The 144179-nt window shown below is 41.1% G+C and overlaps 8 protein-coding genes across 9 annotated transcripts; 3 read left to right on the top strand and 5 right to left on the bottom strand.

Moving 5' to 3' along the window:
• Nucleotides 1–9500: 9500 nt before the first annotated feature.
• Nucleotides 9501–10312, bottom strand: LOC141006092 (heat shock protein 30-like). Its single transcript, XM_073478207.1, has one exon. It carries the CDS (start codon nt 10260–10262, stop codon nt 9603–9605), a length of 660 nt encoding a protein of 219 aa, XP_073334308.1. The 5' UTR covers nt 10263–10312; the 3' UTR covers nt 9501–9602.
• Nucleotides 10313–11951: 1639 nt separating this feature from the next.
• LOC141006068 (heat shock protein 30-like) lies at nt 11952–12707 on the bottom strand. The gene has a single exon (XM_073478173.1). It carries the CDS (start codon nt 12648–12650, stop codon nt 11994–11996), a length of 657 nt encoding a protein of 218 aa, XP_073334274.1. The 5' UTR covers nt 12651–12707; the 3' UTR covers nt 11952–11993.
• Nucleotides 12708–15681: 2974 nt separating this feature from the next.
• Nucleotides 15682–17348, bottom strand: LOC141006009 (heat shock protein 30-like). The gene has a single exon (XM_073478087.1). It carries the CDS (start codon nt 16405–16407, stop codon nt 15751–15753), a length of 657 nt encoding a protein of 218 aa, XP_073334188.1. The 5' UTR covers nt 16408–17348; the 3' UTR covers nt 15682–15750.
• A 1036-nt stretch (nt 17349–18384) lies between these two features.
• Nucleotides 18385–26933, top strand: stbd1 (starch binding domain 1). The gene is made up of 3 exons (XM_073477406.1): nt 18385–18762; nt 20475–20866; nt 22362–26933. Exons 1-3 carry the CDS (start codon nt 18507–18509, stop codon nt 25572–25574), a joined length of 3861 nt encoding a protein of 1286 aa, XP_073333507.1. The 5' UTR covers nt 18385–18506; the 3' UTR covers nt 25575–26933.
• A 5190-nt stretch (nt 26934–32123) lies between these two features.
• On the bottom strand, nt 32124–46194 carry atp8b5b (ATPase phospholipid transporting 8B5b). The gene is made up of 28 exons (XM_073477517.1): nt 45925–46194; nt 44865–44948; nt 44471–44529; nt 44221–44334; nt 42793–42891; nt 42584–42645; nt 42391–42463; nt 42110–42180; nt 41950–42032; nt 41251–41409; nt 40252–40340; nt 39894–40087; nt 39585–39793; nt 39461–39504; nt 39189–39354; nt 38904–39092; nt 38673–38788; nt 38403–38567; nt 38199–38310; nt 37968–38073; nt 37084–37234; nt 36679–36862; nt 36368–36591; nt 36159–36242; nt 35776–36021; nt 35545–35683; nt 35094–35224; nt 32124–33970 (listed from the first exon to the last, which is right to left on the bottom strand). Exons 2-28 carry the CDS (start codon nt 44917–44919, stop codon nt 33713–33715), a joined length of 3582 nt encoding a protein of 1193 aa, XP_073333618.1. The 5' UTR covers nt 44920–44948; nt 45925–46194; the 3' UTR covers nt 32124–33712.
• Nucleotides 46195–48115: 1921 nt separating this feature from the next.
• LOC141005731 (protein unc-13 homolog B-like) lies at nt 48116–118101 on the bottom strand. Its single transcript, XM_073477721.1, has 40 exons — nt 117903–118101; nt 108459–108488; nt 100914–101013; nt 97823–97940; nt 97596–97719; nt 94146–94219; nt 93795–93852; nt 91392–91605; nt 77654–77947; nt 77439–77529; nt 69298–69347; nt 69011–69089; nt 68724–68729; nt 68044–68118; nt 67622–67841; nt 67285–67512; nt 67002–67143; nt 66634–66803; nt 64797–64912; nt 63887–64050; nt 63264–63414; nt 62973–63041; nt 62547–62636; nt 62184–62321; nt 61924–62054; nt 61676–61761; nt 59902–60028; nt 59710–59806; nt 59337–59480; nt 58661–58738; nt 58197–58274; nt 53090–53178; nt 52826–52972; nt 52460–52583; nt 52217–52270; nt 52042–52119; nt 51513–51660; nt 50973–51065; nt 50712–50871; nt 48116–50543 (listed from the first exon to the last, which is right to left on the bottom strand). The coding sequence occupies exons 1-40, from the start codon at nt 117922–117924 to the stop codon at nt 50258–50260; spliced, it is 4743 nt and encodes a 1580-aa protein (XP_073333822.1). The 5' UTR covers nt 117925–118101; the 3' UTR covers nt 48116–50257.
• A 1340-nt stretch (nt 118102–119441) lies between these two features.
• stoml2 (stomatin (EPB72)-like 2) lies at nt 119442–123550 on the top strand. Its single transcript, XM_073477818.1, has 10 exons — nt 119442–119587; nt 121068–121220; nt 121329–121428; nt 121524–121582; nt 121678–121779; nt 121875–122009; nt 122317–122461; nt 122579–122658; nt 122746–122874; nt 122974–123550. Exons 1-10 carry the CDS (start codon nt 119546–119548, stop codon nt 123064–123066), a joined length of 1038 nt encoding a protein of 345 aa, XP_073333919.1. The 5' UTR covers nt 119442–119545; the 3' UTR covers nt 123067–123550.
• Nucleotides 123551–125883: 2333 nt separating this feature from the next.
• On the top strand, nt 125884–138049 carry pigo (phosphatidylinositol glycan anchor biosynthesis, class O). Of its 2 annotated transcripts, none has more exons than XM_073477371.1 (11): nt 125884–125964; nt 126360–126838; nt 128396–128539; nt 128634–128757; nt 129091–129250; nt 131791–131973; nt 132119–133715; nt 133819–134022; nt 135369–135553; nt 135720–135790; nt 136515–138049. In XM_073477371.1, the coding sequence occupies exons 2-11, from the start codon at nt 126361–126363 to the stop codon at nt 136642–136644; spliced, it is 3276 nt and encodes a 1091-aa protein (XP_073333472.1). In that variant the 5' UTR covers nt 125884–125964; nt 126360; the 3' UTR covers nt 136645–138049. The 2 variants fall into 2 exon arrangements, with proteins under 2 accessions (XP_073333472.1, XP_073333470.1); XM_073477369.1 differs by having other exon boundaries at nt 125896–126081.
• The last annotated feature ends 6130 nt before the right edge of the window (nt 138050–144179 follow it).

The raw sequence follows: 144179 nt of genomic DNA, 5'->3' as shown, positions 1-144179 counted from the left end.
GTCCAAGTATTATCTGTCAGGAGATCTCTGTTCTGAAAATGTTCACAATCATTCTCCACAGATTACAGGAGGCTGAATATTATGGCTAATGGTTTCTGCCCTGTAAAAGTGATTCCCTTTTCCTATCCATCTGAGATGTACGCTAAAGAAACACACATGGTCACCATTTTATGTTAGCAGACTAATGCTAATGGTTAAGTCATGTGAGCTGTAACGGCAGGCACCTCTCTTCCTGTCTCAATGACGTCACAAGGAAAACAGCAATGAGTGAGAGTATTGAAAGATGAGAACATTTTTGTCCATTAACGCAAGCCATCAACGTGTTGGTTTGTAGGTAGCTCCCAAGCTAAACAGTTATGGTTGTAAGTAGACTGCATTATTTCACGATGGGGCCTGATCCCCAGAGACTCTTATTTCCCAACTGATGTGCAGGTTGCAATAAATATTTATTAATTCAAAACATGAAGTCTCTCCTGATTATCTATCTAAGTCAGAGTTTTAATCCAATTGCTGATAAAATAAATTCATTTAAAAATGATTTGCAATCTGTACAGTAACTTGTGACTAAAGTTATTAAATTAATTTAATCTAGTCTGTGAAAAGTACAATATTTGGCCTCAATATGTAGTGAAGTGGAAGTATGAAGTAGCAGAAAATGTAAAAACTCAAGTAATGTAGAGTAAAAAGAGGAATAAAAAGTTGTGTTTTTATGATATAGCCAAGATTTGTATTACAGACACACCCAGTAACTTTTATTTTGTCCCATCATATCAGCTTACCAATCAGAAAACGCATTAGGACGATGTTTAAACAACTTTTGCGCGGATACACCTGTGTTTCCTTAGTTCGAGCTCTTCTATAATGGCTGACCTCGATTCTGATTTCAAGGTCAGGAGCTTGAAGACGGAGGAAACATAATTAGATGAACAACCCAAACCCTACCACCGTCTTCCTTCCTCTCCACTTTTCTCTCCCATTTCCTGCTGCCACCTGCCCTCTCACAGAGAAAGCTCTCCTTCTGTTTGAATCACCAGTACGGCACTGTAACCAGATATTACCTGAGTACCGCTGTGATACACTAACCACCCATCACACACTGCAGTGATTGCAGGACTGGCTAAGCTCTGCTTTGATTTTACACATCAACTTTACATGCACATCACAGAGATCTGGGATTTTTCATCCGCGAGGGATTGGATCTGAATGTTTGGACAGCATCTCCTATAGCACATCTGTGTGCAGGTGTGTGTTTTTGTGATTTGTGCGCTGCATGTGTTCCAGGCCGCAATCTGTATTTATCATTATCGTCGTATCAGTTACTTTCTGTCTCTATCCGCTGACTCCTCGCCTTCCTCGCCATCTTTTTCTCCTCATTCTCTTCCCCTGATCTAATGTTTAAATCCTGACATAGACTGAACGATAAAAGGATTAATTAGTAGGATATCTGGTTACTTTTTAATCTAATTGGATTTCTGTGGGAGGGAAAGAGCAGCTTGATGAATAACAAGGCAAATTAAAGTTTCATTTAGTGCGGTTCTATTCGCAGCTCTGGCAGTCGTTTCCATCAGTGATGATATCATTGTGTTCACAGTTATACTCACTGTGCTCTCAGGTTTCCCATATCTCAGTGTTTACTTTGGTGAGTCCAGTGTTACCGTAAGCGATTGTAGTGGTGGCCAAAACAATTAAAAAAGGATCCAGCTCGTGATAAACCACAATTTTCCTTTTAAATCACCAGCCATACATGTAAAAAAAAAAAAATGACTTCACCCTTTCTGCTGGTGGGAATGGCAGCACTGGAGGAGCTAATTAAACTGATTTAGTTTGCTGCTGCCACTCTGCAGTATCATGTGTGGGACAGAGACGTAGAGAGAGGAGTGAGTTGTGTATGAGGTAGGCTACAGAGTGGAAAACCAGGGTTTTGGAAACATGATTTCCTGTGGAAACAGTGATGTCATGATAGTCTGTCTTTCTCATGCACACACGCACACACACACACGAGCATTGTGTGTGTAAATCAGGTTTTCTCTTGCACTCTGTTAATGTCATTAACATAGCTGTCTGTGTCCACCGTGCTGCAAACTGCATCGTTTTTTTGGACTTTACTACAGTGGCTGAGGAACAGAGTTTGTCGGCGCAATCGTAGCAGAAAGATCTCACTTGAAATTTATCAAAGAAGAAGAAGGAAAAAAATCATTATTCTTAGACTAGTGACACTACACTACTTGTGAGCTTCTGCAGCTTGTAGGCCAATATCATGTTAGGAGGCAGCAACTTCAGGGCCGCAGTTCTGGGACCCTTTCCACGATTTGACCCAAGTACTTTCTGTCCAAGTACTTATAGTTTTAAAGGTTAACTTTTAAAGGTTAAGGTTAACCTGATAAGAAGTAATTTGTTTAATAAGATGATTTAAACTTAATTATAATGGTAAAACAATGAGTATTAGACAAGCCTTTAGACTGAAGTCAGTAGGCTACCGCTAATTTAATGTAGCTGACAGATTAATCAAACCCATACATGCTTTTCTTATTATTATTATCTTTAGAAGTTAATTTATTGTACTGGATTAAATAAATTATCATAGTCATTTTGTCTACAATTAATATATCACACACTCACAACAAGTAGTCAGGCTACCTGTCTGACTGCCCACACTCACATTTTGGCATTGGATGAGCTCCTGCCCTCTTTACACGAGCCACACAGTGCCAATGCAGCAATGAATGCAAATCCAGATCGCAGGCTGTAGAGGCCAAGCATCCACAGACAATGTAAATATTGTGAATGCTATTAAAGGAGAAACTGGATTGGAGCCACAGTCCGGATGCTTGGTGCATGTTCTCAGCCAGGAAGGCAGTCTCACTCAACCAGGTATCCTGCCTCCTGGGGAGGGCTGGAAAAGTGGTGACATATTTCCATAAAAGCTCCACAGCTGCTCTATTTAGTAAAGAGCAGCTAGTGGAGAGCAGATACACACATTCACGTTAGTTCATGGTTGGGACGGCTACTTTAGGTGTGCATATTAAAGGATGGGCATACTTTCTTATTGATAATACATCCTATAAAATGCTGAAACTAGCACTGCGTTAGTCGATTCTTTCTGTTTTCCTTCCCTGTCTGTGGCACTCAGCCCACATTTGTCACTTCTGAAGTTTGTTTTTTTTACGGGCTTTGTCATTAGAAAAAAATGAAGAATTCGACCATCCTTTTCCTTTAAGTTGTATTTAGAAATATTTCAGTTCATCAGTTAACGCTAATTAGCCCAAAATGAATGCCATGGTGCTGAGAGATTGAAGATATACTTTACATGAAACACCATCTCATAATTTATTTCATAATGCACAAGTTTAAATCTCTATTGTTTGGCATCCAGCGTGACCAATAAGGAGCTGGTGGCAATCCTCTAAGAATCCACAGCCATGGAGCGGCTCTGCCACGCTGCACAGCAGTGATTAGAACTAAATGCTAACATCAGTATGCTAACAAGCTCACACTAACAGTGCTCACCATCTTAGCATCGTGTGTTAGCGTGCTTATATTTGGTAAGTAACACTTAGCAAAAAGTACAGCTGAGGGTAATCTCATTACTTTTGTAATGCAGGTAACTTAAAACAAAAAAAGCAAACCTATCAATCTATTGCCAGGTTTTGTTTAAGGACTCACTATGAAGTAAATGTTGATTGCCCAATGTAATGGCGATAGAATAATTATGTCATCTATGTTTAGTTCAGTTCCCTATAAACTTCACTTTCACTATGCTATTTGTTTGAAGTCAGGCTGGCAGCCCGGCACCATTTCTATCTGCTTTCCCGTCTCCGTTATGGAATAAAAGAATCAAATAAACTCATGTTATGTCCTGTGTTGTAGATACTTGTTACTCTGAGGAAAATAAAGTTTTGACCCAATTTTATGGCAATTCAGCTGAGATATTTCAGTGCGGACCAAAGTGGTTGGCTGACCGACTGACCCACATTGCCATCTCTGGAGCCAAGGCACTATCGTGGCTAAAAACTTCTAAAAACTCACTTGTGCGTTCACTTATGAATGCTTCCGCCGCCCAGTTCTTCATTTCTCTTACTCCAAAGAAACCACAGTTGCTACTGCTGGGAATATTTTCATTTTTTCTGCGTGTGAAAAGATTTTTCTTGGAAAGACATTGGCTCGTGAGAACAGCTAATGCAGATCTTTTTATGACCTTGTTAGAGCTTTCAGACACAAAGTTGATCCCTCTGCTACAAGGGTAAAGGAAACGTTTGGCTAGAAGCGGCCCCTGGGCGGCTGTTTGTGGCCGCAAGTTATTGATATCCCGTGGCAAGCTGTGATCTGATCGATTTTCAAATCCAAACTGATTTATGTGTTTGAATTTCATTTGAACTTCGATGTCATAACTTGGCATTTTACTGCTTGTGTTGTGGAGTTGTCCTTTGCTCACCTGCCAACTTTTTACCACTGAAGCCCCATTGGAAATAACTGTTTCTTACTATTTTTAAATCCCTAGTCTTTTATTTATGCCTCGTTATTCAGATCAGATCTTAAAAAAAAGACTAGTTTCATTTTGATGATAGTGTCTCCGTCCCTCCCCCTGTAGTACTTACCCAAATCAGCTTTAGTTTTCCATTTTGTCTTACTGGCACAAATTCAGCTTACAGTTCATGACCTCTTCGTCTGTTTCTTTTTTGCTCCTGCTCACTTTTTTTGTCTATTTCGTCCCTCAAATCATTTCTTTCCTTTGATTTAATTTATCTGTCTTTCTCTCAACGTTACTGGTCTAACTCTGTCTCTTAATTTAAGACACATATTTCTCTTTACACTCTCTTTTTCTGTTTTTCTACACAGTTCTCATGTTCCTCCTCCACTGTTTTCATTTTTATTCTCTGGTCCGTCTCTCTCCTCACACCTTGACCTCAGCTATGCATCTCAGCTTGTACTTTCTTGATGTCTCACGCTCATACGGAGAAAGTACCCAGCATCTCCCGGCTGAGAACTGGATCGTATTGCCACATTCCAGACGCACACAGGTTCAACCCTTCAAAACGTGTGCGAAACCGTATTGGATTGTTTGAGTTTGGCACATTACGCGTCACGGTGGCTCCAAAAAATCCCAGAAATGAGTGTAACACTGGTCCACTCTCGCTTTCAACAACACACACTGACTGCTTTGTGAGAGCGTGTGCGTATGTGCGCGTCCGATTCCTCAAAGTATCTGTGAGCATGTGTTTTTATGTGTGTTTATGGCTGGCATGCTGACCCCTGTGTGTGCGCGCATGTGTTCAGAGGGTACAGACTGCGATTGTTCTCTCTGGGTGTTAGCTTTCGGAGCAGGAAGTGCACGTTCGGGTCAGGGGGGGATCTAGGCACGCTCAGTCTGCCCACATCTGTTCAAATACCAGGGACCCTCAAAGTCACACAGGAAATATGTGTGAGTACGTGCATGTGTGTGTGCGCGTGCGACAGAAGCCGCTCTTTGTGAGCGGGACTTATGAAAATATTTGACCTTTTCGCTGCATATAACACGTTCCCACAATAAGTAACAGAGGGAAGTTTGTCGTGTACCTGCTGTAATGTTACTCTGAAAGGGCACAGACTCTGAATAAACACATCAGTGTGTAACTATGAAGTTTTTCTTATCATGTCTGCAGCAGAGCTCCAAATAATACAGTGAAGCTTTATATTTCTAATGCACGATGGTGTTACCAACAGAAGAGGCCTCATACAGGGATATTACATTTATCACCTGATCTCATTTATATTCAAATGTTATTCAGATTACTTATTATATTTACCTATTGGCCAGACAAAAGAATGTCCAAATGCCTTTGAAATGGCATTATGAAAATCAATCACGTGACTGTTTTCTTCTTCTTCTTCTTCTTCTTCTTCTTCTTCGGTAAAGGTTTTGTAGGAGTTTGTGGTGATGGCTAAAAGAAAACAACATAACATAACATTGCTGTTAGTTGTAAAGAGATATACAGCAGTATTTTGACATTCTTAATAATGTGAATTATATGTTTTATGAGTGGTATTTAATCGTATTACATTAAATATTTATTTAATACACAAGATTTTTCACATTAAACTATGTAAAATAACAGCTAATTACGGCATTTTTCTGTTATTTTGATGATTGTTTGTATTATAATGGTGTATAACCATATTTAAAAGGTAATTTTGTTGATTGTTTTTTTTTAAAATCTGTGTTAATAACCTTAATTTAACATCAAAAGGCCGAAAAATACAGAGACAGTTATTTTCTGTGATTTACAGTAATGTTTTTGTAGTAGTAGTATTTTTGGTGCCGCATTGGGTAAAGATTATGATTGAAGTAAATAAAATATGTTCAAGTGTGTGGTTAAGGATAGACAACAAAAACAATTGGTTAATGCCAGTCCAAGACTTAACACTAATCCTGTGTTGGCACTCAACGTTGACATCAGACATGAATCAAGACATGAATCTTGAGATGCATATTGTCCAATATGGAAGTAATTCCTGAGGATACTTGGCGGAAATAAAATATAAGTAAGTAGAATAAAATTAAGTCCTTAGCATACCATTCAAGCTCCAAACACACTGGGTACTACATTTCCCATAATGCAACACCAAATTGTCTTTTATCGGACCCTCTCAGGTCCAGTAAACATCACTGACTATATAAAATGTGGACAGAGATTCCATGTCTGACAACTGAAGCCAATGTGAAGTGCCTTAAACCTGCATTCTTTCTAATGGCCAGCAGGGGGGGGCGACTCAACTAGTTTCAAAAATAAGTCTGATGATATGTAAGCTTATGAGAAATTGACCCTACTTCTCCCTCGATTTATTAGCTCAGTAAATAGTTTCCTAATGATTTTATGACCTCAGTCACTAGTCTGAAGTCTTCTTCAATACAGTATAATGTTAATTTAATAAATTATGGTCAAATTTAGACTATGGTCACTCCAAATATGGTCACTTCTGACTCCAAAAGACAAAACAAAAAAACAATATGGCGACGGCTGTAATGCCAATCTAAAGGCATCAAAATGGTAGTCCACAATTGGTGACATGGGTTTACACCAACATCTTTCAAACTCTACACCTCCAGTCTGTAAAACAGGCTGTCTGTTCTAAATTCCTCGTCTCTAAGTCAAGGTAACCCAGATGACATCATCATGAAGTCATCAGGGTTATTGAAAGCCCCTTCACAGACCACACATCTCACAACTGCTTTCACAAGCTGAGTTCTCTCCCCATTACACATAAACTGAGTTACACGTGTGAAAATCAGGAAATAAAAAACGAAATACAAAACAATAAACACTGCTAATCTCAGAAAACTTGTATTTCCACAACATTTTTATTGTTCACATGGCACTGTCCATAATCAACCAAAGTGACTGTTTTATTGGGTGTGATGCTGGTCGTCAAATGGGAACGGTCTGGCGTCAGAGGTTGTGTGTTTGTGCTTTCCTGCTCGCTTCCAGGAGGTTTAGCTACAATCCGACCTTTGTGCGTGCATCAGGAAAACACAACTTTACCGAGATTTAGGAAAAATCACATAATCCCTCAGCAAAACATCGAGCGTTTGACGAGCTGAAACTTTAAAGGGCGCAAAGCTGACATGGAAAAGTGTGTATTGGCTAAGCGAATAAAATCAGATTTGGTCGGGCACCATATTGTATTTAAACTACATCCCTTTCAACATAAACAGATGCAGACAGCCACACGCACATATACACACACGAGACTGAGTCATGGGCTTTTGTAATGGCAATAAAAGGCGTCTGCTTCAAACACACCCTGTTGATTAAGAGTCCGTTAAAGTGTCTGGGGCGATGGGGAAATGAGTGGAAGGGTTAGGAGGGGAAAATGTGGAAGGAGTGGATGTGAGGAAGAGAGGGAGAGAGCGGAGAGGGAGATTTTAAGCAAAGAAGGGATGGGATGGGAGGAAAATGGGCCCGGAGGAAAGAAGACATGAAAGAGTCAGTAAATGTTCCCATGTGTTGCCGTCGCTCAGCATCTCGCAGGAAAAGGAGGAGATGAAAGGATGGTGAGTAAAGGTGATGTCACAGTAACGCCTAAACTAACTGTCACAGAGGGGAGGATGGCGAGGAGATAGAGGTGGCACGAGGGAGGTGAAGACCAAAGAGGAGGACAGGCGATGAAAGCAAGAATGCAAAAAGTAAACCAGGAGACATGGAGGAATGAGGAGAAGAAGGAGAAGGGCACCCTCTGATATTTAAAGATCCAGTCTGATCTGTCAGCACCTTTTTCCTGAAAAACAATGAGCGTCTCCACAAATAGAAAATACAACAAAAGCCAAGCGAGTCCCTAAAGTAGTCTCCCTCCTCCTCCGCCCCTGTGCTGCCACGTTTACGGGACAATTCGTCTATTCTTGGGAAAGAAAAGCCCTGACAGCCAGACGGGAGCCAGGGAGAGACCAAGCACCCGTGGTAATAGCTGACATTAACATGTAAACAAGTCAGGGAAAGAATGAAAAATGGGTGGGAGAGGTCGTTAATGCTGTTTCAGTGGACAATGTTAGAACTGTGGTTAATGTTGTTTTTAATGGATGGAGTGACTGGTGTCCCAGGAGAGTTGAATTGTGCTTTAATATTCGATTCAATCAAATATTCACTGTTGCTTTTCATTTCATTTGTAATTTCAATGTTTATTCATTTTTAAACACACACAACGTTAGCTACAAGTATATGACTAACCAATTGTATATGAATACGGACAAATAAATAGATAAGGTAAAATATATTCCTTACTAAATTAGTATATAAATAATCGTGTGGCATTTAATTAATTTGATTTGTTTACCAAATATAAAAATGTGCGTAAAGGGGGCCCTGAAAAATAGTCTGCCCAGAGTAATCTGTCCATTAAATACGGCCCTGCTAACAGCACATGCAGTGTTTCTACTGTGATCACTGCAATCTACAAACAATCTGGGATGTTTCCTGTCATCAAAACAGAGTTAACTACTTTTGTGCAGCCTTTAAAAATCATGAAGTACCTGCTAGAAGAGTTGATCAATAATAAGCAACCTGATCATGTGTATTAGGAACTTTTCATGTGTTTCGTGTGTGTATACAGACAGTGACAGGGTCTAGTTCCCATGACAGTGAACATCAGAGCTGTTTACTGGCCTAATTATGACATCTAGTGGATGTTGATTGGATATTACACCCTGTTCACTCCTTTTATTCTTTCCAGACTTACAGCAAGCAGATAGAAAATCTGCTGTGTACTGTGGTGACAAAATAGACTCAGCAATATAGAGAGGGAAAATTCCCTTTTGGTAAAAATATAACTTTACTTGTTGTACTGTGAATTAGAATCAATTTATCTCACTTTTTCCATACTTATCTCAAGATTGTGATCTTGAGATATCGTGTTCTTGATGCAGATCAATTAATGATGAGGTACTGAGGCATAATTATGAGATCAAGGCTTCACTTTTTTCATTCTAGACTGAATTCAATAGATGATTAACACCAAAAGAAGTGAGAGGCTAACTTTTAAAATATTTATTGATTATAGTCTATTCCTAGCATACAAAAGCACCTATCATCATCATTTAACGCTTGTCTGAATCACATATTTAAAGCTCATTGTTAACAACATGTAGATGAGTCCATGTGTTGAGCTTTGTCCTGTGTGCTGTTGTCTGTCTCTGTGCTGCTGCTGCTGTCTTCTCTCTGTGAACACACACTCTGCTGTGTTTTCTCCTCCAAGCTCCTCTTGATAGTCAGCTCTCTCTCAGCCTCCTCCACACGTGGAGCTTCGGCCGCCTGGATGTGGAGCTTCCCGTCTGGAGCCAGGTAGCAGGTGACGTCTTCAGGGTTCAGCCCTTCAGGCAGGTCAAACTCGCGTCTGAACTCGTGGCGGCTGTAAGAGTAGGAGCCTTCCTCGTCCTCCTGCTTCTTCTCTGTCTTCCCGCTGACTCTCAGCTTCCTGCCCACCTGCCTGACAGACAGCTCCTCTGGGGAAAAGCCTTGAGTGTCCAGGCTCAGGCCAAAGCGCTCTCCCTCTTTCTCCAGCTGGTAGGAGAGCGGTTGTACGGCCACACTGGTTTGGAAAGGCTCCGTCTCCTCCAGGATGTTGTGTTGAAGTTTGTCCATCAGCTCCAGGCGGCTGCGGAGCTCCTGTAGGTTTCTCTGCAGTAGATCCTGCTGGTAGAGCAGAGGTCTGACCTCTGGCCACAGACTGCGTACAGGCCAGTACAAGTCCATGAATGGACTGAGGGCAGACTGGAGTCCACGAGAGCACAGCATCTTCACTGAGTGTTTACTGTTGAGTGGTGTTGTTGTGAGATGAAACACTGTTAAAGTGTCTGTTCTCCTCTGTGTTGCTTTGTGTCTCAGCAGTGGGACTGTCCCAGCTTTTATATTCTAACTGGAGGAGCTCCAGAGTGTTCAGGAACTTTCCTGTCTTTACCACAGCTCTCCACTGGGTGGGGCTGTTACTCTGGAGGGCTGATGTCACTGGATAACTCCTGATTGTTCAGGAAGTTTCCTGTTTGAAATAATCTCATGCCAACAGTCATCATTATAAATTAACTCTGTATATGTTGAGTTTGAATCAACCAGTTAAGAAAAAACTGACACTGACTCGAGGCGTTGTGTTTTCAGGTTGACTGTCTGAGTCCAAATGGATATTTGTGGCAAATCTAAAAAATTTCCTCAAGAACGAGACAAAGATGAACTGATTAGATTTTGATGGTGAAAGGTCAAAGGTCACTGTGACCTCATTAAACACATGCTTGGACATAACTCAAGAACTCACTCACTGATTAATGATTTTCTTTTAAATGTCTTTTTGATTAATAATTATGAATTCTACACAAATGTCCAACAGGATGAAATGACCAAGTGATGACATTTTAGATCCAAAAGGTTAAAGGTCAACTTCACTGTGACATCATAATGTCCTGTACATTGTTCAACACTATAACTCAGGAACAGAAGGGAGACTGTGACCATATTTCACATTTGTTCAGATACTGAATTAATAACTAATCTTGGGTGTCCATCTTGAAACTGAGGTGATGGTTGATATCTTGTCTGCATGTGTGTGAAGCATCTACGTTTTAGAATTTGTATCTTCTCTGCAGCAACATCCACATCTGCTGTCGTGACTGTAACTTCAAGTTCTATCAGAATCAGATTTATTTGTCAAACACGTGAACACATGGAAGGAATTTGACTCTTTTCTTGTTTCTTTCAATGAACTTACAAACTAGCAGACACACAGCAGTTGTCCACCATGAGCTCATTGTGTCTGCTGATGTTGATCTTCAGGTGATTGTCACTGCAGCATGTAAAATAGTCTCTGAATGAAGACAGAATGTTTCTCACTGGACTCACACATGTCAATCTAGTGATAACTTCCATTTTGCCCAAAAATAAACTTAAAATATATTTACTGAAGACCTTGAAGGAATTTAATAAAATATGTTATGAGGCTGGACAGACGTGAATGTGAACTGCAATGTGACTGGTGCACAGAGGAATACAACCACGAGGGGTTATTATAGTTTTAATATAGACTGATGAAGACTTTCGCTTTTTACTTTACAGTGTCTGCAGTCATTTCTCTGGTAGAGGATTATTTCCATAATATAATCATGTTGTTGTTAGAATCAGCCCATTGTTTTGTAATTTTATGTTTAATCTTAAATTCCAGAGATTGAAAAAACTACACACTTCAAAAATGGTCTATAATGCCAAAGATGGAAGATAAGAGGAGGTCATATCAGTGAATTGTCTTTTTAATAGAGACGTGTTTTTCTTCTTTACATTTACAATAATACATGATGAAGTATATTGTAATTAGTTTCCAAACCAAAATATGAGCTATGTGCAAAAGAAAAGAATAGAAAACAGAAAAACATGATTTCAATTTAAATATATTTATTTATCATCCTCAGTTATACAAATACAGAAGCACAGATATGATCATCATTTAACACTTGAATAAAACACATTTTTATTTAAGGCTCATTGTTAACAACATGTAGATGAGTCCATGTGTTGAGCTTTGTCCTGTGTGCTGTTGTCTGTCTCTGTGCTGCTGCTGTCTTCTCTCTGTGAACACACACTCTGCTGTGTTTTCTCCTCCAAGCTCCTCTTGATAGTCAGCTCTCTCTCAGCCTCCTCCACACGTGGAGCTTCGGCCGCCTGGATGTGGAGCTTCCCGTCTGGAGCCAGGTAGCAGGTGACGTCTTCAGGGTTCAGCCCTTCAGGCAGGTCAAACTCCCGTCTGAACTCGTGGCGTCTGTAAGAGTAGGAGCCTTCCTCGTCCTCCTGCTTCTTCTCTGTCTTCCCGCTGACTCTCAGCTTCCTGCCCACCTGCCTGACAGACAGCTCCTCTGGGGAAAAGCCTTGAGTGTCCAGGCTCAGGCCAAAGCGCTCTCCCTCTTTCTCCAGCTGGTAGGAGAGCGGTTGTACGGCCACACTGGTTTGGAAAGGCTCCGTCTCCTCCAGGATGTTGTGTTGAAGTTTGTCCATCAGCTCCAGGCGGCTGCGGAGCTCCTGTAGGTTTCTCTGCAGTAGATCCTGCTGGTAGAGCAGAGGTCTGACCTCTGGCCACAGGCTGCGTACAGGCCAGTACAAGTCCATGAATGGACTGAGGGCAGACTGGAGTCCACGAGAGCACAGCATCTTCACTGAGTGTTTAGTGTTGAGTGGTGTTGTTGTGAGATGAAACACTGTTAAAGTGTCTGTTCTCCTCTGTGTTGCTTTGTGTCTCAGCAGTGGGACTGTCCCAGCTTTTATATTCTAACTGGAGGAGCTCCAGAGTGTTCAGGAACTTTCCTGTCTTTACCACAGCTCTCCACTGGGTGGGGCTGTTACTCTGGAGGGCTGACATCACTGGATAACTCCTGATTTATCAGGAAGTTTCCTGTTTGAAATAATCTCATGCCAACAGTCATCATTATAAATTAACTCTGTATATGTTGAGTTCAAATCTACGGAAGCCCTATTTTCTCCGTTTTCCTGTGATAACGAGTTAAGATCTCAAGAGAACAAATGAAATTGATTTATTATCTCGAAATAACAACTGCCGTTTTCCCGAGATAACGGGATCATTTTCTCAAGATCTTGAGATGACGGAACTTTGTTTTCCCGAGATAACGATATAATTAATTCGAGATCTTGAGCTGTTGTAACATTCATTTATCCCTTCATTAAAAACTAATTTAGTATAGAAAGCATAAACGCACAAACAAACAGAGAAATAGACTTACCTACAGTAGTGTTCAAGAAACCCATCAGTCAGCATGCCATGCCACTTGTGTGTGATGGAAATCTCAGGCCTATCATATCAGTCATTATCTCGAGATCTCGAATTAATTATGTCGTTATCTCGGGAAAACAAAGTTTCATTATCTCGAGATCTCAAATTAATTATGTCGTTATCTCGGGAAAACAAAGTTTCATTATCTCGAGATCTCGAATTAATTATGTCGTTATCTCGGGAAAACAAAGTTTCATTATCTCGAGATCTCGAATTAATTATGTCGTTATCTCGGGAAAACAAAGTTTCATTATCTCGAGATCTCGAATTAATTATGTCGTTATCTCGGGAAAACAAAGTTTCATTATCTCGAGATCTCGAGAAAATTATATCGTTATCTCGGGAAAACAAAGTTTCATTATCTCGAGATCTCGAGAAAATGATCCCGTTATCTCGGGAAAACGGCAGTTGTTATTTCGAGATAATAACTCGAGATCTCGAGAAAACAAATGAAATTAACTCGTTATCACGGGAAAACGGAGGAAATAAAATGTATGAATGCATGGCCCTTTAGGGCTTCCGTACAAATCAACCATTTAAGAAAACAGACTTTTTATGTCTGCACACCAGCGACAGCCGTGACTCGAGGCGTTGTGTTTTCAGGTTGACTGTCTGTCTCATTCTCGAGGGAATTTTTTCAGATTTGCCACAAATATCTGTTTGGACTCAAAGAAGAACTGATTAGATTTTGATGGTGAAAGGTCAAAGGTCACTGTGACATCATTTAACATGTTTGGACATAACTCAAAAACTCACTCGCTAATTATGATTGATTCATTTTCTTTTAAATGTCTTTTTGATTAATAATTATGAATTCTACACAAATGTCCAACAGGATGAAATGACCTCTGTATATGTTGAGTTCAAATCTACGGAAGCCCTAAAGGGCCATGCATTCATACATTTGATGTCCTCCGTTTTCCTGTGATAACGAGTTAATTTCATTTGTTCTCTTGAAATCTTGAGTTATTATCTCGAAATAACAACTGCCGTTTTCCCGAGATGACTGGATAATTTTCTCAAGATCTTGAGATAACGGAACTTTGTTTTCCCGAGATAACGATATAATTAATTCGAGATCTTGAGCTGTTGTAACATTCATTCATCCCTTCATTAAGAACTAATTTAGTATAGAAAGCATAAACGCACAAACAAACAGAGAAATAGACTTACCTACAGTAGTGTTCAAGAAACCCATCAGTCAGCATGCCATGCCACTTGTGTGTGATGGAAATCTCAGGCCTATCATATCACAGTCATTATCTCAAGATCTTGAATTAATTATATCGTTATCTCGGGAAAACAAAGTTTCATTATCTCGAGATCTCGAATTAATTATATCGTTATCTCGGGAAAACAAAGTTTCATTATCTCAAGATCTCAAATTATTTATATCGTTATCTCAGGAAAACAAAGTTTCATTATCTCGAGATCTCGAGAAAATTATCCCGTTATCTCGGGAAAACAAAGTTTCATTATCTTGAGATCTCGAATTAATTATGTCGTTATCTCGGGAAAACAAAGTTTCATTATCTCGAGATCTCGAGTTAATTATGTCGTTATCTCGGGAAAACAAAGTTTCATTATCTCGAGATCTCGAATTAATTATGTCGTTATCTCGGGAAAACAAAGTTTCATTATCTCGAGATCTCGAGAAAATTATCCCGTTATCTCGGGAAAACGGCAGTTGTTATTTCGAGATAATAACTCGAGATCTCGAGAAAACAAATGAAATTAACTCGTTATCACGGGAAAACGGAGGAAATACAATGTATGAATGCATGGCCCTTTAGGGCTTCCGTACAAATCTCACTGGACTCACACATGTCAATCTAGTGGTAACTTCCATTTTGTGCAAGAAAATAAACCTAAAATGTTTCATTAAATTCCTTCAAAGTCTCATTAAATATATTTTATGAGGCTGAACAGACATGGATGTGAACTGCAACGTGACTGGTGCACAGAGGAATACAACCACGAGGAGTTATTATAGTTTTAATATAGACTGATGAAGACTTTCGCTTTTTACTTTACAGTGTCTGCAGTCATTTCTCTGGTAGAGGTTTATTTCCGTAATATAATCACGTTGTTATTAGAATCAGCACTATGTTGTGTAATTTTATGTTTAATCTTAAATTCCAGAGATTGAAAAAACTACCCACTTTAAAAATGGTCTAAAATGCCAAAGATGGAAGATAAGAGGAGGTCATATCAGTGAATTGTCTTTTTAATAGAGACGTGTTTTTCTTCTTTACTTTTACAATAATACATGATGAAGTATATTGTAATTAGTTTCCAAACCAGAATATGAGCTATGTGCAAAAGAAAAGAATAGAAAACAGAAAAACATGATTTCAATTTAAATATATTTATTCATCATCTTCAGCTTGTAAACATACAAAAGCACAGATATGATCATCATTTAACACTTGAATAAAACACATTTTTATTTAAAGCTTATTGTTAACAACATGTAGATGAGTCCATGTGTTGAGCTTTGTCCTGTGTGCTGTTGTCTGTCTCTGTGCTGCTGCTGTCTTCTCTCTGTGAACACACACTCTGCTGTGTTTTCTCCTCCAAGCTCCTCTTGATAGTCAGCTCTCTCTCAGCCTCCTCCACACGTGGAGCTTCGGCTGCCTGGATGTGGAGCTTCCCGTCTGGAGCCAGGTAGCAGGTGACGTCTTCAGGGTTCAGCCCTTCAGGCAGGTCAAACTCCCGTCTGAACTCGTGGCGTCTGTAAGAGTAGGAGCCTTCCTCGTCCTCCTGCTTCTTCTCTGTCTTCCCGCTGACTCTCAGCTTCCTGCCCACCTGCCTGACAGACAGCTCCTCTGGGGAAAAGCCTTGAGTGTCCAGGCTCAGGCCAAAGCGCTCTCCCTCTTTCTCCAGCTGGTAGGAGAGCGGTTGTACGGCCACACTGGTTTGGAAAGGCTCCTTCTCCTCCAGGATGTTGTGTTGAAGTTTGTCCATCAGCTCCAGGCGGCTGCGGAGCTCCTGTAGGTTTCTCTGCAGTAGATCCTGCTGGTAGAGCAGAGGTCTGACCTCTGGCCACAGACTGCGTACAGGCCAGTACAAGTCCATGAATGGACTGAGGGCAGACTGGAGTCCACGAGAGCACAGCATCTTCACTGAGTGTTTAGTGTTGAGTGGTCTTGTTGTGAGATGAAACACTGTTAAAGTGTCTGTCCTCCTCTGTGTTGCTTTGTGTCTCAGCAGTGGGACTGTCCCAGCTTTTATACTCTAACTGGAGGAGCTCCAGAGTGTTCAGGAACTTTCCTGTCATTACCACAGCTCTCCACTGGGTGGGGCTGTTACTCTGGAGGGCTGACGTCACTGGATAACTCCTGATTTATCAGGAAGTTTTCTGATCACATTGTGTGCTAAATTTAACTAGCAGGCAGACAAGGACACATAATAGACGGATTTAACTTTGAAATTGATTGTTGTAAATAAAAAAAATGATGTTATTGTCAAATCAACATAAAATCTAATGTGTGTCTTTATAGCTGATCATCTCTTTAACACAGTAAGAAAGTATTAGTGGTGTGTGTTTCCACTTGATCCTCAATAACATTTCAAATCTATCGAGAGTACATTAATATTATTCTTGAATTTCCAGTCAAGTTTGAATAATTTTATAATTTGCAAGAAGACTCACAGGTCTTGTATCACAGTTTTGATTTACCAAAAGTTTAACATTGATGTTTCTTATGTTTTGTGATTTATAACAGATGGAAAATACAAATAAATTATGCAGCCTTAATTATTTGATCACATTACAATTTCTATTCAATTATCGCAACTCAAACAAGGGTAAACCCAAGGTGATGGAAACCAATTCAAACAATATACTACAATATACACATTTTTGTTGAATTTTTGTTTTGTTGATAAACACACTTTTTGGGTTACTTTGACCGCTGATTTGCCCAAGAAGGATTATTTTAATTTCCTTGAAACTGTAGTATGTGAAAGTATTGATATTCATTGTATCTCTCTCTATATAAAAATCAATTATGTTATATCAGTCCTTCATCATTTAGGATTGTTTTAAGTTAGCTGATTTTTCACACTTTGCACAGGCTGTGATATTATATTGTGGTTTTATGTCATCCATAGATGTGCAAGTTACAGCTTGAAATGGCTTGGTTTGTTGCATTGGGGATGTCATCCAGTTCTGTGTGTCTGGACAAAATATGTACATGTAATATATATAAAAAACACGAGTAACTCTTACTAAGAATTTGGTATTTTTCTTCACCAAACTTAGGAAGTAGCTACATTTTCTCAGAGGATATCTTCACTAGTTTTACACATTAAAGTGTGTTTACAGGTGTTAGGGAGTACTACTGCATATGTGAAAAAAGTAGCATAAAGCCTTTTGTGGCTCCACAGGAAGCTTCATATAATCTGATTAATTGCCTCCAGTGATGTTGATCAGTGGCTAAATTGCATTGTGGGTAATATAGACACCAAGTTTCGAGTCTACATTGGTCTAACACTGCACTCCTATAACATTGTTGGACAAATGATCGAAATTGATGCGGCAGAACCAGAAATATCACATTTTTTTCCTCTCTTTTCAAAACCTGGTGCCTACATTACCCACAAAGCAATTTAGCCACTCAGTGACATCACTGGAGGTAATTTATCAGATTAAATTCAGCTTCCTCTGGAGCCACAACACGTTTTAAACTACTTTTTATTTTACATATCCAGTAGCACTCCTCAAGACCTATAAACACACCATAAAATAGCATAAAAATGGTGAAGTTGCCCTTTAATAAGGACACCAACCACACTGAGCTCACATAACAGGGTGGAGGTGATCATCCTTTCCTCTGATGGGACTAATCCTATCAACCCGGGGTGTCTTCAGGGACAATAACTGCTGCTTAATCCTATCAGGGATGTACCACCTGATTCCTGAAGATGAATTTGACGTCTGTGTGCAAAAACAAGCTCCTTTCCCTTTTTATGAATGAACGCTGAGCCCCCGTGATCCAGCCAGCCAATGAGCTCCCGCACCTGCAGCTCTTCGCAGCTCTGCAGCAACAAGAGGTCACTACACTTGAAAGCGTGGAGGGAAGAGGAGAGACGGACAGACAGACGGACAGACAGACAGACAGCCTGCAGCAGCACCGGTCGGATCTCTCAGGCCTCCACATTAGAGAAACAGACATCATAAGAGGGGCTCGTTGTTTCCAGCACGGAGCGCCGCGATGTCGCTGAAAAACAGCAACACCGTGGCCGTGGAGAGACGCGTGGACCTGGCCTCGCTCTTCTGCATGATCGGGCGCCACGGACCCGCCGTGGCTCTGGCCGTCATCGCGATGGTGTCGGTGCTGGCGGGCTTCATCATCTACCGGACCGTGAGGGGGAAGCGGAGGAAGGCCACAGCCGACGGCGGCGACAGGAGCCCCGCAGCGGAGGGACAGCCGAGCCCGGAGGAATGTGACAGCCCCGAGGAGGCAACAGGTAAGAAAAAGAGCCGCAGAGAGCGCGATCAGGCGGGAGGTCACTGCGGGTTACAGGTGTGGGGATCACGGGGATATTAATGAGGGTATAGTGATGATGGGGGATGTCATAGAAATATAGTCCTGTAGGAAAATACATTAGGCCTACAAGGACACCATCAATTTTAAAGTAGTCTATAACAGGGTTTATAATCTCAGTATCAATATCCAGATTGTGTTACAGTGGTGGTCTACTATAGGAGATATTATTAAGCTGCTATAACATACTAAACAGAACATAAAGCCATTATTAACTCAGGGACATTAGTAATAGATGATCTCATACACTGGTCCAGAATAATTATAGGATAGATCAAGTTATCATAGTAGTAGAAGTAAATGTCTCCAGTATTTTGTGTCCTTCACTACAGTTCAGAGGGAAATGATGTACTCCTAGTATGTAGTAGTATGGGTTGGATTTTGCTGGGCCAGTTGTTGAACAGTGACAGACAGGAACCCCACTATTAAAATGAAGTCATTATTTTCCTTTATTTACTTTATCATTCAAGTAACTTGGTGTTTACTTTGTTCTTTTAACTCCTAATGTGGCCTATGCGCCAAACATAGATCAGTTTTCTAAAGGTGAAATGTCAAACATATTCCATATATTAGTTAGGATTTACTGATTATTTATTACCGGCTATCAATGAAAGAAATTGCTCACAATTTTGCATTCTTACATCCACCTTTTATAGTTTAATTAATATTATATCAAAGGGGCACTGTGTAGTTTTGGAGAAGAAATTCAAACTCTACAAACTTTACAATATTAATGAGGTTATAATACAAACTCAAATATTTATTGTTTTCATAACTAAATAAACAAGCTGTTCTCGGAGGAAAATAAAGTCCCAGAACACTGTTTGAAGCTCGAAAGGTGGCAGGGTCCGCCACATATAAACAAAGCAAAACAGTATGAAGTGGTGTTGTTCTCTAAAGTCAGGTTGTTTATTCAGTTATGAAAACAAAGAGAGCTTGTTTATTTAGTTTGTTTAGGATGAAAAAAATCAGTAAATGAAGATCTCTCTCTTCTGATTCCCCAAACTACATAGTGCACCTTTAATATCATACAATTATATATATATATATATATATATATATATATATAGATATAGTCTGTAATTTTGTTGGTTCTGGAGTTTTTCTTGAACAGATTGTGAGGCCCCCTCAGGCATTGTGATTTGTGATTTTTGGCTCCCTGAATAAGGTAAACCTGACTTGAAAGGGAAATAGCTGCACAAGAATGCATCCGTGATAAAAAGTCAGTAATATAATCCGTAAAATAATAACACTCACAGTTGGCATTTTTCTGAATTATGAGTCCTTTACCTTTAATACTTGATACTGATAAATAGTGGATTCAGCCACAGACACACAGAATTAGACAGAATTAACTAATGAGGTAAATAAGAAGGATTCTTGGCAGGTCAAATTAATTTACAGTTTTCATTAAATTTCTGGAGGTTAGTTAACATTGACCACTCTAATCTTTAAAGGTGGAGCTCTCATTTAATTCCATTTTTCACGTGATGAAGTCAGGCATAAATATTTAATGAGTACGACTTGGAAATCATCAAAAATAAACTCAATATAATATAAATTATAGCAGCATTTAGTATGTGTGTGTTCTTACTGTCTAACATATGGGCTTTCCTCCCTCATTTTGTGTTACAGACGACTCATCAGATGTGAAGGAGGACGTTGAGCTGATTCAGGGTGATCTCAAAATCAGACACCGTCGGGCTGCTGCTGCTGCTGAGAAACAACCTCCACCTTATTCTCCTCCTAAGACTGACATCCAAGCAACAGAAACCAGGAACACCACCTCAGATGACACAGAGGAAAGGGAGGTTGTGTGGGACTCTTACAGAGCTGCAGGGACGTATGCAGAAGTGGCCAATCAGAGTCTGCATTTGGCTGAAATGGTGGTGGAGGATGCTGTTGATTGCCAACAGGGTGCAACAGATGACGCTGTTGAGGATGTAATAGAAGAGGTCATTGATACTGATAGCTGCCTGAAGGAGCCTGTGCCGATTACTGATGAGAACCAAGAGGAGGAAGAGAAGGTGAGCAGCTACTTGTATTTTTGTAAGCCTACTTGTATTATTGTAAGCCTATATATGTAAGCTATAGTGACCATTTCAGAGGTATGGACAAACATGCTAGAGTGTGACTGGGTATGAAGCTAAACCACACCACAATATATTAACTTAGAGGTAACTTTGCGTAATTAGAGCTCTGCAGCTCTTTGCGTCTTTTTAGCCTCTTTAAGCTCATTGTATTGGTTTTATAGCTCATGTGCTACGTAGTTCAGTCTCACCACTCTCAACACGCCTGTTTCTATCAGAAGCAAGCAGCTGTTTTCAGTGAAAAAGCTCCACTTTACACTGCCAACCCTATACCAAATGGTAGACAAAGTCAGCGGGTAGGTAAAGAAAGTGGAACATAGAACAGTTAGTTAGTTAATTGGATATTTTTCTCAGAAGTTTAAATATAGTTTGGCTGGGTAATATTGGACTTTCATTTATCAGGTGGCCAGAAACACAGCAAAGTGATGGTTCCAGGGCGGCATTCCGAAGGGCCGCCATTCCGAACGTTCACTTTCATGTTTCGGAATGCCGGCCCTTAATTATGTTTGAAAAAAGGGCGCCATTCCTAACCTGAAAAAAGGTGTACCTTCATAAATTTTCGGAATGGCGGACCGTCGGAATGGCGGTCCCTCGGAATGGGGGTCGCCCCCTCAAACGGATAGCTAACATGTTAGCTGTAATGACAAAGGCAATAATACCACAGTGTGTGTATTTCAGCTTGTTGTGAAGTTCTTCTGCCCCAAAAGTTTGAGATTTTTGGAATATGCTTATTCTCTTTCATGCATAGTTAGATCAGAAAATCGTAGTAAACGTGTCTGTCTGCTGCTGCTAAACATTAAGCTACAGTCAGGAGACAGTTAGCTGTCCAAAGGTAACCAAATACCAGCACCTCTGAAGCTCACAATAGATTCTGTTGGTTTAACCCATTCAAAAACTGAAGTGAAAAAATGAGAATTACAGCATTAAGAAATAGTCCAGCACATAACGTCATGTAAAACCACATGTTGTTTTTTTCAAATGAAAAATAACATGTTAACTATTGAGCACCTTATAGAGATGTCTGTTCAGATTTTGTTTCCTTTGGATAGAGCCAGGCTACCCGTTTCCCCTATTTTCCAGTCTTCATGCTATGCTAAGCTAAGCTAACCAGTGGCCTGCCTGGAGCTCCATATTTATTAGAAAGATATGAGAGTGCTGCCATCTTCTAATCTGAAGTATATTTCCCAATTTGTCTGAACCATTTCTTTAAGGATTTGGAGCACCAACCATGTGGGAATATTTCTCTTTCACCTACATATCTATTTTGCTTAGACCTCATTCTCTCTGTTGTTTCAAACTAGCACAAAGTGAGAGTTCAGGGCAGATTTTCTGGTATACGCTTTTGTACTTTCTATCACGTCTTATATGTATTTTTATCTACAGTCTGGCACAGTTAGACCTGAAGATACTAACTTTGTATTCATGTGTCCAGGTGTTAAAAGAAGAATACCAGGAAGATGAAGATATGACCACAGACCGGGATGTTTCTGGCTTGAAAACCAGCCAAGAGAAGGAAAACTTTGAGAGTGCTTTGAACAATCCAGTTTGCCTCGAACAAACCCTTCATATGGGTGAAAAGGCTGAAGATGACACACAACAAGATAATAAAACCAGACTGGAGACAAACAGCTTGGAATCCAACTCAGAAGAGCCTGTAATTCATATCGAAGATGTACCTGTCCCTTGTGTCTGTTATGGCAAAGATGAGTTTGAGGAAGAGAGTCCAGATAGCATTGATTACAGCAGCTATTCTGGTAATAATTCTCTCTCTCCAGAGGAGGAAAATGAAGATGAAAGGGCAGAAGAGGAGTGTGTAGACTTTGAGGTAGTTGCTCAACAACCTGAACTTTGGTCCTCAACATCTGAACAAGAAACAAACCTGCCATCTATAGAGCAGGAGAAGTGTGATCATGTGATGGACAAGGTGGTGTCGCCCATTCAGGATTGTAATTTGGATAAAGGTAATGCTCAAGCTGGTGAAGAGATTGATGAAGTTGTAGATGTAGAACTTTCAAGTGTCAAAATGGACACCTGTTTGTCACAGTTCGAAAAGGAAGAAGTGGAGATTGAACAAAGGGAGGAAAACGGTCTTAATCAAGAGCACAATGTTCTTTATGATGGTGCTGATCAAATGGAAGAGGAAATGTTGACTAGTGAAGAAGGTGACAGTACAAGTGTGGCACCTTTGAAGGTCTGTGATCATGAAGATGGTCTGTCAGGTGTCGCCATTGATCCAAAAGCTCAAATCTCAGGGGAAGCAGATTTCCCTGACATGTCATCAGGTCATCAACCACAGAGAGAAGATCAAATAGATCCATCTCTGGATGATAACAGTGGCTATTCCGGCAATAATTCTCTCTCTCCAGAGGAGGAGAAGAAAAATGAAGGTGACATGGCAGAAGAAGAATGTGCAGACTCCCAGGTAGCCGCTCAACAAGCTGAGATCTCATCTTCAACAGTTGAACAAGAAACAAACCTGCCATCAACTCAGCAGGACCAGTCTGATCATGTGCCACCCATTGGGGATAATGATCCAGTTGGAGATGATGGTGTAACTGGTGAAGTGATTGAAGAAGTTGTAGATGAAGACGACTTGAACAAAATTACTGCTGTCCAAATTGACACCCACTCGCCACAGCTCAGCAAGAAAGAAGTGGAGAATGAACCAAAGGAGGAAAATGATCTTAATCAAACGGACGGTGATTTTTGCAGTGGTGCTGATCAAGTGGAAGAGAAAATGATGATTATTGTCAACAATGTTGTCTGTACTGAAGAAGTCGATGGTTCAAGTGTAGCCCTGCCCTGTTTGAGCGTGTGCACAAAGGTTGACAATCTTAACGATGGTCTGTCAAGTATCACCACTGATGCAAAAGCTCAAAACCCAGGAGTAGCAGATTTCCCTGACTTGTCATTTGGTTCTCAACCACAGAAAGAAGATAAAATAGCTCCATGTCTTGATGAAGATACTGATGCTACCATTCTTGGCCAGCAAATTCCATCACATGAAACTGAAAATCTGCCTGAAATTAGCAAAAATGGCCAAACTGAGGTGTTGGCTGAAGAGTGCAACGACCAAGTGCTTGACCCTCAAAATGTCCAAATGATAGATAATGAAGTTTTTGACAAGGCGAGTGTTGCTGCTGATTCTGACACAGTTGAAAACGTAACTGCTTCTGTAATAGTTGAAGAAATACCTTGTGCTTACCTGCCATCAAGTTGCCAAGATCAACAAAGCGCCTGCAAGGAAATTGATGAAACATTTGACGAGACAAGCATTAATTCTGCTGCTGACGCAGTCCCTTGCAACAATACAAATCTTAACACATTTTTAATGTCTGAAGAAATATCTCATCTTAACATGTCTTCCTCCCAAGACCAACAGTGTGACGACATGAAAAACAATGAAGACTTTTCTGTAGTTACCACCGATGCTGCTCCTGTCACAATGAAGGACAGTAGCCTGCCCTTGTGTCAGAGTTACTTGACATCTTTTGAGCAAAGTGAGCAGAAGGATAGTGCGATATCATCTCCTGGTTTTGGTGAAGAGAGTGGCATATCAAGCATGGCTGTCAGCCCCGATTTGCAATATGCTGGTAATGAGTTTGACATGACCATTGGTAATATTGTTGTTCCGGTGATGGATTGTGAGCTACAGTCTGAAGGGCAGACAGAGGCTCAAAACAGCCACTTTGCTGATGATGCAGCTGTATCTGTCACACATCAAGATACAGCAGGGATGGTGTTCGGGCCTTACCCATCACGTCACTCCCAGGAACCCTGTAGTGAGCGCACAGATTGGACTAAGTATGAATCATTTGCAGCCAATGAGGACATGTTTGGCCATGAGATTGAGGAGATTTACCACAGAGAGATGGATCAGTTTGCAGCACAGATTGCAGCTAGTGTTACTAGCTACACCGATGAACTGAAAATACAGACAGAGTTGAAGCCTGTAATTGAGGTTGTTGAAATTAAAGAGAAGAAGGCAGGAGTAACCGTAGAAAAGAAAGAGGATACAAAGGCAGAGAAGGAGAAAGAAGAGGACTATGAAAAGTCTGAAATCAGTATCATGGAGGCGACTATGGACAATAACGAATGGATCACGGAGAGTAACTACCAGGTTCTTCCCTGGATGAATCTCTCTGCCTCATCTTTTGCCCAAGACCAAACAAAAACCAGCCAGCTTCCCACTGAAGAGTGCCAATACAGCTCTGCTGTAACAGACACCACTTCTACAGATACAACAGATATCTCATCGTCCACAGAAGTCAAACAAACCAGTACTCTCTCCCTTATTGAAGAAAACATGGAAACCAACAAAAAGGTTGTGGCTGTCCAGCCCATGCCCCAGAATGTCAACGTCACCTTCCGTGTCCATTATTCTACTGAGTCACCATACCAGACGGTGGCTGTCACAGGGAACCAGCAGGAGCTGGGAAACTGGAAGGAATTCATCCCACTAGAGAGGGCCAAGGATGGGAACTGGACCGCGGTGGTCAGCCTGCCTGTGGAGAGCCATGTGGAGTGGAAGTTTGTGCTGCTGGACAAGGGTGAGGTGTGTCGCTGGGAGGAATGTGGCAACCGCCTCCTTGATACGGGCTTTGAAGACGACCTGCTCGTGCACAAATGGTGGGGACTCTTGTAAGAGGTGAGGAGAGGGGGGCATGTACAGTTTGGTACTGGATACTGGACCAGATAAAGTTCATTTGTACAGCCCGTCACAAGACCCACATGATGATACAGTACATTAAAATGACATGTATGACCATTTGTACTTTATTACAATATTATAAATACATCCTAGTAAGATTTGGTACATCTGGAGGTTGAAACACATCTGGAGGTCCAGGATAAAACTGGGTTGATGTCAAGGGTGTTTATAACCATTGTTTCAGCAGCAATTAAATAACTAAATAACTTTCACTTCTGAATCAATTTGTTTAACGTCAGACAATTAGCAACAATTTTAATCAGTCATCAAGAGTTCAGGTCATTTTTCAAGCAAAAAGGCTAAAAACTCAGTGGTTCCAGCTCTTAAACACACAAGACTTTTTATTTGCTTTATTCTGTTTTGTATAATTGTAAATTAAGTGGCTGCCTTTTGAGTTTTGAGTGTTTGTCAGACAAAACAAGCAATTTAAATACATCACCTTTTTACTCCTGAAAGGCATTGGAATACATTTAAAGAGTCTCCTGAAACAACAGTTTTACTACTTTAACCATATTTAGCCCTGATGCCTAGACAGATTGTCACCTACCAATTTTTAACACCATGATTACTGGGATGAAACAGTCATCTCATGGGACTTTTCTGAGGATATAGCCCTCTAACAGCCAGTGATTAAGTGGATCATTCAAGCAAAGATTGAACATCAGTATCTATGATTATGCAAACTGCACCTGTTTAAAAAGTGGTTAATTTAATGCAATTGTTAAATTTGTATAAATGGAGACTTTATTATATACACTGTCCATATGCTGCTTGAATACTCCCCAACAATCTATGAGAATTAATGCACATAGTTCACTTTTACTACAGCAATAATCAAAGCAATAATTGTTCTGTATACTGTATGTAATATCAGGTATTCTGATGTGTTTACCACTAAACTGTGACATAGTGTTAACTTTGATGCTGCTTTTATCTGGTGGGACTGTGTGCATGCATGATTGTCCCATTGTGGTTCGATGAATGTGCCTTTTAAACATAATTTTTCTATTAATGTGTTATCATGCATCAAGAGATTTTGGCTTTTCCCTGTAAAACAGCTTTGCTGGCCATCAATTTCCTTGTTTCACTACCACTTTTATTGAATTTCTCACAGTACAGGCCTGTTAATTATTTTCTCAAAACTGATGTTGTCAGGTTTTGTCAAGTTAACTCAGTATAGACTATATTATCCCAATCTCAGATCATGTGTTATTATGCAATACTGTGATGATTACGCTATGGTTGAATGTCATTAAGGTGGAGTTGGTTACCAAATAAACACATTTTCTGTCATATCTGTGAATATTTGTTTCATATGTTAATTCGCTGATAGATGTTGTGCAGGTAGTTGAAGAGCTTTGTGCTAATATGAATTATTCCCATTTTGAGAGGAAAATAGGTATCTCATAATAGTTAAATATTTAAATGTTTGAACATTAATATAGCAGCAAACAAATATTTACTCTGTAAGTCTATACTGGAGTAATGGTGCACTATATACAAATGTAATATATGTACACAATTCCCATTATGAAATATATTTACATATATGTACAAACTATATATGAAACCTATTAGAAATTGAAACAATTAGTATACAGCCATTACAAATATGAATGTTTATGTATGTAAGTTACATATTCTGGCATATATGTCATATACATAAATATTTATACAGATATAACATTTGTATGAATGTGATATATAAACTATACGTATTTGCATGAAATATTATTTATGCATACATGACAAACATATTATAGCAGATTTCAGTTTCTTCAAGAAAGAAATGAGGCAGAGAGAGATGATCTCTCTGAAAGTCCTATAAGGTCCCTGAAAGACGTTATATAGGAGGTGTGAATGACTTAACTCATGGTGCAGAATTGTCTTTTACCACAACAGTAACCGTAATCTATTAGAACAATTTGTGAAAAATATCAACACCAATTACTGCATGACAGGAAACATTTGTGGTGATGTAGAACACATTTAAACACAGTTTACTTATGACTCTGGCCTCAAACACATTGTCTCAAAGCATGCTGACCAACTCCATCCACCTACCACCAACATGCTGAAATATAAATTACTTTAATATTTGTAAAAAATACAAAATTGACTATTTTGACAGGATGTGTTTGTCACCTTTAAAGCACTATTACTTTGTCTCTTAGAACAAAGATTATCAGGTTGTCTGCAGGTCCTTAGAACGTCTTAAATACCTTAAAATCAACTCTATAAATACAAAGCCTGAAAAGTCATTTAATTTGGATTTGTGTAGCTTTTAGCTTAATTAATTTATCCTATCCCATATTCACTCCTTATCTTCATAGTTATGTTTGAATAAGAACCATTAGATCCATTTGTGAGGAAAGACATTTTCAGATCTCCCTTCCAAATGATCACTTTTAAAAATTAATATTTACAATTCAATATGCAAGATCCACTTGAAAAACCAACATATACTGATGCTGTGCTAAACATCTGTGAATAACTGCTGTTGCAACAAACAAACGGCCCAGCACAGACAGATTCAGTCGTGAAGGGTCTTGTGAGGTCTCTTTGAACCGAGGCCTAGATTTTCTTTATTTAATGTCTGTGTTTCAAACTTAAAGCCAAGACCGTGACCTTGTTCTGAGTCCAGCTGGCTCAGAGGTGGCTCACGCAGGCTGAGCGTCATTAGCAGGCGTACTTTTCATGCCAGCTTGTCAGTTGCACTCAGCTCCGTGCTGAAGGTGGTTCGGCTGTATCTGAAAAGAGGGTGCTCTTCATCATCCAGAACAGGGATGGTGAGGAGCACAAATGCAGTGTTTTGCCAGTCCTGTAAATGATTAATCGGCACTGCGGGGAGCGAGAAAGGTTTTTCTGAGGTTATTTCAGGAGAAGAAACCGATTTGTAGGTAGTGCTTAAAGAGGAAGGGGAGAGGCATTATGGGAAGAAATGAAGAGCGATGTTTAGGGTCCATTGGCGGGCCAGCATGTACAAGAATTCAGTCATGAACGGTAATTAATTAAAAATCCTTCACAAAAGGCAAACAAAACATTCCTTCAGAATAAAAGAAGCGCATATGACAGCTTATAAAAAATGTATTAAATTGTGAACAAAGAATGTAAGACCCATTTTCCCAGCGTCATGTAACATGCCTCCCATGTTGACCTGTCCTCTACATGTAAATGTGACATGTGAAATGTGATCCCTGCTGTGGTTCCACATTTGGAAGTCACTCTTTCTGATGTGACCGATACTTACAGGAGCCTCCCCTCGGCTATCGAACCCTGAACCTCTACGGCACTAACAGCACGCACCTTTTAGCAAACAAGGCCTCTGGGACACATTTGACACACTTTGAATGAGGGTCAACAGAACGCTGCCCATCTATAAGTCGCGTGATCTCTGGTGCAACACAGGAGTTCAGAGGACTTTTGCCTGTTTGTCCCAGTGTTGCCAAATATAACACACGATGTTATACAGAGGCTCTGTTTGCACTGAAAGCCTCAGATGACTTCAGGAACATGATTTATTCCTGTGTCTAACAAACTAATAAATAACTTATTCATTTTCATCTGTTACCCTGAAAAACTGAACCAGAAACAGCAGTTTTGGAGAAAACTCTTCAGTAGAAAGCCAGCTGAGCTTATCGATGATGTTAACATGATCTCCTGGGTCATGCGTGTTGGTTTTGTGGAGTGTGAATGCGGCGCACTGCCTCACTAGTGCTAACGTGGCAGCTGGGGGTGTGTGCACTTTCTAAGGTTGAAGGTAATCCTTAATTTAGACACAAGACTTACAACTGACACCACTTACAGTCTACTTATAGAAAACCCTCTCTCTGTCTTTGTATGACTCTCTCTCTCTATCTCATAGGCGTCCACATGGACTATTCTTCAAACATCCGAGCAGTTAAGCCGCTGCTGGACCAGCGTTTGAGCTCTGTTAAGGCAAAAGTCTTAACACTGAGTCATCGGTCTAATCCTGAAACGGCCCTCTGTCAGGCTCCTCACAGAGAGAGTGAGGTTGTGAACAAAGCCTTCAAATCAACACCCTAATCTGTGTCTGAGATAAACCTTAATAGTTAAAATGTTTAGCACACACTATGACATCAAGGTGTTTTAGCTGAAGCAGCTATTATTGATATTTCTATCATATCTAGTGACAATGTGCTGACGTGAAAGAGGTCAATCCTAGTGATGAGTATTATCACCTGTATTGGCAGCTCCCCACGGCTTCACAGAGCTTTAAAGTGAGTTGCAGCTCACTGTTTATCTGTCACACAACCAAAAATGTTAGTTCAGTCATTTTCTGCTCAGCCCCATGTCGATGGAAGGCCGTAGTCCACGAAATATATCTGGGGCTTGTCTCCATGTCTCCATACAGCTTGTCCAAGATCCAAAATTGATTTAAAAAGACATTTACAACCTAAACATGCGGCCGAGGTTGTGCAACCACTTCAGACAGGGTGCACGCTAAAGATTTTAGCTTAGCGGCTGCAGTGAAGATTCATAAATGGTGTAAATAACGTTTCAAAATCAGTTTGGGATCTTGGATGTTCTAGAGACATGGATTACGTCTCATGAACGTTTTTTTTAGTCCCAATCTACTTCATTAATTCAGGAGAATGCTGCTGTGAAGCACCGGAAAACTAAATGAAAATAAAAAAAAGGGTTCATCTCCAGCGAAAAAGCCAATAATCGAAGAAAAATTGAGCTGAAAATCTGGAAATTAGATTTCAAGGTATCTTTTTCTTTACCAAGGGAACACTTTGACCTAATGAAAAGAGACTAAACCATTACAAGCCGTCCTCTGAGGACCATGAATGTCCAGACTTAATTATATGGCAATTTGTCAGGAGGTTATCAAGATTGTGTTGCATGCACTGTCTGCTTGTAGCAAAGGAAAACATGGATTTGATGAACACACAACCAGAAATAATTCAGTGTCTGAGTGACAGTGACATGTCCTGTACATGACGTGTGTTTCCTGTGTGTGTTCTTGAGCTTGCTCTCCACAGAGCAGCAGACTGTCGGCTGTTGCCTGGTCGACTGAAACACACAGTGATCCTCGATCCAAGTTGGAGCGCCGAGTGTGAAATTCTCTTTAAGGCGACTCTGCTGTCTCCTCTTACAGAAGCCGGCCATTCAGACCAGGCTGCAGCTTTCCACTTGAACTTTGACCCAGGGAGACTGTATGATACTATCACAGAGTGTGAATGTATCTCTGTCTGTCAGTGTCCATTTGTACTTTATAGTGTCTCCACAACATTTTCCTGCATGTCTCACTGCGCTTAGACTCCCATTCAATTTCTTCTCCCTTCGCTCTGTTCCCCAACTGCTTTTTTTATTCCTGGCACAATAAATATCACTTTCTAAATACCATCTCAGGTTGTGTTCAAAGTACATCTTTGTAGTGTGGTTGTGCCACACAGGCAGGCTATTTATAAAGCGTACCAGTCCTCATTCCTGCTCTGTACTGTGGGATCTTTCAGTGACCTTCACTGGAGACTGTGGGGCCTGCTGACTGTGCTGCATTGCTATAAGGGGAGGAGCACGGCGAGGGTTAAACTGGAGGAGAAGGATTTTTACATTGCTACGCTGAATATGTTTGGTATTCAGGTGCATAATGCCAAGTATACTTCCTTAAATCACAGTTTAATATCATTTCTGTGGAATGTTTCAGGAAGTATGTTTGTGAATATAAAATACTGCTTGTTTTGTCGGTCTAATAAATGCCAATATACACCAATCTGCTTCTTTCCCTTGAGGACCAGAAAGCAAACTTTCTGGACCCGTGCCACGCTGGGACAGCCCTCCACCGGTAATGATGTCATTGCTGTTTCTATCCCACAGAGGACACTGCAGATGTGGGCTGAATGCAGCATGTGTGTGTGTGTGTGCAGATGTAACAGTGTGTATGTATGGAGAGTGTGAGTGAAAAGAGAGTGGAGAGGAAGAGAGTGCATACATAATGCAAATAAATCTGGAACAGGTTTGGTTCAAGGCTTCCGAAAAGAGGTCAGGTTATAAAATATTTACAGTAATCACATTTTTGTCTTTCGTACAGTTTCTATCATCTCTGTACTGAGATACAGTGTATATGTCTTCAATATCTACATAGTTTTAAAGGGGCAATGTGTAAGAATTTAACCTAAAAACTAAAACTATTAACAGAATATAAAGAAATGAAAGTTTTTGACTGTATGTCAAAGACATCCAGGTGCTGTATTGTGTTGTAGAGATATCTATTGAAGTTAGCATGCCAACCAGCTAGCCCTGAGCCACTTTGCAACATAAAAAGTGATACGATGGTAAACAGCACCAGCACTCCCCCTGGTGGTATGAGCTCCCAGTCCAGGCAGAGTCATCTAATAGGAGCATTAGCTGCACCACTAGCTAGCAGTTAGTCTAAGAGAGTATTACCTCGACACATGTCCAATTTTGTTTTTTACATGTTACACTGAGAATTTATTTTAAAAGATGGCCACACAGTCAAGTTAATTGTTTTATTCACAGATAATCTCTCTTGTAGAAACTTGAACAATCGTGGGGATCAAGATCAGTATCAGTAGACAAAATCTCAGCATCTCAACATAAAGTAGAAGACACAATGTCAATATATATGGAAGGACTGAGGAAAAGGCATTTTATGAGGAATATGTGCAGTCTGCTGGTCTTTGCACCGGCCCTCCTATGACACTAACACCATTACTGTACCTTTTATTTAGCTGAAAACACAACACTGACCCCTGGCTGCACTTTGAAAACACTGTGACTAAGATGTACCGATTGAACAAGTTATGTTGTTGACACACAATAGGACAATAATAACAAAAATCTTCATGTAAATAATCATGTAAACAACAGAGTGAAAATAGGTTCATCGTAAATTTCAACTGCGGCTGAAATCACTCTCAGTCTCTTCTCATGACGACACCCTGAGTACTGACGGTTCACTTGAGGGGAAAAAAAAGATTAAAAAGTACAAAATGCAACTTCCTGTTGCAGGCACTGTGGTATAACAGTTTCTCTAGATCAGCTTGGCAACCTTTACATCCTTTTAGCTCACCTTCTCAAAACAATCTGCAGATCACAACAATAAAAATGACACAAAGTTAATCTCGTCGCAGTTTCTGGTTTTGCATGTTTTAGGCCATTAAGTACATACTGCATGTAGTTTTTCTGCCATTTAAATTTTGGAATAACAAGACAATTTTTCACTGCATGCAAGTGTTATGACAATAAAGTTGATTGAAATGATTGAAAAGCATTAAATGTATGAGCTGTGTTGTTAGAAAATCAAATTCAGAGGTAAAACTTCTGTGCATGTTGTGAATTTAATCTCTTTTTTGCAAAGAGAAATTGCATTTTTGCACCTGACGCTCAAACTGCAGAGACTGAAGTGTGCGTGAATGCGGTCCCTGATGAAAACTGTTGACAGTAACAAACTTAAGGCAATTAAATGTCTCCTATGATTGATCACCTAGCTAAATGAGCTATCCAGGAGTTAATTGTAGGTAAAATAAAATTTAAATGGTCAACAGGAATGTAGACAGCAGAATAGGAGAGTTGTACTTCATAAAGCTGGCATATTGAGGGATGTCCGTCTGCGGTGTGGCCTGATTGAGCCACGCGAGTCCACAACCCTACTTAAGACAGCCTCCCCCATTGCCTTGTAAGATAACCTGATGAAGGTCTAAGTACCGAATCGTTGTTAATAAACTTAATTGCAAGTGAAGTGGACAGTGTGCGGGAGTCTTTTTCCTGATTTTGTCGGCCCTCGGTCTTCTCCTACGCGCCTGTTGACCCTAAGGTGTGCAAAAGCTGCACTCTGTACTTCATAAAGCTAAAACATGCAAAGGCACCAGTGCAGCCCTTTAAGGTTGTTCAATATTTTCACAGTGACATTTACGCATGAGGAAAAACCTTAAGTTAAAGTCAGACTTAAGTGCGGAGAATTTACCTGGAAACAACCCAGGTAGTGAACTTTCCCCTGTGCATCCTCTCATGAGTGTGAGCTCGGCTCCAAAATAAAAAACATTGCGCTCTCACACACTTAAATGTCCCTGAACATCTCCTGTCTAAGGGCTCTGTGAGCCCTCTGGCTCCTCCTTGATGGTGCGGTAGTGCTGTGGCTGGTTCTGAGCCAGAGGAGAGTCTGTTTGGAGAAACAGGGCCGGTCGACTCTTCAGGGGTCGCAGGAACTTCCGCGATGTCACCAGATCACCGTAGCCCTGGGAGTGTGAGAAGGCGTAGCCAGACCGACGGGTGCTGATACGCCTGGGAAGCTTGCGAGGTGTAGGAGCTGGCAGCGCCTCCTTCCGCATCTTATATCTCACCTACAGGAGGGAGGGACCAGTCATCAATATGGTCTTAACATGGCTGCATACGTTCATGCTGGACAGTGAAGTGCTATTAATACACATGGGTGCACATGGGCTCCTCCGGGTGCAGATATTTTTACAATGATAGACTAACATTTCCCACTGCACACAGTCTCCTAGCTTATACACTATTTCATATAACATTTATAGCTTCTTACCACCTAATTTTAATATGTAAGCAATCAGGTTCTTAAGTAGCTAGTTACTGAATGTTTAAGTAGTCTAATGCTAACTACCATGCTGCTAGCTGGGTTTGACCAGAGATCAGAGAAGAAGGAGACAAGGAAACAAATATCACATTTCTGTAATCTAAATTACACTAAGCATGTGGCGGTACTGGCAGAATAATGCTTACAGGCCAGCCCGACCTACATACAAATATAAACAAAACCAATAAACAAATGCCTCTTCTGGGTATAATAAACAAATGTGCTCCTACAAGCCCCAGGGAAATATAATGTCAAAATGAAGGTGTATGGGGCTTGGGTTTCAAGGGGTTCCTGAATAAACCCAGTTTCCTCAGTAGAATGATGTGGGCAGCAAAGAAAACACAATAGGGCCTAAACAGACCAGAGTTTCTGACTGGCAATCTAAGGGGAATGAGGTTCTTAGTGGGTCGGGAACAGATTCAGACTGAGGGTGAGAGCCCCCTGTGTGCCATTCCCCACCTCTTTTAAGCCTTCACAAAAAGGGTGTCATCACACCATGACTGGCTGGGAGGGAAATGCCCCAAGCTGCTTCCACTCCTCAATCAGGAGTCAGTCTTCCCACCCTGTACACAGGTGATCTGAATCCCCTGCAATTAGGCTTGAGAGATTTTGGAAAATCAGCCCAAAACAAAGAGAGACAGCAAGTCTCAAACAATGGGACCGCTACAAGCAAATGTTGATCAATCTACGATAGTCGTCCTTTTTTGCTGCTGTAATTATTATACATATATCCCTCTAATGTACTTAACATATCAGAAGGCCAAATTGTAACATCAAAGAAAATGTGGCAGAGTTTGAATGAAGTTACACCAGAAGTATAACTTTTAAAACGGGGAGTACACAGCAAACAATGTTTCATGTGTTCTCACCTTGTCATTGATGGTCGGCCGAAGCAGAATGAGAATGAAGCGGAAAGCCACCACAGGCAGAATACAGAGGAGGGAAGTCAGGAAGATGGTCAGCCAAACGTTCGGCTGGTTCAGAGAGTTTCTTGCCGTACCTGCAGTTCCAAAAGCACCAGACAAGCAGTCAGAGTCACAAAGTAAAATGTGTTTGGGTTATACATGACTGCACACATTTAAAAGGGTAAAGAGTCGATGCACAAACCACAAAAAACTGATAGAAATCTGTAGATGGAGACTTGAGGCGCAGCAGGATTATTGGAAACCTCATTCTCACCTACTTTTCATTGTTGTTGGACTGTGATACTGTAAACCATATGAACCTGTACATGTTGGGCTACACTTTCCAAAGTATAAAATCTGAAGACGTGGGCACCGACCACCTCTCAGCCTCCATAAAAGACCTGAATCAACTCACCAATGAAAGGGAAAGCGGAGGTGAAGATGAAAAACATGCCGTTGCTGTACATGGTGAAGGTGACGGCAAAGTAAGCGGCCAGGCTGCCCCATATGAAAAACTGGTTCACTGCTGTCCAGTAATGGGTGTCCAGACACAGCTGAAACATATAATGTTGAGTGCACACATTCAAATCAATATTTAATCCTGTAATTTGTCTGTTAGGTTTAGTCACAGGACTGTGTTCCTCACCTGTATGCTCACTACAAACAGCAGGCAGGTCTGCGCCAGTAAAGCGAACGACTGATAGTCGGCGATGTCTTTGCCGTCGTCTCGGACCGTGTCGTATATGGCGGCCCACGGGATGAAGAAGAGGATGAGGGAGCTGTAGCAGCTGTGCATCATGCAGCGCACAAAGGCTTTCTTGCTGAAGTACATGTTCAGCTGGCCCGGAGTGTAGAGCTGAGGATACTGGAAACTCCAGCGGTCGTTCACATCCTACAGAAACAGATGGTTAGAGAAGGACGAGGATACAGACACCAGGGTGTAAACTTCTGATCATTTATATGATATTAAACAAAGAAGAAGCTGAATTTGAGTTGAAACTAATGAGTAATTTTCCCCTCAGTACATACCTGGTCAAAGATACTCATGCCAAGGACAGGGAGAGCTGTATAAACCAGGTTATACACAGTGATGAACCACTCGTCATACACAGTCTATGAACAAGAACAACAAAGACAACATGTAGTAAAGCAGTAATAACACTGTATGTATTCATTGTAATGCAGATTTTATCTTACCCATTGAGTTATGTAACATAATACCAACACACGTCCCTCACCTGAGCAGAGAAGCCGCAGAAGAAGGCGTACCAGAAATGCACAAAGGTGAAGGTGAAGTTCTTGTAGAAGAAGTATCGTAGGAACTTGCACATGCGCAGGTAGGACCAGCGCCCGTGCACCAGCAGGAGGCGCTGAAGGTAACGGAACTGGGCGAAGGAGTAGTCGCTGGAGAGGACGGCCTGCATGCCCTCCTGACCGCTGATGCCGACGCCGATATGAGCAGCTGTTGGACAGACAGGAGAGAGACTGGTTCTAACACAACTCTCTGGCGCTCGAGGTTTGTGTTAGAGTCCGAGCTAAATGAGATTACCCTTGATCATGCTGACATCGTTGGCCCCATCCCCGATTGCCAGAGTGACAGCCTGCTTGTACTTCTTGACCAGCTGAACCACCTGGGCCTTCTGCAGAGGGGTAACCCTGCAGCAGATCACTGTCTGACACATGCACGCCGTCCTCAGCAGCTCCAGCTGCAGGTTCTTCTCCAGCGCAAAGGCCTGAGGACGGAAAGGAAGAAGGGATTACTGGATTGTACTGAGGTCAGGCAGCCCCTGAAAGATTTCAACCAGACACTAAGATGAATGCCCTCTTCACACTGTCAGGCAAGCAGTCAATTCTAGTTTTACATTTAGTTAAACTTAGCTGCTTATATTGAGTCTATTCCTTGTTGCTTTAGCAGCTGCTAGAAGTGGAGGTGTGTCAGAAGAAGCCCTCTCACCAGACTGTGTCCATTGATGATGAGGCCGTAGTCTCCATGCACTGTCTCATCCTGCACAGTCTCAGTCTTCTGAAGCCAGAACAGGCCGGCACGTTCCTTAACCACCGACGGCTCGTCCGCAGAATCTGGACACATTTTCCTTCTTGCGTTCCTAAAAAACAGGAGGATCGTTGACAATAAAAACATTATGAGGGCAGGGCTTAAGTCGTATCATGCCAGTGGCAGTTAATTTAGCTTAATGATCAACTTCAGTCAGGCACTCCTCTTTCTCATGGCCGTTTGACAGTAAACACGTCGCCTCCTTCAGTGGATTTCGAAAAAGTCGCTGTATTTGTGCAAATCTCCTTTTGTCTCCTCGTCATTTTACTACCAGTGAACATGAGTGTGCTTTCTGTTTTCTACCTGGCAGACTTCAAATGACATTTGACTATGACTATAAAACTATGGACAACTTCCTCTCCCCTGCAATAAACAAACAATGCCCTGTTTATTCCTGTCATCTACAGGGATCTCCAACTGTTACATGAAGATTTAGCGTTGGCATTTAATGATGTCATGCATCTGGCCACCATGTGCTCTGTACTGTTTCACAGGGTTTTTGTTTTAACATGTCTTAGTTGAAAACATAGAAAGTCAGCTCGAGTCGAGGCTTTCAGCCAGCTAGCAGAACTGTAGCGTTAGCTTCCAGAAGCTACGCCTGATAATGTTTGCCAGCAGCAGTTCTCAGATCAGCTGATTACATCCACAGTGGTAGAAGTGAGCAGCCTGTGTGAAGTCAAGGACACATTGTTCACACAATCACAGCCAATTTCGAGTGGTCTGCCTGCCTGTGTTTAAAAACAAACAGACTTTCTATATTCTCTTCTAGTCATTGTTCGACTCACTCGAGCTCCTCTTTGACTCCTTCAGCCGTGTTTGCTGCCACAATGAAAATCTCCTTCATGTCCTCTCTCAGCATGTTGCAGGAGTAGCCGATATTCTCCGCCGTCTCTGTTCAAAAACATCAATATTTACAATGAATGTGATGCAATTCATCTGTCAAACATGACAATCATTCACTCTCTGGCTCTGACTATTTCACATGATATTACTGTATAACTTAACACATCACTCACCCTGTTTATCTCCAGTCAACACCCAGATTTTGATGTCAGCTTTAGCCAGCTGCTCGATGGTCTGTGGCACGCCATCCTGCAGCTTGTCCTCCACAGCTGTCGCTCCCAAAAGCTAAAAACACCAACAGAGTACAGAGTGGTGAGTTGAACAGGTTTCATTCTGTGATGAATAAAAACAGTCAGTTTTTCAGCGGGCAGGCTAACCATCAGGTCTTTCTCTATCTCTTCATAAAGCTCGTCGAGTCTCTCCTCTCGTCCATCCATGGCGGTGCTGGCGTCGTGGTGGCGCCTTTTCCACTCGTCCATGTAACTCTCATCCAAGTCCTTGTAGGCCAGAACCAGCGTGCGGAGGCCTTCGCCTGCGTACTCCTATTTTGGTGATGAACAGTTCGAAAGAAAAGTCTTGAGGAATTCTGCATGTGCGTGAGTTTTATGTCAGCATACGCATCACAAAAATCCAACCACATCACTCACGTTGAGGTGTTTGGTGGTAACTTCCATTAGTTTGTTACAGGACGGGTGGAGTCTCTCATAGATGATGGTGTCTGCCCCTTTGCAGAACAGAGTCAGCTTGCCTTCGGGGCTGCGCACTGGAAATCATGGTGGAAGTTGCTTAACATAAACTCGGAAAAGAGGTCCTTGAATGCACCAACAGGGACTGTTTTGAAACATTTATACACACATTGTGCCACTGTTCTCTCTCACCTATGACTGACATTCTCTTGCGCACATTATTGAAGTCAAGAACGGCCAGAAGTTCGTAGACGACTTGTCGACCCATCTCCATGACCGTGATGGACTCTGGCGTGCGCTGGCGGAACACGAACCCGAAGTTTCTTGCCGCGGTCACCAGAGCGCCCTCGTCAGGTGACTGAGCCTGATAGTGGAGCTCCCCTGCCAGGAGGTAAAGATTGCAAGAAAGGAGAGGAAGGAACAAAGTTAGTACTTTCACTATAAGATGTTTTCTAATCTCCGTTAGTGGACGCTCACCCTCTTTCTTTTCCTCGGGCATGACAGTGTGGCACAAAGCCAGCAGGCGGAAGAAGGCCTGAGCCTCCAGGTTTCCCTCTTTCACCGTCTCCACCAGACTGTGGTCGTGAAAGTCGAACTTTGGATCAGCCAGACGGTTCCAGGAGAAGTCCACTTTCTCCGTCTTCTGCAGAGAAACAGAAGCAGTGGAGAGAAGCAAGAAAAAGTTAGAGGATTACTTGACAAATACTTCACAAGAATATACAATCATGTGTATGTGATCTCACTCTCACCTCTGTTATTTCCACCCTTTGTCCCGCAAAGTCAAACAGCTCGCCTGAACAACAGAGAAACACACTCCAGAGTCAGTAATCCAGCCCACACTGCTGTGTGATTTAACGCTTTAGTTGAGCTCACCGTAAGCTTTCCCGTTGATGGAGCACTTGTTGAAAGTCATGATGTTCTGCGTCAGGGTGCCGGTCTTGTCGCTGAAGATGTATTTGATCTGGCCCAGCTCCTCGTTGAGCGTGGTGGTCCTCGCCTGTGCAGGAGTGTCACTCTTTGGATAATACATCTTCCTGTCCCAGTCTATGAAGAAGCTGTTGCCCAGACGGATGATCTCCACACTGACGTTGACACACACAGGGACAAATGTGAGGCAAAGAGGGAACAACTTGAACTTTTTGTTGCTTTCTGATTTCATTCTCTTTCTGTGCTACAACGTACCTGACATAGAGAGAAATGGGCACCACAGTGTTGAGGACGATGACGTAAGACCAGAAGGTGAGGAAGGACGAGAGACCGGCGTCAACCCCCTGTTCACGAGGCAGGAAGGCTGTGAACACCGAGCCCTCCTTGAACTCCCAGATTGCATTGCCGATGGCCAGAACGGTGCACATTGATGCCAGGAAACCAAAGATCTGATGGAAAAAAGACTTTTCAGTCTGCTGTCAGTGATCAGCACCTCTTTACAGCCCCTGGTGTGCGTTACCCCCCTATGATGTGAGGTGAATGTTTAACATTTTCAGCTTAAGTGTACGTGTGAGCTTATGTGTGTTTGTGTGTGCAAGGACGTTAAACTCACACACAACACCAGGACATTCATCAGGTGATCGATGCTCGTCCTTTTGAACGTCGTCTTCCCACTGTTCTGCATCAGCTTGGTGTCGGGACCTGGACAGGTTCAATCTCTTGTTCATATACACTGACAATAAGGCAATAAGGCATCAAATGCTAACACTGAAAGCAGGTTAGTCACGTTAAACTGGTAACGTTAGCTTATCGATTAAGGATAACGTTAGACCGTCAACATTAGCTCAACAGTTAAGGCTAACATTAGACTGGTAACGTCAGCTTAACAATTAAGACTCATGTTAGACTGGTAACGTTAGCTTAACAATAATGCTAACTAGGCTACTAGCTAACTACAACATTCAACCGACAAACATGAGCTAGTAACATTAGATAAAGTTATTATTATTAGCCTTACCATCATCATTATCCTTCTATATTTAATTAATTATTATTCACAGCTGTATTTTACTGTTATGTTATGTATTACTTTGTTGTCGTCTGTCTTGTTCATAATAAAAAATATGAATTTTCCCAATGCAGCACCTGCGGGGCCCCTGCATACTTGGGCGGTGCACCCCAAGCATAGCTGTGTTTCCTACATTTTGGGCTGCATCATCATATTGAGCGAGTAACTGCTACCTGCAGGCAGGTACGTGCTACCTGCGGGTACCTTCTATCTGTGGTACCTGCTACCTGCGGTACCTGCTACCTGCTTCTACCTGTGGGTACCTGCTACCTGCTAGTACCTGCTACCTGCTTCTACCTGCGGGTACCTGCTACCTGCTAATACCTGCTACCTGCGGGTACCTGCTACCTGTGGGTACCTGCTACCTGCTTCTGCCTCTGGGTACCTGCTACCTGTGGGTACCTGCTACCTGCTTCTACCTCTGGGTACCTGCTACCTGTGGGTACCTGCTACCTGCTTCTGCCTCTGGGTACCTGCTACCTGTGGGTACCTGCTACCTGCTGGTACCTGCTACTAGCTAGCAGCTGGTGAGAGATGAGTTACCTCCGAAGATGACCAGGCCGAAGCACCACTCGGTGTTCCTCAGAGTACATCCTCTCAGCAGGACCTTGTCGTTGTCCAAGGCGTACGTCTGTTCGCTCAGAGACAGGATCCCCTTGAACTTGTCCAGACGGTTGTTGGGAGGCTCACATCGCACTTCACCTGAGAGAGCCAGAGGTTAGTGTCAGAGACACATCCAAGATAGTTCACAGGTTTCGTATGGATGATCTGGCTGATAAAGGCAGTTATAGGCTAAGACCTTCGTCGTGTTCAAGTGTGGAAATTTTACAGCCAACGTTAGCTCATGTAGCCTACTTAGAGGTGAGAGTTAGTTAGTTAGGCTAGTCTGAAACAGCATATTTGCAGTATCACAGCTATTGTTAGCTATTTGTAATGTCGTCTGAATTCTCTGCCTCCAGCTTCTTAATGTGAATATTTTACCATGTATTTCCTCCTGTATGACAGTAAACTGAATATCTGTGGTTGTTGGACACGACAAGACATTTGAGAACATCATCTCGGGCTTTGCTAAACACTTATTGATTTTTTTATAGACCAAACAACTAATCGATTAATCAAGAAAAAAAATCTTTACTACCCACTGAAGAAGTGTATTATTTCCGTAAAATGAAACTTAATAGGCGGATTGCAATTCTCTAAATATAGCCGTCTGTTTAACATTTCTTCTCTTCAGCTTCTCACCATTGAAAGCAGCCAGTGCATCTATGTTGTCTCCCAGCTCTCCAGTTACAGTCAGGGCCTGTTTCACCTTCAGATTGGTTTCACTGCGGGGAGACCAAGAGGACATGAGAAGGATGTGACAGAAGAGTGAGACATCAGTTGTCAGGTGTTCAACACTCACCCATCTAACTCAGCTGTTTCTACGTAGACCAGATTGAGAGGCTCACTGCTGGACAGCAGCAGGAGGTCCGCCTACAAAATAAAGCATTACAGTACAGACGAGTGAAGGATAGAAGATAGTACGATTAGATAAACTTGTGTGGACTTTGTCTTGGACTCGTTATCTCTGAAAGCATCGAAGCATAAAGATCAGTAATGTGTTATAAAATGCCATAAATCTCCCACAGGTGATGTTACAGAAATAAATCTTTCTAATCTTTATTGTGGCGTAGTGATACTCACCGTGACAAACTCGTTATTCTCCAGTTTAATTATATCTCCAACCTGAACGCTCATCCATTTTTCCTTCTTCAGTCTGCCATATAAACATAAAACGTACCATGACATCACAACACTGCACACAGAGCCATACAAAACATGACTTCTTTAAGGTCAAAACTGCTTGTTTGTGAAATCTGTATCTGAAGTGACTCACTGTCCATCGACGAGGACGTCCACCATGCGGTTATTCACCTGCTTGTCGCTTTTGTGTCTGTTCTACTCAGAAGATGCAGGATAAAGAGAAAACATCGTTTGTTGTAGAGACGTCGTTTTGATTAAAATTACACAGTCGCTTATGATTTTGTCCTAATGTCGACTGGGATTCAGCTGAAGTCCCAAGTGATCATTATGATTGCAGCTTACTATGTCATCGTTGGCGTCCTTCACCGCTGTGATAGACAGCACCAGAAACAGAGGGACAGCCGTGGTGAACCAGGAGAGAGAGGACACTTGTGGGATTACCTGTGAACAGAACACACACACACACACACACACACACACACACACACACACACACACACACACACACACACACACACACACACACACACACACATTTCAAATGATTTAGTACCTTTCATCTGTAGGACTGAAAGATGCTCTGAGGTCAAACTCCTTCACTGAATACTTTGTGGATAACATCTGCAAAAACATCATGACTGAACAATGTTAATGCTTTACGCCTCGTTTCCACACAGTTTTGTTTCATGTAATGAATTACATAACTATCGGGGTCAAAAAGGCCAATAGGATTTTCAACTTTTCCGATAAAATCCTTTAGGACTGCTACATACGAGAAAAATGTTTGGTTCTTTTAGGATCTCCTCCTGGAAATCTGTTTTTATTCCACTAGTTCAAATAAAACCCCTCAGGATTCCTTTCAGTTTCTTTAAAAAATCCTTTAAGACTTTGTCTGAAAACAAATGTTCGGTTCTTGTGGGATTTTCAGTCATCTTGTTTTTAATTTCCATCGGATCTTACATATTTTTTAAACTTTGACTTTGATACATTTTAGTTACGGGACTCTTATTTCTTATTCTAAATCTATGCTGGGTTCTTGTAAAATCATATTAAGTCAGTGCAGTACTAGTAGTTTGTTAAAAATGCTCTATAACACATTACACATGGTTCAGTCTCATAGTGAGGGTGTGTCATCTAATGGTTTTCTGTCAATCAATCACAAATCATCACCTTAGAGGGATATTCAATGTAGCGTCCTATGATTTAATGCAAGCTCTGGTTAAAATAATGATAATGATAATAACAATAACAACTACTGTTATTATTATTGTTATTGTTATTATTATCACATCACACACACGTCCAACAGCAGCGTTGCTGTGTGTATACACACCTTGTTTTCAATGCCAGGCAATACATTTCTTTATGAATGACTAGTAAAGCCACTGCTAATATGAGAAAGGAGCACAGAGGTTTATCGAGAAAAAAAACAGGATTTGACTGATGCACGGCGACAAATATCTGTGAAATATTTTATTAAAAGATGAATGAAACAACGTTATGTGAGCACTGAACATGTGGCATAGCATCCTACAAATGTTATTTAAGTAAGCCGCCAGACTTTTCACTTTATGCTTATGCTTTACGTTTTTATGCTGACTTACAGTTTGTCTGAAGTGTAAAGCACTAAAGTTGCTAGAGTTTCACAGACACATCAGAGTGGACTCACTCATATATGTACACAGAACTATGTGGAAATGACCCCACACATACAGTCCTTGTTGACATGCGTCACAGCACTTGAGCAGGTAAACAGAGGAAAGTGTCTACCTGAAGGATCATGAGGAAGAGGAAGTAGGCGTTGGCGAGCCTCCGGAACTGCTCGAAGAGGTTGAGCGGCAGGAAGGTGAAGATGTTGTATTTGGAGGTCTTGATGGCATTGTTCTGACGCAGAGGGGAGACGAGTGTAACATGTAATCTCATACAATACAGCATGACTTACACGTGTGAGAATACAGTTTCTGAAAGGACAGCAGGCATCTGTTGAATTCCCACAGAGGGTTTTTCTTTCTATACTTACAGCGTAGTGGTACGACAGGTTAAACGGCCTGTCATTAGCTCGCAAGTGTCTCTCCTCCTCTGTAAAGAAGATGGAGAGCAAGAGAGGGATGAAGATGTTGCAGCAGCACTGGGAGAAAATTGTCTCTTCAGTCGTCAAGTACATGAAGCATTAGTGCTATTCATAGAGCTGCAACAATGATGCTGTTAACCAAGGTCAAACATTTGCCTGTTCCAGCAGGTTAAATGGGTCATAACGAAAGTAAATGAAGAGTCTTTGGATTTTGGGCCGTTGGTTGGACAAAAGCAGCGATTTATGGATAATAAAAACGATCGTTAGTTGCATCTCTAGCTGTTAAAAACACATAAAACATAGTTACTTAATGTTGAATGCACAACTCAGCGTCAGTACTCACCTCCCTTTTGCTCTTTTCCGCACAACTGGCCAAAGTATGACGACACAGACCCCATCTTTAGCTCAGTTTCTCCATATTTCACACCTGGAGGAAGAGCATGTGTGTGTTTATCACAGAGTGACGGATAGTTAGTGAAGCAAAGAGACATTCGTGTAGTTAAACTAGACCCAGATCACACCTGGAAGGGGAAACTGTGTGGCAAAAGCAAAGGGGGAACCAGTTTATTTATGGAAGGTCATGTAAGAAACAGTTGTAGTTCAGTGTAAAGATCTGTATACTGAATACAAACAGGGAACATCTGCTAAAATACAGTCATGAAGAGTTCAGAGAAGGATTAAAACATAATGAAATGAAACATGACATCGTAGAGAAGGAAAACACGTCAGACATGCACGAGTCTCTCTTTCAGGTAATATCAGGCAACATCCTCGACACTTTATCTGTGCTGCAGAGCTGTAAAAACATCGAGCCACTCCTTTCTCAACCCTTTGTACCAGAGAGAGATCTACAGCAGATAATCCATAACCACAATGATTAAGATAATGATACGACCAAGGACGTTTGACTTGTTCAGAGTGCCATTCAACATTAAATTATGAATAGACGACAGAAAATAAAGTCTTTGCTTCATATTTTTGACATCTTCCGCTTTTTCTGCATCTTGGGACGGCAGATAATTTCCACAATGGAACAAAAGGAAAATTAAATGTTCACTTGGCCGGAAGTCAGTACCCTGTATATACATCCAATTCCTTGTATTTTCAAAATGAGCCAAAAAGAAAACATTAAATCATCTTTTCTCACCCTTGCACTGTGCTTCTTAGCAAATATCCTGATTTGTATTGATGTACACTTTAGAAAACCAAAGCCAGCTCCAAACAAAAGAGGGTCCCTGTTATCTTTCTCCTCACAGTCACAAAACTATGAAATCGAAACAAGTTACTATGAATCTGAAGTGACCAGGCTTGGACTTTGAGGCCCTTTGTGATCTTTTTTTCATAAGAGTATAAATCCACCATTTTCCCAATGTCTGAAGGCAAATGAACTATCAGCCACGTACCTCAAAACAAAAATGTGATCTCTTGTGTCCTTTAAGTCCTGCTCACACATAGACGCAGGAACATGAGGCCCAATGAACGAAAGAGAGGGAAAAAGCTTCAATCCTCCCTTTGCTTCCGCCTCAGACAGAGTAAATCCAGGCCCTCGTCTGGGCCCCGTGTGGACGTCCGGGCACCAGCCTCGTCCCAGACAGAGAAGGGGGTTCAACTGGGGCCTCCAGCCGGATGAAAGACGCGCTGAATAGACGTGGTGTTATGGCGAGAGTGGCGCCCACAGTAGAGGTTTCAGGTTCATGCAGGAAGAGCTGGGATCTCCCTGTGCCCAACAGCTCAGGGCTTGAGCAAACAGTGCAGCGATCTTTGGACCTGGATGGTGAGACGAGGCAGGAGTGGAGGGGCAGTAAAACAACAGTACAGGTGAATGGCTCCAGCCAATCAGGGCCAACATCATGGTTGTGATCTGGGTAGCCAGGTTTGTAACACACCTTGTGATGGGTGCGCATGCTCAGAGAATCAGGACTTATCTCTGTTTTCCACATCAACTTCCTTAATCTAAGTCACATTTAGCTTTGTTTAAAGGTGCAGGAAAAGCATTTATGTTTATTTATGTTCCGTCAGTTCAGAATAGTGTGACTTCATGGCCGATGTGCACGTCCAGGTGCTTTCAGAAATGGAATTTAATACCTGGGCTCCAACACAAAGGAACACTGTATCGTCCAGGGGACCTCAACATGAACCGCTTGCTAAATTAGTTATTGTGTGAGCGTGCAAGGTGTGTGTGCCTGCAAGCACACAGACATGAACATCCACCTGCATGTATGCACAGAGTCAAACAGCTGTAGAATAGACCTGATGGTTGTGTTTGGAAGATGAAGAGAAGCTCTGACCCCAACAGGAAACACTGAAGCATGTGATGTGGATCAGTTACCAGATTATTAAAGTGATGATATCAAATTCCTCTGATTGTTAAACAAGAAGATTCATAATGGCATTTCTGATTGAATTAATCATTTCTTAAAATATTGCAATATTTTTTTGGGCTATGGTTACAGACTATCTCTCTGCCACCGCACGCTCGTATTTTGAGTGTAATTCATTTTTTTTTAAAAGGACAAAACACAACAAAGGTAAAGATTAATTTAATTTTTTAATATTTATACATTTTTTACATTTTTATTTTCTATAGATATTGTGCTTAATATCATTATCGTGAATTCTTTAGGCCGTGATAATCATGAAACAAAAATCTGATATGGTGATAGCCCAGGCTAGGACTGGGACTAGGACTATAGTACTATAACATCATTCTAAAACAATGAGATTTGTGATATTATAATGTATATAATGTGGATATAATATAAAGTGGAGAGACAGTCTGGTAAGATTGGAAAGTTACATCACTTTACTGTGATGCAGCCTTTAAAACCAGAAAAATATAACGATATCCAAAATCTAGACGATTTAGTCTCATATCACGATACTGATATAATATCGATGCGTGCCCAGCCGTATATCTCTATTGTAGAATCAGTATAAGAATAATCACTTTTTAGTCACTTGTACACAAAAACTTTCACACCAGCAAACATATGACATGAAGTGAAAAAGGATACTTGAGCAAGTAAAAGCTGTGGTGGTGTCAGCTAACTTCCTGTCCGCTGTGCAGTTAACAATCCCCTCCCTGCTCTGTCACCACACTTGCTCAACTTTTTTTCCCCGAGGCAGCTCTCTTTGCTTTTCTTTTTCTTCAAATGTTTCTCATCACTTGGCCTGTTTAGTGGTAAACTAAGTTGTCACAAGTAGCAATGGAATTGGTAGTTTTCCCTGAATTCTCTGTCCTGATTGTATGAAGTGGGAAGAGACACCAGAAAATTCATTTTTTCACTGACTGCATGAGGAGCGACTGAGTTACTGACCACACACTCAAAAACAGTGATTACTAGGGGAATACAGAGCTATAACACGTACAGCAGCTTTAAAATATTTGTTACTGTCCCAGCTGGTGAAGGTGAGACCATAAATCTCGACTTGGTTTAATTAATAAGATGATTCCGCTACAGTATAATCTTCAAGTCTCTCTAATCACTAATTTAACAGTGCACTACTAGCTGTAATTAACTGTTGTCATAGGTAGCATGATCTGCCACCAATGATACTGTAGTGTTAAAAACAAAACAAGTAGACACATTTATAGATACTTCTCAAATACTTTATACAAAATTAATTAAATGGAATGTTTACATGGTGACAACATTTCAGAGTCGTGACAATACAAAGAAAACACCACAAAAATGCAGTTACTTTGATATACTGTACTTGTTAACTATTGCAGTGACGTAGTGATAGTGCAAGGGTTAACAAACTTAGAAAACATAGAAATAAAAAAAAAAAAAGTGAACATTTGCAACTTGGCACAAGGAACATGTACAGTATCTTACAGAATGGCTATGAAACGTTTGCCCTCATAAACCAACAACATTGATTATTCACAAAGGAGAAAGAACTGTAACAAAGAGGATTCGTGGTTTCTACAGAGTGCGATCGGTTTCAAAATGTGCACACATTGAGGTTCTCATATTATAGCGATACCCTTCCTTCATTAAAAGTAACATTTGAATATTCTTCCATCAGTTATGAACACATTCACTGGCACACAGCTCACTGTATATGACTCCTGTCCATAAAACTGAAACATATCTTATAACACAGTGATTGACATCAGTCCACACTATTAAAAAGGATCAACATTTACAAAAAAACACCAGAAGGAACAGAAAACAAAAGAAAACCCAGCCTAGATAATGTTACATCTGCAATATCAAAGATAAAAAGTACAAAATGATAAGGAACATCACTTGGAAAACTTATTTGACATCATCACGGGCAGAAGAAAGTGGCTAATCCTCACTGCTTAGAGCCAAAAGGAAATACAAGGATAAAAAAAAGATTAAAAAGAAACACAGATTTTGTTTGTTTTTTCACCAAAGTAAGGCCGCTCATAGGAAGAGAAGAAAACAGAGCAGGAAGATATATATGTAAACCATAAGTTATTCTACACTCCTCAGCAGCTGAGGAGCTCGTGTTCAAATGTTCAGATATCCTTTCTGGAAGAAAAAACTTGTTACCTGAAAGTTCGACATGTAGTATTTCTTTACCATAAATGAACAATTCTAAAAAAGACAGTTATCACTATCAAGGACGGAAGTTGGAGTTTCCTAACAAACACTCAGTTGTCACTTCATTCTGAGGATGTGTTTCACTTTGTAAAGAAACTTCAGTTGGACTGCAGCAGCAGCCGCTGTGCAAATCCTCAAAACACACTCTTGTGGCAAACACGTCTGTTCCCAGCAGTAAACAACATTTTAAATCACAGGCTTTGAAAAGCACAGACAAAAAATAAATATGTATAAAAAATAAATACGATGGCTGCACCATCATGGGTACACAACATGAGCCAAGAGAAATTATAAATAAATATGGCCGGAGTCCGTGTTCACATGACTGGTCTGATTTTTTGATTTGACATTTTATTATTCACTGATCATATCGCTGCTGTCTTTCCTGGGGACACAGGACTGGAAACGTAACATGGCAAGGCACACATTTAACTGAACAATCCGTTAAATTATGGGGTCAATTAAGGGTTATTAGTTTAAGTACCTTCTCTTGACACATTAACTGTACAAGATTAACTTCATCAGCTTCACTTCCACTCCATTTAATAACAGACCATAAAAACTAGGACTGTCTCCCAGCTACCACACAATCATTCATCAAACAAAAGACTCCTCTCTGAGACACCACACAGTATTTTCACATTTACTCGAACCATCACAGTGGAGCTACAGAACAGGGCATTCAAAAGGTGTCACACATTCACAGTTTTCAGAGTGTAAGGCATCAAACACACGGCCTTGGTTTGGGGTGGGGTTATTGCACAACAACACTGGGGAGGAGTGGGAACTGGTTTCTGGCATCCTCTGTTCCCTTGAGGCTGTGGCGTGCGCACTGATGAGGAGAAGGGTTAAAATCAAAGGTGAAATGAGGTGAAACAGCTGGTGAGTGTGAAGGTAGAGTGAGCCGGTGTCTGTGTGGTTGTGTGCTGTACAGTGGCTCGTGTTTGAAGAACACGGAGAGTGAGTGTTAATGTGACAGTGTGTCGGTGAGCTTGGCAAGGCGCCACCAAACAGTCAACAGCAGCTAAGACACATCAAAGGTCTGAATAAGAGTCTAAATGGCCATCTACAGAAAATAACTCCCTGCTTTTTGACAAGACATAAGATCCTTCTCTCATTGTCATATCCTTCTGTCCTTTCCAGCTCTCTCCAGCTCTCCTCATCTTCCCTCCTCCGCAGAACGAGTCTCCGATTTCAGCTTCACAAACTCCTTGGCCACGTCGTCGTTGGAGCGCTGGGAGAGGATCCTCATGGCAGTGAGGCCGGTGTCGTCCATATAAATACGTTGGCCCAGCGGACACCAGCACGCGCAGTTGCCCTTCGCTGTGATTTCTCTTAACTGTATCACAGCCAAGCCGACAACTCTGTCGGCACGGCCGAAACAGTAGTCTTTGACGCAGACCTGCAGCTCGTAGCACTCGAAGCCATCCTGGTTACCCAGAACGCTGCGGGAGGAGAGCACAGAGGTTTGAGCATCGAGTCAGTCAACAACTCAGCTTTGGTCGCTCTGGGCTACTGTAGAAACATGGCAGTGCAACATAGCGATTTAAGTGGTGTTTTTTTCTTTTTTCATAAACTATTACAAAAGCAGGCACAGCTGTAGCAGTACTTACAAATGGAAGGTCTCGTTGAACTTGGGAGACCAGCTGTTGTTCTTGGATTTGGTCTGGAATTTGCGTTTCTTGTCGCTGAGGTGAGGCCCGATCATGGTGATCTCCACGAAAGGTCGGAACATACCGGACGTCTGCCATTTCAAGTCACTGGCTCCCACAACTGAATATGCAAAAACACAGACACAATGAGAAGCTGGTGTCATCAGATAAGAACACTTAGCTAAAAATGTCAGACATTATGTTATGAAAACTCAAACAGACCTCTGGCGGTGACTTTCCGCTCTCCACTCTTAGGATGAGTGTGCAGCTCGATCTGGACGGACACCTCACCTATTGGCTTGTCCACGCCGGAACCTAGTGTACACCCAGATACATCAGTGAGATTACATTTACAAATGTAGAAATGTAGAAATTAGAGGTTGGTTTAGGGTCAGACCTGTCCACCTCAGTGGCACAGAGTGACAAAACCAAAATGTACACGGGGAAGGAGGGGAGGGCTGTCAGATCAATGAAACCTACCCCTGCTGGGCTGTATTTTGTCATTGGGAGTTAACCTAATACCCTTTCCATTGTGCACTGGCACAGAGGCAGCACAGGAGATAAAGAGAAGACAGCAATAACATGTCAGCATTAAAACACTTTAAACACACAAAACACAGGTGCAAATCAAAAAGAGGGACTAGTCTGTGAAAAGCCTCATTTATTAGACACTCACATAGTGCCCTCTCCTGGTCTAACATGGGAACTGCTTCCTCACTATTACCCTTTTCGATGTATTATTAAGCCGTTTGTATGAACTACCTTGAGCCTGCTGCGTGGTCACAAACGTCTTTATGAGTGTGTCTGTTGTCTGAGTGTAGAGGGACAGAGCGTGGCGGAGGGAGGACAGCTCAGGACTCTTCTCCAGGAAGGCCTTCTTCAGCCCGTTGCCTCCTGCATGGAAGTATTGCTGCAAAGGAAACAGATGGACAGTCAGCACTTAAATATCTGGAGGAACAACTGGAGGTTTGAATGTATTTTGGTCAAAATAATAGTTATTTTAAACCAAGTGGAAAAATGTATGTGATTTGAAACTACAAACAAGAACTCAATATTAGGTTTCACCACAGCAGAATCAATTTAGCATTTTTCCACTTCCTGATCCTGCTTTGCAAACGGCTTATTTCATCCACACACTTTCCCCTGGGCCCGTTAAATCAGATAACTTATGGCCACATGCAGCTTGCGTGACCTTTCAGGCCTCTTGATTAATGGATGAAGAGTTGACGAGGCTAATCTGACCCGTCTACCCTGCATCCTAATGAAACGGAAACCTGCAGTATAAACTGACCTTGATAGTGTCCAGTGCCACGTCCATGACAGCACACTGCCTGGGAGACAGGCTTTTAGCCTCCCCTGCCATGTGATCCTGCATCCAAATGATGAGCAAAGAGGTGAGTTCATTCCACAATAACAGATAACAGAAGAGTTTGGTAAGACACGGTGTAAGACATATGAAGCCATACCTTCAGTTTGGACAGCTGACCCAGTTCTTTTGCAGCTGACAGAATCTGTGCACCCTGAAAAAAAAGATAATTCGTTGCTCCTCTTTTGTCAAATCATTACTACACTTAAAGGATAAGTTCACCCAAAAATTAAAATAGGAGAATGCTGCAGTACTGTTCCAAAAATGTTGTGTGGACTACGAAACTTTATCCGACTGCTGAGGCCAGCACAAGACTGATGATACTGAATGTTGAAGAGCTTACAAAGGTATCGTTGCCCTGCGGCAGGACGATGGTCTTCTCCAGGCTGCTCATTACGATCCTCCACAGCTCCTTGAGCACACGCTTCAAAACAGTCTTCTCACAAACGGTGGCGAACAGCGTGAGCCTGCAAAACACACACAAATACATTGACACACAAGTGGATGAGACACATGAGAGTGCTGCGGTGTGTTAATCCTAAATTGGCGCTAGTATTGTTGAACAACACAACCTACAAGAAACAGGACATAAATGAATAACTAGATAGACAGTTGGGATTACACATGTCAAAGTGACTGAAAACATGATAATAGGATCAAAAAGTTCATAATGTGGGGAGGATAACACCGATTTAGTTAATCCACTCACTTCCCATCCAGGAAATCCATGAGTGGCCGCAGCATGTTGTCAGAGTCGGCGTCCACCTGGTTTTTGTTGTTGGCGTTGAGCGGTCCTTTGATCTGGTACAGCAGAGATGCCATCTGCCGCATGCATTCGTTGATACGAATCTGGAAACTGGAGAGAAAGAAAATGATCGATCAGCACAGATGCATGCGTGGTTCTGATTTAACTGTGAATGTACATGTGTGTGAGTGTGGCTGTGTGTCTGTTTATGGATAAAAATTTAGCTACCTGTTCCCAAATGTGCTACTGAGCTCATCCAGCACGTTGTTCAGCTTCACCTGCAGGTCGTTCAGTAGGTCACTGGCCTCGGTGTCCATCTGCAGAGAGGCAGGCACACAGAAGCCAGAGAGTTCAAATTTGACTGAGGGCCATTTACTGCTAGCAGATTAGCAAATTTATAGATTTTGAGGATTCTATGGACAAATCCTGTTTTCATGATTGAAATGCATTCATTTAATTCAAAACATTATGGATTTATAAAATCATATGAGCATCTTTAATTATAGAGGTTTAAATGTTTTTTTGTCCCTTAAACATTTCTTTAACAGATGCTGCCTTTCGAAACAGAAATAATAACCAAATAATACAGTACTAAATAATTAATAAGTAAACAAAAAAAAAAGTCAAAGTGAAGTTTTCGCAGGCAAAAAATGTAAGAAATTGCAAACATCTTATGTACGTGTTATGTCTTTTGATTTTCAGCTGGTGAACCAGGTTTTTCATTTTGCCTGCAGTCAATGGTCTGTATTTGTTTGATTTTCCTCTGCACAACGTCTGATCATAGAAAAATAATGTAGCATATTGTCTCTTTTCGAGAGTGAGAAGTGAAACACGTTAGCTGTGCCTGAATGGTTACAAAACCGTCAACAGTAAAATCGGTTAATTGCTTATTGCGTAAAAAAATGGTCAAAACACAAAACTGCAAAATGCAGAGAATATAATGAAAGAGAGAGTCAGTATGTGCAGGCAAACCTCAGAACACAAAGAACTTGAGAGCATGTTTGATTTCATATTTGTAGCTTTTGGCCGAAACACCAAAAGTTACCTTTGAACTTCTGAAAGCTGCACTTCAATGCTAAAGCTAGAAGCTTCAAATTAAAACCAAGAATTTAAGATCTATAAAAAGAACTTCAGGCCGTGTGTTACATCAAGTTACAAGTACAGAAGTACAGCCAGCCTGTCATGCTTACAAATACCAAAGGATACCAAAGGGATGACAGAGGCAGATTCAGTTCTGTGATGTACTTTGATGTTTGTTTTCTACACACACCATGATTGTAGTTTGTAAACAAAGAAAAAAGAGGAGAAAACATTTTAACACAAACAGCCGAGCAAACCCACCTTTTTACCAGCAGTCTCCAACTTTCAAAGGGAACACGTTGAAGAAAAACAAGTTTAATACCGCAGGAGATGTCTTAAAAGTGGTAAGTCTCACAAGCACAGGGTGAAGGAACAAGTAGGCGAGGGAAAGATCCATGAATTACCTCCAGTATACCTAACCCCGGTATACCGTGGCATCATCTAAATAAGCACAGCCTGCAGGGGAGCTAAGTCATATGGATGAGGCGGTGGTGTGGCTCATTAAGTCAATGATCCAATGGCCCTTTGATACATGGCTTGTCAGGGTCGCACGGCACCATTACTGAGGAGTGACTGAGGTGTTTCTGCTACGCAGCACAAAGGGAAGGCTTCAGGGGAGAAAAGGCGGCTAGAAATGGATGGTGTCGTGTTTGTAATGCGCTATATGTGGTATGTTTTGCCTGAGAGTGTTTTTGTTTTAATATTCATGAGTCTCTACACCTACACTCACCTTCTTCTCTTCAAATGCACTTTCGGTCTACGACAGCACAGACAGGAAGAGGGCAACACAGAACAACCTCAATTAACTCGAGTCGTTTCCCATTTTGAATTTGATGTTCATTTTATATTAAGTGGGAAACTACAGAGGACTGATGGTCCAACAGATAAACCCTGGTATGACGTAACCTACCTTTTCTACTGGTTCATTCGTCTTTACACGGTGGGAATGTTTTGAGATTAAAAAAAAAGAGAAATAAAAATGGAAAACTGTCAAAAAAGAGTGTCTACAATATCGACAGTGTCAGGTTTTTTCTTTTGGACACTTGAAATTTAAATTTTTTGCACATTGGAAAGAATATATATTGTATTTGTCACACTGGCACCCACCTTCTCCTTGTCAGTCTATTGTGGACAAAAAAAGAGTTAGAAAGGAAACACAAATTAAAAAAAAAAATACAAGAAAATGTTCAGGAATAACCTTTGTTTTGGGGAAAATGAGTAACCAGTTTTGAGGAAAGGCCAGGGGAAAGGCCACTGAAAGAAGGTGAAAACTCGAGGTGGAAGTCACCACAGATGACAATAAAAAACGGCACAGAAATTCCACCATGATAACCACAGGGCATGTCGTGTTTTAGTAGGACTGACACTAAAACACACTTTGTCACTGTGATGTTGCTGGGAGTAGGAAGATCGATGGACAAGAATGATAGGTTAAAACCACTTCAAACTGCAACAAACCTCAACCTCAATTTTCTCCCCTTCTTCCCCTACTTCCTCCTCCTCTTCCTCCTCCTCACTCTCATCAAACTAGGAGGGGCAGTGAAAAGACAACACAAACTGTTAAAGTTGTTGCTGCCGAATGTAACAACCATTCTCAACAAAGCTTGTGATTTCAAGCTAGTTGCAGCACCTGTATTTCCAGAAAAATGCATAACAAGTAATTTTCAGAAGTAGTGAGGTGAACATGTGAGTATATGCAGTCATGTATCAAACATGTCTGCATATACAGTGAACTTGCCTGCCATGCTAGCTTTCTATTGTTGCTCTAGAAAGGAGAGAAAGAACATGATTGTGACTTCACTCTACCAAAAAAATAAATTCTTGTTAGTTATCCATTTTATTCTGTAAAAATAGTTATGCCATGGAAAATAAGTATCTACTCTGGACTCAAAGAAGCTGCCGCTGCACGTTCTGCTACAGAGAAACCCAACTAGACAGCAACAGCAAGAGAGCTACATCAAGTGTAAGCCAGCTGTTGGGATTGCCAGGGCTAGCTTCAGCTAAGTTTACAGACTGACAGACTTTCCTTAGCCGTAGAAGAAAATATCCAATTCTACGGATTACTGACACTAAGGTTATTGAGTTTGTTTTTCCATATTGATACGTGAGGTAGTAGAAGGACGGTAAAAAAAACAACCCTTGCTAAGGGTAATTAGCTTAGCATAATTCAGTAGCAGCCATCTTTGACTCTTACAAATTTCATGTGATTTGGTGTCATTAAGCTACCTTTAAATCATATTAAAAACGCATTGAATGATGAGCTAATAATTATATTTATTTAATTATACATATATAACTCCTACTTATACTAAAAAAGACCTGGCAAACAGAGATATATTTAATTCTGATAAGCTATGGATAGTAAATAATCAAGATAAATTAGTTAAAATGGATAAGAAAGATGAAAGATCGCATTTTTCAATTTGCTTCTGATGAATAATGTCTTACAGCAGAGTGCAGTATCGAACAAACACAATCATACAGACAATTTAAAGAAGTAGAAATTGTTTCCGGTCAGAGAGAAACTGAAAGAGGAAAACAAAAACCTGACTTGTTGCACCAACATAGCACCATTAGACGATACTGTAATCTGATCCTCAACCGCAAGATCATTATCTCATTCTCACGATTTCCCTCTTTTTTAACAAGCGACTCACTTCTAGAAACAAATTCTGCTGATCTCTCACAGGGGCTCATGCGTGACATGTTTTCACCTCCGCCACATCATGACATGATGATGACAAAAGACTTGCAGTTTAATACGACTTCTCTGAACCACAAACTTCAAAGATCAAGCTTCAAATCAACCAGCTTCAAGAGCACTAACACTCAAATAAAATGAAGCCCAAGCAATCATTGTTAAACGTACAACAAGCTATCGAAGGAAAATTCCACCTTGAGTCTTTCCATAACCTTTCTGTTGGTATAGATAAATTATCTAGCAGCCTGGCTGGCAGCCAAAAAAGGTGGGTCAAGGTACACAGGGTACATCAGCTGTACATTCCCTGTTCCTACCATTGTTCAAGTATTCTTCTTTTTCAGGCAAGAAGTGTGGCTAAAAATCAAGTGAAATATCTCAACACTGCTTGATGAATTGATACAAAATGTTGCACATTTTGGTTCTCAGATGATGCTTCCTAATAACTTTTATGATCCCCCTGGCTTTTCCTGCCATGATATTTGGTCCACTACTTCAGTTTATGACCAAATACTGGCTGAAGACATTCCCCCGTCAACCTACTTGTGCTTAGAGCTAATAAACAAAAGTTACTAGGCATGAACAGCTAAGCTATTGTAAATAAGAGGGGTTGGCTATGTAGGACTGTGAATCTACTAGTCTCTAAACTTCGGTTCACCTACTTCTATTGAATCTAATCTGCTACCATCTACAGTACCCACCACAGCCTTAGTCTCCTCATCGTCAGTTACGGCCTTCTGCGGAAGGAGCGGAAATAATCAATACAGTGGTGTACTACACACCATGGAACTGATGAAACAACTGCACTTCATATGGACACATGGCTGTTTTAGCCCTGCCCAGATTATGATGGAAACCTACCTCCTCTTCCTCTCCTGCCTCCTCCTCTTCCTCTTCCACCACTTCTTCATTTTGCTTTAATTGTAAAGTGAACACACTGGTTGAAACTTTAGCTACAATCCTACAACTGAGCGAGCACTATCCAGCAATACACTACAGTACAGCTACATTAAAAGCATGGTAGGAGTCAAGGCAGAAGGAGGTCACAGCTGACAGGAAACTATTGATTGTCCTTACTCCAACTACACTAAGAACACTAATACAGAGGACATGATTTAATTAAGTGTCTGCCTCAATATACTCGAGGCTATTAGGCAGCACAGGGTCTAATCTCTGTCAGTGTTGATCTACAGCACAGCATCAGATACCAGGACAGCATATAGACCTTTCTAACAACCTGAATGTAACATAAAATAACAGTCACAGCCTAAACAACTTCCACTATGGCCAATCTGCTTCACATGGTCTCAACTACCACTACTGTACCATACATACCAGTGCTTCCTCTGTAGCAATCTGATACACGAGAGGCACAAATACAACGGTTATACAAGTACCCAGCCCTGAAATATTGACTTTTCATGTTTAAGTAAGACATGTTTAATTAGTAGCTGTTAAGACACTAACAGCATCATACTGGATACTGTCATCCATTGAGTATGACGCCATTGCACATTCGTTTTGTCTTCTCATCCACACCTTTGACTTTGGACTAACCTGTTTGGCACCCATCGACTCAAACATCTTCTCCAGCTGGATTCTCAACTGCTGCACGTTATTCATCAGGACACATGGCTGCAAGGTGACAGAGAGATTACACACGTGAGAGAAACTCTTCAGTATCTTAAAGTGACTGCAATGACTGCTGTGTAAAATATATTTTAAACACAGAATCTAAGAGATTGAAGGTTAATGTGATGACGTTCCCCCAAATTTGATTGGATTTATAATATATTATGTAGGATGTGACTTTAAAGGTCCCATATTATGCTCATTTTCAGGTTCATATTTTTATTTTGGGTGTCTACGAGAAAATTATTCCACACTTTAATGTTAAATAGAAAAAAATGATCTGATCTGATTCCAGGCTATGCAGATATTTCTTTATGGATGGAGCATTTTTAACTTTCACAGTATTGATATAGCACTAGTCACAAAATGATAAGGTGTTTACAACTTACAATCTTCTCCTTGTCGATATAAGAAGGAAAACTCTTGGTCAGAATGGCACTGTACTGAAGGAGAACTTTGGCAATAGTCTGTAAAGATGAAGAAGAAACACATTACAATTGTGTAATGAACAGAATCTTATTCAAAACAATTAAACAGTTTAATATCCAATTTCACAATGTTGACAGAGGGGGTTATATTACACTTTTGGGGAATATGTCTGAAATATCATCTCCCCCAACTCAAGTATTAGAAACATTACCAAAGGTCCCTTAATGTGTTCTCTGACCTGCAGGAAGCAATTCCCACAAAACAAAACTGTGCTGTCCCTCCGTCCCACAGCAGGGAAGTTTATGTCCAATTCAACATTTCTTTTTAATGAGGAAATATCAAATTCACTTTACAAAAACATGAATGGGCCTCCAGACAATGCTGTAGCTGTTTTGTAATTTCCCTCATATGTGAAAGTGTCTCTAAGAAAAGAAAAAAGTCAGAGTTTGATGCTGCTTTTGGAAGTAAAAGGCAAACATGATCATTAACAGTTAATCCGTTATAAATTGTGGACATTTTAGACCTAAATCCACATTTTACTTTCAATTACAACCAAACGTCAGATCAATGTGATGTACTTGAGAGAAGGCTTTAGGTTTAGGTTTATTTCCATTACCCAGTGATGAGTGGGCTCACCTTGGAGAAGCGGCGGCTGTACTGAGCCAAGACGTTAGGGTCGGGACATTCCAGTTTCCTGATGATCTCGAAGCTCTGGTTGAGCTGTGTAAAGATGTCCACCACAGAGCAGGAGAACAGCGCATGCTCCGACGTCTGCTGGAACTGAGACGGTGTAGGGTGGGCAAGGGGAAACAGACGAAAAAATACATAAACAATAATTAGTTTTTATCAATATACACTAGAATTTATAGTGCTGAAACATATCTAAATGCTGTAAAACAACCTTCTGAAGCCCATGTGCTTCAGTCGGTTCAATTTACCCATTTTTATGAAAACATAACCTCCTTGGCAGAGGCAACAACAAATCAAAGTTTAACTTTAATGTTCTTACTCCATCTTTTTTGTCTCTCTCCAGGGCTCCATGCATAAACTCCATAGATACGTCCTCGTTTTCATCCAACCACTGCAGCACAAATTGTACAAACCATCTACAAGGGAAAAATAAGATGACAAGAGTTATTTTTATTATTTATTTTGCTTATAGAAAACTTGGCCTATGGGTGAATAAGTCCAAAGCACTTACGATGGGTAGTCGGGAACAACATCCTTTACGTTTGGCAGCTCCTTCACATATTCATTGTAGAGCCACTTGACCTTAAAGTGCAGGTTCATGTAGTCGGTGCTCTTACACAGTCTGTGCTTCTCGTGCTCTGCAGATACAAAGACATGAAGAAGTGCTTGTGAGCATTGTGATCACTGACTTTATAAAATATGGTCAGAGCTTTGCAGTCTGAAATGTGTATCCAGTGTAGAAGTGCCTTAAACCTGCATTCTTTCTAATGGCAAGCAGGGGGCGACTCAACTGGTTTCAAATAAAAGTTTGATTGTATGTAAGCTTATGAGAAAATAGCCCCACTTTTACTACTTCTCACTTGATTAATACCTCAGTAAATGATTTCCTAATGAGTTTATGGTCTCGGTCACTAGTTTTAAGACTTCTTCAATGCAGCATGATAGGTTTTATTGTAAATTATGGACCTATATACAATAAAACAGACTAACTAGTGATTGACAAGTTGATCCAAGTCATACTCACTCATAGATACCATCTTGACCCATGTGTTACTCTCTGAGAAATCAATGGAACTATTTTCTGGCAATGTTAAAGAAAGTAAGAAAAAAATCCTGGATCTGTTCCTTTATCTGGATCCACACCAAAAGTTAATGGGGTCTATTCTGAGCTGAGACCTATTCTCCATCTGGGAATTTATTCAATAGCTTTTGTGTAATCCTGCTCACAACCCACCAAACAACTACACAGACATGGGTGAAACATAACCTCCCTGGCGGAGGCAACAAAGACAAAGAAACATTCCATCCCATTTCATGTATCGCCCAGAAATGTACGTGACTTGACACCGATACCACCACAGCAGCTCACTTATTACCAGTCTTTACTCATACTTTCTGGTTTTCATTGCAATGACAGCAACAAGATCTTCTATTTAAGCCATATGAGCTGAAGAAAGTAATTGGAAGAATTTTGCACAAGCATTAATAATAAATAGCTCAGACCAGGCACTTGAGTATCTTTTTAGTGCTTTACTTAAAGCTACTACTACTCTCAAACTGGGAGAAGTCTTTGGTAAAGCCTCTTGAGCAAAATCTCTCAGGACTCATTCCATATGAAGATTTTCCATCAATTTTTATATTAATGCATGATTGAAAATGAAAGAGTGACCTCTTCTGTACTGTAGTGAGTGAAACAGTGATGGTCTCTGTAGGGGTTTCATCTTGAGGACAGGGGCTGGGATAAAAAGCTGACTGCCTCTGGGGACTGGTGCTGCTGTACAGTACAGTACAGTACAGATGAGAAAAATCACAGAGAAGCTCCTGGGAGACATAAGCTGCTTTCAAACCCTGCACAGTTATTATATCGCTCTTTCACTTCTTCCATGCCTCTGTATCAATGCCATCCCAGAACTTCTCTTCCCTTTTTGCCATTTCCAGTTTTAGAATAATACAATAAGGAGTGTATGGTATGGCTCTACAGGATACTGCAGAAACTTCAGTTCAGTGACCTGGGAGTGGGGAGCAAAAGATACGTTACAATGTAGTATTCGTACTACCTTCGAGGTCTAGTGTGTAGGATTTGGTGGCATCTTGCAGTGAGGTTGTAGATTGCAACCACCTGAATACCCCTCTCTCCCTCCACCCTCCCCTTTCAAACGAGTAGGAGAATGTACGGTGGCGGCAAAGCTAGCGAAAAATGCAATAGACCATCTCTAGAGTGAGTTCACTGATACAACACAGCAAGGAACCATGGTGATAGATATCTGACAATAAGTGTGACTTACCCTCCATACCATACTTCATATCTTGAGCAAACATTGTCCACATGACCTCTGCTGACACCTTCCCGACACTCAGTTCTTGAGGAAATCTGAAAGAAAATTGACAATTTGACGAAGACCAAACATACAAAAATATCATATGCCTCAGTGTCACGATTAAAACATCATTATTAAGTGTTCTGAACATTTGGAACCAAGTATCAAAGAAAGACATCTCTTCCTAAACTGCCTACAGGAAAACTGTTACTCACTGGTTGAGAACAGGTGTGTACGAGTTCCTGTCTTCTTCAATGATGGAGACGATGAGCATGATGAGTTTGGGCCAGAAGTCCAAGTTCTTGATGCTCGGACCCTGCTCCTCCAGCGGGAGCTCCTCCTTGTTCTGGAACAGAACACAAGAACATCAGAGACTTGATTCACACAATCAGTATGATGGCAGACACTGTAATGGCCGGGAGTCAGGCTCTAGGCAGTTAATATGGCCCAGTAGGAGGATTAGTATGTGACTCACCGTGTCCACAGGTTGGTACTGTCTGCTGTACAACTCGTGGCAGTTATTGAAGATGTAGTCATATGTAGAGTTGAGGCAGGCCTTGACACAGTCCCTCACCACCTGGCTGGCTCTGGGCGGCGACTGTAGCTCCTGGACCTGAACACCAGATGGAGATAATGATACTGACTGTGAGTGACTGCAAACAATAATTTACAACAACAACATACAATACTGTACATCAAGTTTATCAGATGGTGACTTCATGGCCAAGCTACAGCAACAAAGCCCATTTAAAAATCAACTGATAACCATTTGCGGAGATCTCATATAGAGCAAGTGCAGTTAAAAGAAAGATTCAATACATGAAACACTGTTAGCTACCTTCATCCTGAAGAAGGTGATGCTGGTTAGAAGATCCACAGTGGATTTCAAATCCTGCAGGCGATCCTTGCTGCTGGCAGGAAAGTGATTCTGCAAACGAAAAAGTTTATATAAGCTTCATTTACGAAATTCAATAAAAATAATGACCATTATGCTTATGCAAACTATGCTCTCTTCCCCTGTTTAAGACTGTAAATTGGATTTAATTTTAAATACAGTTTGTACTTGCAGACAGACATTAAAGGGGCACTATGCAGTTCTGGAGAAGAAATTCAAAATCAGAATTCTCTTATTTACAATATTAATTAGGTAATAATACAAACTCAACTAAAGCTTATTTCATTATTCAAGGCAATTATATAACTTTTCATTACAATATCCCTTATTAATTGCAGTGATATTTGCTTAGTACAATCAAAATCTTACCCTGTAGGTTGAGAGGTCAATGCGCAAGGAGTTGTGTAGCTGGTCTAAAAGCTTGACAAAGCGTTCTTTCTGTATGGTGAATAAAAGTAAAAAGAAATGATGAGAGATTCTTAACATATACAGTATTAAGGGGAAGGAAAAGATAGATATGTACACAAGGAGGAAGACAGAGGCTAACAGAGAAAAGGAAAAAGAGACAAAAATACAGAGACAAGACATATTTGGTGTGTGTGTGTGTGTGTGTGTGTGTGTGTGTGTGTGTGTGTGTGTCTGTTCTACAGTAAAACAAACCCCAAAATTGGAGGCAGCAAAGCGGTCGGAGGCGGACACATTGGTGGAAGCTGTTGTGTGGGCGTAGAAGGCATTGATATTGGCCAGCAGGGTGCTCATCACTGCAGGGACCCCAGGACACATGTACTTAGACGACAGACAGGCAAAGTGGCTGGAAGGAGAAGCACAAGCAGAGCTTTATAAATAAAATTACTCACAATTACATAGACCTTTCATTCATACTGTAGCTGTGCCTGTATTTGCTCAGCCTGTGTCCTCTCAGGGGTCTTGTTTTCACCTAATGATCCCTATTAGGAACAGTCATTTCACCTGCCCATCAGCTAGCTGGCACGTTTAGGCTGAAGGATGGCCCACTGGAGTGTGCTCTCTGTGAACGATGGGCCCAGCTAACAGGCATCTGTACGGAGCATGACATTTCATGGAGACAAATCCATCCTCAGCCCATTTATAATTGATTTTTCTTTCATTTGGAGGCCAACAGGGAATGACAATGGCATTGAGAGGCACTTCAGTATGAGAGCAAAATGCAGAATGGGAGGGCGAGGAACTAGTAAGGGGGATGAACATGCACATGGGCAGGTAGTGAGTGACTTCCTCTGTCCACTGTGATATCTCAGACTCACGTCATGGCCTGGTAGATTGACTCAATCCCATAGCGCATGGCAAACTCGTCTACTATTTCCTGCGCCACATCGTCAAAGTAGACTTTCCATGCATCGTCCCCACGAGCCTCTGGGATTTTCACCACACCTTGGCCCAGCACATCAGTTGAGTGGTGGAACAGGTTCTGTAGTGGAAAGAGGCATTGTGTTAATGTCATTTCCTTGGCTTTATTAGACCTGAACCAATTCTGAGGAGTATGTGGGAGTGAACATGCTGTATGTTATAAGCACAGACTATTTATTACAGAAAATATTCAAAATTGATTTGGATTGGTTTTTCAAGGAAGAGGTGGGATTATGTAATTTATACAAGAGTATTTTTGTGATTTTAATCCTATTAAAATCAACTGCATCCACAGGCATCCTGCAGCAAAAGATTATGGCATTTTTTTGTTAAATGTCCTTTAAAAATTAGTCCTTTTACACACTAATAACCCTGTGAGATTCAAAGTGAAAAAAGTACTGTTGGCAATTTCAAAAATCAAGTTTCCAGTGTTTATGACAAGAACATATTTCGGAATAACAGTGGAAAAAATCTGGGACTCAAGGAGAACAAATCTTGTGTTTTATTGTGGGCAAAAAACCGAACACATTTCAATACTAAGCCTTCATCAGTGTGATAATACAGAGCATACATGACACTAAATAGGTGAGGAGCCAACAATCAGTGATGATGGAATCCATCTGTGAGCACCCGCCCCAAAGACAGCCTCTTAGTGTGAAAGGGGTGTGACTGCAATATAAAGCCGTTTGGCTGTTTAACTCACAGATTTGTCCAAGTTTTGTTCGCCTTTTAATTACCTGACACAGGCCTGAAATCTTTAGGCTTATGTAATATTCCTTATGTTTATGTTCTTCATCAATCAATTACCTCATGCAAACAGGTGTACTGCACATGATACGGAGCCACTTTCTCCTCTCCTTTGATTTCCACGTTGATCTGGAGGCGGATGGCACCTGACACAGCTGACTTGTCCGTCCTCTTCTCTGTAAATCAAACCCAAATACACACAATCTTGATTCATAACTCCACTTGGACACAGAAAACCAGGTCTGTTAACACAACAGTAATAACAGACTATTAACGTGGCAGTTCTATTGTAGGGGGTTCTGTTTCTACAGTTTGATGGCAGTGCGGAGCCGGCAACGCTAATAGAAGTCCTCCAGCTGATAGTGAGGGAGACAATGGCAGTGGGCTGTGTGAATCAGCGCCTGATCACCGAAGACACTTGAGCCGGAGCTTCTCTGGAGGTGGAGTGCTCGGCGGCTCACCCCTGCTATTTGCCCTGACAGGCACATCATTAGGGGTAATTTGTACATGTCGGCGGAGCGGTCGATTTCCGACTCGAGTGCTGCTACTTGATAATCACACATCAGGAGGAGAAATGGGGGGAGGGTAAGAAGGGGAGGCAAGCACCAGAAGATAGAGATGGAGAAGAGTAAATGTTTGAAATGGATGGGGAAGATTACATGACCGATCATTAATTTAGCTTGGAATTCTAATTTCTAATGACTCCGAGCCAAGGATATTAAATTGAGTGCTTCATGTCTCAATGAAGAAACAACAGCAGATTTATAGACACATTCATATGCAGTGTCATGCTGTCCAGTGGAAGATTAATAGTTGCCAAGGTGAAGTCCATTTCAGCACTTTAATCAAGTAGAAACAAGAAATGCTTTAGATAGAGATCAGGGCAGTGTGACACAGTCCCTGAGGTGGGTAAATCAGTCAATTAACCTCTGGAGAGTGTTGATGGACCAACAGTGTGTTGATGTATAGATAAAAGCTGTTTGACAACACAGGAGATGCCAAGTAATAATTGAGAAATATAATTCCAAACAGAAAAACGGTTTATCCGCATGAAAAGAATAACAATCGGGAAGAGATTTTATCCAGAGGTGTCCGATCTACCTTTATCTGTGCTGTATAACCAGTGCTCATACAAAATAGCATAAGGGACTAACAAAGCAGCCCCATGTGTGCTTGTAAAACTGTATTCAGGTCTCATCCTAATGAAAATATCTTCACCCCCAGTGGGCATTATCATGAAACAGGTTATTTTTCCTGAAATGAGAACAACTATCAGAAGGCACAAAGGGACTTCATCAAATAAGCTGGCCAGGGAGAGCCAGCATTATCATGCAGGCCAATATGAGCCTTGGGGCCACTTACTGCTTCAAGCAAAGAAGATGTGGTTAATGAGATTCAAACAAACCACTGACTGGACTTACTGAATATAGAACTCTTTGCACCAAACACAAACACACGGATGTGGGAAGACTGTACGCCTCATCAGAACGAGATCAATCCTTCATTAAGAGAAAGTAATGTAGAATGAAATCCAGGTTTGTGTAGATGATTCCCTTGAGGCTGAGGAGGAAACCCTCAGCAAAACAGACATGGTGAGGAAATGAGGAACAACCTGCAGTATCTCATGACCCAAGGGCCCCAGGGAAAAATATCTTTATAGTGTAATCTTCTCTTGAGGATCTAAGAGGTTGTTTCTTACCAGTACACCACTGAGAGAAAATAATGTAGCTGTTACTCTCATTGCCTGCAAGTTGTAGCAGCTACTGGAGTGTATTCTATATTCCCTATCATCTAAAAATACACCAATAAGCAAGAGGCACAATAAGCATATTTCACTCCTCTTCCTAGTATACATATTATATGCTTCTTATGTCCATAAACGCAACAGTATACTAACCGAGGTTGTACCAGACATCCATTTCTCCACTCAGTGTTCGAACTTCAATTATACTCTGGCCTAGGAAATCATCAGATTCCCTCTTGAGACGCTGCTTCACCCTCGACTTGATGTCATCATCCTCGTCCCACACACGCACTTTGATCCGGTCTGAGGAATTGTGGCACTCACTAGCAAGAAAAGACAGATAAAAGGTAACAGAGATAGTGAAGTGTTTATGAAGTAGAAGCATGAAGCGAAAACTTCAGACTTTGACTAATAAATCCTACTTTGCTCGTTGCTAAATAGGCTTGCTATAGACACTCACAATATAAGGAAGAATCTTGCACATGAAAAGTTTAACATTTATAGTCATTTTGGTGACTTACAAGTGGTACTTCTCCTCCCAGACAGGATTGAGGTTGCCATAAATGGTCTTGGTTCTCTTCTTGGTCTTGCCCACCTGAACGGTGACATATGGATCACTGGATCCTGTCTTGTCCTTTGCCTGAAGTCCTTGGGCACAAACAACTATCGCAATGATGGAGAACAAAGATGTAAAGAACAACCATTAGCATTAACAAGAATCACATGTTGTAGTTCTAAGACTGATGCTGAAGAGATCATTTTAAAGTTGGTTGAATTAATACATTTTTTTTCAGTTTTGATCACCTGTGATGGTGATCTTGGCCGACCACTTTGAGGTACCGTCCAGTACGCTCTGCTTGATGGTTTTCATCTGCTGTGCATGTATGGCTTTGCTGATGACATACACTTCCCTGATAAGTTCAAAGATTTCTGGTTTGTTCCTTTCCCTGATCTTCATCCTGTCCTTCATGGCCATGATGATATTCTGAGTACGGTCTTCAGCTCCATGCTTAGAGCTCTTCTCCGCAGCACCTAAATATTTGACAGAAATACTGTGTTGTATGGTAGCAGTGCATGGGTCGAATAAACCAATTGTTTGGACAACCATTTGGAAAACTGCTCAAAATCCACCAGTACTCACGCTGTAGACAGTCAGCATTCAGCAGCTCTTGGCATTTCTCATGGCACTTTACCCCACATTCGGAGCAACGCATGCCTTGGCGGGCTATTCCCCACAGCAGTCCCTCACACTCATAGCAGTATGTGGGCGTCGTGGCGGTCCACACCTCGAAGTTATGTGGTGTAGTGCAGGATATGGGGTAAATCAGAGCCTGCAGGGTCTTCTTGTACACATGGTTTTTCTACAAAAAGGACATTTTTTTGTTTAAAATGTATAATTCCTGATTCAGTTACAGTTAGGGAGAAAGAAAGTGAAATGTGCCCTTGCTTGTTGAGATAGTAGTACACAGTAAGAGCAGCCGACTTTATGATTATAATTGTTTTTTATTATTCCATTTTGAAGGCAAAAAAAGTTTAAGTTATATTAAGTTAAGTTATACTCACCAGCTCCTCATCCTTGATTGAGGACCGTGCAGCCATGGCAGATGCGATCCCTGCCTTCCTGGCTTGGACGAGAGACTGAACAACAGGTGACAAAGGACATTTTGGCTAAGTTAGAATTTTTCAAATGAGCAACAACCCACAACCAAGCACGCTTTAAATTATAACGAGGAAAGTTGAGGGTCAGTATGGTTAAAAAGGTGGCCCGGGGTGGCTGTAAGGGTGGCAAGTACGGTTAATTCTTACCAGACCAGAAAACCCATGTGAGTGTTATTAGTTATAAGCAACTAGTGAAGAGGAGATTACTAAAAAGGATGAAGTTGAACCAGCATCACCACTACAAAATAACAGCAAAACCATCAGCCAAAATTGTTTGTGCGAGTGTTAGTAGTGTATTCAACCCTTGTGCCAATATACGGGTGAATAAAAATACAAACTAAAAGGTGGGGCAAGGATGAGTTTATAATATATTTTAGTAATAATATCAAGTAGGATAAAAAGCTACCCAATACCAAGAAGATTCATGCAAATATTTTTGTTTGTTTTAAAAAAAAAAGCAATCAAAGAGATCAACATGCCTTAGACCTAAATGTTTTGTGGTAACTAGTGTTTTTATTTGTCCTACTTGATATTTTTTTCACTTAAGTAGAAAGGGGAGTGGCAACTGGGTTCTATTAACTTACCATAGCCTGACCAAGGAGAGTGAATGCATTCAAGAGAGTTGTGAGGAATAGTTTCGGGTTTAAGAGAGGAGGGAGAGAGAAATTAGCAGGCTGATTTAATATTTTTCTCCATTTGTTGATAACAATCTCATCCCAAATTTAGCTCAAAGGTAAAATAATATAACTGTGACTTCTGTGTTGGTCTCACAAATAGAAAGACATATACTCACAAAGAAAGAACAAAACAAACAGGATGACATATGAAATGCGGTAACTTTGTGGCATAGGAATGACAGGTTAGTACTGACCACGTCGCTGACCAAGGGGATAGGCTTCTTTTTACGCAGGTCTGGCATGCTGTCAATTCCATACAGCCCAGATCCACCACTGTGCACCAACAAAAATAGTATAAAAGTAAATAAAAAGTCATCAAGTACAACAACAAAGCAGTGCACAGCAGGACATTTTCACTATAACCGAATTAGAGCTTCTTAAAAATGCTCATTTATTGCTAGTTTTTTAGTTATAAATTTCCAAAAATACTTAAAATTGCTCCATGCAAACCAAATGTAGATGTTAACTATATATGACTTACCCTGGTTTGACCCAGGCCTGTCTAGCATTGGGCTCTTCTTCATCTCGAACCTGCAAGATTTCAAATGTGAGAAGTTAAGCTAATGATTAACAGACGCTGACACACTTCAGTACATCATGAGAAGAGGGAGGTAATGGAGTGTTTGGTTTTGGTTGAGTTTCACCTCTCTGATGTTAAAGAAAATGCAAAATCAAATAATAATCAGTGAAGATGCCTGTGTATGAAGTGTGAAATGCAATGACGTACCGACATCACGCAGATACGAAACCACAGAGCAAGTTCTATTTCACTGGTCAAGATGTCAGTAAAATCTGTTTAAACACCTTTTTTGCCGGAGGCTGTTTTAAGAAAACACCCCAGATAACTCAGAGAAGGTAGATAAAAGCAAGAGGATTTCACAAAAGCACCAAGATTGTGACTGGGGCTCAACACATTTACACAAGTTCTTTCACTTCTTCTTCAAAGGTAGAGTCTTTCATCAGTGTCTACGTATCTATCTCTGAGATGACAGAGGTTTAAAGTGGAGATCCCTCTAGGGTTCATTCTCAAAATAGGAGTTTCTGACAGCGTCTGAAAACAATCTGTGGAAAACATGAAGCTGCTGAACATAACTGGGGAATTTTATTCTAAAGCTACAACATCACTGAAACCAATGATAAACCATTCGTTACACATAATAACTGAAGTGATGGGACAATTGCCTTCTGCAGAATTGCTAAATTATGTTTTTGATAAATATTACATACTACCCAAATGATAGCCTGTGCTTTTTGCATATAGTGTATTATGCACAAGCACTCTCTTTGACAAAGACAAGTAATGGAGAAAAAAATGAACACAATCCCACAGCAATCAAAAACAACAGAAAAAAATAACCGCATCTTAAATATGGAGCTGATTTTATATGAGTAACCTGATTATCTTCTCTCCAACACTCTGCAAAGAAAAAAAAAAAATCAGAAGAATTAGAAATTGTACCTGAATAATGTTATATACATTCAATTTCAATGCTATATACATAGTGTAATCAGATCATTACACATTTTAAGGGGTATTTTTTGCTGTAATTCTTGGGCTTGCCAGTGATGAAAGTAAAAAAAAATATCCTTAAATATACCTGGGAAAAACTCGTCTTGAGATTGGGATCCCTGAGACCCTTGAGAGCCATGAGAGCCATAGGAGCCATAGGAGCCATGGGATCCCTGGGACCCTTGAGCAGATTTGGACAGTCTATGACGGGTTTGCCTCTTTTCCCTCAGAATGCGCTGGAAATTAGCTATACGGTCTTTGTGACTGGCATCAGTAGGCTTTCCTTCATTTGCCTCATCAAGAAGGTGGTTTTCCCTAATTGGACTTAACCGTACCTCGTCTGCACTGAGCACTGGCACCAAAGGACTTATGCTCTGCCTTTCTGGACAGTGATCCGGTGTTAAGTCAAGGTTGGACAGTTCCCCATCAGTAGGACATTCTCCCTTGCCCTGTGAAATCTCCACAGAGTGATACTCAGTTGGGGTGCAGGGAGAGTGGCTTGCTTCACGGGGAGATGCTTGTAGGGAGCATGGCAGGGTCTCATGTGTCTCTCTACAATCAACATAGACCGAGGCCTCGCTGTCCTCCTTTGGAGTGCCAAATTGAGTGTGATTTTCTGTCAAACTAACTTCTCCCTCTGTATAATCTGTACCGCTCTGCTCCCGTACACTGGCCTGTCTGGCAGGGGATGGGGATGCCTCTGAGCCACTATCATCTTTCACACTTTCAGGGCCGGATCCTTCCAACTTTTTCAGAGCTCCTTTTAAAGCTGACCTGAAAGTGAGTACAGCCTTGCTGAAAGTTGTGATCTCAAAACCTACATTGGGGCTCTGGGTACTATCCGGATCTTTTTCAGAAGACTGCAGTGACAAAGATTCTTCTGCTTCATCCCTTGAGACACTGGGATCTGTCCACTCCCTGTCCAAACTATCAGCAGATCCCAGATCAAGAGTATCACCTGACGACGGACAGTCATCGCACAGTGAATGTGTCTCCCGGTACCCATCATCACAATCTGTCAACAGCACAGTGGAGCAACTCAGACTCCTGGAGGGCCCACTACCTAGTGCATTTACACAAGCATCCATGGTGTGGTAACCAGAACTACGTGAATATGGGCAGTTTGCAGAACAGTCACACTCCAAGTTTTCTTCTTCTGTTTGTAGTCTGGGGGGCCTCCAGTCCACCATACTGGAGGAACTCGAAGGAGAGTTGTAATGTTGTCCAAAGAGCAAAGAAAGATGCTCCGAGCTGTTGTGTGAAGAATGACCTGGTGTGGTACTTAGTGTTTCATCTGTAGCAGATCTGTCCCAAACACCTAGACTATTCTCTAGCCCTTCTGCACTGTTTGCACAAGAGCAGATATCCTCTTCACTCCAACCTCCTTCTCCACTAACACTGTGCTGCATATCAACAGGAGTCCACCCATCATATTCTGTGTCACCAGAGAGAAAGCCTGCTTCTGGATAGTTGGAACTATGACACGATGACAAAGAGCTGGTGCTTTGGTAGCCATTGCCACAATGAAGCTCCAGGTAGCAGGGATCAGGCTTTGTAGGGTCTAGCATGTTCATGTTTGAACTCTGCTCTGAGCTCTCTTGGTCGGGCTGCTGGTCTGCCTGGAGAGTGACTCTATCAACATGCCATTGTTTTGGTGATCTATGAGATGGTATACATGCTGAATGAAGAGATGTTATGGCGTTCTGCCTACCTAGGCTTCCTCTTCTGATGCGGGGTGTTTGAGAAACAGGACTAGGATGAGGTGCAGCTGAAGCCCCAGAGTAGAGCTCACCTATTTCACTGAGCACTGCATCAACACAACAAGATACTTCATCCACCGAGCCTCGCACAGATGTTAGATAATGCCTCAGGTCAGATATTTCCTCCTGAATCTTGTTGATGCCTTTCAGCTCTTTTAGGATATGTTCTACTATGTTACTAGAGCCCTTTTCTGCCTCCTCATCCTCCAACTCCTCCTTCTCTTCTTCATTCCCGATGCTTTCAATGAGCCTGGGTATAGTGTCCTTCACAACCCCAATGCCATCCTGGCAATCAGAACTATTGTTTTCCCCGGATTGGGTGAGATCAGCTTTGGTGTCCACTGATGACAGGTCATGAAGGGAGTCATCCTCTTGCCCCTGCAGGCACTTTTGCAGCTTTCTGCGCAGGCTTTGCCCCGCTTTGGGGCTCTGTGATTTCTTCCTCTGCAGGTCTGCTCTCTTAGGTGAGAGTGGAAGTAGCTCAGGTTTGTACGATTCATCCTGTCCACTGAGGTGTCCTCTGGGGAACATCCCTGAGAAGTGGCAGTCTTGATCAGCTGTTCCCACACATTGACAAACCACTGCTTCAGTGACTCCTCCTTAAGGTGGGGTAAGCATAAGCCGACATTTTAAGCTTCAAGTGACTGAGTGCCTGCACCATGACTGACAAAAGAAAATATTAAGTTATTTTGTAAATAAAGCAGTGAAAACTCTGAGCTCTAATCTGCATTTGTTGTTAATAAAATTCAGTATATTAATCTAATGTAGTTGGTAGTTCTGCTATGACTTCATTCTGCTTTATCTGTGCCATAAAATAGCAACCAAATTTCAGTTATTACATTTCGAAGTCAAATTAACTCATGGAAGTGGAATTAAAAGGCAGAGAATCAAAAGTTGTATCATTAATCGTATTTCTTTTGAATTTACTGGAATTATATTTTTATGATCTACAAACCAGACAGTCAGGAGAGAAAAATAAGAAGTGATTCTAACTTCTGCCACTGTGATTAAAAGGTAGGTATGTTTAAACAGTCGACAAGTTATGGCTATGTACTATGCCTTTTTGCTTTTGGTTTTTGTAGATGAGTCAGAGTCAGATTAATACATTTAAGTGCATATTCATTCTTACACTGATGTTTGAGGTTACTCTGAGCGAGAATTCAGTCCAGTACAGAAATAGTTGCTTTAACTGACCTCCTCTTAGTCAGAGTGTCAACTTGCAGAATGAACACCATGCAGCTGCTTAGATCTCTGTAATTATGATGGTTTAGAAAGGCAGCTCGGTAATTAGATGACAGGTCAATTCTTTCCTATAAGGCCATGTCATTCTTCTACACCCATACCAGCTGCACTGCTTGATGGCCTTGACTCATTGCCTACATTGTACACACTAAAGGGATTATTAAATACCACAAAAATGCAACATAAATCTATCTGATGGCAATACATAATCTAGGAAAGCATGTAGTTTAAATGTAGATCAAAATTATTTTCACCATGTAAAACATAGTCTTGTTCACAAAATTAGAAAGGGCACATATTGAGTACAAGGATACATCAAATGCTCCTTCCATTTATATTTGGTATATATTTAACACAGCTCAGTGACGTCATCTTTGTCCACTGAGCATCATCATGGAGTTAATCACGTCAGAAGTTTAGAAAGTCATTTAATTATGATGCTAACAAGAACACGTGTCCCTAAAGATCAGACAGAGACAGGCAAAAATACTGCTGCTTTCTAGCTGGCTGAGTTGACTATTCACTGCCACCTTTTAAGAACATTAAATACATAAAGTGAACTGTATGTTAACTTTTTTTTGCTTTATTTCTGTGACAACAATGGGACTATAGCATTAGAAAAAAGTCCTTTTAATATCCTTGGGCTTTAATTACAACCTTAAACAAAACACAGTTCTTTAACTGACTCACGAACGGATTATTATATGCTAATTTCGAGGCATTTTTCTTACCTGTTATAAAATGATTAAGCTCACAGTAATTATTTTGCTAACTACATTATCGCACCCCTGAACTGGAGGTTCCCAATAAGCACTTGAGCACTGAAGGTGTGTGTTAGCCTGATAAGGGGTTTTGTAGGCAGAAAAGTATAATCAAGCCTATCACAACGGAATGTTTCCAATCACCACTGGAGCCGATATTCTTACGATTAGCATTTTAACTAAATTGAGTCAGGCTATCCGAAATTAACTGGGAGCATTATGCTTCACATTACCATATCAACTGTAAATGTTTCGTCATTTCGGATGAGTTAATTAAATAAGCTAAAATAAATATGAACATCTGGCTTGAATACTTATGTTGTACAACACATTTGGTATTACGAAATAAAAAAAAAACATACAGCCACACCTGTTAGTGTGTAAGTTTCACAGGCTGCCATGATCCAGTATCTATGCACTCTAATAGTCAACTAATTATTAGTTAACTGTCCAGGATAAAGAAAGGTTAGGGAGCTGATTGGGGTCAGGCCAATTTTTCCAGGCCAGTCATAGTAATAGCCTACAGCAATCTCTTTTCTCTCCTTATTACATGGTCTGTTGCCAGGTTAAAAAAAGAAATCATCTTTCTTTCAAAGTTTTAAGTTGACTTCTTTAAAAAAATACATTTGCTATGGAAATTTAGACCAACTTAGAACTGAAACATGCTGAAATTCATTACTTTCTGTTGAGGTACTAAGAAACAAGATCTAATACCTTTTCTATGTACATTACCCAAGCATAAGTTAGGTATAACACATATTACCATGTATTATTTAATCAAAGTCTATACAAACTTAAGACTAAGTGTATAAAAGGATAGAGGTGTATTAAAAAGTAAGCCTTACCTTGTAAGGAAAAAATTATAATCAAGAACAACCTGTAGATATCATCCTACAAGATCCATCAAAATCTGCATGGAGAGTGGCTCAGCAGTTAAGTAATGGTAATTTCCCGGTCCTTTTTTCAAAAATGTATCCCCAGGTGTATTATTGAATGCCTCAATCAAACCAGATCTTGAAGTGACAGACGCATAAGTGTTAAATCCCTCATTTCTACCACAGGAACGACGAGTGCGACAGTGGTAGATCACGCTCACACAGCGGTTCACCCTCAGTTAAGTAGCCATCCCTACTTCCCTCCCACCCTCTTGCATGCTTTCTCTGCTCTCTCTCCTGCTGTCCTCTGGCAATGTATTCCAAGCACACAAAGCTGATCTGAGGCTGTGAGACCGCCAGCTCGCAGTCTCATTCACATTTTTTCTGTTTCCACATCTGCCAGTTGCTGATATCTTTACTTTTTCTATTTCTATTCATTTAAAAAGGGAAAAAACATCCTGATAAATATATCAGTACCACTGGTTTCCCTGCACTAAGTGATTTCCTTGCCTTGTTAATTAAAACTTAAATAGACAAAGGGATTTCCATTTCAAAGAATGCAGCTCAGTCATGTCAAATATGGGTATTTAAACTGATATTGGAATTGGAGCTGGCAGCCAGTTCCACTTCCTGCTCTAGATTTGTCCATGTGCACTGAGGTATCTCGTCTCATTCCTTTCTTTGAAAGCAAGCAAGCACGTGAGGATTTTTTAGTGACAAGTCTTGCACTCATATTATGCCAGTCACTTCTACCAGTAGACAGATTAACAACTAATTCTAATTCATTAGTCTTTTCAGCATTTAGACTTGTGTCCTAAGTGTTTCCCTTCGTCCAGCAATAAATGCCACTTACAGTAGACAGCTTACACCTTGCTTTCCATTTATATTCACGTCTTCAATCAGCCATCATTTGCAGTACATGTTCGTCTCAACCACTCAATGCAAACCAATCATTATAATGGAGCCAAGCCAGGTTCTATATAAGCTACTCCTTAACTGCTGTGCCATAAAAGCTTTATCAAGGGGATAAACTCCTGTTAGTGCTGAGAGATTCCAATGTTTTCATCATGACAACCTTTTAAAGATTTCCAATCGGCCTTATATATTATATTATAAGATTATATTCAACATCTGTTGATATGTGTTCGATACAAAGAACTCCAGAACTAGTATGGGAGATTGGCTTAATATGAGGCTACATGGCATCTAATTCTGACAACAAAAGCCAAATATGGCATGGATCAAAACGGTGTCATATGATTTCAAAACAACATGGATGTATTGAATTACCTCTATTACCTATATCTGTATTTTTCAGAAAAAAAAAAATTGTGGTCAATACCTTTGTCTGAGGATTTACAGTGTACACAAATATGAAATGACCAGCTATGGCTCCGGAGGTAGAGGAGGCCGTCCACTTATCGGAAGGTCGCTGATTTGATCCCCGGATCCCCCAGCTGCACGTCAGAGTGCCCTTGGGCAAGAGACTGAACCCGAAATTGCTCCGATGAGAGGGTCGCCACCTTGCATGGCAGCCTCAGCCATCAGTGTATGAATATGTGTGTGAATGGGTGAATGTGACAAGTGTTTCAAAGTGCTTTGAAAAGTATTACATAAATGCAAGTCCATTTGCCAATAACCATTAAGGGGTAAACAGCTCTGATAATGAAATTACTTTTTCCATTTCAAAAGGGTAGGAAGGTCAGGTGGTGGGTGATACAAATGACAAAGAGGGAAACTAATACTCCCCTTAGTGAACCATCTATCAATGCAAATTATAGGTCCCTGAAACAATGAATCATTTGATAGACAAAGTGATGGGATTCAACGGGCGCATATCATATTTTAGCCTCACAATCACAGTGTCATGAGCAGAGATAAAATTAACCTATGAAGACTGAGACTAAGAGAGGCAGGGGAAGCAGAGAATCTGAAATGAATTACTGATGCAATATTACTTAAAACTGGGCAGGATCATCTTTCCTCTGTTTAAGCTGCATGTTTGCTGGACCACTGTAGCACAGAGGAGCAAGCTTATGACAATTTGACTGCACTTACAATAGCACGTTGGCAGGAAATATACAGGTGGGTTTAACTAAATCAAATCAAAAACTCATGCTTGACTTGGAAATGAATCCATAGTAATTCCACTGTTTGTCAAATCAAAAACTGTCTGTGCACCCCACAGTTTCCAAGAATTAATGTGTGCAACCACGAGGGTGGAGAGGAGCAAACAGGGTTTGTTGCAAAAAATATACATTAATAAAATAAAAGCATTGCAATTATAATATACCTATTTGAGTGCATCATCTTAAACAAGCAAAGAGGTTAAACTCAACCATTTTCAAAGAGTGTTTGTATATTTTGTGTATTTATAAGTGTAATCATTGTTAATGTGTGGTAGAGTATGAAAGAAGAGGATAAGAATGTCAGACTTCAGAGGTGATGAAGAAGTGAAGTGAAACACCACCTACCTCCCGGAGCTGAACCCTGACTTTATTGATGGCCTTCAACCAACGAACTCTGGATGGAGAAAAGGGTAATGGTGGCCCATCATCATGGAACCTGGATTACATGGATTTAAGAGAAGAACAGCAGAAAGAGATGGAGCAGTTTTTTTTAGTCCCATGCATCTATATTATATAGCAAATGAAAAAACTGAGTGGAATTCTTAGCTAAAAAATCCAACCTCTGGAGTTTAGAGGATCCCCTCTCTGCTGGAGCGTCATTTTTCAGGCCCCGTCCTACTTCAGGGGACAGCCTATTTATCTCCTGTTCACCAACAGTTGAGTGTCCATTGATGGAAAGATGACCATTGGTGCGATGCTGCCCATTGGAAGAGGGGTGAAAGCCAGTGCTGTGGTAGGAGTGGAAGGACTCCTCCAGTTCTGACCCTCCAGTGCTTTCCTGGCCAGTCTCACTCAGCTGGGAGCTGGTCTGGCTCAGGTTTCCTGATGACCCAAAGCGACTACTTTCCACTGGACTACAATGGTGAGAGAGGAGTGAGAAAAATATTCAATGTCAGACTACTTCTTTTTGAGATCAGAACTGCATGTAACACTATTTCTCAATACTTTTGTGGTTTATATGTCTCCTCTTTCCAAGGCTAGATAAGTGGGGATTGTTACATAGAACTAATCTGAATAATTTCATTTTAGAAATCTCTTCAATGTTTATACAGCAAAAACAAATCAACCAAATTAATAGTTTTTGGTCTGTAATAAACCCCCACCCATCTACTAAGAATTGTGTGCAAAAGCTATCTAACTATTTAGTTTAGGACTACGTTTATGGATAACCTCTCTAAAATGATCAATTGGTATAGCTACAGATACCACATCATTCCCTAAAAATACCCAACCTTGCAGGGAGGCTGTTGCATGTTGAAAAATAATGAACAAAAATTGAAAATTGTGTCAATGTGTTGTACATGTGCATTGTTCACTGCATATGCTATTCCTACATAACAGTTCCATTTTTAAATAGAAATGGCACACATAAGAGTATGCTCTTTTTAGCGTAGCGCAGTATAAAATCTCCTGTAACTGCTAGTCCTTACTAAAAAGGATATATTTCTGCACACAATTACATCTGCATATTCTATTGTCAATGTCTCCAAAGAAAATGGAGACGCAGGATTGAAATACAGATGGATGACAATAAATATGCAGAGTTGATATGTGTGTTTTACCTTTTATAAAGTGGCATTTTATAACAAATTTCAATTTTAGGGGCGGTATGCAGATTAGCTACGTTTATAACATTTGAATTTCTGGGTGAAAAGGTGAGTATTTATAAAACTTGATTTGCATAAATAGATAAACATGAAGAATCTAAAATAATTTCCACTGTATAAAATAATACACAACAAAAATGATACAATGACAGAATTCCAATGCGCAAACAAGATTTACAGTATGTCTTAAATTCGTAAATTTACGATATTTACTAGACTGTCGCAGACAGCCATGCTTATATTTGATCACATAAATAAGACCTATTTATAGACGAGTTTATCCTATTTATAGACCTATTCATCTCTCTTTGATAATCTAATGAATTAGGTATATTTACTTGTGAAATGCCCATGATTTTTAGAAATATGTAAATCTTGTTTTGGAATTCTGTTTTGAAATGACATCAAAATTATGTAGATGCAACAACGAAAAATACCTACACACCTACATATCAAAGAATACACACACACACACAAACAAACACACAGACACACCGTACATATGCTCAAACTAATTTACTAAATTAAACTAGTGAGGATGGATGGACTGCAGAGCTGGACAGGGAATACATTTTTGTCAATGTCAATGCATCATAAATGGTGAGGGGGAATGCCATTTATTATGCTTCTACTAGCCTTTTTGCATTCAATAGATCCTTCTTGGACTGGTTGTCCAGCTCCACTCCAGAGGTAGGACCTGAAGAGGGGTCTGTTTCTACAAGCCTTTCCTTCTCCTTTGGGGTCAGGGATGCTGAAGGATCTACTTCAGGAGTGGAGATGCAAATCTGGGGGTTTGTAATAGCATCTGTGGAACCTACCGATTCACTTTTTTGGGCATCAGATGTTGCAACCTTTTGTACAGTGTGTTTTTGATCACCTGTTGGGTTGTTAATTTTGGGTTGAGATGTTACAACTGGGACAGGTTGTGGCTTGGGTGGCTCTGCCTGCCAAGGAAAACTTATTTTTGACCCAAATAATGAAGTGGTTGGTGGCTCTTGATGTCCAGCAACAGGTTTTTCCTCTTGAAACAGCCCTCCAGAAAGGGTTTTTAATCCTGAAAACAGTCCACTGCCTCCTTCAGTTTGGGGCATTGACAGAGTGCCTGATGGCATTGCTGGTGAAAATAGGGAGCCGAAAGATTTTCCTGCATCACTCGGTGTCGATATGAAGCCAAAAAGAGACTTTGCTTGAGGAGTCTCTGCATTGTTGGGCAACTGATTAACTGGTGGAACTATATTAGCATGTGCTTCTTGGATATTAGGTGGGACTGATTTGTCACTTTCTTTACTCTCAGGGTCTCCTTTAATGATCATGGGCTTCTCATGTATTATCTCTCCCTCAATAGCTGACTTTTCTTTTTGAGTGTTATCTTCCTGATGGGTGGGGTCAACTGTAGTATTTATTGAAGCACTAGTGACAGCAGAGGTTTCTGGACAAGCTGCCTCAGATGCCACAGCACTACCACTTGTTCCACTGCTCGATTGTTCTTGATTGTTTTCTGGTACGGTTGAGTCCACTATGTTTTTTGTGCTTGCCTGAGTGCCAGATGGAGATACTTTAGGTGGCACACTTTCATTTTCAGACTGTGGGTGTGGAGTACTGCCAGGTGCTGGCTTGGGCTCAGCTGGCATTGGTTCAGGTGGCTTAGACGGTTGTCCCATACCCCCAAATAAAGATCCACCTATTCCACCAAGTATTGATGCTCCAGTCTGTGGTCCTGCAGTCTGAGCAGTGACTCCTCCAAACATTCCTCCAAGTAAAGAACTACCAGGTTGTGCTGCTGCCGCAGATCCTCCAAACATGCCACCTAGTAATGATCCACCAGTCTGGGGGCCTGCAGACTTTGCAGTAGATCCTCCTCCAAACATCCCGCCTAGTATTGACCCTCCAGTTGTGGGGGCAGTGGGTTGAGGACTGGGCTGTGAAGCAGGACCTTTGAATAAACCTCCCAGTAATGATACTCCTGTCTGGGGAGCTGCTGTCTCGGTGTTAGACCCACCAAATATACCTCCTAATAGTGATCCTCCAGACTGACCAGTAGCAACTTGAGGTGCTGTTCCACCCAGACCAAAAAGTGAGTTCTTCTGCTGTTGCTGTGAACCTTCAGTGGATGTAACTGTTGGTTTGAAAAGGGAGGACATAAAGCCTGTAACTGTGTCTGTTGACGAGTCACCAACAGCTTTCTCAGGCTCTGAAGGCTTTTGTTGTCCCTGGACCACAGCACTTGCTGACTGAGTGGCTGATGTTTCCCCTTCTATTTTAGGTAGTACTGTATCTTGACTCAACTGATCACTCACAAGCTCTGGTCTTGCAGGTTGTTGTGCTGGTGTGCATACTTCAGATTCTTTAGACTGAATATCATAAGCTAAAGCACTTGGCTTGTCAGCATCTCGGCTATGAACTTCTTCTATGACACTGGCATCAGATCTGGGTATGCTTGTCCCAAGACACTGAACTGTACTGTCAGGTTGCTGTAGTGCTTCTCCCTGCTCTTTGCTTTTGGTAGCAGTATCAACTATGGATATTTCAGGACCAGCTAGAGCTGGAGTAGTTGTATTGTCAGGTTGCTGTAGTGCCTCTCCCTGCTCTTTGTTTTTGACAGCAGTATCAATTACAGACTCTGGAGCAGTTTTACTGTCATCACAAGGTTTTGGTGTTGCTGTTGGAGCAGGTATCTCATTAGGAGCAGAAGCACCAGGTAAAATGCTACCCAAAAGAGATGCACCAGTCTGTGCAGTAGATGTTTGAGAAGATGATCCTCCGAAAATACCTCCTAATATAGAGCTATTATTTGAAGATGTTGAAGACTGGTTTGCAGCCCCACCAAACATTCCACCAAAGGACCCAATAGTCGGAGGTGCTGTAGCTGAAGCTGCTGATCCTCCAAAAATTCCACCCAAAACAGACCCTCCAGTCTGAGAACCACCAGCCTGAGGAGCGGATCCACCAAATAAGCCCCCAAGTAAGGATGCTCCTGCTTGAGGTCCTGCTGTCTGAGGAGCAGCGCCTCCAATCTTAGTGGGACCAACTTGAGGGGCAGCCTGAGAAGCAGACCCTCCAAACAAACCACCCAGTAATGATCCCCCTGTTTGAGAAGCTGTTGTTTGGGGTAAAGAACCTCCAAACATTGACCCTAATAGAGAACTTCCAGGCTGGGAAGAGGGCTGGGGGGCAGAACCTCCGAACACAGAGAACAAACCTTTGGCTGGTGCATCCTTGGGGCCTGATGATCCAGGTGCAGACCCTGTAGGTGAAGGAGTTACAGTGCTGGGCCCAGAAAATAATGAAAGCAAACCTTTTCCTGGACTGTCTGAAATGAATCCAGCTTGTGTCGATGGAGTCTGTGGGCCTGATCCACTGATCATAGACAGAAACCCAGAAGCTGGCGGTTCTTTAGAGGGAGCAGGATCCTGGGGTGCACCTTCTGTGCTCATTTCCTTTGGAACAGTGGAACATTCTGTATTTGGTCCCGTAGATGCAACATCAGCGCCTTTAATTGTGGCACCCTGTGTAGTATCTACAGTAGTATCAGTGGATGGGCTAACATGTACTTCACCTGATGTTTCACTGGTAGCTGCTACCTCTGGAACATGGCTACTGGAAACAGAAGACATTTGGGAACCTTGTTGCAAAGAAGAAGTTGGTGGCTCTTTAGGAGCACCAACAAAAGCAGATGATGAATTTGGAGTTTGTTGTGGAGGGGACACAACATCATTAAAAACAGAGAGAATACTCTTGACAGGTTCTTTGGGTGCCGCAGTCCCTGGAGAAGTAGATACATTTGCATTCCCACCATCTCCTGGTGTTTGAGGAGCACTGGGGCCACTAAACATGGAGAACAAAGATTTTCTTGGACTTTCACTAGAGGTAGACAAGCCACCCAATAATCCCCCAAGAACAGAGGTGGCTGGCGGCCCTTGTGCTTCTGCTTGTGGCTTAGTTTGTGTCTGAGGTTCCCCTTGTTGGGTTTGTGATTGAGCTACTCTTTGTTGAGATAACAATGTTGGTGGCTGGGGTTGTGGAGGACTGGGGTCACTAAACATTGACAACAGTCCTTTCACTGGGCTTTCAGTTGAACTTGATGACCCAGGCAGAATTCCCCCGAGAAGAGATCCTGTTTGGGCTTGAGACTGTTGGGTGCTAGGACCACCAAAGATTGAAAAAATTCCTGTATTTGGAGGGTCTTTTGGAGGAACAGCTCCCTGTTGTGGTACCTCTGCGGCAGGCTTGGTTTGAGTAGGAGGCTGAGGAGGACTTGGTCCTCCAAACATGGATAATATACTTTTACCAAGTGATTCCTGTTGAGGAGGTTGTGGAGCTGCACTTGGTTGACATGCTTGAGGCATGGGCCCCGTATTAGGTGAAGCCTGTGGAGGATTTGGCCCACTAAAGATTGACAATATACTTTTACCAAGTGATTCCTGTTGAGGAGGTTGTGGAGCTGCACTTGGTTGACATGCTTGAGGCATGGGCCCCATATTAGGTGAAGCCTGTGGAGGATTTGGCCCACTAAAGATTGATAATATACTTTTACCAAGTGATTCCTGTTGAGGAGGTTGTGGAGCTGCACTTGGTTGACATGCTTGAGGCATGGGCCCCGTATTAGGTGAAGCCTGTGGAGGATTTGGCCCACTAAAGATTGATAATATACTTTTACCAAGTGATTCTTCTTGTGGAGCTGTAGCTGATGCAGGTGTTTGAGGTGTGGGTCCAGATTGGGCAGCTGCGGTTGATCCTGACAGCATTTCTCCAATTGAAAATCCAAACAGTCCACCAGATGGTTTATTCCCTGAATCCTGTTTTGGTGGCGCAGTTTCTGATCGTCTTATTTCAGGGCCTGTGGAAGAATTAGGAGAAAATGCTTGGGATATACTTTTGTTTGGAGGTTGGCTCTGTAAAGGTCGAGAGGTGCCACTTTGGTCCATTGTTTGCTGTCTCTGTATACCCTTCGGTCTAGATGCTGATGTCAGTGAAGCCTCAGTTGCACTAGGTTTCATTTGCTGTTTCTGGGGTGGAGAGGGCTCAGTACTAAATAGGCTGCTAATTGATCCAAAGAGATTTGGAACTCCTGTGGCCTCTTTACTGGATGTAGCACTGTCTGGTAAGGAAGCAGTGCTGCCAGTTTTGCTCTGCTGATCGGGTGTCTGAGAACATTTCTGAGGATCTGGCTTTGGTTCTTCTATTCCTACTGCAGATTTCAGAAAGTTCATAAAGCCTGCCTGTGGTTGTTCAGAGGGTTTTTCCACTGGTGTGTCGATTGGCTTATCGGATGTGCGTTGTCCTGGTGGTCCAGGTTTATTAAGAGATTCTTTTGATCCTAAAGGCACTGTAACATTGGGCTGTGGTGGTGCGGTTGTTTGTTGTCCCATAGTAGCCTGACGTGAAAGTCTCGGTTTCTGTGAAGGTGTATGTGATAGTACCGAGGGATGACTCACTTGAGCGGTTGTTGGTATTGTGGGCAAAATTCTTCCTTGCGTGGAAGCTGGTTTCTGCATTTGTTGTTTAATACTGTCTGGCTTAACAGCAATAGGTTCTTCTTTGATGATCTTTGACTTCAGACTTTGGAAACCTGATGAGAGAATGTTCTTCGAATTTTTGTCAGGAGCTTGATCATTGGTGGATGTGGTACTTTTGCTTAACTCCACCTGTGATGCTTTTCCCACAAAAGAGGAAATGAGGGAAGACACTTTTTTGACTTGACGATTAGGTTGTTCTTCCCCTGGAGACACTCTTTTTCTCCATTCTTCCTCTAATACATCATCTACATGCTTCACTGTAACCCCAGTGGATGAACGCCTCCGTTGGCAAGGCTGGTAACAGTTGTGAAGTAGCTGATGATTCAAATTTTCAGCAGGAGTAGAGTTCAGGGACACAGCAACCTTTTGAGCAAGAAATGTCTTCATTTCCTGGTTGTTCCAGTAAGGGCCCATACGGTCTTTATTATGACAGGACAGGTCAATGACACCTTTGCATTGGTCCTCATAGACGTAATTGGCCTGTCTTGGATCCATCCTGACTTTGTTTAATCTGTAAGATGTGAAATCTACACCTTGTTGCCCTTGTGACAGAAATGAATTTTCAAACATTTGAGAGAACTGCTCAAGATTTAAATTCATGATCTGATTTCCTTTTCTATAGGCAGCAGTCAAATCGAGGGGGGCATTAAGAAGTTGAGAATCACAATGATCTTGACCAGGCAGCCAAAGAAGCTCATCCTCATTGTAAAGTGGAATTTTAAAACCACAGACACAAACCATTTCATTGTGTAGCCAAGCACTGGGAAAACCATCTAATTTCTGTGCATTTCCCCAAGACTCACCTTCGGGGCCACATGCATACACGTATTCACCTGCTGCATCTGTCAGCAAGGCGTAAATGTACTCATGATCTGTATAAACAAAGTAGCCACAGTCACCGTCCTCTGCTGGCCACCACATTCCTTGTTCCAGAAGTGCAAGCCACTGCTGATACCATTCAGTGTCTTCGAGGTACAGGGAATCTTCCATCTCAGTTTGGGCACTTGGGGGATAGTTTGAATCTATTGGTCTATTCAAATTAAATTGATTCTGATGGATTATGCCATCACTATTAACATTTTGTAAGACTGCATTATCCATTCCATATTGCCAGTTAGCTGCATAAGATAGGCTTGGTGCAGTCTCCTCATAATAGCCTTCATGATATGAAACCCCATTCAAGCTGTAAGTGCTACCATCATTGAAAGAATGACATTTCCCAAACTTTGCATTACTCTGTTTGGTAGTTAAGTTCAATACACCCTCTTCATTAGATGAATATTCTCTGTTTCCCAAGTCTTCGTAACTGTTCCATAATTTCCTCTTGGGGTATAGATCATCATTCCTTTGTACCTCTAACTGATATGGTCCAATTTGCTCTTGGTGACAAACACCATGCCATGGTGTAGAGGAGTTAAATGGCTGATATATATTTGAGGAGCTGCAGTTAAGAGCAGGTGACTGTATTGATGCACTTTCACAGCTCTGTCCATAAACTTGATCCTCCCCCTGGAATTGATAATTTAGTGACTCATTCTGAAATTGCTGCCATAGAGCACTTTCACGGATCCACTGGTTTTCATCATAGGAGGGACTCAACCCATAAGGAGACAACTGACCTTGGTAAAGATTTTGCCTTGCAGCTTCATACAAAGAGGAATTGCTTCCGCCACTACATAGCTGTGTAGTCATTACTGAAGAATTTGTATGGCTTTGTAAAAGGGAATTAATATTTCCTGTACTATAAGCCATTGGGTGAACTGATTGAAGTGAGCCTGAATAATATAACTGAGATAAATTACCTGTGCTAAATGAGGAGTATGTTGCCTGACTCTGAAGAGATCTTGCAAAAGTAGCAGATGTTCTTAAGTCTAAACTCTCAGTATCAATTGAGGCAGGTGGAAAGATTACAGCGTGTCTGCTCTGTCCTGGATTGAGAGAACCTGGAACAACTCTTTGAAAGCAGTCCATTCCAAAGTCTGAGGAAGTGCTTTTTAATTTATCCAAAGGTAACTCTGCGAATCTAGTCAAGGGTGTCTGCTGTTCTGCATTCTGTCCTGACGTTTCTGCTTGTTTAGGAGGAGAGGGGTCCTCGGTTACATGTTTGCTAAACAGTCCGGATAAAAAGCCTTGCTGGGCAGTTCTTGGTATCCTCTTCTCTTTTGCCTCATGTTCTTGTGAAGATTGTTGTGTTACATTAGTGTGTAACTGTGTTTGCTCTGGGGTCTTTGTTATTACTGTATAATCATTGGCTTTCTGATGCAGTGATGCTGATGTCGGGCATGTTGCGTCAATATTTTCAGATGACTTTGTTAACTTGTTGAACAATCCTGAAAGCACTCCAGATTGACTTGCTGTCTCTGGCTGTGTTTCAGCTGTCTGGCTGCTTGGCACTTTGACTTGTTGTGTCTCATGGATGGTTCTGGGCTGCTGTTGTTGAGACATATTTTCTGAGGAGGATTTGAAAAGTCCAGAAAGTAGACCAGTTGTGGTATTTGTGGTTGTTTTTTGTGTTGAGTCATTTTGTGGTTGATTTTCATTGGAAATTGGGTTATTCCTGGCTCTTGTTTGCTCATGGCTAGATTTCCTTGGGGTAATTCTGTGCTGTTGAGCAGATGGGTTTTGTTGTGTGTTTATGTTGTCTGCTGACGCAAATTTAAAAAGACCAGATAAAAGACCACTTTGTTTGGATGGTTGTTGCTGCAGTGGAACTGTTTGTTGTCGAGTAAAGCCTGGTTTACTTGTCTCCTGCTGGATAACATGCTGACTTGATGTTCTGTTCCTAAAATTAGGCACTTGGTTTGGACTCTGATAATTCTGTGGATTAATATCCTCTTGTTTATGTTGAAGACTGCTTTGTTGGTGCTGAACTGTTTGGCTGCTTGGAACTTTCTCAGTGGATGCAAACTTAAGCAAACCAGACAACAGCCCCTTTTGCTGAGGTTGGGTTTGAGTTTCATCTGAAGTTTGCTGCTGACCTGAGTAATTGCCAGGGATGTACCTCTGCATTTCAGCATCAGAGGGCTGTATGTTTTGGGGTATATTTTCTGTTGATGAAAACTTCAATAGCCCTGAGATAAGGCCCCCTGTCTGTGGAGCTGAAGAACGTTGTTGTGGAGGATGGTGATGAGGAAACTGTGGGGGATTACTGCTCCTGGGTGGCTGACTGTTATGGGAAGTTTGTTGTGGCAAATTGCTAGATTGGTCACTCGTAGGACCAAATTTAAGAAGTCCAGATAGCAGTCCTCCTTGTTTAGGTTGATTGGAGGCCATATGAGAGACGTCCTCAGTCGAGCTCCCTTTAAAAAGACCTGTCAAAAAACTTTGTGATTCAGGCTGATTGGGAGCTTGATGCTGCATTTCATGATGGGCTGTTGTTGGTTTCTGATTTGAAATATGTTGTGCATATGAACCAGATGGCACTCTGCTGTTCTGAGATTGCGGATTACTGGTAAAATTCTGATTTGAACCTGAGGGAGCAGAGGTAGGGTTAAACATGCTGGAAAACCATCCCTTCTCAGTGTTTTCCTGGGGCACAGCAGTATTCTGTGTCAAGGTGGAAGATGTTGAAGTTGTATTATGACGTGGTTGCACAGGATTCTGTGTATTCGTTGAGGCACTGACATCTTCACTGGATGCAAACTTTAAAAAACCAGAGAGCATGCTTCCCTCTGCTTTGGGACGTTGAGTGGAGACATTTTCAGAGGGCATGAAAGGAGGTTTAATCTTACTATTCAATGATGGGTCTTCCAGTGGTTTCTCTAATCTGGGATCCTGTGTTGATCCAAACACTGGATAAACTGCTATAGGTGGAGCTTCCTGAGGTGGAATGTGGATGACAGGTGTGATCAATGAACTAAATGACTTCTTAAAAGGGCTGAAGAATCCAGTGTTTGCTGGTTGTGTTTGGCCAGTCTGCCTTGCAGGCCCTGGAACAGGCACATTTTCTTGTTTGTAAATCATGGGATTTTGTCTGCCATATATATTTCCATCTTGTTGTTGACCAAAATGTTTCTCTTGTGATGAACTTCTTAATTCTTCTGATTTCCAACCTCCATCTGCTGTCATTGACCGTTTACCTTGATGACTGCGTTTCTCATCCCACTGTGTATGGCCTTGAGAATATGCAGACTCTGGTGCCTGTTTGTGTTCAGCTGAGTTCCCAATATCTCCTGCTGAAAAAAGCTTTAAAGGATTCAATTTCTCCAATACCGAGTTTCCTGGAGCACTTTGAGGTTTGGTTGCAAACTCAGGGATGTATTCTTTTGTACTTTCTTGAGTCTGACTCCTTGTGAGAGCTCTTGTTTCTTGATTATAACCTTGTGTCTTGGCATCATGTTGTGGCTGAGAAGGCAAAGAAATGAAGGATTTTTCAGGAGAAGGTTCTACCGGAGATACAACAGCTACAGGTGCAGAGCTATTTGATTTAGGAATAAAGGACAACAGTTTTGTTAGTCCAGATTGTGGGGGTTGAGCAGATGGTGGTTGTGGAGATGTGACAGGCTGTTTGGGGCCTCCTCCAACTCTGTCAGTGAAAGAATTAAATAATGAGCTCATGGCATTTTTCACTCCTGAAATGCTCTGGTCAGAAGGAGTGTGTGTGGTTTTTCCTTTCTGATCCTTTGACGAACAATTTTGTTCCTCTCCAAAAGAATCAGCTATATAGCTACCCTGAGACGATAGCCTAGATTTACTTGATTTTGGAAGGGAACCATACTTGCTAATTTCCTCTTCTTTTTCAGCAAGATATTCGGAAACTGTTTCAACTAGACACTGGAGCTCATCCATAGGGTCAACATATTCATCACTTGGTTCCTCTACAGGAGACAGCATTGCCTCTGTAGCCCATCCTCCAATTTTACCTTTGCCACACTTCTTTTCTCGAAGACCCTGAGCATTTTCCATGTGACCCTCATAGGAGTAAGAATACCTGTCTTTGTAATGTCTTGTGCTCTCTGGGTGAAAGTCTTCTGCTATAAAGCCAATGTCATCAATATTCTCATCTACTCCTACAGAGTATTGCAGATCCTCAGAAGTCTCTAAGTCAAAATCGAACCGTGCCCTCATTCTTGCGTCTTGCTCTTTTTTGTATGCCACATAATTCTCCAAAGTGTTGTCCAGCTCATTTTTAGCCCACATCCTTGTCTTGTAGAGAAGCCCATTCTTGTATGGCCTGAGGCACGATGACATACGCTCCTCCTCTTCCTGCATCTCCGCTACCTGCCGCATAAACAGCTCCCCTCTCTTCTCACGGAGCAGTGCAAGGTCAGAGGGAAAAGCCTCTTCTCTCATTCTGTCTGTCTCTGTACTGAGCAACCCTCCTGGGTCTCTTATCTTTTTTTTCCTCCGCCGATCAATAGTGTCATAGCCCTCAGGGTAGGTGGCAGGCAGAAAACCACTACATTGAGTACTTTGACGGATAGACGTGTGTGATGGCTCAGGGTAGGGTCTTCCCATTCGAAGGATAACATTGTCTTCCTCATCATCTAAGAAGTCACTCAGTTGAGGCTTGCCCTGCCCTTTGTATTTGTTTTCCCAATCTTCAACTCCCATGCCAGAATCTACAGGTATAATTCTGACCCTGCCCTTCTGGTTTAACGATCTATTTTAGGTTTAAGAATATATTTAATAAAGGGATGGCAAAGGACACAGGGACAGAAAAGAAGAAGCAAACAAACAAGAAGAAAAAATGCAAACAAGTTAAGCAGTAGGATAAATGAAGAAATTAAGACAGAACATTTTCATGCAAATGTAAAGACACAATCATGCTCCTTAACTTGGTAATCAATGTTGTAATATTATTACAACATTCTTAACAGATTACAAGTTAAATCAATAAGTAGCAGTTTTTGATGATATCGTAAGGGTTGAGCACAGCTAAACCAGATGGCTAAGATACACTAAAAACAAATGGCAAATTGCAGAAATTGCCTGAAAAATACCTTTAGACATTTTAGTGTGCAATGACAATCAAACTGTACGTGTTTGAAAGAGTTAGAGTGAATATCTGCCCCTCTGTCTGCACACATCTCTGAATTTAGATCTTTGTAAATCCCTACAGCAACAGTCGTGCTTATCAGCTCTTCAACACTCAGCCTACAGAAGTGTTCATGAGAAATGCATGCTAAATCACCACCATATGGTGTACATTGAACAAGTTTTTAATCACCAAAGAAATGCGTGTGTGTCACTGACCCACTTCCTCCATGTGTGACAGAGGGATTTCCTCTGTGATATGGCTGAACCAAATTCAGAGGCATTCAAACTACCAGGAACTTCAAACAACAAAACAGACCCTCAAGACAAAAAGAAACATGAACAATGAGCTTTCACTGGCTGTAATCCCATTTTTTTTCCGGATGTAGAATTATCCGGATCAACTCCCTATCAGTCAACACAGACAGATTTGCTGCAGTCTCACTGGCACGCACGTATTCCATGACAATCCAAGAGCGCACAAAAGTATATTCCATGCACTGAGACAGTTTGTCTTATGGACTAATATTGGCCTCAAAACAGCTGTGTAATAGTCATAATAATAATAATAATAATAATAATAATAATAATAATAATAATAATACATTTAATAATGATAAGAATAATTTTTGTAATGGTCCCCACACGTTAGGCCATTTAAATCATTCTAACACACTAAGCAAATAGTGTCATGCCTCCTCATGTGCAAGATAACGGACAACCACAATCATATAAATAAAAAAGCAAGAGAGAGCTTTAGACACTCCAGCATTTAGGCGGGGTGTGGCAAAAACCATTCCACCTCTAGAGTACAGATCCCTCCTGGTCTCTGAAGGTCTGAATGAACCATCTTTTAAGGCACAAAAGCCCAAAAATAAAAGCACAGAGCCCCAGACATGTTGGATTCTTGGTTTAGTAAACTATATTAAACGAAAAGCTTGAAGATGCATGATAATTAATGAAATAACACATCTTTAAGTTGAGGGCTCTGGCTATAAATCGTATAGGGAGAGATATTAAAAGAGAGAAAAATGTTTTTTTTTAATGCAATCAGACGTGTTGATTCTGAAACTGACTGATTGATTTCAGAGTACATGTACGCCTACATATGTGTGACTCTGTTAGAAAGTGACAGTTTCATCTAGAGTGACTCAGTGAGTAAGGGTGTGTATGGGTGACTTTGTGGACACTCTGTCTACCTGGTTCCTCTCTGATCCCTGTAGTCCAGGTCAAAACTGTGGACAGAGTCTGTACAGGAGTCTGGATGGTGCTGCTGCCGAGGCCCCATAGGATACTGGTGCATGGAGGAGTTGGGCTGAGCCGTTGTGTGGTAACGCGGAGGCAGGCTGTTACTTGTCTCACTCCGATAGTCACTGTCCCGGTCATCTACAGCACTGTCCTGGTCATCCAGAGCTGCAATAGGATGAATAAATTAATGAATCCATGAATTTTTCTTGAGTCATTAGTGTGTTTCATGTGATTGCAAGCATTTTTTTTTTTAAAAATCCTTGCTTATTTTTAAACCAATGTCAAAGCTGTGGATGCATTCTGGCTAAGATTCACCTATCTGGACAAGACGGTTAAGAGCTGAAGAAATAAAGCAGCGGATGCCAGGTTAATAGGGAGGCTCAGAGGGCAAATGTCATGCATGTCATACATGCAAGCTCTCCTGTTAAATGGAAGACATTGAGCTGCTCTTCATCTATATTATCCTATAGATGATGTTGTTTTATTATGTATGCATACATAGAAGCATACAGCTGCAATTGTATATAATTTTGTACTTGTTGTCTTTCTAAAAGACAGCCAAGTACAAAGAATGTACAGAATAATTAAATTCAGTTGTTACTACAGTTAAAATATGAGATCAGTGTTGCTCATAAGAAGAGCATCTAAATGAAACACTTTTTGAAAGTGCCCTTGTCAATGCCAGAACATTTCTTCCAAGAGCTAACCATGAGTTTGGTGTCTGCTGGGGGGGACAGCTGACATTAGAGGTTTATCTTTCCAAAGCGATAAAGTGAGAGGGTGAACGATAAACTGATTCTGTTGATATCTCTTGGAGTAAAGTGGGAGGACGACAAGATGTCAAGGTGACAGAGAAATATAGGTTAGCAAAGACTGCCACCTATCAGTTTAGTGATGCAACTGCAATTTACACCCTTTAAAAAATTATAAGGGCTCCTACTGTGTAGCAGACTTCTAAATATACAACAAAATACACCCTCTGACCACATCATTAGTAATTCATGTACAATGTAATTCAGTCCAATGCAACAGCTCTGCCAAGTCTTTTTTTTACAAAGCTTATAATGTTTCAGTTCATGTTGACACTTTGAAATGTAATAATTCTACTTGACAACACTCAAAATAATGCTACAACTATAAACTACAATTACTTAAATTAATACCTCTCTGACAGTGTCAGTCAAAAACATTATAATAAGTGCACCTAATGAAGTGGGCAGTAAGCGTATGTACAAATATTACTTCTTATCATATTCAAACATATTTGATCTCAGTATTATCATTAGGGCTGCAACTAATGATTACTTTCTTAATGCATTTCAACACGCTCTTCACAATTTCACACAGACCAAAGAGAATCTTCAGATTCCTTCTTTTGTCCAAACAGCCCAAAACCGAAACTTTTCATTTACTGAAAAAAAAGCAGCAAATCCTTATATTTAAGAAGCTGAAACCAGCAGATGTCTGAATTTTTTCCTGAAAAATGACAGAAACTATTAATCGATTAACAAAATAGTTATGAATTGATTTTCTTTTGATCGACTTATCGATTAATCGTCACTGCAGCTCTAATAATTATAAAATACAAATAGTCTTTCTTAAAATTTCAGTGACAGAGAATAAAACGTATCTGTGTTGTTGATGAGTTTTCCTGACCCTTTACTAGTGTGCCATACCAATCATTTATAGATAAAGTAAACATGGCTTATGAATATTATATGGCATAGCATAAAAAATAGGAAACAGCGAGAGCAGGAAAGGTAATAAAAAAGCCAAAGGGGATTGAGGGAAAATACTGAGGAAAATCAAGTGTAAGAGTGAAAATGAGAGTAAAATGCATGGAAACCTTCTAGATTACATGTTATAAGGGAATATGGGGCATTAGGACATGCAGAGGGCACTGAGGATTGGCCAGGGATAGAATTTCATCAAAGTTGTGTTTTACATACTCAGTGGATCGGCCCATCCGAAATAGTTGCCTGGTGAAAGTGCAGACGTTACAAGTGAGAGGTAGAGTTAGAGGAGGTAGGGGTCGTGAGAACAAAAAAAGTGTCCCTGTGCTGTAATAGTGGGAGGATCAGTGGTTCTCAGAGTGGAAAACAAACTGAAAGACTGCCAAAACAGTAAGAATAGTCAACTCAGCTCAGTTAAAGTTGTGAAAAAGACAGACTGAAGTTGTATGGTCTTCATTTTCAACTCTGATTAACAAGATTCAACTGTTACTATATTAGGCAGTAAACAAGGTCAAGGGAGAGAGAGAGAGAGAGAGGAAATAATAGCAAATCCTATGAGTTAGAAGGGTGGAGAACTGGCTCCATCTAGAGGCTGAGAGCAGTATGGGCAGGCACACTCACAGCACTGGGAAGCCACAAATGGCAGTGGGCGACTCTGAACGTCATCCTGAAGAGGGTACTACAGAGGAGAGAGAGACAAAAACAACAGCGATCAAGTGTGTTTTTATGTTGTCATGTTGTTATTAATACCACAGTAATGTAGTAGCACGGCACCATCAGCTTTCATAAAAACAAACAACATAGAGCAGTTCTGCGTCATGAGCACAAGGTCGTAAACAGGAACAAAAAAGATGAGAAAAACTTGCAATTCAATCTAATATGACATACAGAATGTTTATCATTAACACACATATGCACTCATATTCCTTCACACAAATAAAAGTAGTGAAATCCAGTTGAACTGCACTTTACCTCATCATCGATTCTCATGGTATTGATGCGTTCCAGCTTGCCTGTCCAGTATTGTGCCTCATCATCTGGGATGTCTGGAACCAAAACATACATACACTTGAACCCTTGTTTTATGCCAACGTCCTGCTCCCTCTCATTTCAAGCATCATATTCCAGGATGGCATCATAACACATTTATGACTGTTTAATTTCTCATGAGCCTCTTAGGAACGAGCAAATGAAAATATTTAGTTAGCAATGACTACAAACTGTGAAGGGATCCAAACTGTCAGGAACATTCTACATCACAGCGACAGAGATCCAGCATTCAAAGATGCTATGGGTGAGTCATGACAGTGTATACCAAACAGTTTTTAAGAGGTGGTAGAAGTAACAGTTTCTAACACAAAATTAAAAATACTAAGTGATAAATGCCAGCAGCCAGAAAACCTATTCTAAAAGATAAAGAGGCCAGAGGCACATACAACTTGAGCTACATACAGTATACTGTATGTGAGAGAAACATACAGGTGATATGAAATCAAGTCTAAATTTGGCTCACAACTGATGTATCCATAAGGAGGACAGAAGTGTTTTCCTATTTTTTTTCACCTCTTACACCATATTTATTACCTGAGACTGTATTCTTTGTCCCAGTCTGGAGTCTCCATACCAAAGCCATAAAAAATGACTCTACAAACAAACTCTCTATAGCATCATCGCAAATCATTATCAACATTGCCTTATCATTTGCAATATCATCATACAGTTTGGATGGTTTTAAAACTGACAACTGGAAAATCATTCATTTTTTATGAGGCAAGAGAAAACAAGGGACTGTACAACATACAGCACTTTTAAAATCAAACTAAAATCATATTTAAAAACTACTCAGAGTTGCACTCATTTATGTCATCAGATGTGTTGATATACAGTATTAAAGTTGCAATATGTAAGTTGACAACAAATAAACAAAAATTATCAACAGCATGTGAAGAAATTGTTTTGATGTTATGACGTCTATGTGTTGTGAAATATCGACTGAAGATAGCGTGATAACCAGCTAGCCCTAGCCAATCAAGGTTAACCAAACTATCTTCGTAATTAACAGTCAGCAACACTTAGAGGTTACTCTGTGATATGCCGCCACCTATTGGTTTAGAGTATGAATTCAACAGGTGGCCATTTCTCAGATATTGCACCTTTCACTTGTTTCTAGTGTTTTAGTGCTTTACTGACTGTATTGTTGAGTGTATTGTCAGTTTAACATTGCTTGGACAAAGTTTATCACATATTTATTCCCATTTCTTCTCATGTAGATAAAATACTTGTCACTATTTAGTTTTGCTCTGTCCCATATAAAGAAATAAATGATAAGTAAGTATCAGATCAGGTGCTCTCTCCATCCCCAGTTTCCAGGGGGATGTGCGCTGCTCTGTTGGCAGATGCACATTAAAGGCCACACACACAAAGGCCAGGGCTTCAAAGACGCACCGAGCCACAGCTTTAATGAATGGCTCTGGTGGCACAGAGAATCACGATGGCCCCATGCGACCTTGAAAGGTCTCCTCTTAAAACAGACGCTGTCTCCCACTCAGTGGACAGACACCCTGCTTTAACTTTGATGCCTTTTGATCGCAAAGCTTGAGCCCAACTGTATATGCAGCGCTGGCAATGGAGCTAGAACTACAGGAGGACCACAGGGGACATTACACCCTCCAATCTTGAAGAGCATTGTATTGTCCCCTGGGATAAATTAATTACATAAAATATATTGCAAGAGTAAACTCGTACTGTTAATCATCAGTGGGACTTTTAATATGAACATCTTTAATGATATTAATCAACCAATATCTAGGGCCTTACATACTGGATGATCAATGAAAGAGATGTATTGAGCTGGTTGAGACTTTCACTTTTGACAACATTACAGCTCTTCTGATCAATATTTTTAGATAAACAATAAATCATATTATTGATTATTATTGAACTAGCTAGCTTTTAGACTCTTGTAGCTCATTGTTTTAATGCATATTGCGTTAAAGGTGCAATATGTAAGTTTATTTTTAAGTTAAATTTTAGTTGACCACATTCAAAAAATTACTGAAATTATAAGTAGAATGTGAAGAAATAATTGTTTTGATTGGTATGATGTCTATGAACTGTTACAGAGATATCCTAGCCCATCAAGGTCCATAGCTTCTGTGCTCATGTTGCAAACAACCCTCCACCTGTGCTCCCAGCCCCCCGCCCCGATCGCTAGCTGCACAGCTTACTGAGCTAACTACCTAATGGCAGCTACAGTTAGCAGCAGTTAGCGGTTACTCTGATATGCTGCCCTCTATTGGTTTGGAGGTGGCCAATTCTTACATATTGCACCTTTAATGGTTTGGTCTCAATGCTCTCGTCAACTATGGATCCAACAGCAGGCAGCTGTTTTCAGCCAGAAAGCTCTTCGCTGTCAACAGCAGATAGAGAAGTTAGCTGGTGAAGAAAGTGGAACATCTAGCAGCTAAAGTGCCTGATATTTTTCACAATACCAGTGCTGCGGGATGTCTAAATATGTTCAGACTTTAGAAGACAATAACATATACGGGTTAGGTGTCTGTCACCGTGTTGTGGACTTTCTCTGTCCCAAAGTGGCCAGGAGAAAAAAAATCTATGCAACTTCATTTAAATATATGCAAAGGCTGCTGTGGATGATTCCAGAAAACAGTGAATAAAAGGTTAATGGAACAAAACTCTGGGATATGCAGTTTATAAAAATTCTCTTAATGACCCCTTAATCCTGTTGGCCACAATGGAACAATCTAGCAAAGACAAAATTATATTTTTGAACCTAAGTTAATAATGGAGAGCCTGCTATTGATGAGTCAGTGCCCCCAATTTATGCAGGACAGAAATGCCTCATCCCCAGCGGAACATTTGTCTTACTCTTGAAAGGACATTCAAGAGTAAGACAAATATCCAAGATGATAATCTAAGAGTGTCCTGTTTCTAGCCATTAGTTGTTGACATTAAGTGTCCTTCATAAATTGAGATAATGCTATGTATTCATAAAAAATGTGTCCTCATATTCCACCCAGGTAGAGTATGTTGTTCTATTCAAGTTGACAACACAGATCAATGAAAGTTATGCTTACATAAGACCACGGGACATGAAGACGTCATCAATCTGTTACACAGTGCCCCGGGCTGGATGGTGTAGCCTCAGAAACAGACTGCTGACATTTCAGCAGGAAACATGTGCGGCCTTTGTGTAACTCAGTGGATCAAGGTTTGATTTGCCCCGAGGAGACCAGAATCACTAACGTACTCTCTACATCACTAATGCACGCACTGTAGTCAGAGTAGGTACTTGAGATAACAGCGCTGAGAAATGTCTTACATAAGCCCCTGATGTCTTGTTTCATCGCCTTAATATGGAAGTTTAACAAGGGAAAAAAGGGACGGGTAACTCCGACATCTCACCAAAAGGCAGCTCGAAGCGAGTATCCAGAAGGACTCGATGGGGTGTTGGGTTCTTAGTGCCATATATCTCGTCCGCCTTCATCAGGACCTCTGCATCCAGAAAGATCCAGTCGCCTGAGCCCTCCTGCAAAAAGATACGTATATTAATAATATACATTGGTAAACAATTGGACCCGTAAGTCTATCTATTTTTTTAGGCTATATGACGTGTTCGTGCATGTTCTCACCTCCTCTGATTGTTGGATACTCTTTAAAGGAATCCAAGTTGTCCCCACCATGGTGTCCCAGATGAGGCCTTTGTTCCACACCTCGACAATGAGGCCGAGGTCAAGCTTGTTGATCTCACTGAGGAAAAAAACGTTATTTAGGTATAAAGTAATGTCATGCTTTAATAAAAAAAAACCTTTCCTGATAAACAGCATGGGAAATGTCAGTGGATAAAACTTGAGGCTGTATAGTTTGAACCTTTGCTATCAGAATAGAAAAAAGGCCAGGAAACTTTCTATTATGTCATCCAATTCACACTCAATGAACCAGAAACCTATACATAATTACCGGCAGGCCCTACAACTGGCTGATAACAAAGGCCACTTCCTCTTTTCGTCGTGTATTAGCTGTCATAATCCATTCAGGCCTTGTTTTGTCATTCAATGTGCTATTCAAAGGGCTCAAAAACAGCTTGATGACAGCAATAAAATGGTATATCAAATTTGAAAGGAGACCGTGACAAGAGCATTAGCATATTCTCATTTGTGGCAGTTTACAACTATCGACAGGCCAAACAAAAGGAAGATTAGAGAAAAGATAATCAAAGAGAGCTGCTAATTTAGAGAAGTGCGAGAGGGGAGCGGTGAGTATCCGGGTGTCCAGGTGCAGAGACACAGGCTTTCTAAATTGTGTGCTCATTCAAAATGGCACAGAATAAAATCTAGCAAGGGATTTAAATCAAACTGTTGCTAATTTTAACCGTGAGACATCTGTTGTTTAGGATGCTGTTTAGAGTTATCCAATCAAGTAGATCTGAGTATGATTTCATTCCTACATTTTTTATTAAAACACAAATAAACTAAGACTGTAAGTCCACTTTAGCTCTTTGACTGGAACTAACTTGCAAAGGGCCACGTATGCACTCATCTCAGTGGCAAGTCTCTCCCTGATCAATTGATAATTCCACATCACTTAAAAAAACACCAAAAGCTATTCAGAAAAGCATTAAGATTGATCAGAGACTCTTGTGGTAGTGCAAACAAACATGACTAATTTCAGTGCTAAAGCAACCAGATAGATATACAGTGGATACAGAAACATTGACCAGAAATATTCTAATAAAAGCTTAACATTTTATCTACTTTGATCGTAGTGGTGGGTTTTTTTTAAAAATTACATTAACAATACAGGAATAGACTATTATATGAGAGGATTGATACCGCTATCATATCTGTATGGTACCAGCTCTGTCCAAAGGTAACAAAATTTGCCTGCATATTACACATTACCTAAAATCGAAAACAAGTTCTGGTTTATTGGTTTGTAAACTGTTGTTATGTGTTGCTGCTTCATGCCGGACTGGCAGAAGTCCCTGCTCCCGGCCAAGCAATTCTGGCCCACCATGACCCACCAAAAAAAAAGAGCACAACTTGTACTTTTTACACTTTTTTGTACAGATTACACACAAGCATATGATTTATAATGGTATATCTTTTAAATGTTGCTGGTAGGGAGATTTTTGAACTTTTGAACGAGCCGTTACCAGTTGATTTCAGTCTTTGTGCTAAGCTAAGCTAACCAGCTGCTGGAGGTAGCTTCGTATTTGCTGTGAAGACACGAGGGTGGTGCGATCATCTCATCTATCTCTAAGAAAGAAAGAAAGTCAATAAACAAATTTTCAGAAAATGTCAAACTAGACCTAATTAACTTGAAAATCTTTCAAGCAATCTGAAAACCCAGCAGTATAAGCTGCAAGTCACCTGCTGTTCGGAAAATTTGAATCCCTTTTATTAGATATGACTTCAGCTGAGTCATCATCTCCGAGCATTAACTGAACATATCTTGTTTTAACAGGTGGTGCTGAGCATTTGCTGGAAACGCTGATGTTTTATGTTGAATAAAACCTAGCCAACACATCATTAATGGACAGTAGAAGGATGAAGGTCTGGAAAAACAAACACTGTTGCAATGAGGGAGTTCACAAAAGACAAACAATGACACACATGCAACAACGTGCAGGCTCTCTCGTCACCATAGATACCTTTCACAGGGAAAGTAAAATGAGGAAATTAAACGAATGAATTACGAGGAGGAAATGAACAGCAGCTGGTTATCGGGATATTTTCCTAGAAAGAGTTGCATGGCCTGAAAAACAGACACCTTTTTTAAAGCTCTAGGCACCAGGTAGGAACAAGGGTGTAAAATGACACAAAATACAGCTCAGATCGGGTTTCAGAGCTCCTGGACCTTTTCTTCTTTTGATCTGTTTTGAAATGTACCTTTATGAAAGAGCTTTGACACCACAAAGACAGTTTCTCATAGATTTTTTAGTTTTTTAAGATAAACATCCAAGAATGTCTTGTGAAGGGTATTATATTACGGCTGTTGAATTTCACCAAACACCTAAAACCTTGTGCTCTCAGTGCTGCAAGGTAACCTAGTTTCCATGATAATACAGGACACAAAGCATAAAGAAAACAAGTCGAGCACACCAGTTGTTTTTATTTACCGTCTAGTATAGTATGAAGTAGGGATGTGAACAATTAGCCAACTAGATTAAGCGTTGCTAACCTTGATAGTCGTTTCCAAAAATACTAGTCGGTTAAACTTATTATTTTATCAAGGTACAAATTTAAATTACAAAGACAGAATTGTCATTGAAATTGTTTTCTCTCTGTGTTCTCTCTCCTGTTCAAATGCTGCTTCATAAAAAATGAACATCCTTTACTGATGTAAAAAAAGCTGGTTACCTTTGGCATTTAAGATGACACACAATATTTTTCTCTGACAATGTTCAACCATATAGATTAAATTGGGCTTAGTTTTTGATAGCAACAGTAGCTAAAGTTAGTTCAAAGATGGAGTCCGCTAACATAAATTAACGACCAGCTTCAATCACAACACAGACGTTCCACAGAGCCCCTTAAAGGGAAATTAGTCATTAGGAACATACCTAGTGTAGAGAGCTTGCACTTCATGGTTTGATGTACTCTATAAAGGTCCACTACGGACTTTAATCACTGACTATGGTCAATGATAAAGTAAATCAAATAGAAATAGTTCAATAAATCGTGAAGCATGACCCCAGTGTTTCTGTGTTTAATAACTTACAACATGAAATCCTGTTCCCAGCATGGCTGGTCCCCCCGCACAGTGATAGTTGTGCTTTTGACATTCTGCACCTTCAGCGTGACGTAGGTGTTGAACTTGTCTGAAACAAAGGAATAGGAAGATTATAGTTTAATTATAGTGAGGTGGTAGCAAAACACAGAGCATTTGGAGGAGCTTGTATTACAGAGAGAATTATGTATGACTAATACTACTAAGAGTAAATGAATGGTAAAGAAGATTAATGCTGCGTGAACATATCTACAACAATCTGCAGGGTCCAAATACACACATTAGCCAGCATTATGAAAAGAAATGCTCATAAAACAGACAGACAGTAGCTCAGATGTTCAAACTGATACAGGTGATACCAACCAGGCCAGTTAGACAGAGTTGCTTTGCATGGGTGAAAAAGACATCAGGAGCTCGAGCAAGAGTGAAAGTCTCCGCCCCACCACTATGTCAAGCCAAGCCAAGCAAGGTCAGGCCAAGGCAGGGCAGCAAACTGACCCTGTTAATCTCCAAAGAGAGCCAACCCAACGCAGGACATACAAGTACAGGATCCAACTGCCTGTTATTGCTCTCCTGTACTGAGTTACAGCTTAAAACTAATCTTAATAATTACCCTCTAAACATACAGTATGTAACAGACAAAGCACGTCTGCTGATGATCTAATGACGTGGAAGTCACTCCTGACCTGTTACGACTGCAGAAAAGGTCTCTGTCAGCCCCGATACCATCAAGACTAGCTAGTTATTATCTAGATATTCAGTCAGGTAAAAAGGGAAGGCAGCCTTTGCAAACAGTGTGATCTACATCAAAGCCAATGACAGCTGGCCATTTTCGTAGTAAATAATCACTCCTGGAACTCATTTGAAACTAGCAGTAGATGGGTTCAAGTATGTTAGTCCGTCAATCTGTCAGTCTGTGCAGACAACTTTCACACCCAGTGATCTCAGTCAGCCAGTAGTGCCGGACAGTTGAGCCACAGTGACCGTCTGCACCAGCTGTCAGTACAGGGCAGGCTGATGGGCGAGGTGGGGGGGTCAGAGGGGGATTAGACAGCCCGTGACACAACAACCACTTTTCATTTCCCTCAGTAGGGCAAGGGAGCATCAACACGTGCCTGCTGATGTGCTGAGTGTCAATGCGGTAGTTACTAGCCCTGCACCGACGGTGGTCTTCTGTGACTTGGCATAAATCCGACCCCCCACCTGAGCAGCTGGAGGAAGAGCTTAGATTGAAACACTAGCCCCTTTTAGTTAGAAAATGTGCCACATTTGCAGCCAGGTAAAAGCTGTTATCTGCCATCTTGTCTATGTGAAAAGGAGGTGTAATATTCCTCCTTTTCAAAAAAGCCACCACTGGGGTAGGCGTAAACATGTGATGTGACGTGAAGCACGAAGTTGGGCGTGAACAGAGACGAGTGATCTGGTTATTGACGATTCTCTCGGCTGTGATGGTTAGCATCTCCCGGATCTCAGCGGCTTTCCAGTTGCTCATCTTGACGTCTGCGGATGAAGTGATGAACTGACTGCTGTGATCAACTTTTTCCTGCTTTTAAAACTCCCGGCTGTGAGTTGCACAACAGTGCACGCCATCACTTTTTTAAACCAACACTATGAAAATGAAACCACGTTGGCCTCCATGACCCACATAAAGCACACTCACATACGCTGTTTAGTGTATGGGAAATACAAGCAAGGCATCAGCTGCTCCTTTATAGACCGATCACCTGACCACACTAAACAAAGATTTTCCTAGTTACCCCGGCAACAGACTGAAACATTTACTCTGCACATAGCCGTTAACACAGCAGCCAGATAAGTAAAAGCAACTCTTGACACAATGAGACAATATACAGTTGACACAGTTGGATTCTTACATTCCACTGACGCACAGTGTAAATAAAGATTAAATTAGGCCCCACAACAAAAAGCTGGACTAAAAGCACCCAGTGATCCCCCATGACCTAACACTGTTTGAAAGCATCGTCCATCCCACAAGTAGCAAGAGTGACAGGACACAGACCTCATTAGTGTCTCGAGAGGACAGTAACAACAAAACACAGGCTTTATTACAAAAGGAGCCTGGGGGGTGCTCAAGCCTTTCCCTAATTAGATAGTCCATGCCGCCTTGTGCCACATTTGGGTCGGCTCCCATGAATAGAAGAAGATGAGATAAGGGAAGAGGATGTATGGATTAGATAAGAGCCACTTAGTCGTTGTGGGCCTTTTACAGCAGGTGCTGTTCACTATGGCTGATAGAATCTGGGCTGTTGAGGAGGAAGCAGCAATAACTGCCAGGAAAAGCACAAACTATATGCCTGCATGCTGAAGCCTGACCTATACTGGATTCATCAGGATGATGCCAATATTGACGTTTTTTCACCTAACAGTTACACCAATCATGTTTCATATAGAGTTGCAATAGGGGTCGTATTATCGATGGTGGTTTAAATTAAATAATACTAGGAACTTTCTAAAGCAGCAAACTTCCCTGGAAACGCTTTTATTGTGTATAATGAGGGTGGCTGCGATGACAACATTTTCCCAATTGCTAATTAGCTTGTGACAATACTGATGTTAACGATTACGCTGGGCTTTTGACAAGAAAATACTCACTGTCTGTATAGGAACTATATTAATTTACTGCTAATGAACACAGAACATTTCCTACTGCTGCAGCTTCACATTAAGCATAAGCACAAAGCATTTAACTGGTGAAAAACGAGTTGACTTTTATCACGAAGTAGGCTAGTCACAGGAAATGCAATGTGTTCAGTGAGTTTATCATTCATCAAAATGCAGCAAAACAACCATCATTTTGGGCATTTATTGACAGCGGATCAGTTTGAAATATGTCCAGGAGTAGTTTTATACAGTCCGTGGGAGTAATGGAACAAGGAGCAGCCTTAGTTTGCTGTTGGATGAAGAGCTGCAGGCAACAGGATGCACAACTCCAGCTTCTCAGTGAGGTTAACAACTCCTTTTCCCTCATTAATGTTAGCACGTTCCCTATTCACATTGGGTTTAAATCCAAAATATTGCCCAATAGGTTCTTTTTGCTTTAAAAGCAAATCCTCCACTATCATATTGTTGGTCAATTCTTCTTACTCTCCACAGATTATAAGTGAAATCTGACTCTTGCTACTCAGTGCTGAAACTCACTTTCTGTTATAATTGTAGCATTGTCCGGCTACATATTGATTTAAAAAGCAAAAAAGCAAAACAATGGGTGGGGCAGGGTGCAGGTAATGTAATCGGTGTATGACCAAACACTGTGTAACATTGGTAACACCAAATACTGCAAGCCTAGTGTGTAACATGAAGGTCGAAAACATATGGTCACAATTCTTTATTAACCAAATTTTAAAAAGGACCATTATCAAAAAAACTGTGTTTCCATTATGTCAAAATGACATTTAACTCTCAAATTTAAGTTGTCTGCCTCAAATGCAGCCTTCACAACTGCAGCCTTTACAACTGCAAATTCTGTCCCTGAGAATCCTATTTTGTGTATGTGTGTGTGTGACATACATACTAATATAGTCATGAAAATGCAACATTGACTGATATTATCGGCCCTGCCAATATCCTGGCCAGGGAACAGAGCACACACAAACACACGCAAACTGCGCAAATGCACCAGTGCACGCACAGTGACATAGTGAAAGCACACCAAGCACACCAGTCTGTGGTGTTAAGAGTAGGGACTGGTTGAGGTGAATTGTGGGAGAATGTCAGCTACGTGTCCTGTCCATGTTTTGAAAAGTCTTCACTGCTCCTGCCTGTGAACCACCCACTCATCCCCGAGCCCCTCAGTCAAGTGTCTTCATCCATTATTGATTGATGAGTTTTTTCAATAAATTAGTCAGAGAAACTCAGGCAGTTGGAAGGCTGACATTTCAAATTCAGACCGCTCATCAATATTGCATGCAACAGAAGAAATAAATCTATTGGTGCTGCGACCACCTCATGAGAAGCTTTTCAATGTACATTACAAAGAGTTCTGAACTGAATATAATGTCAACAGTATATCTTGGTTGCCTATTCCCATTACACAGCAAAATATTGTTGAGAAAGAAACCTTTTTTGGAATTCTTACATCTAGACAGAAAATGTGTGAGACTGAACACACACACACAAACCCAGCAATACACAACCCTTATCAAGCCCCGGTTTCCTGTGGCAATCAGTGGAACGTCAGACAGCTAGCCACTGGCCAATCCAAGGTCACCTTCAGTTCTACGTGTACAGTGTTCTCCACAAACAACTTAATAAGGGTTCCAAGGAAGGAAAAGAGATACCTGTCTGAAGGTGTGGTGAGAGTACTATGCAAACACACATCCCAGACCAGCCTTCAGTAAACTTTGAAGGCTCTTCCAATAAATCACATGTCACATGTAACAACCTTATGATAAGTTGATGAAGGTTCTCAGTCATCCAGGTTATGGTAATTCTAAGTGCTGTATCGTAGGCAACTGGACTCTGTCAGAGTTTAAAAGCCTGCAACTCCCCTCAAAAAAGGCTTTTAAACTCTGTCACCTAACACAGTTCCTAACAGAAACTGTGCCTTCCCAGAATTCCCACAAGTATGGTGACATAAGAGCCAAAAAATGACATCAAATGCTGGAATCTGATTTCAACATGCCTAAAAAGAAGATTAAGTGCAGATTTACATGGCAGAATATGCAGCTTTGATGCACGATCGATTGTTCTGGCAGCATAACAAGACAGTAAGCAATTTCAGTACCCATAGGCCTGTTGTAGCAAGAACTGTCATCTCCAGGCGTAACATGGCCTGAGGATCGGACTGGGTATCATTCAAACATTTTCGGTAACAGCACCAGGACCAATACTTTGACTTCAATACCAGTTCTTCAACAATATTTTTTTCAAGCTCTTGATTTCATCTTAGATATTTTTTTACACCTATGCGATCTGAAAATACAACATTAGCATTATTAGATCTTGGTATGAGCTAGCTGTATGCTTATTGGCTCACTGACACTGATGAGATTTACTCCTTAAATATCAAAATGTGTTACAAATGTCAAGGCATTTTTCAATGCTTGATTCTATCGAAGCAATTTGTTTGGTGAGAGAGAATAATACAATTTTGAGACAAAAAATGTGTTTTCAGGATCAAATTCAATATCGTCATCAAAAGTTTTCATCATGCCAATTATTTACTTCCCCTTTTCTTTATTTTGCAGAGGTATGTTAGCTAAGCTGTCGTTGCCTCAGGTGTTTGGCACACCTGTTATGTTTGGAAGAGCAGATTTTAGCTTCCTTGAAAGACCTGATGGAGCAGGTCGCTACTAATAGGTCTGAAATATCAATGTCACCATATTAATAAGAATACTCACAATATGGATGAATATGATGATATGGTAAAAGTATGTTAAACAAAACAGCAGATGATTTCTGCAGTGAGCTGCGAACAACCCTTTCCTGACAACACCTTATAATGTAAATGCCAATATGGCAAGTTTTTCCTCACTCGAATCGAGGGTCTAAGGCAGAGGGTGTCGTTCACTGTACAGGTTTGTAAAGCCAACTGAGGCTATTTGATTGTGATTTTGGGCTATATAAATAAAATTGATTTGATTTGAATTGATGTAGCATGTTATTCGTCAGCCATTAAAAAAATGCTCTGATAGATGTTAAAATAAAAGCACTGAAACAAGGCAGCCCCAGAATGAATAAAACAAATGAATATTTACAGTATGAACATAACCTTTGGTGATCTAAATCTAATGCAGGAGTCTGCTTGACAAATCCCTCTTTGCCCTGTAGCCAAAAAAGTGACTGATGTTTACATTTCGCCTGAGGGAGACGACTGGCTTAACTGAATTATCCCTGATGTTTGCTCTGGGGCAGGTGTCACATGTGTTGTGGGCCAGGGGAGGGAGGAGGGCACAGACAGACAACATAGGCTGACAATCTAAAACCAATATCTTGGTGCAGCAAAGCTGCTTGTGACACAATGCAGACACTTAAAAAAATACCAAAGGGGATGGACTAAGAATAATACATGCTGAACAAATGTAGAGACCTGCCGTTTAATTAACTTTAGCAATTATCCTCAACGAACATGGGGTCAGTTGAGGACTGAGAGTGTAAAATGTCACCTGTACATCCAAAGCCGCAGTGACTTTCTGCCATGACTGCTGCCTGCTCACGCCAGAAACGTCACAAAGCTTAAAGGGAGGCGTGAGCCTGAACACTAGAGGGATATGTTTAGGTGGAGGAGGTGGGGATTTGGACTTAACGGCCACCGATCTAAGCTCACCTGAGCACCGCCTGGCATGGAAGGACACAGGATTACATAATGCAAAATCAACCCTAGCTTTCAGTGACTTGCCAGAATTTGGCTGATTAACCTTCATGAGAAGATGAGTGCTTGCATCGACTTTCCAAAACACTGGATGAGAGAGTAGTAGATTATGATCATAAACTATGTCATTACACATATGTCTTAAAACATTAACTAAAAGTCCCATAGGAGCCATAGAGTATGCTCTATGAATGAAGAAAATGAGAACATGATCTGCAGCTTCATGGCCTCCTGTTCTTCAAAATTCAATGAGGACTGTGGCAGTGTCTGTGTTAAAGCTGTGAAACATTTGGACGATGGCGGAGTGATCAGACTGAATAAATGCACTTTATTTTTACAATGTCACAGGTGAAATTCGCTTTTTCACATGTGAAAATCACAATGTCACATGTGAATTGAGTATTTCACATGTGACCCAAAAGAAAAGACGATAATGTCACATGTGAACTGGACATTTTCACAACTGACTGGCATTTTTCTCATTTGAATTAACATTTCCACATGTGAAATTTACATTTTTTACATGCATGAAAATGTCCACATGCAGGAAATTTACATTTTTCACATGTGAATTACCTACATTCACATGTGATTGGCTTTTACATATGCAGATTAGAAGTTGCACGTGTGGAGACAACATAACAGATGAAGTTGTCAGCTTTCACAAATAAGTATATAATACTTTTTCAATGATGCGCAGCTGCTGAAAGAAACTGATGCGTTTGAGCTCTTGGCCTTCGCTGACGACGACCTACGAGTTACACAGCAACACTGAGGAAGGCCAAGGGCTGAAACACATATTTCTTTCTGCTGCTGTGCATTATTATTATTATTATTATTATCATTATCATTATCATTATCATTATAGGTATAATATACTCATACTCAAGTGCTGACAAATTTATTTTGTGATTTTTATGTCAGAACACAATACACTCTTGGAGACTTAGAGTAAATCACGCCAGTTCTTCTTGTTTGATTTATGTGTGGAAATAAAACATGGCACATGAATGTGAAATAAAATGTTAACATGTCAAAATAAAATGTAAAATTTGTCATTTATGCAAGTGATTGTAGTTACCAACATGTAAAACATTTGTCCAAAAAATGTTTTCAGGTCACATGTGTGCTCTTCACATGTTGGTGGTTAACATTTGGTTTTCAGATGTCGCTGTTAATATAACTGTGAATATAACAGGACTCACCTGGAGGTCCTTGAAGTTTGGCTTTTTTCACTGTAACACAAAACAAACAAAAAATGATTAGGTTGACTGTAAAACATATTTAAGTCATTGTATTTGCAATCTACTGAAATACAAACTATTTCTTCAGCTGGACTTAATAAGACAATGAAAATAAAACAATCAAATAAGATGGTGAGTACACAGGTGGACCAGTAGGGAAAAACAAGTCAGACATGGAAACATATCAAGGCATGAGTAATGAAGAATGGACAGGATCTCATGTTATTGAAGCCTGACAGATTCATTTATATGCAGACAGAGAGCCACGGGTTGATGACTCGTGACAGCTGAATCACACAAACACATTGACGGCCTCATGTTGTCAACCATGAGAGCAGGAACACTGCATGTGCAGCTCGATCAAAATAGATGAGCTGATTGTTTTGGTGGGTCAAAATGTTATTAAAAAAACAAAAAATTGTCAACTTGCCTGACTGTTGAGAACAAAAACTCACAAGTTGACTAATTCCATTTCCATATTATTTTCTTACTTTCTTACCTTGACTATCACTGAAAAACTCATCTTTATATAATCTCCTGATACACAATCCATTCTTAAGCAAAGAAGAAACCCCTGGAACAATAATCCTGACCTCCCTAAGAGCTTAGAAATGTAATAATTAGATTTTACTGACCATCTTGATTCTCCATCGAGTTTGCTTATTTGTTTTCAGGTGTAAATATTATTAATATCTTCCCTAAAAATGGCTTTGGGAAGTTCATATTCACAGAAAGAGACACGTGACAGCTCAGGTACACCAAAGTAATACTTAAAATTATAGACTGTGTAATGTTATATTTGTGATACATTATAAATATATAATATGAACAATTTATAAGAGCTGACAAAAAATAACTTTTATTTGATAGCAGAATACAAACTTTAATATAATCAAGAAGCATAAGCCTAGACAGCTGTATCCCAAAACACAACAGCTGGTAAATAAACAGAAAAAACAATGGCAAAAGTGGACTGGGGCAGATGGGTATTAAGATGACAAAATAGATGAATAAATAAATAAATAAAAATATCTGGCACCAGCAGCCATTTCCTAAAACCTCAATAAAACTTATTTAAGGTGGGGGGGAAATGCATGCTGGAGTGTTATGATTTATTTTTAGCTCTATCATCTCCAGCCCCTTGATGCATCCATACAATAACGTTTATAGGATTGTGAAGCGCTTTGGAGGGGATTAATTGTGATTGCTGTGGTAGGGTTATGTGTTCAGGCATGTAACCTACTAAACCTCTGGAGCCTGAGATGGCAGATGGGCAGGACGGGATGATGGAGGCACAAATGACGCTTTCATATTTTCATGGAAAATCCCTATCTTCCCTCTATGCTGGAGAAATAATTTCATTTGTTTTCCATTCTGTCTGAAACCTCACTCTTGATCATGTGAATAAAACCACAACAGTGATTCCCTGATGTTATAATTTTAACAACAAAAATCAAGGATTACAATTCAGAAAAACTGGTGTGTTGTCATTCAGGATAACAATGGGGGGGGGGGGGAAAGCATACTTTGTTATCAGAAAGGAGAGAAGAAAAAAAAAACAACTCGTCACTACTTCCAAAGTGTTTCCTGTCTTGCACATACCTCTCTGTGAGGCGGAAAGGGAGCAGTGGAAAAGTGGAGAGAAAGCAGAAGTGTGATTTTTTTCTTTTCTTTCCACTGAGGCTTTGTCACAGGGGCAAATGAGCTGGCACAGTGGCCTTTTGTACTAATTTGCATGATGTTATTTAGGGCTGTGGTACACAGGACTGACGGCCATAAACCAAGGGCCCATTATGGTGGAAACTGATGTTTATCATTTACTCTCCAGGGCACGTCATGGCTTTAAAGGCCATTTAGCTTACTATTTGGAAGGGCTAGTTGCACAGATACCCCATCAACCTGTGTTTTCTTGCTTTTTTCTTACTGCACCAGTATGCTTAGTTTCTTCAAGGAGCGTGTTTTGGTCAGAGTTGATTCTGGTGTACTCTTTGATGGCTCAACTTTAGATGTGTATCGAACAACATCAGTTCATTAATAGGCTTTAAGATAAAAACGACAGACAGACATTTTGACTTGTCAAAGCAGGAGAAGCACAGGTGTGACCAATAACGTTAACAATGGCTCCATTCTATTAAGTGTCCCGGTAAGCCATGTCAGTGAGTGTACTATACCAGAGCCCTGGACCTGACTCACCTAATTAGACTGCAGCCATCATTAATGTTAGAAATTCCACCTGTGATTTTCCTGCTTTGACAAGTCAAAATGTCTGCCATGAAAAGCCTATTGTGCATTCTGGCTCACCTACTGCAACACTTGAATGGAGTCATTAATGTTATTACTAACACCTGTACTTCTACCACTAGGTCGAACATACTGTGGAGTCACGCAGGTAATGACATTACTCTACCAGAGGGACAAATACAAATTCATATAAGATCACATGAAGCTCTACTTCGAATTTTTAACTAAGAAGCTGACAGTGCAACTTTTCAGTACAGTATAATAAAGGATTTTGCCATTTTCACCACAACTATTTATGCCTTTGTATTTGTTAGTTAGCCACCTGGCTGAGGTTTGCGACTGTATTTCATGGTGGGATAAACATCTCAGAAAATATCAGGGTATCACAGTATATGGTTTTACTAACGTTTAATATCATGTGCATTATTATGTTGAATATCAGTTGCAATATTTCTTCTTACTTCTTTTTTACTACCTTAAATATCACTGCCAATTTTACTTTCAATAGTCAATACTACTACTATTTTAGTTCATTTTTAGTTTACTCTTGTACTTCACTTGTCTTACCTCTATTGTTATTCTATTAGGCACTGGTTTTTGCATTTAACTCCTGAAACGCTTTATATTTTGTATTTTTCACTAGCATTTAATACTCTTTATTGTCCTAACTGGGCCCAGTGTGTGACCCTGACCCGGGGAACCTACTGGTTGCTACTGGTGGTTACTGGTTTTTCTATTGTACTGTACATTTTTGCAGCAATCTCTGGCACAACAATTTCCTTCGGGATTAATACAGTTCTATCTTATTTTTCTCAAAAGTATTATCAGTTACAGTGACCATTAACAGAATGAAAAGGGTTTGAAGGAGGTTGAACGAATCCCTTCTTGTAATTTCACAAAATATTATGTCCTAACAACATGAAACTTATATTTACTTAATATTAACTTTTTTATTTTTCTAATATAGGTAGAACTCAATATAGTAAATAATCAAATATACACGGTATGATAATTGTCAATTTTCATGCCACAGTGTACTGCTGCCCTACATCTGACTACTTTAATCAACTGGACTCTTGACTGGCTTTTGTGCACTTTAACTAATGCTTAATTAAGCTCCATGGATTTTCTCACATTTGGGCAACTTAAGAATCACATGGTATCTATTTGCTACAATATGCATACAGATATACTTTTTAAGAAGGCTGGACCATTCATCATAAGTCTGGCACTTGCAAGAGGCAACACACACATATTTTCTTTTTCAGTTTATGCATTAAATATGCATCCGTATATACCGATTCTTTGTCAAATAACAAGAGGCTTTTGGGGCTGTTTGAATTATTTATCATTTGTTTATATGTTTAAAGTATACTGTATTCATGACTAACAAAGGAACAAATACGGTTGTAGATCAGAAAAAAAACAAACACCGTAAGTTCTTATTCAGTAAGAGTATAATGGTCAAAAAAGTCTGCTAATGTTCTTCGTCAGGATTTTGTGTGGTTTGGGCCCTTAAGGACGCCAACATAAAAGAGTGGATGTTCCAAAATAAAAGGAAATCATCAGAGGAGGGTCAGGCAGAGAAGCAGGAAAAGTAGGACCAGGAAGTGACACCAGAATCCACTGCTACTGCAGGCGGTGGTGCACTTCCGCTTCATGCTGGCTGTTGGATCTGGTCAGGTGGGGCCAGTGTAAGAGGGAGAGAGAGAGGGAGAGCAACAGATGGCCAGGGGATTACTCCCTCAATCTCTAAGCGCTCTCTCTCCGTCTCTCTTTCCCTCATAATTCCACTACTCTGCTGCTCGCTACGCTCAGCCACTCAGCCTGCAGTTCTGTCTGTTTTAGTCCTGCAGGGCCTCTGTTTCTCATTCTTTACCATTTTCTTGTACAATCTCCTCACCTACTAAGTCAGCTACAGGGTCAAGTAAGCAGGCTCCAAGCAGACGGTAGCTGTGTGGTTGTCTTTATAACTGTGGTCTCAACATTCGAATGACCAGAGTGTGTGCCGTGACAAAGAACTGCTATATCACTGTTTTCAATGGAGGAGTAAAACAAATCTGAACTTACAATATGTCGACAGATGATTCAGCGAACAAAAGACGCTATCATGCATGAAACAAACTCGACACCTGTTCAGTCGGTAATAACACAGGATGCATAGAGCCAATTCACCAGTCTCAAACAATCTCAATGTGATTTGGTTAATCTGTGACAAAAGCTTCACAAATATTTGGATTGGCTGCTTTTGTCCGTTATTGTTACCTAATATCAAGTCTGTCAAATGCATTCCTTAATGTAAATTAAAGATTAACCTTCCTGGCTCTTCAATCCTGGTCCTCAGGGCCCCCTGCCCTGCATGTTTTCGATGTTTCCCTGCCCCACCACACCCGATTCAAATGAGGGTTTGCTATAAAGCTCTGCTAAAATTAATTTGAATCGGGACAGGGGTCCCAGAGCGCCAGGACATAAGAACACTAGAAAATCTCATTGCTTTACACAAAGTGTGTAATTTTTGCCACTATGGGGTCCCTGAGTCAAAGCAATGAAAACAGAAGACTTAGACTGATGAAGTGGCGTGGCATTTAAGGGTGTAGCCATCCATCAATCTGGATTGATATGTTCAGTCAATGGTCACGATCCAATATCATCAATGTAAGATGACAAGATGGATCCACAAATTCCCTTAGTCTGGTCCAGGAGCATCTCCTTCAGTTACATCAAGCACCAACTTCTCATATTCCAACAAAAACCTACGAGTCTTAGCAGATCATTGTTTGTTAGCTGCCTTCCATTAATGCACAGAATGACACACTTGGTAATGGATAGCAAAAAGAAATATTGCCAGCAACTCCATCCGCAACCTTTTCACTCAAAAACTTGTGGTACACCAGGAGTCTATTAAGCCCAAGACCAACCGTTACCACAACAGCTTCCTTCTTACAGCTGTGGGCTCTTAACTTCCTGCCTCACTCCACCTCTTTCAAACCAAGAAAAATAATGTTTGTAAACTCCCCAACTCTCTCATCGCAGAAAATACCATGTATTCTGTCACTAAAGTGATCACGTGTCTAAAAAACAGCATCTGCACACCTCCAATTCTGCAGCGTCATGGGGTCCATGTGAGCCATGTGTCCACTCAGCCCTGTCCTGATGCGCAGTAGGAGTCTCCCCCACATGTCCACTTGTCAGGGCAACCACTTATCTATTGTGTAAAGACATCGCCATGGAGATGAAGCATCTCAACTAGCAATAAATAAGCAACACTGTCAAGCTGAGCTATCAAGGGATGAGTCACAACATCAGCTAATCAAGCTGCCCCCGGCCCAGCACCCTTTTCTCTGTTATCTGTGGGCTGCTTAACTCATACCAGCTTACATTCACTATAACAGTAATCAATTATGGCCAAGCTCTAAAGTGAAATGTCTCATTTAGAACAAGGACACTTTATTGCCAGAGCACTTACTCTCTGAAGTAAGCAGGAGCGAACTGACTTGCCTCTTTGTGACCTTTTCCCTGCCAGGAGCCGTTCTCTTTCCGAGCCTTAGTGTATCGATTGCCGACTCGCTTCTGAGGCTCATTGTTTTCAGCTTTCAGAAAAATACCATGAATTTCATTTTAGGTTTAAAGGTTTAAAATGATTTTCTTATGGATTTTTTGCTCCCCAAACATTCAAAAGTTGTTATGTTTCCGCCTTCAACACAACACTGATCTTGGCAGTTTCTCTTTGTGAGATAGCAATGACAGAATGATTCAAATTTGCCCAAAATGTATACAATTTTTGCAAGATTGCAAAGCTCTCCATATAACATTCAAATAGGTAACATACCAATCACAACACCATTCTGAGGACTTAAAGTGAATAGATCACCGACATTGATAATCTCGTTGCCACACAATCTCTGCTGGGAAACCTTGGGTCCTAGCATTCGTTTAAATGCCACATCACAGGCACCACTGTCCCAAACACTATCACAGACCAAGCATACCCCCTCTTGGAAACGGCAGTGGTCCCCCTAGTAGGACAATGCTCGCTGCCACACAGCAAGGAACCCAAGTCCACCCATTGAAGCCCCACCATGGATTGGACTTGGCTCCGAGCCTTTGAGGCATGGACACAGGACCTATGGGGGTGTCCTGTGGTGTCTGGCATTAGTGTGTGGCGGTAAATCCTTGGAGTCCTGTGGGCTGCAAAGTGTGGGCCTACATTGATCGGACATGTTCCATAATGTCCCACGAATACTCAATCTGATTGGGAATTTGGAAAACCAGGTCAAAGCCTGGAGCTCTTTTTCACAATTCTTGGGCCTGAGCAGTTTTTGCAGTGAGGTGGTCGGAATTGTCCTGCAGTGAGGGGCCACTACCATCAGGGAGTGCCGTTGCCATGAGGGGTTAAACTTGGTCTGCAACGGTGTTTGGGTGGTTGGTGGCATCCACTTGAATGCCAGGATCCAAGTTTTCACATCAGAACATTGCATTGTGAGGTGATTACACCTGTTAGTCCTTTTAATGTTGTGGCTGGTCGGTGTAAATAAGCAGGTTTTTATTGTGGAGGCACCACGCCTATCCTGAATTAGAGAAAACTTTCACCAATGTCACAAGTGTCTAGTAACGTCTGATTCAGCTCAGTCAGTAATTGATGGATCACATTTAACATTTGTTTCGCAGTAATTAACCAAAGCGGCAGGTTGGAGAATGTTGTGGAATAAAGAAAACCTTCTAGGTTTAAGTTGTAAAAAGAGGATAAAAACTGACCAGTCAGTGGCAATCAGCTGCTGACGTGTGAGAAAAAACTTACCCCTGTACTGCCAGTCAGACAACAGTGCGTACCACACCCACTGACATTTCCTGAGGAAAACTCTGAATACTGTGATCTGTATGAATCCTGACAAGCAGTTTGCCACTTGTTACTTGTGAACACAACTTGCAAACCTCATTACAACAAACATATTAGCTACCTAGCTACTAGCTAACTGGCTCTAAAATTAAATTAAATTAATTAAATTAACCAGCAAACTATGCAGTTTAAATGAAACAGAAACACTGGCAGAGACATGTGCAGGACTAAACAGCAGGCTGATTATAGGAAAAGCTGATGCTCCTGCTGAATATCTGTACATCTTGAGATGAGGGTTGTTGTGACGGTCATTACTCAAGGCATCAAGGCATTAAAGAAACTTCAGATCATGACAGAAGGTGTTTGCTTGACTGTGTAAACGTGTACAAGTGGAGGTGTCTGACAGATATTTGAACAGAATTAGCTCTGTCTGTGCTGAGATATGAAGCCTGAAGTCCTGACTGCGTTTTTCTTTTTCCAAAAAATGCAGTCAGGCAGTCAGTCAGGCTTAATACAGTTAAGATGGAGGGATAAAATACTGTCAGTGGTACACAAAAGAGACTAGTTATAGCCACCCAAAAGAAATAATTAAACAGAACAGGATATATCAGATGGGGGCACTAGATGCAGGGATTTTTAGAAATGTTCAGGACATCTTGTGTGTACTTGTGTATTATTTATTCACGACACAGTTTAAAAAGAGGGAAAGAAGAAGGAAAGTGGGTTTTCCTATTAAGACATTTTTTTAAATGACAAGTTACACTTTATATGAAGCAATCTGAAAAAAATAATATATTAAAAGTTTAGCACGGGTGTCTCTTCAGTCATTTCAGATGTGCATACATGTGTGGTTAAAAGGAATGAGGCTGTTTTGAGCTTGCAGCATGATTTTCTGTCTTTTTTTTCACTCCTGGCATCACTGGACCAAATTGCTGGGCATCAGTCTTGTTGTCACAGAACAGCATATTGCATAATGTGCTTTGCAGCTGTAAAGGATGCTTGAGCGGCGGGCGAGGATTGTCCTCCAACTTCTTTTTCGTGGCAACGTGCCCCAGCCTGATTTGCTTTGGTCTTGTTTCAGCTTAAAAATTTTAATATCGCTTTGAAAAATGTCAACTATTACATTGTTATTATCATTTGGACACATAACAGGCTTTTTTGTATTATTTTATTGTATTTATTTTTGTTTGTAAATGGGCACGTAACTGTAACCCTTACAAATTATCACTTTTTCTAATGTGAATGATAAAAACGTCAGTCTATACACTACTAATGTTGGAAGGTTAACATTCAGGAGATCGTAAAAGCTCAGCCATTTAGGCATTCACTGAATTCAATAATGTGGACCCAGAGGAACCTCAACAAGATCACAAGAGGGTCCCTGCACCAGGGTACTGGTATCAGTTTTGATTATAGACTTTGAACTATTCTAATTATAAAGTCAAATTAAAATATCCTTCCCTCACTTCAGTTTCATTAAAAGAGCTGTAAGTGATTTAGTTATAAATCCAAATCAAATGAGCCTTGCGTTTCACAATCTCTAAGTTCGTTTGATCCTGAACTGACTGATTTATACCAGGGTTTTCCTTATATTATAAAGCTTATGCGCAGCCATTTTGGGCACCGACTAAGCCAAATGAATGTAAAAATCAATGTGGAGAGCATCAAAACTAACTTAATGACAGATCTAATGGTTGTAGCTGTAGTCCCCAGTGGACTTATTTAGCAGGTTTTATTATTAAGCTTTGTAGGTGTCGGTTATTTATTATCTGGTCTAGCTTTTCCACATTTTTGCACACATATGGTCATAATAATGATCTCAAATGATGTCAAAAATTGCATATTTTCATTGAAAAACGTCAGATTTTCTTGGTGAATGATCCCTAACCCCCCAACCACCAACACCAAATACATGCACCTAAGAGAAAGCACTGTATAAATATGGCTACTGTTTTTGTGATATCTCAGAGTCAACACACACCACAGGTCAGTGGTTCTGTTGGGCTCAAACAGCTGGTATGGAAGGCTCTAATAAAATAAACACATCATATCCTAGTCAGGACAACAACCTCACATATTAATATTGATTTTAACTATTCTCATGAGGAGTCTGGGTTGTGTTAAAAACGTAAAATCACGACAGAACAAATGTGCTAGCTACTTTTCCCAGATACTGTTAGTCCCTGAGGGGGGGATACCACCTGCCAGAGAACCGGTTCTGTCAGATTTCACTGACTTTTTCAGATGAAAATTCAACAAAAGTAGAATTTAAACACTTCATATCATTTCTAACCGTGTAAAGTAATAAAAACAAATGTAAAACCTACCTCTGACACACAGTAACGACATGGCAAAGCGCTTCCAGCGACAGTCCAGTAGTTTCACACAGTTTGTAGAGCAGGCTGTCAGCGGAGATTTACTCCGTCCCGTGTCAACATGTTTAACATCCGTTAAATTACTTTTCAAACCGCTGCAAAGCTCCCAGTCGACGTCTACAGGTGGTTTTCTGTTGCCGGACCTGGGCAGAGAGCGGCAGCCCCCCGCCGCTGCCACGCCATTATTAAAACTCTCATCACAGCTTTTCAGACTGACGAACAACCTGAGAGCACTGAGAGAGGAGGAGGAGGCGGGGTCGAGCCACCTGTCACTGGCGTCTGACGTGACCAATGAGATTACAGGAGAGCAGAGGAGGGCGGGGCCGCCTAAAGTGAAACGGACCAATCGCTGAGAGGGACAGGTTGGAGGAGGAAACAGGTGACGCACACAGATTGTACAAACCAAACACCTGTAACTTTCTGTGAGACATTTTGGGGTTTTAGGAATTTTGATTAGGATTGTATTTATTTTTTTTTATAAAGTGTTATTTTTACTGTACCTGTATAATAAGATGTATTCATTACATATGCTTTTTTTAATATACATAATGTTTTTTTAAGCCAATATGAATGACTCCTATTGTATCTGCAACATGCAAGGTGACAGATTTCTCAATTCTTTTCCATTTACAAGTTTAAAGTTCTTATCAAAGCATTTTTTTCTTCAGTACTTTCTCTGTAGCATTGTTGTAACTCTTCCGTTTGATTCTTTCAAGCTTTAAGTGCTGCGTGCTACTTTCATTTCTCCCCCCCTTTGGATGTTTTTATGAGAAGTGTTACGTCAGGGTTTATCAACCCCATCATCACAAAGAGCTTTACAGAAAAAACAGCCCACTTTATGATAATCAGCAATCAAAGAAAAAAAAGAGACACTTTACATTTGTGTATAGTCTAATCCCCAGATGTTCACTATCTATTTTGGTCTTCAGTGTAACATGACTTCTGCCCCAGTTGTTTTTTCTGTGCACCAACTAAGCAAACCTTAGGCCCCTTTCAAAGGTGTCTCTTGAACAACCACACCATAAACCATGGACCCCAAACTACAAGAAGTTAGAATTGAGTAAATCTGAGTATGATCTTTCTTACTGAGGAGCTACACTGTAGGCCTACATGGCTGAAACAACACCAACAGCACCACCATGTGTATGTACTGGGTCATTACATTGGGTCTGGAAGCATTTATTCAACCATTTTTTTCCCCTAATACTTCTGCACGAATTATTATTTTCTCCTTCACACTCCTTCACTCTTTTCATCAAATGTGGGGAATGTAAAAGTTTGATTCGGCAAAGAAATATGTATATTTCATGTTTTGGCTTCAGAATATTTTCAATGCAGACTCAGCTAAATAACAGCTAAATAAATAAATAAATATTAATAGTAGCAGCAGCAGTAGTAGTTGCTGTAGATACTATTATTTTGCCAGCGGAACCATAGTCGTTTTCTTGTAGCCCGCCGGAGTTTTTCACCGTTGCACCAGTGATGTAACTTTCATTTCCTGATCGGCAAGGGTCATACACATGAGTACAGAGTTTAGTTAGTCCAGTCTACGAAGCCGAATCTTCTTCTTGCAATCACTTAACTTAATCTAAACGATGTTACGGACGCTGTGTCGGACCGGCGGGGCCCTGCTGCAGGTAAATAAATGCGTTATCGTCATACACCGCCTGTTAGCTAGTCACAACCTGCTGACAGTTGGTCCCCCGGCTGTCGGTGAAGTGTCTGTCATTCACAGTAACCGTGTGTTAATAACTGAGGAAATGTCACTCTTCACTGTGATGGAAGTATCACTGAGTTGTTTTAAGTTAACAAGAGAGCTACCTTCTTTTAGCTAACCACTGACTGATAGATAGATAATAGAAACGGATGGGCAGGGGGAGTGGGCATGCTAATGTAAATAGGCTAACCATTCATTATGTGGAGAAATTGTACTATTAGTCCATATTAAACCTTAATACTGTTTACCTATATGTAATATATACTTAAGGAAGGACATTATGCTGTGGAAAAATACATTAAGCAAGCCAGCTAAATCTAAAATGAAGTAGCTGAAGTTACATTTCACAATATTAACACTTTATAAAGTGGCTCTGAATAACGTTAATTATTTTAAAGCTGCAATATGTTTGTAGTATGTACTCCAAACAAGTAGGGGGCAGCATATGAACAGAGTAGCTGCTGTTAGCTAGTTACGCCCAGTGATGATGCAGCTAGCACTGGAGGAGTGTTACTTTTCTTATCGCCGTATAAAGTGGCTTTAACACAACAGTGTTCACATACTGTTGATGATTTTAGTTACATTTTTAATGTTTTTTTGTTTTTTTTTACATAATGCGCCTTTAATGTTTTGTAGTTTCTTATACCTCTTAAAGGAGTTTACATTTTTATTTTTTCGCTAGAGTGATGACTGGCAAGTTATCTTTCAAGCTAAAATGCTAAATATTAGCTGGTTCCAGCTTCTCTAGTGTGAGAATTGCTGCTTTTCATCATTGTAAATTTAATATATTTCCATCTGTTGATTGGTCAAAAGTTGCCATTTGAATATGTCAGCTTTGGCTCTGGTACAGAGTAATAAAAAACACTATCATTAACAGGCAGCCCTATCTTCTTTAAAGGTGCAACATGTAAGAGTTAGCCACCTGTTGAACTCCTATTCAAAACAAATGGGGGGGCAGCATATCAAGCAACCGCTAACTGCTGCCAGCAGTAGCTGCCGTTAGTGGGTTAGCTCAGTTAGCCGTGCAGCTACCAGTCTTGACTCGGAGCTCGAAACCAGAAGAATTGATGGTGTTTACCCTACTAGCACAGGATACTTGGACTAGGATGGGCCAGGGCTAGCTGGTTAGCATGCTAAACATGCTTTGCATCACAATACATAACGTCAAAACAGTTATTCCTTCACATTTTGTTGATTATTTCACTTAATGTTGAACGTTTTTTAACCCAAAATTCTTACATATTGCACCTTTAAACACATACAAGTGACATCATCTTTGCCGTTAAGACTAGGTTGTGGAAAGCGTCTGTTAAGGATAGATTCTTTAAATATGAAAGATATTCATCAAGCAGGAGTCCTATATTCTGATGGCATGTCATTGTACCTGTGTGTCTCTGTAGCAGACCCAGCGGGCTGCGCCGAGGTTGTGGGTCACACCGGCCCAGCAGCGATGGGCATCCAGCCTCCCCATGAACACTGTGGTCCTGTTCGTGCCCCAACAGGAAGCCTGGGTGGTGGAGAGAATGGGTCGCTTCCACCGGATCTTAGAGCCGGTAATACCTTTTTACCTCTTTTTACACTAATGCTCTTCAGCAGAGCATTAGTGTAAAAAATTACAAAGGGAAATATCAAAAGCTCAATAACTGTTTCATCTCTTTTAGGGTTTAAACTTCCTCATACCTTTACTTGACCGGATTCGCTATGTGCAAAGTCTCAAGGAAATTGTCATCGATGTACCAGAGCAGTCTGCAGTATCTCTAGGTATGTAGAGTGTCAAATTATTGATGAATAATATACAACTAAGCTTGTGTGACATAATTTAACAGACAGTATATTTTACTATCTTGTTTTTACAGATAATGTAACACTACAGATTGATGGAGTGCTTTACTTAAGGATCCTAGACCCTTTTAAGGTATGCTGGAATGGTTGCTTCATTGCGTTGTTATACTCAACTCAAAGGGATAAAAATGTCATCTTTATGTCTTGACCAATTCTTTTCATTCCCAGGCCAGCTATGGCGTTGAGGATCCAGAATATGCCGTCACACAGTTGGCACAGACCACCATGCGTTCAGAACTGGGCAAGCTCACACTGGACAAAGTGTTCAGGGTACGACAAACTACTGCTTTACCTCCTCTTGTTCTGTAGGTGTTTAATGAAAGGTGCCGTAATCACTTCTGATGTTTACATTTCTGCTTTTAAAGGAAAGGGAGTCACTCAATTCCAACATTGTCCACTCCATCAACCAAGCGTCAGACGATTGGGGGATCCGCTGCCTCCGTTATGAAATCAAAGACATACACGTTCCACCTCGTGTCAAAGAATCCATGCAGATGCAGGTGGGCTGAACAGAATGAATGTATTCTTGGTCTGATTTATATCAGGGTTATTACATACCAACTCACCTAGGCCCTCCCAGTAGGGGGTTTTACTGCCTTCAACAATAAATACAACTTCCTAAACCCTCTGAGTCTAGTGAAAGTATTTTGTTTTTGTGCAGATAGCCCAAGAGATCTTTTAACTGTCTGAACAAGACAGAAGTCACTATAAAATTCAGCGCTTTACCGGTGAGGCTCTGGGCAAGCTAGGGAGGCGTATAAATCTCAGAAACGAGTTTTATCACATGTTTTTATTCACTCTGCGTAGGTGGAGGCTGAACGCAAGAAGCGAGCCACCGTGCTGGAGTCTGAAGGGACGAGGGAAGCGGCCATTAACGTCGCCGAGGGTTGTAAACAAGCTCAGATTCTGGCCTCGGAGGGTGAAAAAGCCGAGCGGATCAATAAAGCGGCTGGTGGGTGCACTTAGAGAGCCAGTGTTTTATCCGTGTAGTTTTCAATGCAGAAATACTTGAATTACTGATGTATTTCACATGGTTACTGTCACCAATCGATTACTGTGTTCCCTCCAGGTGAGGCCCAAGCAGTCTTGGTCAAAGCAGAGGCGAAATCTAAGGCCATCCGCGTTCTGTCGGACGCTCTGTCTGAGCAGGTGAACACCACTTTGAGTTTTTTGATGAGATCACAGTCTGTCGTAGATTTCAGTTCTTTCTGATCAGTTTTATTTTGCATCCTACAGAATGGAAATGCGGCAGCCTCGCTAACTGTGGCCGAGCAGTACGTGAGTGCTTTCTCCAACATCGCCAAAGAGTCCAACACCATCCTCCTGCCCACTAACGCCGGTGACATGAGCTCAATGGTCACACAGGTATTTCTCGCTTGAATTTATACGTCAAAGTGTCTTTGTTGCTTTTGTAGTCTTCAGTCATGATGATAATGTTTCCCCGTCCTGTATTCCTGCGTTCAGGCTATGGCCATATACAGCTCATTGGGAAAGACGAGCCTGAAAGCGGCGCCGAAAGTGTTGGAGGAGAAGAGCAACAACCATGAGAACCAATAATAACAGAGGACTTCATGAATGAACTCAAAGCAAGAGAAATAACACAGAAGCAGCAGTTTGTTTCAGTTATCGGGGCTCCAAGGCATCGCTGTGTGAGCGGAGTTAACCTTCTGGCAGGACAGAAGGACAAACTTTCTAAACTTCTGGGATGTTTTGCCTTAGAGTCCTCGGAAAATCACACCTTTTGTCAGGTTTTTAGTCTTCGCCGACTATTGTTTATGCTCAGTTATTGTCAGATCGATAAATTTACACCAGCTGTCAGCCAAAACTCATACCAGGGACTTTGGCAGGCTGACAACACGGAGAGTTGATGCAGTTTAAGTCCTCGGTGGTGTGCAGTTTGTGATTTAGTACCATAAATAATTATTTCTCAGCAATTTCTTCTCACACACATCAGATCTGTTGAGGTATGACTTATTGTTTATACCCACATAGAACTCAACGCTTAGGTTTTGAATCTGCATAAAGTATATGTGAAACATACGATGGTGTGTAATGTCTTCTCCTATCTCTCCAGGGTTAACAAATAACTGTTTTCATGTTCTGTGGATTCATTAGTATTAATGTGGCAATCACAATCATCTTCAACTGTTTTCAGCGTCATTGGGACCAGCGACTTTAATTAGCTCGATGTGATGTCTGGCTGGATGCCTCAGAATGATGAAAAGTGTAGTTGATTCATAATTTGGCCGGCGTAAGATGAAAACATTATTTCCCTTTAAAAACTCCATCCTTTACTTGCTTTAGAAATACATGTACTTCTTCAGAAGGATTCAGAAACAAGTCCCTCTTGATAACTAGATAGTATGAAGTCAAGAAAATGCCCCTGTTCTCTTGTGTTTGTATTCACCCCTTACGTCTTATGGGATATATTTATTACATTTCATGGGTCACCGCAAAGAACGCAAATTTGTCATTTCATAGGCTTCACTGATGCTTACAGGTTTAGGGAAACATAATGCAAAAAATGTCTTTGAGACTCTCAGAAAGTAAAGACTTCAGTCGGTATATGACTTGGTGGAATGGGATGTTGTAAAGCACTTGTTTAAAAATGTACAATAATGTTAGAAGGTAGCTTAATAGAACAATTCATGACAAACAACTGGACTTCTTTAAATTTACTGTTCTGACTGTGGATGAAGAAAATACTTGACAGTATGATTTGAAAATGCTTTAGTTGACCATGTTTTACGCCTATGTTTGGGTTCAGCAATGTTAAATAAAAAATAAGTTGGTTAACAAAGTCTGTGTCAATATTTCAAAACGTGCTACTGTGACTTAAAATTATTACAGGTTTGGTACAAATACAGGAAGAAATATACTGCAGATTTCAGCTGCTGGAGATCATCTGCCAAAGTACAGCAAATGAAGTTATGTAATATTTGGCAGTATAGCAGAAGACAAAAAACTACTCAAGTACTGTACTTAAGTCCAATTTTGAGGTATTTGTCCTTTGCTTGAGAATTTGTACTTTTTATTTTTTTGTATTGTACTTTTTACTCTGCTACATTTAATTGACTTTAGTTTGTAGTTACTCTGCAGATTGCAGGCTGCATCACAGCCAGAGGAGCACATTTTTTAATTGATATATTCTATCTACAGTCTCATAAAAAAAGAAAAGAAAAGAATGCTCATTCAGATCATCAGAAAGGGATGCATATTAGATTCAATAATTGTCCGAGTTGATAATTGGTCGACCCATAGTATACAGTATATGCATATATGTATAATTGACTTTTACTTGTACTTTTAATACGTCTATAGAACATTTATTGCCAGAAAATTACTTAAGCACATTTAATTTCAGGTATTTTTACTCAAGTACTATTCATTTGGGGAACTTTCACTACCAAAGTAATACTTTAACACGGTATCTTTACTTTTACTCAAGTATGATTTCCCCTATACTTCTTACAACACTGTATTTAGTCATTTAACAAAAAGTATCTGATCGAGAGTTGTTTGTTTTTTTTGTAAGAGTACAATCACCAGAATACTGGACGAGTTTTTGCTTTCATGACAGTTACAGAGCTACAAATCTTTGTTTCCATCTGCCTCTCTGCGTTAGAGGCTTCTTTACAGGTGGCACGGACACAATAACATGAATGGCTTGCGGCATGTTGTTTTGTTGGCATTGTATTTCATTGCATTTTAAATGACTGTGATAAATTATTGAATAAATAAAAAAAGTGCAAGACTGAAGTAAAAGAAAGGGACAAAGGGGGGTGATTTTACATGATAAATACTTATCTTATATCTTTGTTATTCTGTCCTTTGGCAAGCCATAGGTGACTTTGTCAAAGCGATTGCGTAACCTTGAAAATGAAAATGGAATTCCACAAGAGCATTAAAATGTTCCATTTGTGTTTTTTGAGTAAAATGACAATGCAATAATCCATTTTTTCTTCTTCTCTTCTTTTCTATGGCCATATAAAATGAAAATGGATATGCTGTCTGACAATTTGCCTGCTGTAGAGTGGAAAACATTCAAATAAAATAAGTAAAACACTACTCTCCAATGTAATGCATTTGCATTTACATGTCCTCACTCTCTTTTGTGGACAATCTGAAAATAAAAAAGCCATTTTCTCACAATTTGTAAATAAAAATGATAATGGAATTCGACATAAATGCTTTTCTGATATTACATTTATCATTTTTTTTTTCCAGTTTACATTATTATTTTAACACTGTGCCCTTTGGACTTCCACACTGTCCAATGGTTGAAGGCAGGTTGTGCCTGACAGTCTGAGTTCAGGGCGAAGCTTCTTTAAAAAAAATTCACTCTGTGTTACACGGAAACACGTCCGCCGCGTACTTCCGCCGGGTTGCACGCACGCTGAAGTTCCTAGCCGTCTCCAGCCATCTAATCTCATTGTACCGGTGTCCCAAATGAAGGTGAGCGTGGTGTGGCGTCGTTCTCTGTTTACCTGAGACACCTGTGCCCGTGTTGTTAGCGCACACATTCGCGTCCGCCCTCCGGCCGAGAGAGGACGAAAACCCGGCTGCTACAAGGTCAGTGACAAGAGCGAGGTTAGCTAGCCGCGGCTAACAGCGTTAACTTACGAACCTCGTCTTTACGTTAGCTAGTTAATATTACCTGTCACGTCGCCGTCTTTTTTTTTGTTGCTTTAAATGGAGTTTGTGGTTTCTGTCGAGTTACAGTTAGCAGCGTTAGCATCTCGTGTAGCAGGTGCAGCCCGGAGAAAAAGCTGCTCCTCTGACTTTTAATGTGAAACAAGTGTGTCTGACTTATTCCACCTGCACGCTGTCACCTGTGTGTGTCCGTCCAGGATGAAGGGGCTCCCGGTGCTGTCCCTGCTCCTGTGGGTGTGCGCGGTGTACTTTGTGGGCATCTACCTGTTCGTGGGCGGCTTCCTGCTGGTGAGGCTGGAGGTGAACAGGACCAGCACTTGCGGGGACGTGCTGCAGCCCGGAGGGGAGCCGGGGGACTTCTGCCGCGCCCAGCCGCGGTTCCGCAGGGCCGTCCTCCTCATCATCGACGCCCTCAAGATCGACTTCGCCCGCTTCGACCCCAACAACACGGCGCCCAGACCGTACGAGAACAAGCTGCCCGTGCTGGAGGAGACGGTGTCGGTCAGGCCTTCACACAGCCGGCTGTACCCTTTCCGTGCGGACCCGCCTACGACCACCATGCAGAGGATCAAGGGCTTCACCACGGGCTCCCTGCCCACCTTTGTGGACGTGGGTAATAACTTTGCTTCCAGTGCCATCCTGGAGGACAACCTCATCCACCAGTTTGGGCAAGTGGGTAAGTAACACAGTAGTGTATACTGCATTACAAAGGTGGGTTATGAAAGAGCAGCAGGTAGGTGTGCAGTGGGAGGGCACTTTGTCACAGTTTCTCCGTTTTAATGGCACTGCATCACTTTTACTCCACTGGGAAGGCACCACATTACCCCCTTTTCCACCAAAGTGAACCAAGTGCTGGTTCTGGGCTGGTGCTACTGCTGGTTCGGAGTTGGTTCAACCTGCGAACGTTTCTTAGCATTGCTAGGAACAAGTTTAGTGGAATACATCGACACTTACAAGTGTTGATCCTGGCTTTGCATGCCTACATGGGCATCCAAACGTGACTGGTCCTCGACCACTGTTGCTTCAAATTGGCGTAAATAGTGAAAATATTTTGTGTGTTCTCCTGTGCATGAGCCAGAAAACGCTATACTAGCTCTGGATTTTAAAAGGGCGGCCATAAGTGGTTTAAGTTGGTCATTGGTCGTAATAACCCTGCACCCAGCCCCTGTTGTAAGTGGTTCTTTGTTCTAGACTAGCAAAGTGTTGATGCTACTCGGTTCCAGAGTTGGCACTGGCTCCGAACCAGCACCTGAACTGTGTGGACACTGAGACCACAGACTGGTGACCACTAACAGAGAAAGGATGCTGCATCAGAGCTAAAGTACGGCTTTTTCAATTAATTTATTCTCTCAACAATCAGACACAATAAACACAGATACTGATAATCAGGAAAATGCTGACTATCAGCCTCGATTACTGTACCATGCTTGCATGGACATTGGGTCACCATAGATGGTACTTTGCCATGTTACATCTAACAATGGGGCATGTAAGAGGGCTTTTTTTTATATACAGCAATCATACTTGCCAACCTTGAGACCTCAAAAATAGGGAGGATTTCAAGGGACCTCCCACAGAAAAATATGTGTTTCAGAGACTGTTACCTGTACTCTGGTGACTTTAAAGAATGAAAACAGAAAATGGTGAGTGCTCTGCAGCACGTAACAATCTTAATGTCAAATACTTACTTTTAGTTTTAATTCTCAAGGAAGAAAGCAGAATAATTTGGCCCTCTGGCGTGAAGTTTGCATGAATTTCATCAACCTTCAGCGTTTGTGCAACATGGCAGGTTTTTAAAAAAATACTATAATTTCCTTTTAAATTTTCCTTAAGAAAATCTTCTTTTGCAGGACGTCTAAAATTTGCTTGCACATTCTTTTTCTTCTCCATTTCTCACTCACTGAGGAAGACGAGGCACAAGAGTACACAAGACTACACGCTGTGCATTTCCAGAAACAGATTGTGGAAACTAAAAGAGGAAAAGGTGCAAAAAATTGTCATGAATCTGGACATTTGGGAGAACTGGGAGGGATTCAGGAGAGGGCAATGAAAAAAGGGAGTCTCCCTGGTTGTCAAGTATACATGACGATCAGTCACACCCCAAAGTCTTTCAAGCCGACTTTATAATTTATATAAATATATTTTTATAATTTTATAATTTATATAATCTTCAGAGAAAACGTTTCAGCCTCGTCTGATTTACTTCGTTGTAATTGTGCGTTTCCCCTCACAGGCAAACGGGTGGTGTTCATGGGCGATGACACTTGGGAGAGTCTTTTTCCGAAGAGGTTCCACCGCTCTCTGCCCTTCCCTTCTTTCAATGTCAAGGATCTGCACACTGTGGACAACGGCATCCTCCAGCACCTCTACACAACTAGTATGTCTTTACTTCATATGTTTTCTGTATTCTGTACTCCTTTTGTATTCTACTTAACATCTCTCCGCCCGTCACCTGCTGTTGGTTTTGACAGTGGTGGGGGACGACTGGGATGTCCTGGTCGCTCATTTCCTCGGAGTGGATCACTGTGGTCACAGGTTTGGACCTGACCACCCGGCCATGGCCGACAAGCTCACCCAGATGGACGGAGTCATCAGGTCAGACAATGGTGCAGCTGCTACGAGCTTGTTTTACAGCACTCCCTACCTGCTGTCCCCATTATGTGCTATCAAAGTGCACCTGTAGTACTGTAGATATGTCACAACACTTGGTTACACTGTTTACTGTAAGATGTTGACACACGTAGATCATGAAAAAGCATGAATGGCACTTTAAGTTATTTTCTAAGGACAGAAACTGCTAATAATGACAGCACAAAGTCTCAGTTTAGCTAATAATTAAACATTAAAACTCATTCCACATCTGAGTAATAACAGATTTTAATTGCAGCAATCCTAATTAATCTCTTCTCGAAACCCCTGTTCCTCCAGGTCTGTGATTGACCGTCTGCAGAACGACACCCTGCTGGTGGTGATGGGAGATCACGGGATGACGGACACCGGAGATCATGGTGGAGAAAGTCAGAAGGAGACCGACGCGGCCATCTTCCTCTACAGTCCTTCCCCTCTGTTTCCCGCCCCGCCGTCCCAGGTTAGTAGAGTAGCTGCATTTTTTACACCAAGTTTTAACATGAGATGATCAATGAATGGTCATTGTGGTCAAGTCGCTTTGGACAAAAGCCAAACTAATAAATGTAAGTCTAACCTACGGTATATGAGACAGATTTCTTCCACCTTCATATTATCCTTATCAGCTTTTTAAACTAGTAAATCAGTTAGCATTTTTGCCCTCATGTTGACCTCGTCTCAAAGTCAATGGGTTTTTTAAATGTTTTTTGGTTAGATGCCTGAAATAAGGTCAGTGGTTCACTGCAAGGAGAGGCTGGTTATATGCACGTCACATAGATGCAGTGCTAACAGGAAAACGTGAAAGAAAGCAGAAAAACACAGAAATACAAAGTATTACATGAATACATAGAGCTGGTCAGCCTGTCAGTGTGAACGGTGTGGGTTTTTCCATGTCACACACAGCTGATGAAAATCTAAGCTTGATCGAAGCATTGCATAAACTTCTGTGGCATGGAGTAAATGTGCAGGCGTTCCCTTCTTTTCATGTTTTACTGTACGACATAAAATACACCCTTATTTAGATTTTTGAAGCTTTTACATGTCGTGACCGCGGTGTAGTTCGTTTACAGCCTAACATTAGCTTTTTACTTCCGGCAATCGCATTTATGCTTAAAAAAACACAGAGGTGGCAAGATTATCTTGCTGAACAAAATGTGTACGTTTCGTAAACTTGTGTTTGCCACAGAGCTTGTTTTCTGCAATAATCCAAAATCCTGTTGACTTTTTGTTGAGGGAACCTTCCCTCAACTTAAGACCCCCAATAGCTACAGTCTTGAAAAGCATAGAAGTTCTGTGTATAAACAGTAATGCTGAAAAGTATAATAGAATAGTAATAAGCCATGTAAGCCCGTTCTTTGCTCAGTTGGACTGATTTTTACTGATTGTCACATAACATCACATTTTCTGTTCTGGCTCTGCTAAATGGCAACAATCAGTTAACTAGATGTAAATGAAATGCAGGGAGAGATAAATACTGTTCAGATTGCTGAATGTTTACAGAACAGACTCATTATTGACTGTCAAAGAGAAACTTTTGACTGCAGGACCTTTTTAAAACAACATCAAATGCTGTCAAACGTCACATTCAGTCTACATATGAGCTTCTAAGGAACCAGAGGAAAATCTATTTGTGTGTTTATGTTTCTTTTCATTTTATCATAGCAAATACCCGCATACATCGTGTTTATCTCACCAAATCAGCGGAGCATTTCCCGTGTCGAGAATATTAAACATCAAACCATCCCACACACGATCATTTCTGTTCACGGTCGACTGTGCAGTTTCCCCCGAATCCGCTAAATTGGTGCTGGCAGGTGGTCTCCGCCTTTTCAGGGATTAAGTGGATCCCGCACTAGAAAAAGTGAACTTCAACAGCGATTTCCATAATTGCAGTGTAATTGGAACGTTACATAAAGCATTGTGGAAAATCACAGGTTACATGAGCACACAGAAATATCGTGGAAAGGGGAGGTAATTAGACACTCTGTTATCTGAATCAACCAGTCTCACTTTAAATGCCACAGTGATGGATTTAACCTAACTACTCTACACGATTGGGGATTTTTTTCATTTTTTTGTTAAAAAATCCTGTTTGTTTATTTAGGGTAGTTCTGTCTATATTTGTGTTTCATTGTCCTGCGATGTGTGTCGACACACTGCAGCGAGACGCTTTCTATTGGTGCTGGGGGCAGCACATGATGTGATGTTAGTTTTTCTATCATCTATCATCTTTTCTGTCATTAAGACATTTTATTTTGCTGTTTTTTTTAATAATCTGTCCAATGTGACTTGATCCTAAAATAATTACATCGACTACTAATTACAATTACTTTCTCTACTTTGATACGCAACTGTTTACGAGCTGAGCTGAGCCGAGGACAAAACTGGTCAGGTTTGGCTCCACTTCCAACTTTACTTCATGCTGTTTATAAGGTTCATTATTAGAAGGTAGATGAGCCCATTTTATGTGAATTATTAGCATTAAAACCCCCTCTGCTGCTGGCGGTCTGTCAAACGGAGAGGCTATTAAACCAAACTCCATTCTAAAAGCAAGCATTTTATGGTCAGGCCATACTTTTCTCACAGTAAAAACTGTAGTTACAACTTTGCAATGGCTCTTTTTTGATTAACTTTGATCTACAGGCACAATCGGCACACAAGTCATTTACTGAGTAACATCATTAACCAAACTGTGATGAGGTGTTGGGGTGGACACAGTTCGACTGGCTGCGTCTCACAGTTTACCATTTTCATCCTATCTGTGGAGAGTCCGAAGCCACAGATCTCTTCTCTTACTGTCATTCGTTCTTTGGGAAAATTTAAAAAAATCATATCCTTTGGGATTTTCTATTGTTTGATGCGAAAAAAGTGGCTTTTAGGCATCTTGCTACTAGGGGTTTTCTGTTCAACGCCGGTACTTTCACAGCGTTTCTTTTCACCCAAGAAAGTGTGGTCCTTCTGGTGACAGTATGGCTGCTTTCATCTATTCTCTCATGTTTGTAGAGTGAACCAGACGTGGTGCCGCAGACAGACCTGGTGCCCACCCTGGCTCTGCTGCTGGGAGTTCCCATCCCGTACAGCAATGTGGGGCAGATTCTCCTGCCGTTGTTCCCTTCTCATGGGCTGACAGAAGGTGCAGTTGGAGGTCTCAGCCAGCTGGAGGCACTGTGGATCAATGCAAAACAGGTACTGTGCTCAGTTCAGAGCTGTCAAGCACTGTTTATTTTTAATGTCTCCACACAGGAATCACTCCAGACTTCACATATCCTGGAGCATGTTCAGTTATTTTGTGTATTTAATTCCATCTCACGTGACCGTTCTGTTTCTGAAGGTCAACCGTTTCCTCGAGACGTACTCCGGCATGGCCAAAGACATCCCACCACAGAGCCTCGCTCAGCTGAAGGGTGAATTCTCCCGCCTCTCCTCTGAGTACCTCACCGCAGTTAGACAGGGTCGGTCACCCTCCCCACAGCTGGCCGCCTCGCTGCAGGCCTACCTCACCTCTGTCAGAGACACCTGCCGAGCCACCTGGGCTCGATTCAGCCCGCTCAAGATGGCGGCAGGGTTAGCCATCCTTGCATTTGCCTGCTTAACATGTTTCATCCTGTCTGAGCTGTCCCTCGTGTTAATCAGGGAGAACGGTCCCGGACTGAAGGCCCCGGTTGTCGCGGCACTGACTGCGGGGGGTTGCGTGGCTGCTGGTCAGATGCTCACACAGGGCTACGTGGAGGTAGCGTGGTGCCTGGCAGCTGCTGCCTTCAGCTCTGAACTTCTCTTTCTCTGGAGAGCCCATCGATCCAGAGCCATTACTGTGGCAAAGAACAGTTCCAAAGCTCCAAAGTGCAATACCTGGCTGACCCCACGCAGCCTCCTCATCCCCTCTCTGCTGGTGCCACTCCTTCGCTGTGCCTCCCTGCTCTCAGATAGCTACGTGATCGCAGAAGGCCGGGCGGTGACCTTTCTGGTGTTCTCTCTTGCTCTCTACATTCCCATCCATCTCAACTGGGATGGCCTGCTCCTACCCCCGAGCCATGACCCTCTGAAGGCTGCAGGGCTCGTGCCTTCCGCAGCCTTGTCCCCATCCACTGTGAGGAAAGAAAGCAGCACCCTCCTGGCCTGCCTAGGTCTTCTCATTGGCAGCCTCTACCTCTCCCTGTCCTTCCACGGCTGTCGGGAAGAACAGGGCTCCTGCCAGCCGTCCCCATTCCTATCGCCTCTCTCCCGACTGCAGGACAACCAGCTGAAGAACCTCCACTACGTCCTCTCCGTCTGCTCCCTGGGCTTGTGGACGTATCTGCTGAGACGCTGCCTCCGCCACTACGGTAACCTCAACTCCTCAGGTGGGACGGTGTTCACGGCCCGCTGGATCCTACCGCTGCTGTCCGTGTGCCTGGCGGTCCACTGGGCTGTTAGTGCCACTCCAGAGGACAGCTTTAGGAATCTGGCCGAGCTGATCAGCCTGGCCCAGCTGGCCCTCCCCAGGGCCGCCTTCCTTCTCCTGGGACTTGGGCTGTTCCTCATCTGGCTGGACCCCCTCACTGTGTTTGTGAAGACCAGGGCCGCAGCCACAGCCAGAAGCACATCCCTACCCCCTCCCCGCTATCGAGCGAGCACCGGCATCAGCCCCCAAGCTGAGCTGCACCACCTCATTCCTCAGATCTACCAGCGCATGCGTTGTTCCCTGAACGATGGGGAGCTGAGCGGGGGTGGAGAGGTGGGCAACAGGCCTGCTGTGGAGGCCTACGGACTGGGAACTGTCTACTCTGCCCCTTTGCTGCTGTTTTGCGGCCTGCTGGGAATCGGTCTGCTGCTGCTGCACCCAGAGGGCATGGCTCTGTCTTTCCTCCTGCTGCTGCTTGAAATGGGAGCTCTGTTGCACATTCACGCCTCCTCCACTACCCTCAGTGGCCTGAATGGAACATATACTGGTGAGCTTCTCGGTTTGTTTGTCCCTTATGACATGATCTGTCTCCTTTTTGTTAAAAAAAAAAGATTTCACTCAGCTCACCCATCTCTAATGCTTTCCCTCAGGTGGGTTTAATGTTCCCTGGACTCCAGTGGTGCTGTGGTCCCTGGCTGCCACCCAGTTCTTCCATGCCACAGGTCACCTTCCCACCTTCCCCTCCATCCAGTGGGGCGCTGCTTTCGTGGGATTCCCTGATGGACACACAGGCACCATACTGCCCGCCTCTCTGGTTACCCTCAACACTTTTGCCTCACACATCTTGTTTGCAGGTAGATACTAATACAGTGAATTAACAGATTTGAAATAAATCATGATCCCTTAAAGGAAAATAAAAGGATTCAGCTGGGACAAAAGACAAAATAAATCTTCCAACCTGCACCAGGTTACAGAAGTTGTTTTTCTTTTCTTAAACAAAACTCTTATAATAAAGTGCTTTGTTACTAGATAGAGCTTTTTTGTCCAATTAACACCCAACTTTATTCCAATGAACTGCAGTGTGTCCCACTTTAACTACCATGTGGTAAACTATTTTATTGAGTGAAATGGTCTAAGTAAATGTAAGTTCCCCCTGATAAGCATTTACACAGTGTATACTGGTATCCGAGACTCTTATTGTGAAAGGTGAAAACTTTTGCAGACTTTTACTCTGCATTTTAAAGTTGGCTGCCATGTCTCTGAAAACAGAGATTGTTATTTTGCATTCATAGCACTCGACTACAATGTTTTGCTTTCCCTAAAGAAAACCGGTGCAGCAGATCTTAACACACCTGTCATCAACTCGAGTCTCTGCTGAGCTCCATGTCTGTGTGGACCCCCAGTGAAATGCACACAGACAGACAGCAGAGGAAAAGAGAAAGCTGTTGGAAAAGCACAACTATAAATGATGGCAAAACGCAGTATTTTGGGTTATTAACATAAAATACTTAGTTTGTCTCTTTCAGCTCAGGCTGGCAGCCCTGCTGGTGGCATGTGTGTTAATGATCAACACAGAATCTGACATATCTGACACTGACCATCTGGTCACGCCTAAAACCATCCGATTCCATTCCCTGTCAGTCGACTGGTTCAACTCTAATTAAGGCATATAAATTTAACATATTGAAACATTAAATATCATTCTGAATTTCATAAAATACAACCATCATAAGAATATACATTTTTAAGATGAGGTTGCTTTTATTAAACGTTGCACAAGACATCAAGGATTTTCTATGTGGTGTAAGGGTTCAATCTTGGGTGTCATAATAAGTGTTGTCCCATCAGAATCTATCAAAAGGGGGAACAGTTTTGAATTTGTTATTATCTATACATTATGTCAGTCTGATGGTCGGTCCCCAGAAATTACAGAACATCAGCTTCACAAAGTGAATCCCATGATGCATCTCTGTGAGTTCAGCTCAGTTGGTTAAGCACAGATCTGTCACGCCAGAGCCCCTCAGTTTAGTGCCAAGCTATTTGCAGTTATTGATCCATTTTTTTTCTAAACTGTAAAACAAAAAGTAGATGCTATGCAGGGGGAAAATGAAAGCTGAGAGCTAATCGAATTAATCTGGAAAGAAATTAAATCAACCAAGGAAGCTAATAGCTGATTTTGTATTTGTGTCATTGCCGTCAGTGAGCTGTCCGTTGCTGCTGTTCTGGCCTCTGGTGTGCGAGGTACGAGGCAGCAGGGGAGGGAGAGCGTACGGGGAAGAAGGAGAGGACGCTGTGATGGAGATGAGACTGAGAGAAAACCCCCAGCAGTTCAGCTCTGCTCTCCTACAACTCTCAACACGCTACCTCTTTATTCTGGGAGCGCAGGTACAGCTATGAAATCCTTATGATAGATTCACAGATTGGAGTCGCTACATCATCATCTGTTAGAAATTAATTGTTTGCTTTGTTAGCATCAGCTCAGGAATCTATGACCTGGGATTAAGTCTCGCTTTGGTGTGATGTGGAATTTCTTCTTTCCATCTCTTCACAGGTCTTTGCTTCGGTCTGCGCTGCTGCTATCCTCAGGAGACACCTAATGGTGTGGAAGGTTTTCGCACCCAAGTAAGTGCCTGAATGGATTTTCCAGCTCACACAAACTCACTAACAGTAAAGGCTTTTGAGGATACCCAACTGTCGACCACTTACTCTACCCGGACCGTTCAACGAGAGCACATTAGTGCAGGTCTGCTTTTCTGTAGACTAACGGTGTAAGAGATACATGTTTACCTCTGCTCATCTTAAAGCGGGGATTCCTACCTTTATTTTTATTGATGTTGTTGTGCCCATCATTCCCTGTTCAGTGAATATTAGTGATTCGCTAATATATCGTCCTGTTTCTGTTGCTCACATGAAAACATTGCAGGGTTCAACATTAATGTTATTGTTTGTTTTTTTATTGGGCAAGTGGGTCAAAAATCGACTTGCCTGGAGTCAGTTTTTACTTGCCCGTATACAATCTATAGGGGCCTCTATGGATAATTAATATGCCATTAAATGCACCAAAAATAAATGTAGGCATTAATTGATTTATAAAATGTGACATGAATGGATATTCCTGCTTTAATTTGCCTCTGTATTTATTTAGAGTTATATTATCCAACTGACATCTGCTATATGAGCATGTCATGTAGGTGTATTTTACAGCCACTGTTGTAGATCATGGTTCATAAAATTGCAATGAACATTTAATAAAGTTGGACTTTAAATTGATATCGGGCAGCTAGAATAGTTTTAAGATGTGTATCTCCCACCCGTCATTATATAACCCTTTCCTTTCTCTTTCCAGGTTAATGTTTGAGGCCTCAGGGTTCCTGGTGAGCAGCGTGTCCCTGCTGATCGGGGTCACACTGGTGCTGAGAGTAGACATGGCCGTGGGCCGCTGGTTTAAGAGACTCGTCCCCGATGCATCCAGGTAGCGACGGCACTACCACAGAAGCCCACCAGAGCTCACTGTGCCACAGAGAAAATGGACATGGTGGTCACTGTAAAGGTTTTATAAGGACCTCTCACACAGGCCCGCCTCCTTTACAGTCAGAGGGGACTTTAGGACGTCAAATCTGAGCGTCTGGACTCACATCGAAGAAGTGTTTGTGTTTGTTTTTTTACAGTGATGAGATGAGGTTGAAGGAGGGGTGCGAGAGAGAACAGCAGTGTCTGAATGTTTTTCCTTAAGTCCTGTTTTCTGACTTGCAGTATGGATGAGGCCTTCTAAGCTCTCCCAAGCCAGACAGTCTTGCAAGTGGTTCATAGTGCAGCAGTCAAAAAGCTTCACTAAACACACACAGCAGACAGTTTACACTAGCTACATGCCTGTTACAGCTGGCTGGCAACTTCAGCATTCAAATTATATCTGGCCTTTAAGGGTTTTGGCTGACTTTTGTATGTTCAACAAAAATGGCTAATTTAACTGTTTAATGTGACGGAGAAAACAAAAAAAGAAATGACAGTGGAAATGTACACTACAGCCATTTAGCTGATCCTTTCCTTTACAATCAGTCTGTGACTCCTCAGCTACAGGACGACCACTTTAAAGCCAATCTGCCACCTGATGTCTGGAGCTACTTTTGATCTCTCTTCTCTGTTTGGTGAAATCCATCCAAGTGCATTACAGCATGTCTGTCATCTAAGTGTCTGCTGGAGGAACTTTTCCATTTTTTTGTATGTTTTGTATTTTCAAGATGTAGAAATAACCAGTGCCTCTGGTTACTGCCAATTCATATTAGCATTATTCTGCACAGTTTCTGGTTCTTAATCTTTCGTGGTCTTTTTTAATTTAGGGTTCTGATTCCTAACTCTTTTTTAATCACTGATTTTTTAATCTCAAATGAAACTTTTGTCTTAATTAGGCCTCATACAACTTTTTGTTTTCCAGAATTGGTGCCTAGCTTTAAGTAATGCCTTTTTCTTTTTCTGGTCTATGATGTCATTAAGTTGACAGGGTCGTTAAGTCCAGGACCTCCAGAAACGGTTAATTTATTTACGCAGGACGTCTGAGCCAGTGTCAGCTGTAAGATCTGTTACTGTTCTGCAGCTGTAGTCAGCAGCTGAAGCTCATTAGCTAATGCACGATAACGAAGGGATGTTGAGCTCAGGTCGAATTAGCTACAATGCAATAGTGCTGCATTTCTCAGGCTGTTGTTTGGGAGTGACTGGTCGTTTAGAGAGGCTGCTGACATCAGCCCGAGTGATGGTTTGGCTCGGTTGTATGACGATGGGACACTTCCTTCCTTTTCTGTTTTAAAATGTTTAATATATAAATAACTGATTAATTAAGATGATTTTACATTCTGTGACAAAATGTAATAAAAGTTTTTTACATGACCTCTCGGCCTCATAATAATTGAGCTTTAAGGATGAAATATAGCCAGATTGGTGTCATTTTAACTCCTGTTGGGAGTTATGGTGCTTTTATGTTTCAACTTTAGGATTATTTATTATGTGGGGCAAACTATTTATACCGTGCATAAAAGTAGTATTTAATGTTTCGTTTATTGATCCCAGGACTTGATGGAGGAGATGGCTGCTGCCATAAGTTTTTACGGCCCTTCAGTCAAGGTGCTTCATTCATTATTTATCTAGGCTTTCCACATTTCCAGTTCCCATAACCCTGGAAGTCGTCAAACATCTCACTTGTACAAACACGCAAAGGAGATTCTAATCAAAAGTTTTGAGAAATTCAAAATCAGTATTTTAGTATTTTCAATATTAATGAGGTAATAATAGAAACTCTTCCATATTTTATTTTTTTTTAAAATTAGGTCCCCAGAAAACTGTTTGGAGCTAGAAAGGTGGCAGGGTCCGCCACATATAAACAAAGTGAAAACACAGTATGAAACTGTGTTGTCCTTTAAGATCAGTTTGTTATTCTGTTTATTCAGTCATGAAAAGGAATAGAGTTTGTTCAGGCATAAAAGTCAGTAAATGAAGCTATGAAACGTCATAGTGCACCTTTAAATTCTACTTCCTATATTACACATTAAAGCATAAAGAAACTGCAAGGAGAAGCTTTACCTCAGGTGCCTCCAAATCAGCTCTGAATGACTGATTGATGTTTCAGCTGCTCATTTTCATTATCTACTTGTGATTCATTGGGGTAAACTGTTTTGATCACACACCAAATGTGCCACAACTGTGAGTGAGCTGCAAATTAAAAAACCTGTTTTTCCCAGTAAATATATTAAAGACTACTGTCCCCCTTCAGATACAGCGTGAAACTCATATTGTGTTCTGCTCACATGTGCAATTGAAGAGATGTTAATGACTTAATGTAGTTATGCTTTTACATCCCCAAAAGTACATTTTGCCTGTTGCATGCAGCTGCAATTAACTTCAAAACAATACGTAGCTGGCAAGGCAGCACAGTGGTACGCCAGAGACGGTGTTATCCACAGACACAATAAGAAAAAATGGAAACAACAAAACTAAAGATGTAAAATATCATACATTCCCTCCTATGAGAAGAAAATACATAGGTGTTAAATGGAAAGTCACATTCTCAAAGTCAGAAATCAAAACACCTCCTGAGGTAATAACCGGGTCATTGGTATCAATCAACATATTTATGCTTTAAAGGGAACTTCTAGTATTTTTAAACCTGGCCCCTATATTAATATGTTTGGGTGTGTAAATGATTCATACCTACCAAAAGTAAACAATCGATCCAGCAGATCAACTCAGCTGACGGCCACAACATGGATGCAATGTAATCCTTTGGGGCAACTGCGACTGTCAAAGCCATGTCCACTAAAAGTGCTCGGTTTTGCGTCCGACTGGACCAAAACGTTTGGTGAGTATGGATCATTTACACACCCAAGCATGTAAATACAGCGGTTTGAAAACAAACAAACTGGAATTCTTCATATTATGCACACACAACACAAACCAAACCATTGACAGGGTAGTTTTCTAAATTCGTCTAGTGAAAATATACATTTTGAAAGCATTTCATATCTGCATTTGTCAGTGGACCGTCACGAAAAGAGCACTCATAACAATATGTTAATTCCAAAGCAGGACAGATTTGATGTTCTGTGCAATTAGTTGGAACAAATGTGTGCAAACTTTGCTATCAGCCTTGGCAATCGGCCAAAGGGAACAGGCAAATATTTGCATATTGGATCCTCAATAATCACAATTTGTGCATCTCTAGTCACAACAAAAGCTCTCTGTTGGAGGTTTACAGTTGTTACTGAATGCAGTAATGGAACTGTCTATTGTAACAAGAATAATATATATGAAGAAACTGCTGGATCAGTTATGGCCTTGCTCTGTACAAACACCACACTATATTTCCACAAGATGCTATTAATTGTTAAGTTAATGTAAAAACTGTTGCGTTTGTTGTATTGAGTACCAAAAGCAGCCTGTGTCCATTCTAGTCCGGTGTGTTTAAATGTTTGATTAGTGTGAATAATGCCATTATCCATAATGATCAATATGTCAATACGTGGTTCAAGCTAAATAAAAGAACTTCACAGTCCAGGAAAACATCACTAGCTGTTTCTGTCTGAAGCTTTGGATCTCGTCTTGTTTTGGATGTGAAACACCATTATGACTGTGAAGCTGTAGAGCAGATTGCCAAGCTTTCATTCAAGGCATCAGTACTCCTCTAATTGCTCATCATTATCAGATGAGCGGCCCTTTGGACAACAATTCCTCCCCGTTTCAGCTTGCATCAACTATTAAAGTCAGACCAATTTGTGTTATGGGGATGGAAAATCATCCAGCCGGCCTCTGATGTCTGCGCTTTGAGTTCAGTGAGAAGGGCTCGATCTTTCCACAGGGGAGCCGACATAAAATTGTTTTGATGATATCCATCATCACTTTGTGCGGCTCCTCCGTTGAGGATGAATAGAAGTTTCTCAGAGTGAATTTATGGCCATAACATTTTGAGCCATTAGCCTACTGAAGGCTCAGTAACTGGATCCGTGAGGGGAAACTTTCAAACTCCTTTGAAAATTGCCAATCAGGTTAGTTGTGACCCTCCGGCTCCCCCTCAACACACACAAAATGAGATTCACCAAGGAGTGTCCTCTGATCCTGGTTTCTGGCAGAACGTCCAACAGGAACCAAGTCAAATGTTATTTGTTAAAGATAGAAAGTGAAGCAGGCCTAAAAGCTAAACAGACGATTCTCTTTAATGTTTGGTTCTCTTGTTTAGCCTTAAAATAACTGCCGTCACGTGCGCTATCCCAATTTCACTTTTCCTAAAGCTAGTCTGGCTGTACCCATATCATGTGGTATTAGTGGGAAAAAGGGTTAAAAAAAAACTCCTATCTGTCTTTGATTTATTTGTATTTCTTTACTAACTTGTGGTATTATTATTATTATTGAATCAAATAAGAATTAATTCAGAAGAGCACAACTGGATTAGCTTTCTTCTGATGGCACACAGCAACATGGCATATGCTTCCCGAACAAACCACTTTCTGCTTTTCCAAGAAGAGAAGACCACATGATTGATGTTAATGTTCTCGTGTTAATTTGTTTTGATGGTGGGAGAAACATTATTAGCAGTAACTTCATACAGCTCTGATCTGGCCATGGGAGTGTCAACAGCAAGCAGTGAGGCTGATATCCATGAGATTCAATTTCAAAACAGTAATGCTGGAATACATGTATTCATCGTTTTCTCTTAAATTAAAAAAAACAAATCAATCTCTTTTTAAAGTAGATTAATGGTAGCAGTGTTCTAGGTTGAGGTCTCTGTAAAGGCCTGTTTGATTTGGTTTGATTGAGAGAGGAAGAGCTGTACAATCAGATTATGTGCATCTGCAAATAAATAAGAAAGTATATACTAAATTATTATTATGAAACATGTCTAAAGTCAACAGGGCGTTTGAATTGTTTGATTGAATTGTGTGAATAACAGTTATTTATCCTATTTGAACATCATGTGTGATGGATGGATGGATGGGGTGATTAGGTGGTAACTAATAAAACAACACTAATAAAATTGAAAGTCTAGTTTTGCACTGAAATGCCAAACTATGCTCATTTTAGGATGTATGTAATCACAGAGATAAAGGTCATCTCTTAATCTGCAGGATTTAAGTAGCATACTGTATATAATTACTCATCACAAGGGTGTAATTGTCACTGAACTTGTTCTTTTCTTGCTTTTAAAGTCTGTCCTCAGTAGAAATCTCCATCACCGGGCAATTCAAGTTCATACTGAACATAATCAGTAATCTGTCACCTAATTTCTCTTTTCAAGCCGTGTTTACCTGCGTGACTCAGACCTTTTTTTCCTGTTTCCATTAAAGACTTCACCCGACAGAGATAAGAGCAGCCACTGAAAGTCATTTTCAGAGAGCGAGTCCTGTGTGAAAGAGAATACAGAAGGTAAATCATATACAGTACATCACTCTAAAAGCTTTGCTGTGGGGGATGTTTATCAGTGATTAGGTATGCAGACTTACTTTCAGTGTTGTGTTTGCTGCTCTCGTCTTGTCTTTGAAAATTTTAAACTAAAAGGAAACAGTGCTGTGAACGCTGTTTGCAGTCTGACATCAGCTCCTTCCTGGGAATATTTTCACATCATTTTGTCTTCTTAACACTCTTTAAAGAGACATTTTAGTCTAAGTCTGTTTTGAGATAAAGCACATAGTGTTAAGAGGAAATTTACTATATAATACATTCATACCAAATATGTGGTTGGTCTCACGTTTATTATACACTTTACATGAAATATATCGTACACTTTGTTTTACTCTCTGCGAGTCCATTTTCAAAGTTCACCATGTCAACGGACCTGCCAGAGGGCTCAACACACTCAGAAAAGAAACATGTTCAAAGTAAAAGGCTGAGTGCTTCTAAAAGGGTTGGAGCTTGAAATGTTAGAGGCTGTACAAGACATATAAGATACACTCATTTTTTTTGTGTGACTTTTGTGTGGACATATTCATTCTTATCCCGCAGGCGTACCCTGACCTCAGCTGTATCAGCTACCCACCTGACCCCAGACCTTACCGCAACCTTAGCTTCAACTTAAACATAATTCTTACCTCAACAATAAAACCAAGCTTGAATTTTACGCTTAATCCAACCTTAACTTAAAGGTGCAATATGCAAGAATTAGCCAGCTGTTGAATTCATACTCCCAACAGATAAGGGCAGCATATCACCTGAGTTACTGCCACCTACTGCTTCTGTATTCTGTTTATCCATCTATGACTGTTGCTACTGTTAGGTTGTTAGCTCTGTTAGAGGTTTTCTGACCTGGGGCTAGCTACTAGCAGAGATCTCTGCAATCTCTGAAGTCTTTGACGCAACGCTAGAACTGTCATTTCTTCACATTCTTTTCATAATTTTCGTACATTTTTGAATGTTTTAAACTAAAATGTTTGCGTACTGCACCTTTAAAACAAACCCTATGAAACCAAGTCTTAGCCTTCAAACAGTCCTCTGAAGAAGTGAAGAATAGCTAATATGTCCTTAAGGTAAACAGTACAGAGGAATGAGAGCACACACACACACACACACACACACACACACACACACACACACACACACTAATACTTTACTTTTTAAACATTACTCTGATGTTGGCACAAACTCTGAAAGACATTGATTTATAACGCTTTTTTTAATTATGCGTTTTCTAATTAAGTACGACCAAAGTGCTTACTCTTGCCACTTGGCAGCCATCTTGGAACGCCCCCAGGCAATGATTTCAGGCTAACAAGACCAGGCCCCTCTCAAGATGAATAGGGAGAGAGCCATAACTTCACTTCTAGCAGTCACCTAGACACAAAACAGGCATGTATAGAATCCCTGGTCAAATCTGTTTTAAAAAATCCAAAGAAATGCTTAAAATGTTAGGTGACTTTGTCCGAAAAAGAAGGTTTAAGTGCCTTTTCCCACAGGTGATGTTCAGCACCCACAGAGGCTTGAAACAAACTTGACATTTTCCAATTGAGGGTTAATGGTCTCGACTTACACAGAATTGGTACCTGCTGCCAATCAGCTGCGTCACGGCGACCGCACACAGAAACAACTGAAAGACGCACTCAGAGGAGCTATAAGACACCTGGTTTACGCCTTCTGTTGGCTTCGGTCCTGTGGCAACTTTCTGTAGGTGTGATCTGCCTCGGTGAGCTGTATCAAAGCCAAGGAGAGTTTTCGTTCCAAAATGCTGTATGTGTATACCCACTGAGGCTGACAATTTTCTGCCTGAATGCTCCTAGTTAGCAGTGTTACCCTTCTCTGAGACACAGTTAATTACACACTGGAAAATGTGACAACTGTGCAATCAAAGTTCTGAAGGCACTTTTGGTGTTTTGAAGAAGATTTCATTAAGTTCAACCTTGGTGCTGAAAACAACCTTGTGGGAGTAAATGTGTTATTTTTTAGGACTGTGCCTCACTTTGGAAAGACATTATCCAAAGTCAAGGTCAGTGAAGATTATTCTAATATCACCCACTGCAATGGCTCCGTGTGCTTTTCGATG

This window comes from Pagrus major, chromosome 12 (genome assembly GCF_040436345.1).
Source record: "Pagrus major chromosome 12, Pma_NU_1.0".
In the NCBI taxonomy this organism is placed as follows: domain Eukaryota; kingdom Metazoa; phylum Chordata; class Actinopteri; order Spariformes; family Sparidae; genus Pagrus; species Pagrus major.
Note: the sequence above shows the minus strand (reverse complement) of the source record. Positions and strands in the feature narration are given on the sequence as shown.

Coding starts and splice junctions, on each gene's coding strand:
- LOC141005731 (XM_073477721.1), bottom strand. CDS start 117,924: ATGTCGTTACTGTGTGTCAGAG. Junction 63,042..63,263: donor TTGCTGCCTCCAATTTTGGG/GTTTGTTTTACT, acceptor TTCACCATACAG/AAAGAACGCTTTGTCAAGCT. Junction 62,055..62,183: donor AGTACCAACCTGTGGACACG/GTGAGTCACATA, acceptor GTTCTGTTCCAG/AACAAGGAGGAGCTCCCGCT.
- LOC141006092 (XM_073478207.1), bottom strand. CDS start 10,262: ATGCTGTGCTCTCGTGGACTCCAGTCTGCCCTCAGTCCATTCATGGAC.
- stoml2 (XM_073477818.1), top strand. CDS start 119,546: ATGTTACGGACGCTGTGTCGGACCGGCGGGGCCCTGCTGCAG. Junction 121,429..121,523: donor GCAGTCTGCAGTATCTCTAG/GTATGTAGAGTG, acceptor TTGTTTTTACAG/ATAATGTAACACTACAGATT. Junction 122,875..122,973: donor TGAGCTCAATGGTCACACAG/GTATTTCTCGCT, acceptor TCCTGCGTTCAG/GCTATGGCCATATACAGCTC.
- pigo (XM_073477371.1), top strand. CDS start 126,361: ATGAAGGGGCTCCCGGTGCTGTCCCTGCTCCTGTGGGTGTGCGCGGTG. Junction 128,758..129,090: donor CAGATGGACGGAGTCATCAG/GTCAGACAATGG, acceptor CTGTTCCTCCAG/GTCTGTGATTGACCGTCTGC. Junction 131,974..132,118: donor TGTGGATCAATGCAAAACAG/GTACTGTGCTCA, acceptor CTGTTTCTGAAG/GTCAACCGTTTCCTCGAGAC.
- LOC141006009 (XM_073478087.1), bottom strand. CDS start 16,407: ATGCTGTGCTCTCGTGGACTCCAGTCTGCCCTCAGTCCATTCATGGAC.
- stbd1 (XM_073477406.1), top strand. CDS start 18,507: ATGTCGCTGAAAAACAGCAACACCGTGGCCGTGGAGAGACGCGTGGAC. Junction 18,763..20,474: donor CAGCCCCGAGGAGGCAACAG/GTAAGAAAAAGA, acceptor TTTGTGTTACAG/ACGACTCATCAGATGTGAAG. Junction 20,867..22,361: donor ACCAAGAGGAGGAAGAGAAG/GTGAGCAGCTAC, acceptor TCATGTGTCCAG/GTGTTAAAAGAAGAATACCA.
- LOC141006068 (XM_073478173.1), bottom strand. CDS start 12,650: ATGCTGTGCTCTCGTGGACTCCAGTCTGCCCTCAGTCCATTCATGGAC.
- atp8b5b (XM_073477517.1), bottom strand. CDS start 44,919: ATGGGGTCTGTGTCGTCATACTTTGGCCAGTTGTGCGGAAAAGAGCAA. Junction 41,410..41,949: donor TGCACTGGCTGCTTTCAATG/GTGAGAAGCTGA, acceptor TGGCTCTCTCAG/GTGAAGTGCGATGTGAGCCT. Junction 36,243..36,367: donor TCTGCGGCTTCTCTGCTCAG/GTGAGGGACGTG, acceptor TCTTGTTCATAG/ACTGTGTATGACGAGTGGTT.